Source organism: Dromiciops gliroides, chromosome 3 (genome assembly GCF_019393635.1).
Source record: "Dromiciops gliroides isolate mDroGli1 chromosome 3, mDroGli1.pri, whole genome shotgun sequence".
Lineage (NCBI taxonomy): Eukaryota > Metazoa > Chordata > Mammalia > Microbiotheria > Microbiotheriidae > Dromiciops > Dromiciops gliroides.
Window position 1 is genome coordinate 594,307,870 of NC_057863.1, and position 121,413 is coordinate 594,429,282.

Genomic DNA, 121,413 nt, shown 5'->3' on the forward strand with positions numbered 1-121,413 from the left:
GGTAGGAATCAGGTTGCAAAGGGCTTTTCTTTTCTTTTCTTTGCAGGGCAATGAGGGTTCAGTGACTTGCCCAGGGTCACACAGGTTGGATTTGAACTCAAGTCCTCCTGAATCCAGGCCTGGTGCTTTATCTACTGTGCCACCTAGCTGCCCCAGTAAAGGGCTTTAAAAGCCAGAGGATTTAATGAAAAGCACTGTGCTAGAAACAGGTAGCAAGGCAGTACAGTAAAAAGAGCACTGGAGTCAGGTAGACCCAAGTTTAAATCAAGTCTTAGACACTAAACTAGCTGTGTGACCCTGGGCAAGTCACTTAAACTGTTTCTCAGCTTCCTCAACTGTAATAAAGGGATAATAACAGCACCTACCTCCCAGGGATACTGTGAGAATCATGTGAGATATTTGTAAAGTACCTATCACAGTGTAGGTGCTCAATAAATGGCTATTTTCTATCTTCCTGCTAGTTTCCTCTCAGTTCTAACACTGTTCTTATTTATTCATGGATTGGATGGCAGGTCCTTCTAATTCAGATACAGTTAGGTTCTAAGGGCCCTCCCTGCTCTGACATCCTGAGTTCTCAGAGCTTTCCCTGCGCTGACATTCCATGTTCTCCCTCCCACCTCTGACATCCTATGTTCTCAGAGCTTTTCCTGCGCTGACATTCCATGTTCTAAGGTCCCCCAGCTCTTACATCCTGTGTTCTTTGATTCTAATCCTGGGTCACATAAGTGATTTCTTCCTCCCCTTCTGGGAGGGGGGGGGCTGACTAGGGAAACACTGAGTCGACAGTGGGAAAGGTTCTGAGGGCAGCTCAGTCCCATAACACATATAGGGGTGAGAATGTATTGGTGAATGTGCGCATATCTGCATGGGCAGCTCAAGTCCACTAGGGGGCAGAGTGAGCCCGTGGGAGCCAGAGTCCCTCCAGCATCTGAGACTCAACTTCCAGAGAAAAACTCCCTCTGAGGAGCTCCGTGCAGAACCCACTGGGCACTAAACGCTCCAGCTCCACAGCCCAGGGAGCCACAGAATCAGTGAGGCCTGAACTGGGTGGCTCCCGAGGGGCATCTGGTCCAAATGCTTCAGAGTACAGATGGAGAAACTGAGGCACGGGGCGGGAGCAAGAAGGAGGCAGTACTGTTCAAGGGAAAGACTGCTGGACTAGGAAGTCAGAGAAGATCCAGGCTCTAAGGCTGGCTCTTCTCACTCACAAGACCCCTGTATGGAGAAATCTGTGGCCATATCCTTCCCCCTCTGCACCTCAAAGGATAACAGACTTAGGGTTGGAAGGGACTTTGGAGTCATCTAGTCTTTAGGGTTTCCTTGGCAGAGATCCTGGAGTGGTTTGCCATTTCCTTCTCCAGCTTGTTCTACAGATGAAGAAACTGAGGCCAACAGGATTACATGACTTGCCCAGGGTCACACAGGGTCTGAAGTGAGATTTGAACTCGGGTCCTTTTGACTCTAAGGCCAGTGCTCTATCCACTGCACCATCTAGTGGGGTGGGGAAGGGTGGGGGCTGGAGGAGGGGCTGGAGGAGTCCAGAGCTCAGTTGCATCCCCTCCCTAGTCTCTGCCTAGTCACTAAGCAGCCCCAGCTTGGCCATGGCCACACAGAGCCAGCCACCCATGACTGCTTTCTCCCTCTGGGGCAGAAGTCCTTAACTTGGGGTCCATGGATAGATTTCAGGGAAGGAGTCTGTGAATGTCAACATTTTGATAACTACTTCAATATAATTGGTTTGTTTGTACTTCTATGTAGTTTATGCCCTTAAGAAAATGATTCTTAGAAGAGCCTGGGCTGGGGGCTAGATGGTGCAATGGATAGCGCACCAGTCCTGGAATCAGGAGGACCTGAGTTCAGATCTGGCTGTTTGACCCTGGACATGTCACTTAACCCCAATTGCCTCCAAAGACCATAGGCTTCACCAACAGGGTCCATGACAAACCCCACGCCTCTTCTAGGGGTGGCCACAGCATCCCTCTACCCCAAGGCCTCTTCCCAGTCAAAACCCTTTGTCTCCTAACCTTCCCTCCCCCCAAAAGCTAGTGCAAAGACCTGAATTTGGAGTCAAGTCCTGGATTTCACTTCCCAGCTGTGTGACCACAGGCCAGTTCCCTCATCTCTCTGTGCCTATTTCTTCACCTTGTCCCATTGCTTCAAAGGGGGGGAAATCTTATAGAATCACCAAACTCAGAACAATCCTGTGCCTACCTACAGATGCATTTAAACAGAAATGTACAAATTAGCCTTACTCTTCTCCTCTTCCGAAGCCCGATCTTCCATTATAAAGGAGACCTAGAGCCCACCACCCTCTCTGATGGCCAGCTCTCACCTGCATGCAGGGTTAGGGTTCAGGGCACTTTCGTTGGTTGTCCCCCATGGCTAGAACACTCGCTCACTGGCTCACTGGCTCGCTGGCTTACTGGCCCGCTCTCTCTCTCTCTCTCTCTCTCTCTCTCTCTCTCTCTCTCTCTCTCTCTCTCTCTCTCTCTCTCTCTCTCTCTCTCTCTCTCTCTCTCTCTCTCTCTCTCTCTCTCTCTCTCTCTCTCTCTGCCTCCTGGCTTCTCTCAAGTCCCATCTAAAACCCCACCTTCTCCCTTCCCCAATCCCTCTAAACGCTAGCGATTATATCTGTCTGGCTGTTGTCTCCCCTCTGAAATTGTAGATAGGACTATTCTTTGCCTTTCTTCGGATCTTCATGCTTAGTGTGCTAACTGGTACATAAGTAGCTGCTTAATAAATACTTATTGACAGAAGCCTGTGATTTAGGGGTCACCCTGGGGGCTGGCCCAAAGTAAGCCAGCTGACCTCAGAGATGCAAGGGGGTTGGCCCCTGGGGGTGAGCAGTATCCTCAGGATGACCAGTCGGGTGAGATGGCCGGGTCTAGGGCAGGAATGGGAAGTTTCCTGAGTCTTACACAGTGCCTGTTATCTGAACACCTTTGATCCCCAGTCCTGGCCTCCTGAATCAGCACTCCCTGCTTATGGAGGGCAGAGGAGTGGGACATGTGGTGGAAGGTTTATGGGGGCTTTCCCTACATCAACTGCATAAAGTAGGTAATGCAAATATTATCACCCCCATTTTACAGAGGAAGAAGCAGAGGCTCAGAGGCCAGACTTGACCAAGGTCACACAGTAGGTCAGAATTCAAATCCATGGCTCCTGATTCCAAGACCAAGGACTCGGTATAGAAAGCGCTTTTCTCCCAACCACTCTGTGAAAGAGCCAGGATAGGTAATGTTCTTCCCATTTTACAGTTGGGGAAACTGAGCCTCGGAGAGGGGAAGTGACTTACCCAAGATCACACCCTGGACCAGTGAGGGAAAGCTCTAGGATTCAGACTCAAGTTTTCTGAATGCAAGGCTTTCTCCTGTACTCCACTGTGTGTGCATGTACAATGTGTACAGAAAAACCACACCCAATGTGTATCTCCCCGGATTAGGAGCTGCCTAAAGGAGATGACTTTCTCCTTTCAGATAAAAGCAACTGTTGGGGTTAGCCTTCAGGTAACTCATGTCTCTTCTTGTTTCCATTTTTAAAGCCTTGCTTCCTAACAGTTGCCCAACCAGAGGCTACCTCTTAAGGTAATGAGCTCCCCATTACTAAGGGTGTTCAAGCTGAGACTGGAAAACCATTTATCCCACACACGGCCTAAGAAGGGGTTCTTAACCCTTTTGGTATCATGTGCCCCTGAGCATTCTGGTGAAACCTATGGACCCCCGCTCAGAATCCTGTTTTTAACTGCATAAAATCCATAGAATTACAAAATAAACCAATTATATTGAAATAGTTATAAAAAAGGTTTTTTTAGTTCTCAGACTTCAGGTTAGAATCCCTGCCAGAGCTTTCTGTGGTGTCTTCCAACAAAAGGAACTAACTGGAGTTTGTTGAGAAAGGTCGGACCCACATTTTAGGAAGATCACTTTGGTAGCTAAATGAAGAATGGACTGGAGTAGGGAGAGACTTGCGGCAGGGAGAAGGCAACATCCATGTAGGAGTGACAAGGACCTGCATCAAGGTGGTGGTAGTGTCCAAGGAGAAGGGGGCATAGGCTGGGGATGTTATGGAGGTGAAATGGACAGACCTTGGGGGCAGTGAGAAAGTTTTAGTTGAGAAGGGCACCTAAGTTGAGAGCCTAGGGGACTAGGAGGACCCTCAACAGTAATGGGGAAATATTAAAGAGAGGAAGGTTCGGGGAGAAAGATGAGTTCAGCTTTGGACAAGTTGAGTTCATTATAGCTATGGTCCATTCAATCCGAGATGTCCAACAGGTAGCTGAAGATGGAAGACTGGAGGTCAGCAGAGAGGCTAGGGCTGGCTAAGTAGATCTGAGAATCATCAGCACAGAGATGATCATTGAATCCACAGGAGCTGACACTACAAGTGAAAGAGTATAAAGAGAGGAGAGAAGAGGTCCCAGGCCAGAACCCTGTGGGGCCTCCCCACTTATCTAGCACAACCTAGCTGAAGTTCCAGGAGGTGGCTGAGGAGGCAGGAGGACAACCAGGAGAGCTTCAAGGAGCAGAGGGGGAGCCACCATGTCAAAGGCTGCTGGGAGGTCACGGAGGATAAGGGCTGAGAGAACTCTTAGAGGAGGCAAGGAGGAGATCCTTGAGAGCTTGGCAGAGAGCAGTTTCAGCTGAATGATACAGCTAGAAGCCAGACTATAGAATGGAGTGGAGGGAAGGAAGTGCAGGTACCTACTGTAGATTTTCTAGCAGATGACCTGTAAAAAGAATTGCCCACTTTCAACAGCATTTTAAGGTTCACAAAGTGCTTTCCTGCCAACTCTGTGACAGAGGGAGAACAGCCCTATTTTATAGGTGAGAAGATAGGCTAATGACTTCCCCAAGGTCACACACACACACACACACACACACACACACACACACACACACACACACACACCTAGTAAAGGGGTCTTCTGAGTGGAAAGGTCAGCTCTTTGTATTACATCATGTTAAACTACCCAAGAGGGGCTGGGCCCTAGGGATGAATGCAATTCCCAGAGTATTTCTTGGCTAAGGGGCCTTTACCAACCAAATGTAGACAGCCTGAGTCCATAGGCTGAGTGCACTGATATATATATATATATATATATATACATATATATATATATATATATATACATACACACATACACACATACATACACATATACAGAGAGAGAGGAGAGGGAGGGAGGGGGAGAGAGAGAGGAAAGAGAGGAGAGGAAGAGGAGAGACAGAGGGGGGGGCAGGCAGTTAGGTAATCAGGAAAGAATACATGTATTTAGTATGATCCGAATTCAAATCCTGGGTTTTTCTTTTTGTCCCCAGTGCTTAGCAGTCTCAGACATGGTAGGGACTTAAATGCTTGCTCTTGACTGACTTGGGCAAGTCACTCAAGACTTGGATTAGATGACTCTGAGGTTTCTTCAACTCTAAAAATCTCTATTCCCATGGAATCCCAACTCATTTACAAGCTGTGACCTTGGGTAAATCGCTGAAGCTCCTTGGGCCTCAGTTTCCTCTCTGAAAAATGATGGGGTTGGATGATGGGCTTTTCAAGTCCTTTCCAAGCTCTAAAACCCATAATATTGGGGTGCTATGAAACCCCAGTTTTGCCTCTGATAAGCTATGTGACCATGGGCAGGTCACTACTGCTGCACCTGTTTCTTCATCTGTAAAGGGGGAATGATCCTCCTCCCACCCCCTTCCTTGCAGGGTTGCTGCCAGTTGATTGCTTTGCAAACCACTGAATGCTGTAGAAAGGGGCTTGCTATTCTACTCACCTCTCCCTGTTGGGCGGGTTCAGCCCCATCCTTGGAGCTGAGTGGGGCCCCACCACTGCTCAGGCAGAGGAGCCCCTGGAGAAGCTGGAGAGAGGGGAGGGAAGGGGAGGGGAGGGAGGCCAAGGCGTTCTTTTGTTACTGTGGGCTGGGCCCCAAGCCAGGCACCCGCCGGGGAGTGGCTAAACTCAAGCCACATAGAGCAAGCCCCTGAATGCAAGGCTCAGATTTGCCGCCAAGCCCTCGGACCTCAAGCCCTGGTCAGTGTGAGTTCCCGCGCTTGCTCCTCTGAGCCCGCCAGGAATGGGAGGCTGCCAAGGTGCTCCAGGAAGCTCATGCTCCCTCTCTGGAGGCCAACTGGGGTTCAGCCTGATGTCAAATTCTCGAGCCAGCCTGGTGGGCCTGATCCAGAATCCTGGTAGTGTGGAAGGACCACCAGACTTGAAAGCAGATTGGCAAACCCTTACCAACTACACAAACTGGGGCAACTCTGCTCTGAACCTGTTTCCGCATCTATAAACTCAGGGGTTGGAATAAATGAATTCTTAGGCCCCTGACAGTTCTGATATTCTGTGACTATGTTGGGATCTTTCCAATGTCTTGGATTCCAACTCTGGAGATAACTGTGGTGGTGGCTTCATAGGGTAGTCAATAATCCCCTTTTGGAAGGAGGCCTAGGGGTGGAAGTCAGGGACTGCAGGTTTGTGTCTTCAGTACTACCACTAACTTCCTCAGTAACAGGGCAATTCTCTTGGAGATGCCCCTTTCAGGCTCTCAGTTTCTCTTTCTGCCACAGAGACAACAATTATTGCCATTGAAGAGCTGTTGAGAGGATCACATGCCTGAGAAAGTGCTTGCAAACCAGAAATACCACCTCCTCCAGGAAGTCTTCCTTGATCCTCTCACTTCCTGGTTATCAGTCCCTCCAATCTCAGCTCTAATGAATTATTATAGACTAGTAGCCTTAGAACCAACCTCAGAGGTTATCTAGTTGTTGAACCCCCTCATTCTGCAAGGAGGGAGGTCCAAGTTGTCATTTGCCTGAGGTCACATAGGTAACTAAATGACAAGAGTTGGGACTTGAACCTAGGTCCCCTGATCCCAAAGCCAGCACTTTCCATGACACCAGGATCTTCTATAGTAACATGGGATTTATTCTCCTACTAAATTTTCTACTCTCCCTAGTAGTTGCACAAATGCTTGGCACACGGCAGATTCCTCATGTTGCTAACTGAATTGTGAGGCTTCCCCATAGAAGCAGAAGATTGCCATTCATCACAACTATCGCCTGTGGGAAGGAGAGAGGCAGGAACCTGGGGGAAAGGTCAGGTGATTATGTTGTTAACTGAGGAGTATGTAAAAAAATAAACAAACTTGGATTTGGAGTATGAAGAGCCAGGTTTGAATTCTGGGTCTGTGACCTTGGTTAAGTCCCTAGCCTTCTCAGGGGGTAAACAGGGCCCTGGTTTAGATAATTCCCAAGGCTTCTTCTTGCTTAAATCCCATGATCCTATCACAGTCAGATCTGTTAGGACAAGGAGGCAAGAGAGAAGGACGCTCCACCTGTTCTCAAAATCTGATCACCAACCCCGAATCCTGTGGCTCTGAAGCCATATGGGTACTTGAGTCTATGCCCTCGAATGGGTGTGGAGCTGGGAATGCTCAAGGCCAATGTGTACCGTACCATGTTTACCCTGGTGGGGCTGGCAAACAGTGCACAGAAGGAGTGCCCTTCTCAGGAGGCCCCATCATGCATTTTACCGCCACCTAAAGGCACTACTCCCAAAAGGAAGTCATAGGCAGGGCTGGAAGATGAAATTTGCCTGTTTACCAGCACCTGCAGATCCAGCTTCCTCCTACTGGCTGAGCCCCACCAGCAGGGCAAGTCTGAGCAGAGAGAGATGGGGCTGGGTTCTGTAACTGGAAATGTCTCAGAAAACCCCTCCCAACAGCTGGACTAGATCCTCACCTGCTACATTTTTTGGCCCTGTCCCTACTGGCTGCTCAGTCCCTTCCAGAGGCCTTGTCTCTACCTTCTCACACCCCCCCATCCCCATACTGTTAAAAGAAACAACAAAAGCAGGGAGTCCCTTTCTTTGTTGCTTCCTACCTTCAGGCTCTCTAATCTACTCTGGTTCTGTTCTGATAAAGTGGAAAGAACATCAGATTTTCAGTCAGATGAGCTGGGCTGGAATCCTGACTGATGTTAGGCAAGTCACTTCGGCTCTCGGAGTCTGGTTTCCTCGTGTGTAGGAGGACATCTGACCAGTTTAGGACCTCTAGGATCAATATCCTGAGGAAGTCCTTCCCACTCTTGGGAAGCCCACTGTTGAGAAATTCTTTGACATCTAGCCAAAATCCGCCTTTCAGCAACTTCAGACCCTGGGATTTGGAGGAAGTAGAGTTCATCTGATCAAACCTCTCAATCTATAGCATCTCATACCAGGTTGTAGCACTCTTTCAACTACACCCTTCATGCTTTCTGAGACTAAATAGGACAAGCCTATGCCTCCTGTCACAAGACAGTACTTGAGATTTCTGAAGATCGTGAGTGATCATTCCCCACTCTCCCAGCCTTTTATTATGCTTTGGTATTTGTGATTTTATTCGTGGGTGTAGTGCCTTTTCATCCTGTGTAATGATTCCGGTGTTTGTCCTCCCATAAATCTTCCATAGTTTATCCTCTCCATGTGTGAGATGCCTTTTTCATCTCTCTGGATGTTGCCTATGGGTTGGCCATTAGTTAGCCCTTGCTCTTACTCCATGACCAGTCTACCTCTCTTTCTCTTTATACCCTTTATACAAACTTTCTTATGTAATTCTTCATTGCTAATAAGATGTAACTCACTCAAACGCACCATGTATGTCTCCATTGCCTTCTCGGTGACTATGACTTCAATTCTTCAAATGCTTCAGCATTCCAAGGCTTGTAGTTCAGCAATGGAAGAATATTGATCTTAAGGTGGAACTTTATTTCAGGAGAAAGCGTAGCGGGTGTGCCACATGGGGGCAGCTAGGAGGCACAGTGGATAAAGCACTGGTGCTGGATTCAGGAGGACCCGAGTTCAAATCCAACCTCAGACACTTGACCTGTACCAGCTGTATGACCTTGGGCAAGTCACTTAACCCTCATTGCCCCACAAAAATCTTAAAAAAAAAAATAAGGGGAGGGGCAGCTAGGTGACACAGTGGATAGAGCACCGGCCCTGGAGTCAGGAGTACCTGAGTTCAAATCCGGCCTCAGACACTTAACACTAGCTGTGTGACCCTGGGCAAGTCACTTAACCCCCATTGCCCCGCAAAAAAAAAAAAAAAGTACATGACTTTTCTTTTTTCTTTTTCTGGACTGTGCCACCTAGCTGCTCCCAGCATATGACTTTTCAAAGGCAAATTTTGGGAAATTTGCTAGTTCACATCTTTCTCCTTGATTCTAGGCTCAGATTGCTCTATATGTGTGTGTGTGTGTGTGTGTGTGTGTGTATATAGCTGTCTATAATGACTGAACATGACTGAACAAGAACACATATACTGTTGAACCAGCTCTATGGCCTGTCTCTCCAAATGTATTTCTAATCTGGACAATAGGCATTCTTCATTAACTTGGTTTTTCCTGTGTGAATGGTTAGACCAAGCCATTTTATGTGATTACAGACCTCATTCAGGAAGCTTTGCAATGTCCTGGAGCTGGATGCAATTAGCACAAGGTCATCTACAAACAGGAGAATTTGGAGGGCCTCAACATCTATAGGAAATCATCTTTCATTTGGGTTCTTCACTAAGCATCATCCACAGCAGTGGTAAATAGCCTTGGCAGGCATCCATCTTCCTGATTTATGCCTCATTAGTAATCAAATAAAAAAGTTTCTTTCTGCTGTAACATCTTTTAAGGAATCTTGCATGACACATATAGAGACACCTTGTTGGAAGTGTCTTCTCTCTTCTAGAGAGGCAAGATTTGTACCACTGAATCAAAATCCTTTTTAGAGTTAAAATTGTTTTTTTTTAAAGGACACTAAAAAAAAAGGATCCTAAATTATCTGAACCTTTCAGTCATCAACTATGTGACTGTAGAGATAGCACTTGCCAAATAGTCTGTTCCTTTCTCATACACTCACCAACAATTTTTTGTTAAATGATATTTCTATTTCTTCATCAGCGCAGTGGAGACTGTACTATTCAAATGTAATGGCTTCACTGTCATTGATGGGAAGTTTACTACCATTTTTCATGTTTGTAGCTGTTTTTTCAGTCAATGCCCCTCTGTAAAACCTTATTTAGTTTCGATGGGTTGTTGTGGGGGTTTTGTGATTTGTTTTTTACCAAGGTATTTGTAAATTTCTCACTCCTACCACTGGTTTTATAAAGCAACACTGCTCATAATTTCCTGCTATCTTACTCTGAAAGATTTTGCCAACAAATTTATACTCTAAACTGGGATTGCTTGGGGCTACCAGCTTTCTCATTTTAGGTAAAGAGATGGCTTATTTACATGCTTGGGTGGCCTCTGGGCTCTTTTGATCTTCTGGTGATCTATTACTATTAAACTTCCTTAGGCAAGAGTGATAATCTAGGTTAGTCTATGTCAATGTTTGTTCTCTTATCCATTTCCCATTTTCTGGCATCAGCAGTTTAACTAAGTAAATCAGATTGCAGTAGCTTTAGTTGTATACTGTATTTTGACATTTGTTTAATTTGCTATTTATATTAATCGTTGCTCTAACAAGTTGACTGAACAAAACCGGCTGATTCAGAAATGACTCTAGTAATCAATGTTTGTAAAAGTATTATGAATTCCATTTTTTGTGTGTGGGGCAATTGGGGTTAAGTGACTTGCCCAGGGTCACACAACTAGTAAGCGTTAAGTGTCTGAGGCCGCATTTGAACTCAGGTCTTCCTGAACCCAGGGCCAGTGCCACCTAGCTGCCCCATGAATTCCATTTTTAAAGTTATTTGGCATTTGCCATGTCCAGCACTTCCTGGTTCTCTCTCTCTTTCTTTCCTGATAAAAGTATTTTACTTTTTTCAGTTACATGTAAAGACAGTTCTTAGCATCTGTTTATACAAGCTTTCCAATTTCAGATTTTTCTCCCTCCCTCCCCTCCCTCTCTCTCTCTTTTTTAAAGTAATAAACATTTTTATTTATAGTTTTGGATTCCAATTTCCCCCCTTTCCCTCCCTTTCCCTCCCTGAGGCGGTAAGCAATCAGATATGGGTTATACACATACAATTATATAAAACATTACCATATTAGTAATTTTGTATATGAAAACTTGAATAAAAGAAAAAAATGAAAATGAAAAATGGCATACTTCAGTCTGTGTTCCATCAATATCAGTTTTTTCTTTGGAGGTGGATAGTATACTTCATTGTTGGTCCTTTGGGATCGTCTTGGATCATTGTATCGTTCAGATCTTCATCAAACAATATTGCTGTCTCTGTGCTTGATGTTCTCTTGGTTCTGCTCACTTCACTATACGTCAGTTCGTATAAGTCTTTCCAGGCCTTTCTGCTTGTCATTTCTTATAGCACAATAATATTCCATCACCATCATATTCCTGGTTCTCTTCAAGAAGAACCTAATATAGGTACATGGATTCTATAGAGTATATATACCATCACCTCTCATTTTTTACTTCCAAAGCATCTTTCCAAAAATTAATTTGGGGGCATCCATAAATTCATTTTTGCATTAAAGTTACTACTAAAGTATATGTGTATTTAATTTGGAGGATCTTTTCAAGCTCCTCCATCTGCAATAGATGTCAGCACATAAGTGGTAATTATCTTCTTGGTGGTCTTTTTGAAAATCAAATACTCATCATAAGCACGTGTTATATGAGATGACCAGGTATTCCTTGAAATGATGCTTGTCACCTTTGGGTTGAAGATAAAATCAGCTCTATCACCTCCTTTATCTGCCATCTTTCAACTTAGGTGCAAGCTCCTTGGGTCTTCTGGTTTCACTTATAGCCCGGTCAAGCTAAATCAAATTCATTCCCTCCAGTGAAATGTCTACCCTTATGACCACTAGACAAAAATCTCATATTTAGAGTATCAACAGCTAAGTAATGCTTACAAACTGTCGAAAAGCCACATGATTCTTAGCACCCTTAACCCTTGTTATTGTTCTTGGGCATGCCACATGACTGAGGGCCACTTTGTATTTGTTTTCTGCCTACTAGCAGAGTAGAACTTGGTCAGCTGGCATAGGTTTCAAGAACCCAGAGTCACCTGTGCAGCACAATGAAGTATCAGTGTATCAGTAAAGAACTTTGTGGATAGTTTAATGCCACATCTCTTTTCTTTTCTTTTTTTGCGGGGCAATGAGGGTCAAGTGACTTGCCCAGGGTCACACAGCTAGAACGTGTCAAGTGTCTGAGGCTGGATTTAAACTCAGGTCCTCCCGAATCCAGGGCTGGTGCCTTATCTACTGTGCCACCCAGCTGCCCCCACCATGTCTCTTTTCTACAGTGCCTTAGAGTTTACAGACCAAGTTCCTCATAACAATCTTGTGAAGAAGGCAATAAAACAATGCTTATATCCATTTTAGATTAGGAAAAAGACTCAGAGAGAGGTTAAGGGAAAACAACCCTTGCTTTCAGCCACTCAGTTCTACTACCCTCCTTCCCAGCCTTCAGTGTCTAGTGCTCTCCAGGAATCTCACTGAGCTATAACCAAAGAAGTTTAACAGTGGTCCCTTTCCAAGCAATATTTGCATTTTCATAGCATTTAAGCCTAGAAAAGGAAAATAAAATCAGTGAATAGGAAATGCCATGACTACTTTGATTTAAGAAAGAAGGAAACCGGGGCAGTTAGGTGGTGCAGTGGATAAAGCACTGGCCCTGGATTCAGGAGGACCTGAGTTCAAATCCGGCCTCAGACACTTGATACTTACTAGCTATGTGACCCATGGTAAGTCACTTAACCCCAATTGCCTCACCAAAAAAAAGAAAAAGAAAAAGAAGGAAACTGAGTCTGGGAAGATAAGTGATTTGCCTCAGGTCACAGAGCAGCTAGGTGGCACAGCGGATATCATACCTGACATCTTCTCGAGTTCAAATCTGGCTTCAGACACATAACTAGCCCTGTGACCCTGGGCAAGTCATTTAACCCTGTCTACTTCAGTTTCCTCCCGTCAGAGGAGCTGGAGAGGGAAACAGCAAACCATTCCAATATCTTTGCCACAAAAACTCTAAAAGGGGTGACAAAGAGTCAGACTGAACAACATACAGCTATTAGAGTGGAAGTGCCTCTAGGTTCAGCTTGGAATCTAGGTCATCAGATTTCAAGCACAGAATTCTGGACACTGTACAGTGCCTCTTTCCAATTAAATCCAACACTTATTAAAATCCCACTGAGTGGATGGGTGTCGGATATACAAAAATGAAAAATAAGTGACAAGTATCATTCCTTGCCCTCAAAGGGCAAGAGCTCTAACAAGGGCACATACAAAAATATGAAGTAAGGTACTATAGGATGTTGTTCCAGCAAAGGGCATAGTCATACCAAAATGCTGTAGGCACAGGAGGGATCATTTTCAGCTTGGCAGAAATCAGGGAAGGCTTCATATAGGTAGTGGCACTTGTTCACTTTTGCCCTGAAAGGTAAGAAGGCTTAAGGGGGACACTGAGGCAACTTCCATACCCTAAGAGACTTCTCTGTGAGTCTTCCAACAAAACCAGATGAGAAAGGCTTGATAGGGAGGTGGCCTCCTATGGCAAATGCCTTTCAAATCAAAGTTGAACTAACCCACTTTACTGTGTTTAGGGAAAGGGAGAAAGGAAGATTTTAGAAATGTTCTTATTCAATCGATCAGGCTGGAAATCATAGACTAAAACAGAAAAGAGGGAAATGAGTCATCATCAAGGGTGGGATCAGACACTAAACTTCCTGAAGGGCTGAGGAAAGAACACCAACTCTGGTACCAGGAGACCAGAGACTCACGCATCTGCTCTGCCACTTACCCAAGGTACTGATGGCTTAGGTACATTTGTACCTGTGTCTGGGACATTTATGTGTAATAAATACGTGTTTGGTTACTAGCTAGGTGACCTTGGGTAAGTCTGATCCAGCTTTACATTTTATGATCTGAAGTCAGTCATAAAACTTTAGGGGAAGAAAAGGGGCCTTAGAAATCATTTGGTTTAAGCCCCTCATTATGCAGTGGTGTGTATGGAGGTCCAGAGAGAGAGGCCCCATGGTCTCCAGGGCAAAGTACTGCCCTCAGATTGGAGGCCCAGGTTTCACATCCAGGACCTGACACTTCCTAATTGTAATGGTGGGAAATGGGGTATGGGTTGGTGGGAGTTGGGGTTCTTAGGAATTCCTCTTTAAAGAATTACACCCTCTTGCACATTAGAATAAGGTGATAGTTTATTTAGGAGCAAGGGAAGGGAAGGGTGGGGGGAGGGAAACCATGAAAGAAATCCTTGGACTTTTCATGGAGAGATTTGGCATAAAGCACATGGCTCAGAGGTACCAAATCTCCTCAAACAGGAGACTGGAAGGTACTTTTATAGAGGACTGATGGGGGTGGACCATCTGCCAAAAAGTTCCTCTAGTGAGAGAGGACCATCCCCCACTGGTGGTAGCTGGGGGAATTGGGTGAGGAATGGAGGACCATCCCCCACTGGTAGTGACTGGAGGAATTGGGTGAGGGGTGGCTACAAATCCTTCTTCAGAACACAAAGGCCGCAGCCACACCCAAATTTATCTTCCCAGGGTAAGGGAGACCAGAATGAAGGGTAGGAATCCAAAGCTAGTTCAGTCCAATTTGGTTCAGCTTATCTCTCTAGGTGTTATCTGTCCTCTGGTTTAGTTTCTCAAGGAGAAGATTCCTTAGTGTGCCCCAGAGAACTTCTGTGGTGCCCTGCACCCCATGACATAATCATGAGTTACTAACTGCAAGAAAATCACAATCTCCCCGAGTCTCACTGAATTCATTCGCAAAATCAGAATACCCACTTCATATGGCTGTCATGAGCAAAGTGCTTTATAGCTGTAAGGTGTCAAGAATGAGAGTATTATTATTGTTGTAGACCAAGTTTGCCCAGGAAGTAAGAGCTTAAACAGAAACCTGGGCTCCCTGATACCCAATCCAATGTACTTTCCATTACATCATACTTCCTCTGAGACTTTATTTCTTCACCTGTAAAATGGGGATCTGATAGACAGCATGGTGTACTAGATAAGCAGCCAACTTCAAAGAGCTGGGTGCAAGTCCTGTCTGACACATAACGATTGTGAAGCTGGGTGAGCCACTTAAGTGTATTGCCAGGCAGAAGACAATAATTTGCACTAAGGTGCGTGATCTGCAACGGTGGTTTCCTTAAGAGTTCCCTATAGTGATAAAATCACAGCTTCAGTAGGGGAGAAAGGGGAGGGGGGAGAGATAACACTTGCACTACATATTGGCAAGGCTGTCCCACAGGCAGTATTTTGCCAAGCACAGAAGCAAGAGCAATGAGGGCCTGGATGATGTATGAGGGAAGCATTCTGACCTCACACGGGCTGAATTCTCTTTCAGGTCACTGAAAATCTGTATCTTGTTTCCTGATGGACTTCTCCAGACAATTAAGCCTTCTCTGGGGGCTACTGTCCCCCACCTGTCAGGACCCACTTTGCTTTTCCCATCCATGCCCCCAGGGAGCAGCAGATGGAACATCCTAAGACTTCAGGCTTTCTCACTCCCCACAGCTTCCAAATGCTTCCTGCAACTCTCTCACCTTCCCTAGGAGGTCACCTTCATGAAGATTATTAGTGGTAATTTTACAAGCTTCCTGGAGCTCAGTCATTAAAAGGGCCAGCTGCTGGGTTCTTCAACACTTCAAGATTTTATCAAGTTGGCCACTCCCTCCACTGAGGCAAGTCGCAAGTTTTATGGGTCTTAGTTTTATGAGTGGCCAGAAAAAAAATTCATCCCCTGGTGGCTCACCACCCCCCAGTGATGAAGCTATCTTACAGTCTACCAGTAGTCCTGGCTGGCCTTCACTGGTCCAGGGCCCAGGGACCTATCCAGGCCATCATGAGGATGAGGATGTCAGTACAGTGAAGGGGTAAAAAGCTCCAAGTGCCCCCCACCATCCTCAGACACAAGAACAGCTGAGGCTTCTTAATGACATTCTGCCTCAGTGGGAGGGCTCCCAGCAGGACACTGGCCCCACCCATTTTCAAAGGCCAAATGCAATCTCAAGACCAAATATTAAGGGTTCAGCTCCCTGACACTAATCCAGAGTAACTCTGAGTTTGTATCTTGCAGCTGCCATGTGTCTTCACACATGTACCCCTCACTCGTTGACATGCTATCCCAGCTCGCTGCCTACTTCATTCAGGGTGGCTAAGCAAGACGAACCCTCACCTTCTGGCCTGGGGATCTTTCTCTTAGGTAGAAGCTTGAGGATAGCAGTACCAGGAGGCAGCTGTTAAACTGAACTGAAAGGGGTAAGACAGCTGCGTTTCTCCTATCCACATTTCCCCCTCAACCCAACTCCAAAGGGACAGTGGCAACTACTGAACAGATTAGATTCCCTCCCATGTACCACTTCCTCAGTCCCCAAAGACTGGGTACTTCCCCAATAAGACTAAAAAAAAAAAAAGGAAAAAAGAAAACCCCATTTATTTGCTGCTTGCCTCAAGAATATTTTTTTTCCTCTTGGCCAACGAGTTATTTTAAAGCAGGGGATAGAACTTTCCTAAGATAAAGATGAGATAAGGAAAGGGTCAGAGATTTGAAATCCTAAGAGCTAGATTCATGACACTTGCCTAAGAGCTAGATTCATGACACTTGCCATGTACCCTCAAGTCCCTTCCTCTCTTTTGAATATAGGAGGCAAAAAGGGGTTAATAGAAAAACCTAAGACCCAAGCTCTAATTCAGATATGAGCTCTAAGAGGGATTCAGACCCCAGTTAATGGATAACTTAAGTTCTCTTACCCACAGTAATCAGTACCCATAATGGGAACATAAAAGGGGCAGGTCATATAACAATGATAAAATTGACAGGTTATAGAAACTAGAACTAGGAATAAATGAAAAATGAAGATGTTTTGAAACTAGCCATGAGAATCAGAAAGTGACGTGCAGAAAAGGCCAAATCTGTCCCCAGATTCACGTTATTACATGTAAACCCCCAAAACACACCTCCATGGAAAAAGGTACCCACCTCAGGGGTTGGCTTAGGACCCCAGGAAGTCCAAATTAGGATAAGCCCTCCCATGTACCTCTCTAAAGTGGAGATTATTATAATGATACTGATAATCCATTTATCTATACTATAAATATAACTGCCTTTTCTTTCACTATTCAGAGATACCTTTCCACTATTCTGGTTCTCTCCCTGTGGTCATTCAGTATTGCAATAAAACTTGGGAAACTGAGTCACTGAGTCTTGTAATTCTTTTGGGACAACTCATGATCAATTTGACCCCAAATTCCCAGCCTATATCATTTTGGCCTCAGTTTCCTTTTCTGAATAACGCTTTAGACAATCACTGAGGCTCCTTCCGGCTCTAAAGCCTATGGTTTCTCAGCCACCTTACTTCCAGCCCCCCCCCCCATTTCATTTAGGTTGAGGGAGCAGAAGTGATTATTCCAATTTTCCCTGGAGGGTCAACCCAAGTGCCCTGACTCTAGGAGCTCTGTTCTCCCACATACCACCCCTGAAGCTCAATTAAACTGTTACAAAAGGAGGGAGCCGGGCTTTCTTTCCAGAGCCAAAGTATCTGCTACATGTTTAAACAAAGCAGGCTGTCTCTACTTGGAAGGCAGGCAGGGTGTTTGGGATTGTAATTGATGGAGACATGCACAGAGCTGTACTCATAAGGTTTTCTAATTCCATTGTAATTAGTGACCTTCTTCTTGGCCAAAGCCATTTAGATAAAGTGACTGGTGTGATAGGCACAGAGACTCTAGCAGCCCAGATGGAAGGGCTACATTTGTCTGGGGATTCACAGACAGATGGTAGTAAATGGCATTCTTCATCCTCACTTTACTCTGCAGGCACAGCCCAAAGCTGCTGTCTTTAAGGTCTTTTCCAGCTTGAAATTTGTATGTTTTTGACTCCTGACAACTTTGCTCCCATTTGGTGAAATGGCTTCCTTTCCCTGTGGCTCCCAGGGGTAATCGAATAGGCCCTTTGGAGGAAGAACGGAGCTCAAAAGGGATTTTCTAGAGAGTGAGATTGAGCCTAGGAAGCCAAAGGCACTGGCTGCCCCTGAAGCTTCATCTTAAGAGATACAGTTTGCTGTAGCTTAGACAGACTCCTAAGAGCTCCAGTGACCTTGGAGACAAGGGACCTCCCCTCTTTGAAGCTATGTATTGCAACTGGCAATGTTTAGCCTGGAAAAGACTTGAGGGCTGAAGGTCAGAGAAGGGGGGAAACACAAAGGCTCCCTTTAAACATTTGAAAGGCAAAGTTGAAAAAATTAGCCTAACTCTGCTTGAGTGTGTGTGTGGGGGGGGGGGGGAGGGGGGGTGATTTGCAAAGGCCAACCTCGGCTGGATGTAACAGTGAGAACTATCCAGAGTGGGGTGGATCAGGGCTCCCCTTAGCAGAGGTCATAAGATGACAGATTTAGAGGTGGAATAGACCTCAGAGGTCCTCCAGTCAGACCCCTTCATCTGACAGATGAGCAAACCAAGACCCAGAGAGGTCACTACTAAGTGGCAGAGCCGTGTTTGAAGCAGGTCCTCTACATCAAGGCTTCTTAAACTTTTTCCACTTGTGACCCCTTTTCACCAGAGTAATTTTTACATGACCTGGGATAAAATAGCTATACATAAGCTTTCACTGTTGCCAAATTTTTTTCAACCCCCAGACTCAAGAGTTTAAAGAAGCTAGGCTCTATACCACCCCCAATACTTTGAACTCAGTCTCATCTCTACTGAATCCGAAATGCTGTGGTTTAACCATGACCACACAAAAGCTATCGACAGTTCAGACTTGAAGCCATGGCACCCCTTCCCCCGCCATGGCCAGTGTCTAGTCTAGGACTTCTCGCACACCACCACCTGAGAAAGTTGACACTGCACGGATAAACTGCAGTGAAAGATTTTTCAGGCCCAAAGACAGTAGGGTTTGGGTTTGAGAGAGGGTTATTCAAACTAGTCTTTCCAGTTCTTCTACTAAAACACATTTTAAAGAGAGCTCAAAAAGATATTAGCAATTCAAGTAAAGTCTTAGCCTCAGAATGTGGAAAGGGGGGGGGGGGGAGAGGCGCAGGACCCAAGTCACTCCTAAAAGCTGGGTGACCTTGGGCAAGTCTCATTTGTAAAACCCATGGGCAGCACTAGCTGCCCTCTAAACCCTCCGAGCTGTCTGGGTGGGATGACCACAGCATTCCAGGCCGTAGGTGGGGGAAGGGCCAGGCTTGAGATAGCATTAATGGGTGAAATGGAGAGCCTGGCTGATAGTGTGTGCAAGGAGGAGGGGGAAATGCCTTGACCTTATTTTACAACCTGCCTCCCAGACAGAGACAGAGACTTGACTTAGCAGAGAAGTGGAAACTGGGGGGATGCCCATCAACTGGGGATGCCTGAACAAGTTATGTCAATGTGAGGGAATGTGACTACGCTGTAAAAAATGTCAGGATTCAGAGACACCTGGGAAGACTTACATGAAATGATTCAGAGTGAAGTGAATACAACCAGAACAACAATGTTGTAAAAATAATCAATTTTGAAAGTCTTGGTAACTGATGAACACAATGACCAATCATTATTCCAACTGACTCATGGATGAAACATGCTATCTACCTCTAGACTGAGAGCTGACAAACGGGGAGAGAGACTGAAGCATCTTTTCTTTCTTTTTTTTGGGGGGTGGGGTTGGTGGACAGAACATAGCTAATACCATATTTGTAGTGGATTTCGTTTTTCTTGTCTTCTCAATGGGAAGGAGTGAACCAATTTGGAAATGAAAACATAATAAAATAAATTTAAAAACAAAAAACCTGCTTCATCTGAAGTCAAAAGCCCTGAATTCAAGTCTTGATTTTGTCATTCAGCAGTTGTATGGGCTGGGGTAAACATTTTATTGGAGAGTCTCATTTTCCCTCCCTAAAATAGGGATATTGCCTTTAATACTGACCTTCTCAGATTGCTGAGAGGATCAAAAGAGAAAATGTATAGAAGACACTTGGAACAATAAAAGCAAAACAGTTATACAGATATCAGCAATATAAAAGGATCAAGACCGTTACCCAGGAACCCCTACAGATTCCCAAGTGAAATTATAGTTCATTCATTTCACTGTAAGTAACATAACACAATATAACATAAATACTTGGGCCATGAACCTCACAGGGTTATAGTGAGGCAAGTACTTTGTAGCCTTCAAGCACAAAAGGAATTAGAGCAGTCATTTTTCTTATCGTTCCCCCCCAATCAGGAGATAAGGGAACCCGCCCAGAGCTAAATTACCGGGCCAAAAGGGCTTTTCTATGTTTCCTAAAATTCATGGACCAGAAGTCAATTTCACCTGGAGTAATGTTCATGGTTTGGGAATCATGAAATATCTACCAAACTGGTTAGGAAAATTCAATCCATTTTGAACGCGAAAAGCAGGATGCAGCTAGTCCGGTGATAAACTCTGCTCTTTCACACAGAGCCTGGGCCTGGCTCATCCCTGACACTTAAACCTTTCACTGGAGCTGGGGGAGGGGAGATGTGGAGCTGCTTGGAGGGCAGAAAGCAAGTGTCACAGTTCAGTACTTGGTTTCTTTATTCTAACTCCATCTTTCAAAAACCAAGGTGGATAAATTACTGAAAGCTTCTATGCGCCAGGCCCAATTTTCTTCTTCAGCATCTCAATAGGTGATACACAAAGCATTGTTTTTCCTCTTCTTCCCCCTTCGATAATCCTTTATTTAGCACCCACTGTGACACTGTGATGGGCCCTAGGGACACAAAGACCCAGCTTGTCCATACTCTCCAACCACACCATGCCTCTGCACAGAATATTTCCTATGCCCTTATGACAACACATTGCATTTCCCAAATGTTCTCAAGACAGGGAAGAAACTCAACACACTTCTAAAAGAGGTTTTAACTGGATATAAATACACTTAAGCCAAACCACTGGTTCTCCTTTGCCTAAAATAAATACTGCCCCCCACCCCCTCTCCCAACTCCTTGATCCTGGCATTCAAGGCCCCAGTATACTGCCCTGTGGGTCCTGTTCTCATCTTGCCCCCTCTAATCTTTGTGGCTCTGCTCATACCACCTCCCCCACCTGAAATGAACTCCCTACTCCCAGACTCCATCAGCTGCCATCCCTCTCCTTTCCTTAAAAGGCCCCCCTATTGCAGGAAGCCTTCCTTTACAAAGTGCCCACTGTGCTGCTCAGAGCCCATCCTCTGCACATGCATACCTTGCGGTCTCTCTTTAGCACTCTTAAGCATGGGCTCTAGGGCTTTGCACACAACAGGTGCTTAATAAATGTGCACTGGATGAATAACACAGACTCCCAATATCTGCACAACAGAAAGTGCAGTGATAATCACCAGCCTCTTAGCAGATGATGAGACAGCTTTTATTGGGCAAAGTCTCCCATGCACGAACATTCATATTTCAAGTCTTTAGAGTCAAGGACCTGGGTCCTTCCCATCTAGATAATGAAACAACTTTTAGTAGGCAGGCAGTCTCAGAAATACGAATATCCAGATTTCCTGGTCTCTGCTTACATTTTCTTGATTGTGCCAAACATTCCCAGCTAAAATACTAGAAACTGGTTCAGATGACTCTATCATTAACTATAAGACACCACAGAGCCATGGATACATAGAGGAGGCACTCAAGCGTTTGCTGAATGAATGAATGAACGAATTAAACACTCCTGATTAGGGAGCCCAGGTGTCCTAGTCACTATTGTGGCCAAACCTTTGGAGGCACAGAGCCTTTGTCTGGTAAAAGCCAGATGCAGCTTCACAAAAGAGTTCCTGAAAAGTGAAGAAAATGTTCTCTGTATCTTTTCAAAAAGAGATTCTCTATAAAAACAGCCATGATTGTATCAATACTCCTCTGCCCCAACCCCTATCCCTACCCCTCCATTACCAGCCCCCTGGGGAAGGACCAACATGAACAAACAGCCAGGGCTGGGCAGACAGTCCATGATGAAGCCCTTCCGACCAGAGGGAAAGGCTTGCTCTTCACAGCCCTCCTCCCTCTCCCATGGTAGGCACTGTTTTCTGGCCGCTGAGGTCAGTCACCCTGTGACCTGGCTGGCCACCTGCTTCTCAAATGGGAAAAGTAATCCCTTGATCCCTCTGCCCTGGGGACCCGTCATGGAGTTCTTTCATCAGGTTCAGGGAAATGGCTTTGACTTGGAGAGGTGGCAACAGCATCAGGATCCAATTTTCTTCTTTTCTTCAGCTGGTGCAGGTGTGACTTGGACTTTGTATGCGCTGGGGGCAAAGAGAGAAAGACAAACAAAAGGCCCTCAGTAAGATGTCCTCAGGGGGCTAGGACACCCCCAAGAGGAACAGGAAAACAAGCCTGATGGCTCTCCCTATGTGTTCTGCTTTCCTTTGGCTCCATTAAGCCCCTTCTCAGAGGCCTGGGGCTCGGCTCCACTGCCCTCTTCCTGGGACATTTCAATCCCCCACAAGGCAGGACTGCAAATTGTGGCAACCCCACCAGTGACCCAAAGCGGTGCTTTTCAGCAATGCAAAGCGGTCAACTCTCAGTGCTGGGAACACTGAGCCCTGCTGGAACCCTCTGGCCATGTTAGGGGGAGCTGTGCTGCCCCTTTGGGTCTCTCACCCTGCCCCCGGGTCTGGCACTTCTGCCTGCTCATCCCCATTCCTAGTCCAGGCTAGCAAGAGCCAGAAGCACAGTCCTTCTCCCTGTGTACAGAAAGCTGACCATCTAGTGCTGGAGTTTTCCAAATAAAACAGAGCAGGGGCAGCTAGGTGGTTCAGCAGATAAAGCACCGGCCCTAGATTCAGGAGGACCTAAGTTCAGATCTGACCTCAGACACTTGACACTAGCTGTGTGATCCTGGGCAAGTCACTTAACCCTCACTGTCCGTTCCCCCCCCCCCCCCAGCCAAATAAACAGAGCACCCTTGAATATGTGACAAGTATGAGTCTCCTTCCAGGGAGGAAACAGACAGCATGGATCTGAGATCCCACTGAAAGCCTCAAGTGTGGAAGGCTCAGTGACCTGGTGCTATCTCAGGCCTCTATCCTGGGACAATCTCCACCCCAGAATTAGTTTAAGGAGCCACATTTTTAACAGCCTGTGCATTACCAAAGAAAGATCACCCAGGAAGGCATGCAGACATATATTCCAGTGATCAATTTTCCTGCACAGGTATCACAAACAGATCGTTAGTAATGGTTCAAATGAAATCCATAATGCAAAAAGGCTTAGGAAGTTCAGTTACATCCATCTCAAGCCAGGCCCTATGGTAAAACACAGGGTTCTGGCTTCTCTATCCACTGGCAACAAGAGAAGAAAGAAGAAGATCGACAGATGGTGCTATAGAATGTCTTACCCAACCCACCCTCACAAAGGCTCCCAAGTGCTCGCCTATAAGAGGAATGCAGACAATCTCAGAAGCACTTTCTGTAGGTGGTACAACTTGAGTTTCTCTACATTGGCCACAATCTGCTCTCTTCCTCCACCCCCCCAATCTGGCTTGTGAAAAACCTGAGTCTGGCCTGTAATTGGTCACATTCTTCAGTGTAAATGTACAGATGTGGAGATCTCCCTTTCAGAGGGTGGTCTGTATTCAGGAGCTACCTCTATTAGCACCAATACGGTATTCTCTCTTCCCCTATCAACACCACAGACCAATTATAATGGGATTGGTACTGGCAACAGAATACCCTGCTAGACAGTAGAGGGTCTGACCCCATATGGCAATTCCTCTGTTCTGACAATGAAGTCTGATTTATTAAATTACCCCATAAGAGAACAAGCGACTTAGGTCAACATGGGCAAAATAGAACTTAAATTACTTAAAAGTGGTTGTAATGGAAGGATTTCTTGTCAAAAAACCTTCCAGTAACCCTACCTATCAAAGACAGAAATAGCAGAAAACCTGGAAGACTTGAATTCAAGTCTCAGCTTTGTTTCCTACTTCTAAGCTGTGTGAACCGTGGCAATTGACAGAATGTGTAACTGGTGGGCTCCTCAGGTATCATCTATTCCAATTCTCTTATTTTACAGAGGAAAAATTGAGACCCACAGTGGTCAAAATGGCTTTCTCAGGGCAGCTAGGTTGTACAGTGGATAGAGCACCAGCCCTGGAGTCAGGAGGACCTGAGTTCAAATCCAGCCTCAGACACTTGACACTTACTAGCTGTGTGAAGCTGGGCAAGTCACTTAACCCCAACTGTCTCACCAAAACAAAACGAAACAAGGCTTTCTCATGGTCTTAGATAGCAAAAAGAGCCATAGTAACTTTAAATGAATTTAAGAGCCATAGTAACTTTAAATGAATTTAAGTCTTCTGGACTAGAAATATGGTAACTTGGGGTAGTACCTAGTCACACAGTATCTATGCCAGAAGGTAACGTCTACAGGGCAACTAGACCAAAGGGCATCTTCTACTTAGGAATCCTCTCTAAAACAGGTTGTGACTATTCATTCAGACTCTACTTGAATAATGGAGAACTCATTGCCTCTCTCTGGGTACTCAGTTTCCCCAAACATAAACGAGGTACTTGAACTAACTGATCTCTTCTGGCTCTGACATCCCTTCACTATAACTTCATTAAACTTTTGAGTTCAATATGGAATTTACTGCAGGTTTACAGAAAGAGTAGAATTAACTTTTCATTGCATCTCTGTGGTCTGTCCAGGAGCTCCTCATGAAATTATGTACAGGAAATTATTAGAAGTTGCTCTTTCTACAAAAATATTTCTAGCTGCTCTTTACATGGTAGCAAGGAATTGGAAGTTGAGGGGGTGCCCATCAATTGGGGAATGGCTGGACAAGCTGTGGTATATGAATACAATGGAATACTATTGTGCTGTAAGAAATGATGAGCAGGAGGAGTTCAGAGAAACCTGGAGGGTCTTGCGTGGGCTAATGTTGAGTGAGATGAGCAGAACCAGAAGAACATTGTACACAGTATCATCAACATTGAGTGTTGACCTACTGTGATGGACTATATTCTTCTCACCAATGCAATGGCACAGAAGAGTTCCAGGGAACTCGTGATAGAAGAGGATCTCCAAATCCAAGAAAAAAAAAAGAACTGTGGAGTATAAATGCTGAATGAACCATACTATTTCTTTTGTTTTGGGTGCTGTTGGTTTTTTTTTTCTATTTTGAGGTTTTGCATCACTGCTGATTTTTTTCTCTTGTAACAGGATTAATGCAGAAATAAGATTAATGTTATTATGTGTATATATATGTGTGTGTGTATATCTATATATCTATATGTATATAGATATATAGATATAACCTATATCAGATTGCCTGCTGTCTAGGGGAGGGGGATGGGAGGGGAGGGAGGGAGAAAAATCTGAAATTGTAAAGCTTGTATAAACAAAAGTTGAGAACTATCTTTACATGTAACGGAAAAAATAAAATACCTTATACATAAAAAAAAAAAGAAGTTGCTCTTTCTATAATAGCTACTTCAGCTCAAACTTGAAGTGACTCTGAGTTGTCTGAAATTTTAGATGAATTAGCAGCTCTCCCAAGAAAGTCTCCTTTTAATTTAATCAGTTTTCATTAGAACCAAACTACCATTTTCAGAAATTATTCCAATGAGCAGAAGTTACTGTTCTATTAAAAGTCTAAAAATACCCAAGCTAAGAAGTCTTCCGCACCTCTCCCCCCCAAATTCCTTTATCAGGTTTACCTGCCCATTCTCGATCTCCAATGATGATTCTATCACACAATTCACATCTGTGATGACTCCGTTTATTCTCAGTTACATCACACTGTAACTTTATGGGAGTGGCTATAGGTTGCTTGCCCTGGGGAAAGCAAATCAAGAATAAAGCATTTGACTGAGAGATTTCTATTTTATTCTCAATTCTCTGAGATAACAGCTTATAGAACACCTTCCTCACAACAAACAAGTGAAAAAGGCAGCCTAGCAGACTAGAAAGGATAACAGGTTTTGATGTAGCAGACTCATGCATTACTGTAGACAGATATCTCTCTCCTCTCTCTCCCCCTTCTCCCTCTCTCTCTCTCTCTGCCAGTTTCCTAATCTGTAAAATTCACATAGTACTTGTACTTTTTACCTTGCAGCCTTCTTGTGAAAAAGCATTCTTTAACCTTTTGCAACCAAGTTATTAATAAACCTTCAAAGTTCTACATAAATGTCAGGTCACTGTTCATTTATGATCCTGGGTGTTAGAGACATGGCAGGAGTGCTGATTCTGGGAATAAACTTGATGAACATGAAAAGTGAAGAGGAGGTTATGAGAAGCCAAAACCTAAAACAAGTCTGTCCAGAGGAAAGACAAAGGGAGCTCCGAAGTAATGTTTTTTCATTCTTAAATAAGGGACTGATATGATCACATACAGTAAAATGGACAATTTTGGTTACATAAAATTAAGAAGTTTTTAAATGAATGGAATTGATGTAGCTATAATAAGAGGAATGATCAAGTAGGGGAGAGAAGCTTAGCATATATATCTTACAAAATACAGGAAACTAATACAAATAAAGAAGAAAAAGGGGCAGCTAGGTGGTGCAGTGGATAGAGCACCAGCGCTGGATTCAGGAGGACCTGAGTTCAAATGTGGCCTCAGACACTTGACACTTACTAGCTGTGTGACCCTGAGCAAGTCACTTAACCCTCACTGCCTTGCAAAACAACCAAAACAAAACAAACAATATACTTCTTGGTTATGAGGAGAGGTTCAGAAAGACCTTGGAAAGTGAAAACTAAAAAAGGCTGGAGAAAGCACTAAAAACAAGTCAACAGAGCTTGGGGCCTCAGAGGCAGGTTCAAGGCAACAAACATCTCTCCTGAGGAAAGGTGTTCACAACTCTATGCAGACAGTACTGCAATGGGAAGGTACCTGGATGAAGCTTCCCACAATCTGCAGAGCAGGTCCCAGAACTGATTCCTCCCATTTTAAGGCATCAGTTACCTCCAAACCATAAATCGGGGGCACATTGGGTCCAGGGCCTGACAAAAAAGAGAAACTATTAGTTGACACAGTCCAAGCCTAAACTAACCCTGCTCCAAATGTTCTGTGGCTTCATACCACTAAAATTCCTGAGACAAAATTCACCGTTCAGAATCCAATTCACACTTTAACATAAACCCGATACCCTGTCTCTAGGCCAAAAGCATGGTCCCAAGTGCCCAGGGTTCACTTAGGGTATCTTAACAGCAATAACAATGACTGTACAAAGTCCAAGACAATCTGACAGCCCCAGCTGCCTAACTCCTGAGAGGTAGTAAAGCAAAAGATCTCTGAAAATTGACCAAGAAATGAGCCTTGACACTCTTTGAGAAATCTGTGACTAAATATATACACACATAGGAGGAACTGCCAAATCACTACAGTAGGAAACATACTGTCAGCTTTTTTGGCAGAGGAAAAGCCACCAGACTCAGAGGAAGAAGACCCGGCTCGAGTTCTAGATCTACCACTTATTACACTTCTGACTCTCTGCCAGCCACTCCCCTTGTATATGCCCTATTTCCATCACAAGGGCTACTGAGGAGCCAATGAAATGGCATGGAAAGGTGCCCTATGGATATGAGCTATTATGATGAAGCGGCTATTTCTCCTGTAGCTCTACACTTTCGAGATAGGAGAACTAGTCCCTAGGCTAGTCCACGACCACCTCTGGGCAGGCGGCTCCCAAACGTACATCTCCAGTCCTGAATGCTCTTCCGAGGTCCAGAGCTGAGTAACTCAAGGGCCAACAGGACCCTTCTTGTTTCACTGGCACTTCAAATTCAAACTATCCCCAAATACTCCTAAACCCACATCCCCTTTCAGACAGCACCGTTTTGTCTGTGGCACTACCAATGACCCTCTCCCACTCCTGGGGTTATTCTTGACTCTCTCCTCTCTTGACGGTTAATGGTAAATCCGACTGTTTCCACCTCTTGCACAAACTGCACCTGCTGTGTCTACCCGAGTAAAGAGGTGTCCATCACTATCTGCCATGATGACTGCCCTTCAAGTGGCATAAAACATTCCTTCGTCATCATGATATTAAAGGCACCTCTACCCCATGCCAAACAACCCTAAAGGACTTTCCTGTCTGTAATGTGTGGCTTTTCCAATTTAGCCCTCATACCTTTGTCAGAGGTCATCTTTTGTACAGACCAACTCAGGTGACTTCTGGTCAAGAGCTTCCTTTCATTTCCTACTACTCATGGAGCAAAACTCGGACTCCCTCTGACATTTAAGGCTCTCCAGAATCTGGCATAACCTGACCTTTCTAAACTCATCTCATGTCATTCCCTCTATGTACTTTTAGGCACCAGCCAAAATGGACCACAAGTTTCCCTATGTGCCTTGAGCTTCTCCTATCAGTGTCTCTGTATTCCTATTTAGCCCAGCGTCTAGCACAGTGTGTCGTCATTGTGTCCAATTCTTTCTGACCCCGTTTGGGTTTTTCTTGGCAAAGATACTGGAGTGATTTGCTATTTCCTTCTCCAGCTCATTTTACAGATACGGAAACTGAGGCAAACAGGATGAAGTGACTTGCTCAGGATCATATAGCTAATAAGTGTCTAAGGACAGATTTGAACTTCTGAACATGAGTCTTCCTGATTCCAAGCACAGCAGTCTATCCACTATGCCACCTAGACACATCACCATAGTTGGTGTTTAATAAATGCTTCCTGTGGGGGCAGCTAGGTGGCGCAGTGGATAGAGCACTGGCCCTGGATTCAGGAGAACCTGAATTCAAATCCAGCCTCAGACAACACTTACTAGCTGTGTGACCCTGGGCAAGTCACTTAACCCTCATTGCCCCGGTCCCCCACCCCCCAAAAAAGCTTACTGAGTAACTATTTGCTCAGGTACTTCCCTAGGCCTGGAATGTCCTCCTACCTCCTCCCTTCCTCTGTTAATTCCATACCAATCCTTTAAATCCTGACCCAAATAGTACCTACTCTACAAAGTCTTCAATTCAAATCCGGCCTCAGACACTTAACACTTACTAGCTATGTGACCCTGGGCAAGTCACTTAACCCCCATTGCCCTGCAAAACAAAACAAAACAAAACAAAAGGCACCCACACCCAATGACTAGTAAAAGTTTACTGTTAATGGAGACTGAGGCACCTACCATCAGGAGAGGTGGAGTCAGGCATCCTGGCATGATTCGGTTGCAGACAGGTAAAGAGCATCAAGCCCTGGACAAAGACATCAAAGGCCACAGCGTGCCAACGGCTGGCAGGTGCTGGCCTTTTTACCGTGCCCACCACAAATGAGTTTCTTCAGAGAGAAGCCTGAGCTGCACCTGCCCTCCACCTGCCCTTCCAAGGAAAGGTGAGACTGGGAGGTGTGGCCAGTGTCCACAATCCACCTGGCTTAGGGTAAGCTCTGCACCTGTTTCAGGGCCACTCTACACTCTCCTCTCCTCCAAGCCCTTTGTTAGGCTTCTGTGTCCGCCCTCAGCCCCTTTCCACAAGTGCTCAGCTCCCAGCTGCTGTCGATGGCTCTGATCCAAGGCTGAGCTTCACTGGGGAAGTCCCTCTGGCTTCCCGCCAAAGTGATGTCTCCCCAGCAGAAGAGACCCAAGCCAATCGGATGGGCTCCTGACCTGGAAGGCGGCTGTGCCTTTCACTCCAGCACTGCATGTGTTTGTGTGCAAGAGAAGCAGGCATATGACATGCTACGCCATCAACTCCATATGCTTCTGGAGGGTGAGGGTAGGGCAGAATTATGTGGCTTTTCAAGATTAGAAAGTTCCAACAATGAAAAGTGTCGTCTGTTAGAAGAGACTTACTTCAGGAAGTCAAGGGGATCAAGGGAAGAGAAGCTATATTGGGAGTCTGCGGTATACCAAGTTTCCATCTTGGCCAATGATCAAGTTTCTCCTGCCTAACTGGACAAAGAAATGAAAGAAAGAAAAAGAGCAGAGTATCCAGTGTGCCTCCAGGTTAGAAAGTCATCCCTAACTATCAAGGGGCAAATGACAGTCTGTGGATGGATGAAATCACTGAATCAGGCAGGTCCAAAGAAGACCTAAAAGCCCAAGGCACATGTGCTCAAAGGGAGAGAAGAGACACTGACAATGAAACATGTATAGCCCAAAACAATGCCCCAAATAAAGTGAAAGTTTATTAAGACTGGCGATTCAACTACAGACGGGTTTAGGCCCTGTGCTCATTGCTAGGGATAAGGATGAAAAATGGCACAGTTCCTGTACTCCAAAAGCCCATGGTCTTATGGAGGGATTTGTGGAGAGATAGGGCAATTATAAATAAGTACAGTATGAGGTAGGATGTGACAGGGCAAAGAAAATCCAGGCAGACTGCTCTAAGAAAATCCGAGGAGGGAAACTAATGAGGGCAATGGCTTCTGGCTGTGCCTCTAAGGAGAAGAGAGACTGTTAACACACAGAGGTAGGAACAAAGTTGAATCCAAGCTGGAGGAAAATGCATTCCTTCAGTTCTCCTTATCTATAAAAGAAAACACACTGCCCAAAGCCAAAGAGCATGTTAGATGATTTATTCAGAAGCTCCCCTGGCACACCCACCCACAAGTTGTAAGGTGGTTTCTAACAATCTTAGTTAATCTTCTTTCGGTCCACAGCCACATAACTTACTCCTTCTGAGACCGTGCTGATGTAGTTCAGGTAACTAAGGGGGTGGCAGTGGCAGAATAACAATTTGCTGCCTGAACACCAGACAGACTCAGAAGGCCTAGTGTCAGTGTGAATGAGGAAAGGGAAACCTACAGCAGATTCCAAAGGTTAGACAGCTTAAATGTAGTGTTTTGTAATCTTACTGAGGACTGTTTACTCCTGACTTTGGGAAGGAATTCCTTGGCAAAGATGAAATGTTACAGGATAAGATTCTTAACTTGTGGGTTTGGGAAGCTGTTTTCTAAAAAATGTTTTGAAAACTGTATTGCAACAGAACTAGTGTCCTTTGTAATTTTATTTTATGCATTTAAAAACATTTTGGGGGGCAGCTAGGTGACAGTGGAGATAGAGCACCAGCCCTGGATTCAGAAGGACCTGAGCTCAAATCCAGCTTCAGACACTTGACACTTACTAGCTGTGTAACCCTGGGCAAGTCACTTAACCCTCATTGCCTGCAAAAACCAAACCAAAACAACAACAACAAAACAAAAACAAAAACAAAAAACCCAGAACCCTAGTTCTAAGGTAATCAACCTTTTAAAGCTTAAACTGTGATTACAGTAAATTGAAAATCTTTGGCACCAACAAAATTAATGCATCTAAATTAAGAAGGAAAGGTATTGACTTGGGAAAAAATCTTTTTACCAAACATTTCTTCTAAAGGTCTGATATGACACCAAGATTTATACCCATAGAATACAGACAAAGAGCTCTCAAAAGACAAACCACAAACTATTAACAACCATATGAAAGACTGTGCCAAATCATTAATAATAAAAATGCAAATTAAATCAACTCAGAGGTGTCAATTCACACCTAGCAAATCGGCAAAGATGACAGAAGATGGTCAATGTTGCAGGGGCTGTAGAAAGAAAAGTAATAATATACTCTTGGCTGAGCAGGGAATTGGTCCAACCATTCTAGAAAGCAACATGAAATCTTGCTAAAAAATTAACTCAAATGGCCTCCCTCTTTGAAACAGAGATTCATTGTTAGGCATATATCCCCAAAGACAGAGTTAGGGGGATAGACCCATAATTTCACTGATAAAGAAAACAACTGCATGAGAAAACCCTCCAACCAATGCAGGTTGACACTTTCTCTGAAAATTCGTGTCTTAAGAGAGCAGCTTGGAACACTGTTAAGGTTAAGAGACATGACCAGGGTCACGACAGGCCCCATATCTGTCTGAGGCATAACCTGAACCCAGGTCCTCCTGACTTCTGGGTCAGCTCTCTATCATCCCTAGATGTCCTCATACCCCAACCCAAAGAAGTCAATGATAAAAATAAAGGCCCCATAGGCACCAACATATTTGTAACAGCTCTTTCTACAGTCAAGAAATGGAAATAAAGTCATGCCTACAGATTGGGAAATGGCTAAACAAGGTGTGGTTCACAAATACAATGGAATGTTACTGCTCTATAATAAAGGAATATGAAGAATTCAGAAGCATCAAAAGAATTAGAGGGGCAGCTGGGTAGGTGGTGCAGTGAATAGAGCACCAGCCCTGGAGTCAGGAGGACCTGACATTTACTAGCTGTGTGACCCTGGGCAAGTCACTTAACCCCAGTTGCCTCACCAAAAAAGAAAAAAAGGGAAAAAAAAGAAAAGAAAAAGAAAAGAAAAAAAAGAATTATAGAAACTGAAGTAAGTAGAATCAGGAAAACATGCATAATAACAACTGACATAAAAAACTATAGCAACACTAAAATCCCATAACACTGAACACAGTATAATTAAGAACAACCAAGCTCTCAACCTTGAAGAAAAGATAAGAAAATGCACCCCCCTCCCTTCTTCAAAGAGCTGAAGGACTATGGGTATGGAAACTTCTTGAAACTGTCAGAGTTGGCTGATGTGCTAGCTTTACTGTTTTTCCCCCTTTTTATTCTTTGTTTTAAGCTCTCTAGGTGAGAAGAAAGGACACATTTGGAAATGATGGTGTTGTAAAAACAATTAAGTGTCATGTTTTTTTAAAAGCTTAAATTGATACCTGGTATATATTTTCCTATACCTTTCTGCAGAATGCCCATCTATTGTATCACTAGGAAGTGACCTCACCTGTGAGAGAGAGAGAGAGAGAGAGAGAGAGAGAGAGAGAGAGAGACACACACACACACACACACACACACACACACACTTGTTTATTTTGGTTTGCTTTGGGCAGAGCAATGAGGGTTAAGTGACTTGCCCAGGGTCACACAGCTAGTAAGTGTCAAGAGTCCGAAGTCAGATTTGAACTCAGGTCCTCCTAAATCCAGGGTTGGTGCTTTATCCACTGTGCCACCTAACTGCTCCAACCTGTGAGATAGTTTTTCCAGAGGTAACAAAGAGTAAAGAATTCCAGAGTGAAAACACTTCACATTTGCATACATCATCTCACTTGACCCTCAGGTATTATGCCCAATTGACAGTTAAGGAGACAGTCTCAAAAAAGGTAAGGAAACTGGAAGAAGGTGACATACACAGCTAGTAAGCCTCTGCTCCTTCCTATCTACATCATCTTTGGAGAGCCACCTAAGCCACCTCACTGCCTTGGGCCTGAGCTACCTCATCCATGAAACAAGGGGGTTGTAAGAGAAGGTCATTAAGGTCCCTTCCAGTTTCAGATCCACGATTCTAAAACTTGAACCCAGTTCTTCTGACCCCCAATGACACCATACCTGTCTTTTAACCACTCTGACGATGGCTCTCCCATCTAAGTCAGGAGAGAGTCTGGTACCATTGGAATGGAATGATACCTGACTGCTCATCTCCCCCATCCCAAAGCTCCAAGCACACACCAATCGCCTCTTCCACGATACTCTCTAGAATGCCTGTTGCATGGGCACTAAACATCCCTTCATCTCCAATCTTTTTCTCCCTCCTGACTTAAACTCCTAGTTATTACTGAACCCTGGCTCCTTTTTGGTTACAAAGCCTCACTAGTCACCCTTTCCAGTCCTGGGTACACCTTCATTCATTGCCTTTGGCTCATTGTTGGAGGAATACTCCTTGTTCCCCATCGCCATTTCCAGGTTCTTTCCCCTACTTCATCACTCCATCAGCTCCTCCTCTGAGGTTGACACAATTCAGATCTACTTCCCAGTCAAAGCCTCATCTGAACCTTCCATCCCTGCTATATGTCTTCTGCTCTTTGTTGCTAAACTCCATGAGAAGACCATGTACAAAAGGCACCACCACTTTCTTTCCTCACTCTCTTCTTACAATCTGGCTTCTGACTCATTACACCAAAACAGCTTTCCAAACTAATGATCTTTTCTCAACCTCACTGTTCTCAGTCTCTCTGTATGTAGCCTTTGCTGTTGCTGCTCACCCTCTTCTTCTTGATCCTCTCTTCTCTAGGTTTTTGGGACACAGCTTTCTCCTGGTTTTCCTCCTAACTGCTCCTTCTCTGGCTCCTCCTCCAGATCATGCCCTCTTAACCAAGGTTCTGTCCTGGACCCCCCCCCCCCATTGTGAAGCAAACATATACACCGTAATGTGCTTTAGAAGTGGGTTGTTACATTTTGTGAAACACTGCAGAAACCAAAATGCATTTACTAGGGCCTGCTAAAAGAGGGATAGCAGTAACTCTTCTCCAGTATAAAAGAAAAAACTATAGGACACAGTGGTACAGGGAACTTACGACTTAAGAAGCGGTTTTTAACCCATTTGTTTTGTTTCCGAGCATATCTCTTGGTCACTTGTTTTAGAGCCTCAATACCTGAAAGCAAAGAAGACAAAAGAAGTCAAGTAACCAGCATGAATGTCCTTAAGGCCTGCTAAGGAGAGCCTTAGAACTTGGAATCAGAGAGCAGACAGCCTTTGGATGGCACAGAGGAACATGTGAGCTCTGATGAGGTCTGAGAACATGGCTACTTTTACAGACTGGAGAAATATCAAGGGCAGTGGATGGAATCAGAGACTTTGAGGAAAGGGTTTTACACCAAACAGGAGGGAATTATTGCTATTAACTTCTCACCCTGTGCTATCAAGCTTGACCTGAGATTCCCCAGGACTGAATAAGAAATTTCATACCTTTTGTAAGGAGGAGGTTGCTGGTTTCTGGACTGCACTGGTCATCAGTGATCAGGTATTCATGGAACTCCTTGAAGCCAATGGATTGAAAGATGCCGTGCTGGTAGTTCTGGCTGGGAAAAGAAAGGCAGCAAATGAGCCACCTATTTCTCTGAACTGAGATCTGCTCCCCACCCCCCCCAATCCCTTAGAAAACATTCTGCAGAATATCTTACAAGTTTTAGCATCACAGAAACTCAAGAGCTGAAGAAGAGCTCAGAGACTGCCTAGCTGAACATCTGTATAGGAGTATCCTCTAAAGCAGCCCTGACAAGTAGCCAGACAGCCACAGGGTATCCAATGATAAGGAGCCCACTACTTCTGGTGTCTGCATATTCCACTTCTGTATGGAACTGTCAGCATATTATTCCTTAAATCCAGTTATTCCTAAATCTGCCTCTCTGCAATTTCTTATTAGGATCAAGAAGAACAAGTTTAAGCCCTCTTCAAATACTGGAAGGCAACTAGCACACCCCACCCCAACACCCTCTACTTCTGGCTGAATACCCCCAGGTTGAGTCAAGGAATCTTTAAAATGACAGTCTCCAATTCTTTAATTATCCTGTTCACCCTCTAGTCTGTTGATGCTCTTCCTAAAATGTAGCACCAAGATTGAAAATAATAATCTAGTTATAGTCTGAACAGGGCCACATGCCATCCCTCTCTTCTTGTAGGCAACAGAGTATGGTCAAATAACAACAGAGGCCAAAACTAATTTTTGGTCCACTAAGTCTTCGTGTGTCTAATTCAACAGGATGGAAGGGCAAAGTAACATGTCCGTATGCTCACCAATTCTCGGCAACTTTCTCCCGATTGTAGCGCCTATGAAACTCTTTCAGCTCTTCCAAAAGTCCAGCAGCGATCATTTCATCTACCCTCTTATCCAGGCGCTGGTCTAGAACTTCAATTGAAATCAACCAACCAGTAAGGCTGTACTTCCTTGGGATATCCCTCTATATTATCAGTACTAGGTTTATACAAGATTAATTATACAAATTTAGAACTACTAAAGATCAGAAAAAAGATTTCTATTCTCAGGTAGCCCAGTGAATACAGTGCTGGGTCAGGAGGAACTCAAATTTGAGTTTGGACACTTACAGCTGTGTGACCCTGAGCAAGTCACTTAAGCTCTGTCTGCCACAGTTTCTTCATCTGTAAAATGAGGATAATAAAAGCACGCACCACCCAGGGCTGTCATGAGGACAAAAATGAGATAATATTTACAAAGTGCTTTGCAAATCTTGGCTGTTATTGTTGACACTTCACACTGCCACACCAGCCAAAAACAGCTAGATAGAACATAAATGCAAAAACCCATGTGCTGGTGCACAGCTGATTGTGTCAACTGAAGAATTTTCAACAGCCTATTTCTAATTCACTGACAGTCAAATGCATTAGTCTAAAAATGAAACACTTTTGCGGAGAGGGGAGGATGGGGGATGGGGGGGCTGGGCAATGAGGGTTAAGTGACTTGCCCAGGGTCACACAGCTAGTTAAGTGTGTCAAGTGTCTGAGGCTGGATTTGAACTCAGGTCCTCCTGAATCCAGGGCTGGTGCTTTATCCACTGTGCCACCTAGCCGCCCCCCCCATTTTTTTTTAAAACATTCTTTATGAGATTTTTGGACTCTAAGATCCATTTTGTAATAATACCTCTGTGAGGTAATACAAATATCAGCAATCCCATTTTACAGATGAAAGAACTGAGGTACAGAAGGGTTCAGTGACTTACTTAGCCATCATTCATCTAGAAGGGCTGGAGCTGGGAAAAGAACCTGAGTCATTCCCAGTCCAGCGGTCCTCACGTTATGCTCCTACCTCTTGGAAACTAAAGCCCGGAGGGCAAATAACTCATCCCAGGATACATGAGAACAAATGACAGAGCTGGCATTCTTTGGCGACAAGGTAGAGGGACTAATGGACCACTTTGATTCTAAACCTATGACCCTATAACCGATTATTTCTTCATTTAATCCAACTTATGCTTATATTTTTTCTCTAGTTACTCTTGTCATTTATTTCATTTGCCATTCTTGCCCAGGTGAGTTATTTCAAACTTTCAGGATTTGTCATCTTGAGGAAGGAAGTAGTGCTAAATATTAACTGTTTGTATCTGATGACAGCATGATGAATAGACAAGCCTCCATAAAGTCTCACTGAGAGATACTTATCCTAGTGTGGAGGTGACCCTGGGTTCAAATGCAAAATGCAAGTTTTAGCACATTCTATCACACAGGAAAAACTTCTGAGTATAGTCCCGGCAAAAGATGATGTCTGCTTTTTCAAGATCAGCCTAAGTACAGAGAAACTTAGCAGCAGTTAGTACTCTGGCTACTTAGTGATCAATTCTTTGACCAGAGCAATCCAAGATAGACAACACAAAGAAGCAGAAGTGAGGAGACAGAATATTCTAAGCACGTGCCCATACAAAGGTGCAGAAATGGGAGGTGAAGCAACAAGTGCAAAGACTTTACACTATAAAGTGTAAAGCAAACTAGAAATGTAGCAGGGGCTAAATTGTACAGAGCTTTAAATGAGAAAGGAAGGACTTTTAATTTGATCCTGGAGTTAAATAATGTAAAGGAAAAGAACACTAAAAGAAAATCCTAGTTGCCATAATTACCAATCCTGGTCATGAAAAATGTATTTCTTTCCTTCTGAGAGAGATCGGGGGTCAACAGGTGCAAAATATCGTATATACTATAAGAAGAAGTCACTATGTCAATTATTTTTGCTCAGCTGTTTTTCCTGGTTACCAAAAGGGTTCCAAGTCGGGGGGGGGGGGGGGGCCGCGGCCCGCAGGGGCAGCTAGGTGGCACAGTGGATAAAGCACCAGCCCTGGATTCAGCAGGACCTGAGTTCAAATCCGACCTCAGACACTTGACACTTACTAGCTGTGTGATCCTGGGCAAATCACTTAACCCTCATTGCCCTGCAAGAAAAACGAGACAAAACAAACAAACAAACAAACCAAGTCTATGGGGAAGATGGAGAGGGCACATGGGAGATACAGAAAAATGATTGTGATATAAAAACAAAAGGCAGAGACAAAACTTAGTGGATGGAGGGAATGAGAAAGCATCACAGTTCTGACTTCTCTATAAATGCTAACAGTGGCTGGTACTCTGAATGAGACTCATGCCCAGTGACCGCAGGGCAGAAATGCTGCCAGATAAATTCTATCTTATCAATCTTGACACTCTCATTACCTATGAATCCAGGAGGCAAAATGAAGCTGTTACTAAGCAGAACGATGGCTCACAGGGTTTTGGTTTTTTTTTGCTTTGGACAGACAAATGAAGAGCTCTTTTATCATACATCCAGAGATAGGAAAACACATCATCCCATGGGACATGGTCATCTTATACTGGATTCCTTGTGAATAAATACTAAATTAGAAGCATACAAATGAGAAAGCACAAGGAGTTAAAACAATTCCAACCTGACTTATCTAGGCAACTACTGACACAAATGGAAAGGAAGAAAGGAAAGAATACTGATATTTCCCAAGGAGTTTTAATTAATGTAAATCAGTACCCCTGATGAAGAGACCAAAAGAGTGTAAATACCAATCTCACCAGCAAACATACGATCTCTTAGCTAGGTGGAGAGATATGGCAGCCCAATACTAGGTATAAAATCAAAAAGGCTAGAATACTGACTCATCATTTTACAAAAACTGCTGGGAAAAAGAGAATGCAGTCTAAGAGAAATGAAGTTTAGACCACTATCTCATACTACCAATGGATACGAGACTTAGCTACTAAACTAGAAAAGCAGAGAAGACCTTTCTCAACTATGGATGGGTAAAGAGTTCTTAGCCAAACAAGGAAATAGAGAAGATCACAGAAGACAAACAATTCTGATTACATAAAACTGAAAAGGTTTTGCACAAATAAAATACAGGCAGTGTGGACTCAAAAAGGAAGCACTCAATTAGGGAGAAAATCATAGTAGGATATTTCTGATAAAAGTCTAGTATCTGAGAGAGATAGGGAATTGATACAAATATACAGATAAGCCAGGGACTGTCTGGATTGAGCACACAGCATTACTGAGAAGGAAGGGGCTAATCATCTTCACCCAACTGCTACAAGCAGGACAGAGAAGCCATGCTAGGTCCCTTTCCTGAGAGAAAAGAGAGAAGGCAGCATGGGCCAGGGAAGTCAAACCATCACTATGAGCACCATTTCTCCTGAGGACCCTGACTCAGGAGCCTTGGCAAAAGCAGTGCCCCCATAAGCATCAGATCTACTTCCTGCCTAACCCCCACAACCATCTTGGCGGGCAGAGGTCTCATCTTCTTCACCCTCAACTGCTTAACCGACTATCTTGTAATGAGCCGAGAAGCACAAGAGCCCTAGGAGTGGCAGGCCTTCCCAGAGCCCCAACTCTGCTTCCAGTTCAGCCATCATCTAGGGAAGCAACTCACCAACTGCCACCCACAGAGAGGCAAGCCAGCCTCACTGAAGCAGCAAGGCCCCCTGAGGTGGAGACAGGAGCAGCAGGTGTCAGGCAAGCCAAAGCATGGGCACATCTTCTCGCAGACCCTGAAGCCAAGAGCCTTGGGAATAGTGGGGCTTCCAGCCCAGTACCCTGAGACATTATCCTGGAAAGTAAGTGCTGCAGAGATGTGGTTTGGCAGCTGCTCCCGTAGGTGCTACAGCCACAGCCATGGAAGACTCAGAAAAGAAAGTTCTTGCCACCCAAATCCATGACATCACTCAGTGGCTCAATAGCAGAAAGTGAAATGATCTAAGTGAACAGACATCATCATCTACTTCATTGCAGGGCCCTAACTTACAGACGTTACCTCCTATATTTTGGTCTCCTGCCCTTAGAACATGAGATCCTTGAGGGCAAAGACTGTTGTTTCTATTTATGTACTGAACAGCTAGCGCAGTGCTTTACACACAGTGAGTGCTTCCTAGATGCTGCAATCTGTCCTTAATTCATGCATTCATCCACTCCTGACAGAAAGGTGAGAGATGAGAGGTACAGAGTAAGATACATTTTCAAACATGAAAGAATGTGAGAAGTGGATGTGTTTTGCTTGACTACACTTAATAGCAGAAGGGAAGGACTATGTCTGCTTTGGAGAGGGGCTGGGACAGAGAGGGGAGACTAATGATAGTGACATCAAACAAGAGAAAAGATTTTAGAACTTCTGCAGGTGCACACAAGAGAAGGAAGTCTAGAGGAAGGCACAGACAAATAAGACAACTATAAAACAAACACATCGAGAGGCGTCTGTGGATTGGGAGAGGCATAAACATCACGGTACCTGAACATGCTGAAATAACATTGTGCAGTAAGAATCAACAAAGGTGATGAATACAGAAAAGTATAGAAAAACTTAACATGAACTGATGCAAAGTGAACAGAGTCAAGACAACAATATTATAAAATGACATCAATGTAAATGGAAGAACAATCACAAAATAATAAAAAAAGGAATGCTGCAGAGAAAGCTTGACCCCTAAGGAAGAGTTAGGAGCCTATCCCCAGTCCTTTGGGGATGTACTGGGGGTCCCTGATGGGATGTGGAACGTTACAAGACATCAGACTTTTTTCAACGTATGGATTGGATTTGCTGATTTCTTTTCCTGCTTCTTCCTTCTATAAAAATTCTGTTATAGGGGCAGCTAGGTGGCGCAGTGGATAGAGCACCGGCCCTGGATTCAGGAGGACCTGAGTTCAAATCCAGCCTCAGACACTTAACACTTACTAGCTGTGTGACCCTGGGCAAATCACTTAACCCCAATTGCCTTACCAAAAAGAAAAAAGAAAAGGAAAAAAAATTCTGTTATAAGGAATGGTTATCTGGGATAGAGGAGAGGGAGAAATATAGAAGTGATACAAGGGAACCTTAGACAATGTTAAAAACAACAACAAAAAATTAATAACATTAAAAAAAAAGAAATTCAAGTGCTGAATTTATTTATTGTACGCAATTTTAAAAACCAAGATGCAGAGAATACTCAAGTTTCATATGAATCATGATTTCTATATGGAAACATTCAATTAATTTTTGCAGAGGTTTGTCAAGTTAATAGTTAACAAAAATAAATTAAAATCCTGGGGAGAAAAATTACTACTGCCCATTCTACAATGATGCATTTGGATGAAATGTCTATCAAAGTACAACTGAAAGGGGTAGCTAGATGGTGCAGTGGATAGAGCACTGGCCCTGGAGTCAGGAGGACCTGAGTTCAAATTTGACCTCAGATACTGGACATTACTAGCTATGTGACCTTGGGCACATCACTTAACCCCAATTGCCTCACCCCCTCCCCCCCAAAAAAGTATTGGGGCAGCTAGGTATCACTGGATAAAAGTACAATTGAGAGAGACATTGCAGGTTAAGTGACCAGGAGTAAAAGAGTACGTTCCATTGTGTGTGGGAAATTGCTCAAGTGCTATTAATATGATCATGCTTCTTCATGAAACAAAGGATCATTTTTTTAGCAGCAATATTCCTCTGCTGATACAGTAGTATTCTTCTTTGAAGAATTAAAGGTATGGGTGACACAAAGGCCCCAAAGAGGCACATGGTAGGCATGAGCAAAAATAATACCTTGTATTTTTATAACTCTTCAAGGTTTGTAAATGTACACACATTTCACTAATCCTCCCAACAACCTAGTGATGCATATGCTACTATAATTCCTATTTTAGGGATGCAGAAACTGAGGCTGAGAGCAACCTGCCCAGGGTGCAGTGCATGCATTCTAGTTATACCACCACCCTGCTTCACTCATGAGCAGTTTGAGTGAAGAAATGCTCAGGATAAACAGGGTTGAGGATATAAGAGAAACATACCACTGGAAAACAAACTGGGCTGGTGAGGGAGCAAGAGTAAGGGGTCACTGCAGGCTGCCCTAATGTCTATGTCAGGTCACCACATTTGAAAGAAAACTCTCAGCAATATGGGCAGGCCTTCTGAGGAGACCAGACACAAACAAGGTCCAAGTGGGTGGGTTTCAATTTGCATCCCATCAAAGAAGAGGTAAGAAAGATAACATAACACCTTACAGGGAAGACCAAGAAGTATTTGTTGAAATAAAACCTCTATATGACACAATGTTGAGAGGGACAAGAAATATTAAGGATGACAAAATCAGGATGCAAAAAGACTGATCAGCCAGGATATCACAAAATGAGATCTAATAGGCATGTCTTTTCTTTTTTGGGGGGGTGGGGTAAAGGCAATTGGGGTTAAGTGACTTGCCCAGGGTCACACAGCCAGTAAGTGTCAAGTGTCTGAGGCCGGATTTGAACTCAGGTCCCCCTGAATCCAGGGCCAGTGCTCTATCCAATGCGCCACCTAGCTGCCCCAATAGGCATTTCTAAATGTAAAGTCCTGTATTTAGGTTCAAAAAATAAAATGAACAAGTACTAAAAACATGACTAGAGGGTAACTTATGTAAAAAAGACTTTTAGAAATTAATAACTAAAACTTCAACATCAATCAACATAATTAGGTAGCTGCCAAAAGAGCTAATACACCCTTCCTCTGCAGCAACAGATGAATGGCCAAGACAAGGGGAGTGGCAGACCCCACTGCCCCCTGCATCAGTCAGACCACAAATGGGGACTGTGTCCACCAATGGGCACCACCATGTAGAAGGACACTGCCTCTTTCCTGGCCCTTCCTACAAGTACTCTATGTCTCAGGGACACAGGCCTCTTTGCTGATCTTCTCACATAAAACTGGCTGTTGATTGTTGATTATTGCATTGAATGCTCTCCCTTCTTGTCTCTGCCTCCTGGTTTCCTTCCAGTCCCAGCTAAATCTCCACCTTCTGCAAGAATCCTTTCCTGGTCCCCCTTCCTTCTGAAATTACTTCCAATTTAACTTGTATATATTTTTCAAGACCAGGCAACAAGCATTTATTAATTACTTACTATGTGCCAAACATTCTACTAGGCACTGAGAATACAAACACAGGCAGAAAAACAGTCCCTGCTCTCAAGAAGCTGGCATTCTAATAGGAGACAGAAGATAAACGGAGCAAGAAGATGGGGGGAGAGAAGAGAAAGAGCGGAAAGTCACCAGAGCAGGGTACTGTCAAGGAAGTCTGGGAGAGCCCGCAGAGCAGCCTGCAGAGGAAAGAGAAAAAGAGAAATGATTGGCCTGGGCTGAAGAAGTAATCCAATGTGTGGAATCTAGGATGGAGAGGTTCTTAGGGCATTGGAGGACAGTCTGGAAAAGAAATATCTTGTTTGTATGGAGTTGCTGGGCCACTGACAGCCCCTCCCCCCAACAGAATTGGAATTCTTTGAGGGTAGGGTCTATTTTGGCTTTTCCCTGTATCGCCAGTGCTAAGTGCAGAGGCTGGCAAAGAGCAAGCACTTAATATGAACCTCCTGACTTAATATGACAAATCCGAGCACATCTAGAGGATGACGAGCATGGTGAAAAGACTAGAAACCATGTTATAAGAGGATTTGTTGATTCTCTTGTTGATCACAAATCAAGAGCAAATGACAGCTGATGGACAGACAGCCTGGAATCGACATCATGTCTATGTATAAAAGAAGCAAAGGTTCCACAGAATCACAGCAGGGAGCACCCACATTGGGGGCGGGGGGGGGGAGGGGGAGGGAATCACTGAAATAGCCAGGAAAGAAAATCAAGAAGCATCACCAGACCAACTCCTCAACACAGAGGCATTCTATAAATAACCAGAAGTGAAGCCCTCCAATGTAGGTCATGGACTTAACTCCCCTCTCCTCACCCCACTCCCACCTCCCTCCCATATCTAGTCAGTTGCTAAATCTTGTCAATTCTGCTTTAGCATTTCTAACATGCTTCTCTTTCTTTTGGAGTCAGGTGAAGGGCAGTAGAAAGAGAGCTGAGTGTGGAGTCAGAAAGATCTGAGTTCAAATCGGGCCTCAGATACTTACTAGTTGTGGCCCTAGGCAAGTCACTATACTTCTGCCTGCCCGTTTCCTCATCTGTAAAATGGGAATAATTACAGCTGCTAGCTCCCAGTGCTGTTGTGAGGACCAAATGAGATAATAATTGTAGGCTGCTTAGCAGGGGCCCTGGCACAGGGTAGCAGCTTAACAGATGATGATTTCCTTTCTTTCTTCTCTACTCATAGGGCCACTACCCAAAGTAAGGTCTTGCTCCTTCTCCCCTGGACTATTTGACAGCTTCCTCCCTGGATTTCCCAGCCTCCCCCTTCTCAATCACTTGGGCACATTGTTTTTTATCTTTTTGTTTTATTTTTTTTTGTTTTGGGGCAGGGCAATGAGGGTTAAGTGACTTGCCCAGGGTCACACAGCTAGTAAGTATCAAGTGTCTGAGGCTGGATTTGAACTCAGGTCCTTCTGAATCCAAGGCCAGTCAGTGCTTTATCCACTGCACCACCTAGCTGCCCCCCCCCCCCCGTTTTTTATCTTTTTAAAGCAGAAGCAGGACCACACCACTCCTCTGCTCACAAACTTTTAGTGGCTACACATTTCTACTGGGATAAAATAAACTCCTCAGTTTGGTATTTTATACCATGGCTCTAGTTTGCCTTTCCAGCCTTAACGCAGTCACCGTTCCAGTCAAATAGGAGCTTGTCATTTCATGAACACTCTCATCTCCTTTCTCTGTGCCTTTGCCCAGGCTATGCCCCAAGCCTAGAATGCACTTCCTCTCAATTCTGCCTCTTGGAATCCTTTGCTTCCTTAATGCTCAGTCCCCCTGCAATCAACCACTTTGGGAAATCTTTCCTGATCCACTAGTGGTTAACACTTCTTCCTCTTCAAATTATCAGACGCAGGGGGCAGCTAGGTGGTGCAGTGGATAGAGCACCGGCCCTGGAGTCAGGAGTACCTGAGTTCAGGTCCGGCCTCAGACACTTAACACTTACTAGCTGTGTGACTCTGGGCAAGTCACTTAACCCCAACTGCCTCACTAAAAAAAAAAAAAAAAAATTTATCAGACGCAGTCATCTGTTTACATGTTGTATCTCCTCCAGAATGGAAGGTCCTTGAAGAACTTTTCTTTCTCTTTGTATCCCTAGCACTTAGCACAAAACTTTGCACATATTAGATATTACAAAAGCTGATTAAGAAGAAACTAGACTATCTCTTGTGGAGAATAACATAGAAGGAAATTGGTGATTCAGGAGTGGAATGGCCAAGACGACCTTCCAAAATCCCTTTCACCTCTGAGATTCTCTGAATCAGACCAGGCAGTCATACATAGAACTACATGATGAGCCTAGCACCATAACCTGATGTTGCCCTTGTTGGCTTAAGTTTATAAACAGGGATTATAAAGTGTTGGGTTTTTTGTTTATGTTTTTTGGTGAGGCAATTGGGGTTAAGTGACTTGCCCAGGGTCACACAGCTAGTAAGGTTCAAGTGTTGAAGGCTGGATTTGAACTCAGATCCTCCTGAATCCAGGGCTGGTGCTCTATCTACTGAGCCACCAAGCTGCCCCATAAAGTGTTGTTTTTTTTAAATGTTCACCATTAAAGAGACACTTCTTTCCTTCAAAAACACACACACACACACACACACACACACACACACACACACACACACAATTGGCATCCATTTGAGAACAGCTTTTTCTAATCCATTCTAAAAATGTCTTCCTTTTACATGGTGATGATATTTTTGGGTGAGATAAATTTGGGAGGTTTTTGGTTTTTTTCTGATGGCATCCTGTGCAGTCTCTCAATCTGTAGTTTGTCCTTTATCTGTATCACATTCTAGCAATTTCCTCATAGGATAATGTATTTAACATCTTCTAGGCCACATGGTACAGGCCAAAGAACACTGTATTTGGCGTACAATGACGCAGGGTGTCTAGCTTTGAGATTTTATTTTGGACCACAGTCACTGAAGTAGATATAAGGCAGCATGGTAAATGTAATGCTGAGGTGTCAAATTTGCCTTCCAGTAGGGCCCAGACCAGATGAAAATGTAATCAGGAAACATGTAACAAAATAAAAATACAACAAAGATAATATTAATTTGCGTTTTGAAAAGTCAATGTGCAGAGTTTCATACCACAGGTAGAGCAGATGAAGAAGAGGTCTGGAAGCCAGGAAGACCTGGGTTCAAGCGCTGCCTCTGATATATACTGGCTGTGTGACAAATCCCTCATCCTCTTGCGGCTCCAGGTGACTCTTTAAGACTATTGGATGTAATCTATGGCCATATGAAGAAATGCTCTAAATCACTACTGATCAGAGAAATGCAAATGAAAACAACTCTGAGGTGCCACCTCACACCTACTAGATTGGCTAATATGACAAAAAAAGGAAAATAATAAATGTTGGAGAAGCTGTGGAAAAATTGGAACACTAATGCATTGTTGATGCAATTGTGAACTAATCCAACCATTCTGGAGAGCAATTTGGAACTATGCCCAAAGGGCTATGGGACTGTGCATACCCTTTGACCCAGTAATACCACTACTAGGTCTGTATCCCAAAGAGATCATAAAAAAGGGGAAAGGACCCACATGTACAAAAACATTTATAGTAGCTCTCTTTGTGGTGGCAAAGAATTGGAAATAGAGGGAAGGCCCATCAATTGGGGAATGGCTAAACAAGTTCTGTTATATGAATGTAATGGAATACTATTGTGCTGTAAGTAATGATGAGCAGGCAGATTTCAGAAAAACCTGGAGACAGTGGACTGATACTGAGTGAAGTGAGAAGAACCAGGGGAACACTGTACATAGTAACAGCAACATTGTGTGATGATCAACTGTGATAGACTTGGCTCTTCCCAGCAGTGCAATGATCCAAGACAATTCCAAAGAACTCATGATGGAAAATGCTCTCCCCATTCAGAAAAAAGAACTGTGGAATCTGAATACAGATTGAACCATAATGTTTTGTTTTTGTTTTTGTTTGGGGGGGGGGGGTTCCCTTTTGTTCTGATTCTCCTTTCACAACATGACTAATGAAGAAATATGTTTAGTGTGATTGTACATATATAACCTTTATCAGATTGCTTGATCTCTTGGGGAGGGAAGGAGAAAAATTTGGAACTAAGTCTTATGAAAACAAATGTTGAAAACTATATTTACATGTAACTGGAAAATAATAAAACTTTTATGATTTAAAAAATAATTTTTAAAAAGACTATCAGCTATAGAGAAGGTGCTGAATTGTCTTGGTAGAGGGCATTTCCTCACTACTGAGACAACAGGTCTAGTCCCTTTCCTTATCCAGTGAAGTGCAGCCCATAGCCTTGAAGGTCCTTTCCAGTTCTAAATTATGGTCCTATAATCTTTTCCTATAGTAAGGCATAACTATGGTATTTGAACTTCACTGTGCCCTAGCAATTGAAAAGTCTGCTTGTAGGTATTCACAACACAAGAGTCAGCCACATCCTCCATCTTGGCCCCGACCCTTCCAGATTAACTGGTGATACAACTAGTCTGAGGTCATTCTTCACCAAAACGTCTCTGTGTTTTCCTTAGTCACTTCCTCCCCATCTCTTTTCATACAAAGTTAGTTCAAGCTGATGACTACTACTCACTTTCCACTCACCTGGAAAATGAATTCTCCAGAATGAGGACAGTATTATCCTTTTATTGGTCAATAGAGACTGGACATATATAGAAATCATGTGGTATGGAGAGTCTACATTTCTCAGAGCATCACATTTTTTAAAAATTGGGGGGGGGGGGGGTCGGCCAATGGGGGTTAAGTGACTTTCCCTGGGTCACACAGCTAGTAAGCGTCAAGTGTCTGAGGCCGGATTTGAACTCAGGTACTCCTGAATCCAGGGCCGGTGCTTTATCCACTGGGCCACCTAGCCACCCCAGCATCACATTTTTTAAAAAATCCTTGGGGGGCAGCTAGGTGGCGCAGTGGATAGAGCACCAGCCCTGGAGTCAGGAGTGCCTGAGTTCAAATCCGGCCTCAGACACTTGAGGCTTACTAGCTGTGTGACCTTGGGCAAGTCACTTAACCCCAATTGCCTCACTTAAAAAAAAAAAAATCCTTGGGAATTATTCTCTTACCTGCTTGATCTGCATGTAACCAGAAGATACAAGGGTTAGGGAACTTCAAGGGGCCCCCTAGGGGGCCCCCACCTTCTTCTGCATGTTGACGACTGAGAAGTTCACTATGTGAGATTCCTGTTTCTTCAAACACTTGCAAACTCCTAAAACATTAAAAAAGAAAAAAGGACACTCTGTGAAAGACCAATAGGAAACAGATGTTTAGTCTGTGTTAACGGGCTCAGCCACCAAGAGGGAAGCTGTTAGCAAACTGGCAAACTCATTTTCACAACATAACTATGACTAAATGGCTTGTTGATATGAAAACTTAAAGTTACTCCAAATCTGCTTATCTGAAAAACTCTGTAAAAAAGCAGAAAAAGGGTCAGAGATATGATTAACTTTTTAAATTTAGTATTCCTTTCATGTTCTCTCTCTCTCTCCAGACTGCTGCCTCCAAAATCTTCTCAATGCACAGGCCTAATTATGTTACCTACTACTCAAAAACCTTCAATGGATCCTTGTTGTCTGGAGTATAAATTCATAAGTAGATATTTATAAAACCCTTTAAAAGGTCAACCCCAATTCCTCTTTCTGCCACCCATCTCTTGCATAGTCTATCCCCCTTTCCATCACTCACACTGCTACCATCCTAGTTCTTGTCCTCACCACCCTTTGCCTGGACTAGTGTAATAACCTTCTATTTTATCTCTCTAGCTGATGTATCTTCTCTCCAATAAACTACAGAAGTTCCCTATAGCCTCCAGGATTCATTTGCTATTCAAAGGCCTTCCTAACCCAGCCACACCCCATCCCCAACCATCTCTCCAGTCTTCTAATACCTCATTTCCCAATATCCTCTTTCATAGCAGCTTCTTGACTGTTGCATGAACAAGATACTCTCTCAGCTCCAAGCATTTCTGCCCCCCTGGTTATCCCCCATGCCTACGACATTCTCTCTCCTCCTCTCCAAACAATGATGTCCTTGGCTTCCTTTAAGTCCCAACTAAAATACCACTTTCTAAAGGAAGCCTTCCCCAACCTCTCTCTTAATTCCAGCGCCTTCTATCTTTTTTTTGGGGGGGGGGGGGCAGGGAAATGGGGGTTAAGTGACTTGCCCATGGTCACACAGCTAGTAAGTGTCAAGTGTTTGAGGCCAAATTTGAACTGAGGTCCTCCTGAATCCAGGGCCGGTGCACTATCCACTGCACCACCTAGCTGCCCCTTAATCAATATTTTTTCATTCACTCCTTCAATTAAGCTAAATTGGCATTTTGCTCTCGTTCATACATATTGTCATGGGAGGATTATGGGCCCCGGTCACCCCAACAATTCTCTGGGGGGTTCAAGGAACCTTTTCCTTGAAACCTCAGGGGTTTTCCCTTGAAATCAAGTAGGCCTCTCCTTGAACACAATCAAGGACACACACACTCACCTAAGGGAGATAAGCGGCACAGATTGAACTGAGCATGCTCCAGGACCATCACCCCACATTCCAGTCCTCCTAAGCATCTGGATGAGGTAATCCAGGAGAAGACCACCTGGAACCGCTCATCAGCAGACTGCTTAGACGCATCAGGACACAAGGGATTCTTCCTACCACAGCGCAACGTGGGAAGACCACCAGCCCCTCACCCAATAAGAGACTCTTACCCACCCTCATCTAAACCCTATAAAATGGCACCCCACAAGTTAGTTGGGGGGGGAAGCGTTTTGTTCTGGCAAAACCTTCCTCCCGGCTGGTTTCTCTTGTACCCCAATAAACCTGTTCTCTTATTCCTGATTAGGTCTTGTGCGAGAATGTAATTCTTTACAGAGGAATCCTAAGGACCCACGTGCTCTCTCCTATCAGTTTCCCCTTATCAATATCATTCCATATCCTATTTCTTCACTTCTCTCCCAGTTCTTCACTCCTCATTCCCCAGATTTTGCCAGCCTATGTCAGTAGCCTTCTTACCCTAGGAGATCAAGCTGAACCTTGCAGACCTCTCCTCCTATTGAGAAGTTCCTTGTGGGACCTTCATTTTAAGCAAGTGCCTAGGTAAGCCATCCTTCGCTCCTCTCTTGGCTCTGCCCTAAAACTCTGGACTTCCTCACTGTGCTGTCACATGGCTCCTTCTCTGCCAAACCCCATTTAAGTCCTTTTTACTGTTGTCTTCCTGTATTAGAATGTAAGCTCCTTGAGGGCAGGGATCTTTTGTCGTCTTCTTTTATTCCCAGAGCTTAGCACAGTGCCCAGTACATGGTAAAGACTTAATAAATGCTTCCTGACTTGACTGACTATTCTTTTGTACACACTGTCCCTGTTCCCTAGAATGGATTCTATGCTCACTGACTGTTTAAAGGTTTACAAAGCTCTTAATATACAACACCTTATTTGAGTTAAGAATGTGAGGTGCTTCTTCAACACTTTCAATCTGATAGATGTGTGCACTCTCCTACCTTCTTATCATCTCAGACCTGTATCCAGGTCCTTCTATAAATGCTGCCAAAGGGGCCCATTCACCATGCTGAGGGCTTTCCTCTAGCTCCCCTGATACTGTGGAGATGCCCATGTTGCACAGAGGCTAGCCACTGGCTACCTTTAGTTCTTGTTAAAGGAGGCAATATGGTGTAGTGGAGAAGGCACTGGATTTAAGAGTTGGGAAAACCTGGGCACAAATCTCACCTCAAGCACTTACTAGAGATGTGTGACCCTGAGTAGTCACTTATCCCTGGGAACCTCAACTTACTCCTCTTTAAACAAGGTTAGACTCTATGGCCTTCAAGGTCCCTTCCAGTTCCAAATCTATGAATTTGTGATCATACGATCAGCCAGCTTCATTTTCCAAACCAAGGTATTATGATCTTCAGAGCAGCTGGGGGCAGAGCGGATAAAGCACTGGGCCTGGAGTCAGGAATACTTGAGTTCAAATCTGGTCTCAGACACTTTACTAGCTATGTGACTGTGAGCAAGTCTCTTAACCCTGTCTGCCTCAGTTTCCCCATTTGTAAAATAAGCTGGAGAAGGAAATAATAAACCATTCCAGTATCTCTGCCAAGAATATCCCACCTGAAGTCACAAGAATCAGGCATGATGAAAATGACTGAACAGCAACAACAGCAATTATGACCTTCATTTTTAAAGATGTAGAAACTAGGTTCAGAGAGCTAGGCAAGTTGGTCATTCGTATACAGTTAAGAATCAAAAGCAAGATCAGAATCCAGGTCTTTCTGACTGCAAGCCCACTGCTCTCTACCCACCATGCCATGCTGCTGCCCTTTGTCACACACAAACACAAATTCCTTAGCTAGGTTGGCAGGCTCTCCATGATGTTTCCACCCAGTCCTTTTATCTCTCTGAGGATTACAGCATTTTGTGCTGAAAAGGGATCTCAGTCCCAAGCCATTCCTGACAAGTAGTCATCCAGCCTCTGCATGAAGAACACTAGTGAATACGAACTGTTCCGTTAAACCTGCTGAGGGAGCCTACTCCCCTTTCAGAAAGCTTTGTTAGGAAATGTTTCCTTAAATCTAGTCAAAATATCTCTACTTATTCACCCCTGCCCCCTTCACCCACTCTGCATTTTAGGCAAACTGGCCTACTAGGTGTACCATGATGTTATCTTGCACTCTCCCATCTCTATACACTTGTACAAGTTGTTCCATGCCTAGAACACACTATCTCCTCATCACCATCCATTGAAATTCTTCTTTCTTTAAAGTGTAAAGGTCATCCCTTCCAACATGCAACTTTCCCTGGTCTTCCTAACTAAAAGCCATTTCTTCTGTACCTATCACAGTTCTCATACTCATTTTATCATTTTTCCTGTCATTTTATGCCTCCATTAGATTTTTTTCTTTTTTTGAAAGGCAATGAGGGTTAAGTGACTTGCCCAGGGTCATACAGCTAGTGTCAAGTGTCTGAGGCGGGATTTGAACTCAGACCCTGCTCTTAACATCTAATGGCGGGGGCAGCTAGTTGGCACAGTGGATAAAGCACTGGCCCTGGATTCAGGAGGATCTGAGTTCAAATCCCGCCTCAGACACTTGACACTTTACTAGCTGTGTGACCCTGCAAGTCACTTAACCTTCACTGCCCTGCGGAAGAGAAGAGAAGAGAAGAGAAGAGAAGAGAAGAGAAGAGAAGAGAAGAGAAGAGAAGAGAAGAGAAGAGAAGAGAAGAGAAGAGAAGAGAAGAGAAGAGAAGAGAAGAGAAGAGAAGAGAAGAGAAGAGAAGAGAAGAGAAGAGAAGAGGAGAGGAGAGATTCCTTAAGAGCAGGAACTGAGGCTTTTTTCATATTTTCATCTCCAATGTACAGCACTATGTTTTTAAAGTGATGTGGTAGTCACTTAATACATCTTTGTTAAAATTACATTTTGGAAATTATTCCAAGTCAAGTTGGGTTTCTCTAAATTCACAAAGGTATATTCCTATATCCATCACACTTCAACTTAAAGGATATGCTTAGATAAAAGAGTATACACGTATTATTATACTATCAGCAATTTCTCCTTCGGAAAATATTAAAGGAAGTAAAATCAGAAAACTCAACCTCTGCAGCCATACTGAGTCGCTCGGGTGACCACATTTTTTTCAGCTTGAAATAAAAATGTCCCCTTCACTATCTATCCATTTCCTGAACCTAGATTATTAAAAGATTCCTCATCTTTTCAAATCAGTGATAACTGATTGAACTGACAAAGTAATGTAGCAGTACCTCACTTGCAGAGAGGTCATGATTATTCAGATCTTCTTATGGAGCCTTCTACAGTAAAAGTAAATGAAAACAAAACCAACCAAACAAAACCTATGAGCACATTTAGTCACTACCTAAAGCAGTACCTATAAATAAGGCCATGCTATATTAAGCCAGGCAATTTACTCCACATAGGAGAAGAGAGGCCCTTAGGTCCAGGCTCTGGCTTAGAGCTTTATTAAATTAAGCACACAATTCTAACAGACCTAGCTATCAGATCAACACCTGCAGACCAGGAGGGGTGGGAGGAGCAGTTATCTATGCATATACTGATCTTTAGTGGCTCAATTCAGTAAGAAAGGAAATAAAATCTCAAGTTTACCACGCATATGCACAGAAGAGAGTAACTTTTCATATAGAAACTTGTATACATAACTTTTTTACCACTGCTACTTTGGGAATATTGCAAGAGGAGAACAGTTTCTTACCAAACATGCTCCAGACTCCCTGGACAAGCTCCACATAGCCAGCAGCCCAGGTTGAGAACCTCTGCTCTGGACAAAGAAAACCACTGACTGTGGCCAAATGCATCTTGCACTTTCCACTTCTAACAGTTCCATCAGAAATGTCCTCCCTGCAACCTCCTCTCTGCAAGGATTAGCTTCTTAGTCACTTTCTAAAGCCCAACTCCAAGATTTCCTCTATTTAAAAGCCTTCCCCGAAGTCCTAGCAAAAAACCTTTTTCTATACAGACCTTACACAGCCCACGTGATTCTATCATCCACATCCTCTAAGAGGGAGGTCATGGTAGTTATCTAAAATGTTTTGTATCTTCCCCAGCACCTAACAGTATTTATGCTTATAGTATGTGCTTAATTAAATGTTTACCAAATTGAATTTCAGCAGTGAAAAGTGGTATAAATAGTTTGCCTAGTAGGGTTATGGATAATCTCAACAATTACCTGATGCAGACTCAAAACACTAAATGATACTATTTTTGCTCAAGAAGAGAATGTCTATCAGACATTTTAGAAAGATTTCTATCCCACTTAAAATGTTGCCCACTTTTAGCTGGTAAATTCACTTTCATAAAGTAAAAACACAATGCGAAAAATGCCACTAAGTGAGGTGACTCTCTAGTAATAATAATATAAAACCATTCAATCTTTCCTTTTCTACCATCATGACAATTTGGTATCATCTGTACCATAAAAATTAGCCTGGCCAGGCACCAAAATCTCACATGACTTTTTGGGGGCTGGGGGGTGGGCAGGGCAATGAGGGTTAATTGACTTGCCCAGACTCATACAGCTAGTGAGTGTCAAGTGTCTGAGGCCAGATTTGAACTCAGGTCCTCCTGAATCTAGGGCTGGTGCTTTATCCACTGCACCACTTAGCTGCCCCCATATGACTCTTGCTCTTCAGTGTCTATTTGGATTTGACTTCAGTTCACAGCATCCAAGGAAGCTGTAGAACTTGCTACTATGCCTAAGACCTTGCCTGGTCACCCCAGAACTGGGAAGAAGACTCCCTCTAGATTCTAAATCCAGCTTACTCATCACTACACATTGCTGCCTCACCTGATCTTATCCCTCAGGGATTCTATAAGTATGGATACAGAAGCTGAACAGGCAGAAGGTTTTAAAAAAAAATTCACCTCCCACACACCCCTCTGATGTAAAGATGTTGAGTGTGGAACCTGGTATTGCACAAATGATTGAGCAAAACAAATAAAATCCCAATGTAAATGGATTTGATGCCGGGAAGAAAAATACATGAAAACTGTTATACAAGCAAAGATCAAACAGAAAATGAACCAAGATCACAGAGGCCCCAGGGAATTGTGCTATAGTGCACCAACAAAGTAGGGCACAACTATTTATGGGGGAGTGGTATTGAGACAATAGCCCAGGGCTCACCAACAGGTCTATCAGGATCAACCAGTCGATCCTGAAGTAACTCTCTGAACAGCTGCCAGTATTGCTACCCTCCCACTGGTCCACGGGGATTTCCAGATTGCAGGCAGCTTCTTCCACCCCATCCCCCAAATGATTTGCACTGTCAGCACCCCCTACTTCTATCCTGTCCCTCTCCCCCATATCACCTGTGTGGTCAAAATCCACCAAGCCTATTGAAATCTCTTCCCCACCCCACCCCACCCCCCACCCCCAACTTCTACACCAGAATTTCTCCTATGGAAAAGGTTAGGAACTGCTTACAAGCCACAAACATTTTCCCAAGAATTTGCAATCAGCTGGCCTTGGCCAGGTCATCTCACCTGGCTACTTTGCGTTTATCATGTGGGTGTAGCTTGGCTGCCATTTCTGGGTCCACCTGGCTTAGCCGGTAATGCAATTCATAGCCATCCATTTTTTCCAATTCCATTTTCCTGTCGATCACTTTCTCTCCCTTACCTATTTCCTCTGAAGAATGGAGAGCTTCCCCCTGAGGTTACCAAAAAATAGTTTCAAAATGAAGATACCCCGCTTTCTGGTCAGAAAAGTACTGGGCCCTAGGACTAAGCCCATCATGCCAAGTTAATCTCGATAGCACTGCCTACAAACAGGAAAGCTGCTACTGCATTAGTGCATTTAGAAAAGCTTCCTATCTGAGGGCCAAATAATGACTAAGCCTTTCTCATTCAGAGACCCAGTAATATCTCTACTTTTTTGCTAAAGAAAATGTTTAATGACTCCCCAAGTGCCTAAAACATAGAGTTCAAACTTCTCACCCTGGCATTCAAGGCTCTCCACAGTCTAAAGTCAACCTACATATCCAATTTTGACTTATACTACTCCCCCTCACTGTATATCACGCTCCAGGCAAATTGGCCTATGTGCTGTCTACTGACAATACTCTGTTCCCTCCCAACTCCATGTTTTTGCTCATGGCTAGATCTATATCCCAGAGGTCTCTCTCCTTCTCCTAGCGAAATTCTATCCATCTGTTAAAGCTAAATTCAAATGCTACTTCTTTCAGAAGGCCTTTCGAAAAGCCTAGTCTGTCATGACCTTGTCTCACTTAGAGTACAGTGCTTTTTGGACCTCTCTGAAGCACTTATCACACATCATTTTGTACAAGTTATTTATGTAAGTGTCCTATCTCCCAATAAATTGTAAGGACTATGAAGGAAGTCTTATCTAAAGATATCAACCACTACCCAAAGAACTATGCTTTATACAGTAGGCAATATTTTTTGAAATGCATTATAAAAAATACAGTAAGCTTGTACTAAGATGCTAATTAACCCCAGGAAAGGCAGTTTGCCCCCCACATGCCCTGCCCTTAGGCCAGCCAGGAGAAACAAACTGCACACATGCAGCTGGCATTTCCTTCAGAATATTAAGTGGGAAAATGATAAATGCTGCTTTTAACAAAAAGAGACTGGTAAGGATTTGCTTCCTCTTTCTTAATAAAATGGGAGAAAGAAGAAATCTTTAAATCAGCATACCTTGGTATTGATCAGGACTTTCCAGAGCAAGGATTCAATATAATAATTAGTACCTCCCACAACAATTGGGATCTTCTGTCGAGCAAAAATGTCTTCAATGTAAACATTAAGAAACACAGCATCTAATGGTATAATCAGAGAGCTTTTAAGTAGGAAGAGTCCTTGGAGACCATCTAATTCAACTCCCCACATTTACAGAAAAGGACACCTAGGTCAAGAACCAGGCAGTGACAAACTTAAGGTGACAGCATTAGCAGTAGAGCTTGAGTTAGAACCCAGGTCTCTTAATCTTGTGTCCAAGGCTTTTCCACTAAACTATGGTATCTTGCATCAGAATACTCTTTCTTCTTGTCTTATCTGCGAATGATGACACCAGCAAGAAGATATATTCCTCTGGCTGGGAGGCTGAAGGGGAAAAGGTATGGTATAGTTACAGAGACCTTCTTCTACCAGACCACAGGGGAAATTAATGAATCTAGAACAATGTATACATTTAAGAAAAGGAATCCACCTTTAGTACACATACATTTCAGTTTCCTGCTACATAGCCAGGCCTTTGCTGCCTAAACAGGTGCAGCCAGACAGTTGTTTTCTAGAAAAATAAGACAAGAATAGATCTATTTTCTATAGAATAACATTTATCGGCTATTTGGAGTCATAGATTATTGGACAAAGGAAGGGGTTTTAGAGATTATTTAGTCTGACCTCATTTTAAAGAGGAGGAAAGTGAGAGACCAAAGAGCAAAGATGACTTGCTCCAAGCCACAGATGAAGCCAGTGTTTGGGCTCAGGCCTAAACCCAGCTCTTCGAACTCCTATTTCTATAACCTTTCTACCCATACCAAGATTGAGGCATGAGGCATGATGTACTACATATTCCTAATCAATCAGTTACTTTTAGAACTCTTTTCTAAAACCATGTGGTGACAAGTGTGTTCTAATTCACAGCAAAATAACTAAATCTACCTGGGACATTTGAATTCCTGTCTTCACAATGACTGCAGAGCAGGCCATTTGTTCTATGGGGTGCCTTACACCCAAAAAGCACTAGATAAAGAAGTCTTTCAACACCCTGATAAAGGATTATTTATAAACTTCTTCCCAGGAATCCCTGGATAGTGAAGCCTAGAGGGCAAGGGTAGTGACTCTTTCTTTTAGAGGACCAAAGAGGGAAATAAGCAATCTAAAACCACATAAATGTTAAAAAGAAACAAAGACCCCACCCAAATAAAAAGTTTGTTTGTTCTAAGGGAAATGTTTCACCCACAGCTTTTAAATTTAACTGAGAAGGAAGATAAAACTGCAGTCAACAAAACAAAATTCTTAAAACACTCTACTTTTAAAACCCTGAGATTAAAAAAGGGGGAAATGGAAAAGAATGCTCAGTAGGCTGTTACTGAGTCCTGTCAGAGACCCCATTTGGGGTTTTCTTGGCAGAGATAATAGAGTGGTTTGCCATTTCCTTCTCCAGCTCATTTTACAAATGAGGAACTGAAACAAACAGGGTTAAGTGACTTGCCCAAGGTCACACAGCTAGTACCTTTCTAAGGCTGGATTTGAACTCAGGTTCTCCTGATTCGAGGGGGTGCTCTTTCCACTGTACCATCTAGCTGCCCAATGCTCAGTAGGTTGTTCAGTAACTAAATTATTCCTCCTACTGTGTTTATTTATGCTATGAACATATAAATAACATATCACCATCCTTTTGAATTATTACCACTCCAGTTTAAAATAGATCTTTCTGTGCTAAAAATAATCTGTTTAATATATCTATTAAACTAATATCTTAGATTTATAAAGCACTTTACAGGATTATAGCTTTTTAGGTGGAAAAGACCGAGATAATTTAGTCGAACCCCTTCATTTTGCAGGTGAGCAAAGTGGGGACCAGAGACAGTAAATGATATCTCCAAGGTAACAAGGCTAGTGATTCAGTGTGGAGCACAATGTAGGATGTTGAAAAGAAAATTTAACAAAAGTATTTAATTTATTGTTATGTGTGTTTTTCCCCAATAATTCAAAAGTATTTTGTTTTGTATGGGGGCTGAGGGTGGGGAAGCGGTTACTTGGGCCCTGGTAAGAATGGTATGGATTAAAAACTTAGTAAAAACAACCTTCCTGAATAAATGGACTTTTTACTATTCACTACTCTTCAACTGCTCTTAAAGCTTTGGGGATCTGGTGGAATAATTCATCAAAGGTAAAACTATTCTGCACACTGTTGGTGTCTGCAGTGGAGAAATATCAATTCTTGTGATTTAGTCACAGAAATTTGAATTGGAAGGGTTTTTAGAATCTTCTAGTCCAAGACCTTAGGTCCTCTTGGTAAAGGGGGAAGCATTACTGCAAGGAAATAGGAGATCTTTTTTCTGCCTCTGGTTATCATCACCCCCCTTTCCCTTCCTCCCATCCTCCAAAACCAGCTGCCTGCTTTCTTGAAGGATATTAGGGCAGTTGCTTTGTTCCTGAAGTCCACCACAGTGTAATTCATCACAAGGGGATCCACAAAGCTGATCATATGGTGTTGGCAGAGTCTCTGTTCTTGGGGTGAGACCTTGTTGGTGATGATATTTAGACCCTCATACACCTACAGAACAGAAAATTAAAATCAGAAAATTGAACTGCTTCCTTCAGACACCAGTGATGTGGGGGAGATGGGCAGGGGAAGGGGTTGAGGCAGACTGGTCCTTTCCTGGGCACTAAAGACTTCCATTTATATAAGACTCTAGGAGCAGGGATTCTTAACTGTTTTTATGTCAGAGACTCTTTTGGCAATCTGGTGAAACTGAATATGGTAGAACCATTCTCAAAATGTTTTTAAATGCATAAAACAGAAGAAACCAATTACTTTGAAATAGTTAAAAAAATATTTTGAAAACAAATTTACAGGCTTTCAGGTTAAGAAACCCTGCTCTAGCCAGACTGGAAGTAGATAGAATAAGTGCTTTTCTATGAAATCAGGACTGTTAGCTCTAATGATACAAGAAGAATTAAGTATATAGTTTGGGTCTAAAAAAGGTTCTCAAAGACTGAGTGTTTAAAAGTACTTCATAATGGATTCCTTGTTTTGTTTATTCAGCTTATCATAAGGCAAATTTAAGGTGAAATTCTTCATTGCTAATAGCTCTCTTTCAAAATGTGTTGACATTTCAATTGTTTGTAAATGGTACTTAAAATTTAGACAAAACAATTTTCAGATAGGTGTGCTTCTCTGACCTACAGCTCAATTTGCCTACCTGTATGTAATCAAGTCAACTAATCTGATGTTGGGGTCCCAAATAATAGTTCCTAATTCTAAAATCCCTTCAAGTTTCTTGCTCTCACCAAAATTTACCAATAATCTCTTCGTTAACAAACCTGGTGACCTATATTCCCAAAATTCTTCCTTCTTGACCTCTCTGAAGGATTAGGACAAAGGCAGGATGGGGAGAGGGTTAGGGAGGGAATGAGCATTTAATGTAGCACCTATGATGTGCCAGGGTCTGTGATAAGTGCTTTACAAATATCTCATTTGATCCTCACAGTTGGCAAAGTAGGTATTATTATTATCACCCCCATTTTGCATATGAAGAAGTTGAAACAAATAAAGGTTAACTTTAGGTGGCAGGTGACTTGCCCAGTGTCACAGTTAAATGTCTGAATCTGACTTTGAACTCAGGTCTTCCTGACTCCAGGTTCCATATTCTGGGAAACCTAGCTGCATTAGACATTGTCATGACACTGTTCTCTCCTGGTTCTTCTACCTATCTGACCACTACTTAACCTCTTCTTCTGGATCTTCATTCACAGTCCACAATGAGTGCCAACTCCACCCCCCACGAACACCTTTCTTTTTGTCTCTCACCTGTTTTTTTGTGATTCCATCTTCTCCAATAGGATAATCATCTTAAATGAGATGATTCCTAGATCTATATTCTCAGTTTCTCCCCTATCACCAGCTTCCTGCTAGGCATCTCTGAATGGATGTCCTTAAAGTTTCTCAAATGCAACATGTCCAACTACAGCACTTATCTCTCCCCCTCATCCTCCCTCATCTAAATGTTCCTGTTCTTTTGAGGGTACCACCATTTTCCCAACCTTAGAGTTATACTCCACTCTTCACTTTCCATCATCCCTCTTCCCATACCCAACTTGTTCTCCAGTTTTGTGCATTTACCTCCCCAATACCTATAACATCAATTTCTTTCTCTCCATTCACAAAGTAACTACCCTATTTTGGGTCCTCACATTCTCACCTGAACTACTGCATCAGCCTCCTTACTCAGTCTCCTTTCTCTCCAATTCTCCACAGGGCCAACAAAAAAATTCTCCTAAAGCATAAGGAGAACCTTTAGTGGGGGCAGCTAGGTGGCACAGTGGATAAAGCACCAGCCCTGGATTCAGGAGGACCTGAGTTTAAATTCGGCCTCAGACACTTGCCACTTACTAGCTGTGTGACCCTGGGCAAGTCACTTAACCCTCACTGCCCCCCCCCCCCAACTAAACAAATCAAACAAAAAAACATCAAAAACCTTTAGTGGCTCCCTCTTGCCTCTAGAAGCTCAACTTGGCATTTAAAGGACATACATTACCAGGCTTATTTCATACTAGTCCTATCCATACTTGTCCACTTATTATTACAGTATTTCCTAAACTCATCAATGAACTCCACTTCCTACCTGTGTGAACTGTTGCCTTTTTCACTGGCTGTCCCCTATGCCTGAAATGCACTGTCTCCTCATCTCTGGCCTCTTGGAATTCCTAGTTTTCTTCCAGTTACTAACTTGTGTCATCTGCTATGGGAAGCCTTTCCTGAGAGTCTTAGTGCTCTGTCCTTTTCCCTCAAATTATCCATCATATACTTCTATCTGTATCGTATCGTTTCCACCCTCCCAGCACTCACCCCTTCTGAGCACCCTCAAGCAAGAGCCTTGAGGACAAGGAATGGTTTTCATTTTGTCTTTCTATCACTAGCACCTAGCACAGCACCTTGAACAAAATAACAATGTTTTCTGGGGGCTGGGAACTGGGGTGCAAAGTGCTTTCTTCACAACCACTCAGCCAGATAAGTAATACATGTATCACTATCCCTATTTTTATAGCTGAGGAAACTGAAGCTAAGAGAGGCTAACTCACCTACCCATTGCTATACACTTTGGTGGTACAGCCAGGCCTTGAAACCATAATGTTTTATTTCCCTGAATTCTACTTTGAAAGTCACTAAGCAAAAGTCTCACTCCCCAAACAGGAATATCTTGTCTGCTGGCTCTTTATCTGTCATTGTGACTAGTAAAAATTCAGGTCCACCCTTTTCCAAACACAGGGTCCCAGGTAAAGACATGTCTGAAAATATTTATTTGAAAAAGACCAATCCTTCAAGATACATAGTTACCTGAGTAAACACAAATAATAAGCATTCCTGCAAACATTAAAAGCTTTTCTTACTCTACATTTTCCCTTACTTATAAGTTACCTAGTCGAGTAACCAAAGAAGACTGAAAATATCGTTGAAATCACTCTGGTGACAGCAGGACATCAATCAAGAACTTAAGTCCTAAGTGATAGGAGGTAAGGAAACAAAAAACATGAATAACTCCTACTACTTGCAAGGAACTTACTAAGGGGGAACATCCTAATGAGGAAGACAAGAAGTACACCTAAGTAAATAGATTAAATATAAAGAGAAAAAATACATAGTACTTTGGAGAAAGGGTACTAGCAGTTGGGAAATCAGGAAAGGCTTTATGTAGAAGGTGTTTGGGCTTCATTGTGAAGGAAGAGAGGGATCCTCTGAGGTGGAGGTGAGAAGGGAGAGCATATTAAAGGCAAGAAGAAGGAGCAATTTAAAGGCACAGAGACAGGAGATTAAATGTTAAGAAAAAAGAGAGAAGCCCAACCAAGAAAAATAAGAGAGTGAGAATGGCAGAGGAAGTGATGTTCATTGTGGCTAGAAAAAGACTGAAGCCAGATTATGAAGGTTTAAAAAACTAAGCATGAGCTTATATTTTATTATAGAGGCAATAAGGGGCCACTGGAATTGAATGAGTAGGGGAGTGAAATGGAAGGTCAGATCTGCAATTAAGGAAAACCACTCCAACAGCAGTATGTGAGGTGCTCTGGAGAGGTGGGGGACTTGAAGCAGGGAGCATTCAGGAGGCTGTTAAGAGTAGTCCAGGGGACAACTAGGTGGCACAGTAGATAAAGCACCGGCCCTGGATTCAGGAGGACCTGAGTTCAAATCCAGCCTCAGACACTTGACACTTACTAGCTGTGTGACCCTAGGCAAGTCACTTAACCCTCACTGTCCTGCCCTGCCCCCCCAAAAAAGAGTAGTCCGGGTGGGAGCAAGTACAGCCTGAACTAAGGCAATGGGATATGTGAGTAGAAAGAAGGGAGTTAGTTGTGAAAGATGTTATAGGGTAGAAATGGCATGATTTGACAAGTGACTAGTTATGGGAGGGGAGAGAGACTGAAGAGTCATGGATAATACTAATATCAAGATCACAAATCTGGGATACTAGATTAGGGGACCCTCTGTAGAAATATGGAAGTTTAGAAAAGGGGAGGGCTTGAGAGGGAAAGATGATGAGTTCCATTTTAGACGTCTCTAAGATATCCAGTTTGAAATGTCTAACAGGCAATTGGTGACACACGATCAAAGTGCATCGAAAAGTGACTGATGGATATAGAGTGGATGTGTTAATTCACGCCCATGTTGTTCAACCTTCATTTCAAAGAACACCAATGACAGTATAGGGTGATGTCTTGACTTGTGTGTGAACTGGACTGAAGTGAGGCAGGGTTGCACAAAGTCATCAGCCTCACTCTCTCTTCCAGAGTCATCAAAGTCCAGTGGCAGGACAAAAGTCAGAATGACTGGCAATGGCCCTGGATGAAATGTATGACCTTGGTGTCTGACAAAGCTCTAAGTGCTGCATAGCACCTTCTTCATGGCTTTTGCAACAAATTGTTCTCATCTGCCCATTATGCCAGGCAAAGTCTTTACATGCTTGAGGTAGACCCCCCCATACACCCCAACTCATCAACAGTTTTGAGGCCTGTCAGTTCACTTCAGCTTGGTTTAGCTTGTCTGCCAAGATGGTTTTATCAGGGTATAACCACTATACATGCTACAATTTCTTGGAGTCACAGGTGAGAGAAGGGTGAAAGGTAGACACCAAAGACAGATGAGCAACAATATACAACAGTAAATGACCATGGTAATCTAGTGTTTGATCAATGCAGAGATCATGAAAGCTTTTGAGACAAGAACTCACTATTTGGCAAAAACTGCTAGAAAAACTGGAAAGCAATTTGGCAGAAACTAGGTATGGACGAAACACCAGTTTCTCCATCTCACACTGTATACCAAGATAAGGTCAAAATAGATACGTGATTTAGACATAAAGGTATCATCCTTTATGTCACCTACATAGAGACAAGAACTAAACGCCCGAGGGCTAATGCAATTACTAAGAGTGTCTCAGGAAGAGGACAGGGTCCACAACAGAACCTACAGCCTTCAGTTCAGCAACTACCAGGCCCCAAGTCCTATAGTTTCCCAGGGGGATTTGAGATGGCCCTATCAAATGAAAGAAGGATTTTAACTACTGGAAAATCGGAGCAGAGGAGGGCTTGGAGGACAACCATTTCAGGTATTGGGCACACTGCAAGCAAGGCTGGGAGTTCATAGACGGCGGGGCAATGAGAGGTAGAAGAGTCCACCTTGGCTGAAATAAAAAGGGAATAGAATAACATAATGCTGGACAGGTTAGCTAGAGTCAGACTAGATGCAAAGTCAGGAGTTCATACTTTTATTTGGTAGGCAATAGGGAAGCTGAAGGTTTTGGAGTAGAGTAATGACATGATCACAGCAGGGAACTAGTTAAGATTACCTGGGCAGCCTATGGGAAATAGGCTTGATAGACATATGAAGAAGCCTTATTATTAGAACATTTCCAAAATCTTGGCAAGAAGAGACAGAGTGGATAAAGATGTGAGGCAGTCTTATTAAAATATTTCAAAAATGTTGGCAAGAAAGGATGAGGGTGTGTTCTTGGCTATTACAGTTTTCACCCGGAATTTAATAGTGATATTTTTGAAAACAGCAGCAAAATAGTGTAATAAATGACTGCTGAATTTAATGTAGTAAAGAGACCAACCATCTCCAGCAGAAATAAAGTTAGAAAAGAAGTCGGTTAACAAGAAATAGAATAAGTAAATAATATAGACAGAGCTTCAATAAATGGATGGGTCAGCTTCCAACTACAAGTTATTTTGTGCCTAACAGTGTTACTCACAGCATCTCAGCATAGTGAAGTCATGGTGGTTTTTTTCAATGTCTTCTTTAGTAGACCTCTACAACTGTTCAAAAAAGTGCTCTGGTTATTACCTATATGGCTCTTTGAAAACTGTCAAAGCAAAAATGGTTGGTTGAAAGACAAGTGCACTCAAGAGAGCTGAAAACCAGGTCCAAGTCTGCTACTTACTAGCCATATTACCTTGCACATTTTGCTTTTCTAAGAGTCTCAGTTTCCTCATCTGTAACATGAAGGACTTGAAATAAGGTCCCACTCAGCTCTGTGATTTTATTCAGAAGTCAAAAGGAATACAAATTAAATACAAGGAATACAAAAGTAAATACAGTTAGTATCTCATCCTCCCTCTGTCTCCCCTTCTTTCAACAATAAACACTCTAGGAGCAGCTAGGTGGAGCAGTGAATAAGGTACTGGCCCTGGATTCAACTAGCTTTGTGACCCTGGGCAAGTCACTTAACCCTCATTGCCCCGCAAAACAAACAATAACCACTCACATCTCTTTTTGTTTAACAAAAATCTATTTCTCTCCCTCACCCCCCCCAACTAAATAACAAAAAACCAAAGAGAACATCCTTGCAGCAAATAGGCATAACCTAGTTGGTTGCATGAATTGATGGTGTGCAAAAATCTTATGTCTCATTCTGCAGCCTGAGCCCATCACTTCTGTAAGCTGAGTGGAATGTTTCATCAGCCCTCTGAAACAGGGGGCAGCAAATTAAAACACCTGGACCAAATCTACCAAATCCCATCAAGGCCTGTTTGTGAACTAAGAATGTGCCTACTCTTGCTTTAGAATTGTGGTTGGTCGTTGTGTTGATCAGAGTTCTTCAATCTTTCAGAGAAAGCTGAGTGGCACAGTGAATAGAGTGCTGGACTTGGAATAGGAAGTGCTGGGCTCAAATCAGCTCAGACACTTAGCAGTCGTATAACCCTGGGCAAATCACTTAACCTCTCTTTGCCTCAGTATCATCAACTGTAAAATGGGGATAATAAGTACCTATTTTAAGAAGCTGTCTGAGGATCAAATGAGGCAATAACTGTAAAGTCTTAGCACAGAGCCCAGCACATAGCAGGCTCTATATAAATACTTATTTCCTTCCCTTTCCCTTCTTCCTCATTATTTCTCTTGATGGTTCAAAGTGGGCATAAACAGCACTTGTTTCTATTTTGGCCAGAAACCCTGAGGGTCTTCTGAGAGCCATGGCAGCCCTCCATCCCATATATTTATTCCTTTATTTGTTTTGCTTTTTGACTAGGTAAAAGAGGCCTTTCTTGGTCTCCTATCTCACCTAGCCTTAATCACTGAATGGTCATTGCTTCAGGCAAACTGAGACCAGGGAAAGACTTCAGCTTAAAAAGGCCAAGGTCTCCCACACTATCAGGGCCATTTTCAGTTGTACTGATCTGTATCTTGCTACTGGACCCAGATGGCTCTGAAGAGAGAGAGTGAGGCTGGTGACTTTGTACAGCCATGCCTCACTTAAATCCAATTCACTGCAAGTCATCATGTCACGTCCCAATGTCATGGTCTTCCAGAATGAAGGACAGAAAACAACATACCATAATTTTGGTCATTACCCAATTGATGGGCACATCTTTAGTTTCTAGTTCTTTACTACTACAAAAAGAGCCGCTGTAAATATTTTTGTACCTATAGGTCCTTTCCCTTCTTCTGTGATCTCTTTGGGGCATAGGCCTAGTAGGAGGTATAGCTGAGTCAAAGGGTATGCACATTTTAGCAATTTGGGGGACACAGTTCCAAACTGCTTTCCAGAAAGGCTGGACCCATTCAAAGCTCCACTAACAGTGCATTTAGTATTTTCCTGCAGCACACCTCCAACACTCTTTATCTGTCAACTCTGCCGAAAGTCCAGTGCATTTTTAAACTACACCATGCTGTCAAGCCGAAAGGCCTCTTTAAGCCCATTTATGAAGAAAATCCCAGAGCTAGTTGCTGGGTACTACACCACTCTTGAGAGTCGGCACAGTAGTACAATGTGCTAGACTAAAACTTGCTGAGCTACTCAGTATTAAACTCTGGCCTAGTCATTTCATCTCTCTAGATCTCAGCTTCCCCATCTACAACATAAATAAAACACTTGCACTACTAAAATTCACGGGAAAGTAGTTTCTAAGCATTATGCATTACAAAAAGGTGAATTCTTCTTCACATCCCTTTTGATGTCTCTATTATCTCATCTTGGCATGGGGTTACTATGGATGCTCAAAAGCTATACCAACAGACAGGTTCTACCGAGCAAGAAAGAAAAAGAGACTTCCGATATAGTTTTGGTGAAGTCTGTTTTTGCGGTGGCTCAAGATTCCAAATGATGCTATAATCTTAATTATAGACATTTAAACAGGGTCAATTTAACCATCGGAAGTAACTGACTGACTGTCTAGCAACCTTAAGTCATCAGTAAACAGGGAAACAGACTTCACTATTATTTCCTATGAGGATTCTCAACTCCAACATAGCATATTCCAAAGGAAATCTGAACTACAAATGGCTACCTACCTAGACCAAGTGCTCCTAGGAAAGAGAGTAGCCAGAAAACATATTTCTCCTCCTGTCCATCATCAAATGGTCCTTCAGAGCCTGGTTAAATTTACATATGAATATTTCCCTCACTTGTCTATAGGTTTAATGTTTAACTGATTATGAAAATGTAGGTTAAGCAAACTTGACTCAGGATGAGAAAGTGGCCAAACAACTTTTCTCACCTTAACCCTCAATAGTTGTAACTGTTTACTAAAAGGAATGGGCTGAATTTTCTCTGGTCTCCAAAATGTCCAAGCACAAGCTTTGAATGACAAAGAGTTCCCATCTTATTTCTGGAAATGCCAAACTAAAAGCTTTACAATAAGTGTACACAAAATCTCACACCCTACCTCAAGATGGAGCTAAATGTTGGATGCTTTGATTCCTTGTCTCACTCAAAACACTAGAAATCAAATCCCAAGTGAATAAAAGCTCAGCTTTTCAAGTACATGACAATAACCACTGGCAATGAAGGAACTTTTCAAAGGCAGCTCACAGATTTAGAGTTGGGAGGTAGCCTACAAACCATCTAATCCAACAAAGGGAAAGGGAAAGTGTTACTCAAGTTGTAAGTACAATATGGGAGCAGTTAGTTCTGGAGCAGTTTGAACAAGATCTAGAAGTATCAAGGAACTGTCAGCTCAGTAAATCTGGTGGCAGCCCACCTTCCAAGCCCTAAAGAAAGCACTCTGGTGCTACCACATCTAGAGGGCTGCCTTCAGCTGGGAGGGCCACAGCTCAGCAAGGACAAGGATAAGTTGGAGATCATCCAGGAGGGCAGTCCAGATGCTGAAGGGCCTTGAGTCTCAATCACATAAGAATCAGTTGAAGGAATAAGGCTGGAGAGGTGACTGGGGGGGACATGATAGCTGTTTTGAAGTATATGAGGAGATGTCCCAAAGGACAGAAACAGGAACAATGAATCTAAGGGGCCAAGAGGAAGATTCAGATTTAATGTGAAGAAAAAGTTCCTAAAAACAAACTATTCTCCATGAGTCCAACTGTCTGTACCCCACATGGTATTTTAGGTGGCGCAGTGGATAAAGCACCAGCCCTGGATTCAGGAAGACCTGAATTCAAATGTGACCTCAGACACTTGACACCTACTAGCTGTGTGACCCTGGGCAAGTCACTTAACCCTCATTTCCCTGCCACCGCCCCCCCAAAAAAGGGTTATGACTCTGTATATCCATTAGGATAATGACATTTCATGGTAATCTAGCTATATAGCACCCTACATTACATATTCAGTAAAAGACAAAAACAACAAAAACAAAAAGACAACTGTCTCAAAGAGGAATGAGCTCCTTTACAAGACAGTGTCTGTATAACCACTACCACGGTAAACTATGCCTGAGGTTCCTTTCAGGTATAGATAGGTTGAACAGGATGGCAGCTGAGGTCCCTTTCAACTTGAAATGCTGCAATTTTGTGACTTGTTCAAGGTCGCAAAAGTATGAAGTAGCAGAGTTGGAATTGCAACTCAGGTTTCCACACCACAGCTAGACAGTAGAAACATAGCAACTGTTGCTATTTGTACTTTTTTTGCTCTCAATTTCCAAGTATACGTTTAGAGTCAACTGGCATTTATTAAGCACCTATTATATACCAGGTATTGTGCCAAATGATGGGGACATAGAAGGCAAAAAACTCTCTGCTCTCAAGGAATTCGGTCTAATGGGAAAGATGGCATGAAAACAATATGTTCCAAGAAGGTATAGTCATAATAAATGAGATCATCTTAAAGAGAAAGCTCTAAGATTAAGAAAGCCTTTTCTGTAGATATTAAGATTTGAACAAATTCAGGAAAGCCAGGCATTGAAAATGATGAGGGAGAGTATTCCAAGCATGAGAAGACAGCCAGTGAAAATGCTCAGTCTGTGCAGCTAGGTGGCACAGTGGATAAAGCACTGGCCCTGGAGTCAGGAAGACCTGAGTTCAAATCCAGCCTCAGACACTTGAGACTTACTAGCTGTATGACCCTGGGCAAGTCACTTAACCCCAATTGCCTCAACCCCCCCCCCAAAAAAAAGAAGAAAGCAAAAGAAAAAGAAAATTCTCAGTCAGGAGATGGCAGTAGTGTAAGATTGCTATTAGGAGGTTGGTGTCAGTATGTGGAGGACAGTAAGATAGAAAACTGGAAAGGCAGGAGGGGGCCAGATTATGAAGAGCTTTGAATGCCATCAAACAGGATTTTATATTTGAACCTGGAAGTAGGAGAGAACCACTGGAGTTTACTGAATAGAGGGTGATATGATCATACCTAATAACAATGCAGCATCTGAGTTGGAGGATGAAAGTGTGGAGAGACTTATGGCGGGGAGACCAACCTGCAGGGTATTCCAATGGTCTAAGTATAAGGCTAGGAGGGCCTGTAACAGGGTGCTAGTAGTGTCATAGGAAAGAAAAGAGTGTTGTGAAGGTAAAATTGGCAAACGCTTGTTTACAAGGAGTTAAGGGATGGTATTGAATGTGCAAGCTTAGGTGACTGGGAAGATGGTGGCACCCTATATATTAAGAAGTTAGGAAAAGGGGAAACGAGAAATTGGGGGAAGAGTACAGTTTTGGACACATTGAGTTTAAGATAACTACACAATATATAATTCAAATGTCTAAAAGTTAATTGAAGGGGCAGCTAGGTGGTAGAGTGGGTAAAGCACCGGCCCTGGATTCAGGAGTACCTGAGTTCAAATCTGGCCTCAGATACTTGACACTTACTAGCTATGTGACCCTGGGCAAGTCACTTAACCCCAACTGCCCCGCCCAAAAAAATAAAAAAATAAAAAAAGTTAATTGAAGATGCAAGACTGGAGACCAAAAGAATTAGGGCTAGGCGACCAGATCTGAGAATCTTCTGCATAAAGATAATAACTGAATTAATGGGAACTGATGAGAATACTAAGTAAAATAATACAAAAGGAAAAGAGAAGAGGGCACAGGACAGAACCCTGTGGGACACCCATAGTTAACGAGTATGACCCAGAAAAAGATCCAGCCAAACAGACAGAAGAAGCAGTCAGATAAGTAAGGAAAGAGCCGTGTCACAAAAAAACCCAGAAAGAAGAGAGTATACAGAAGAAGAATATCAAAGACTGCAGAGAGGTCAAGAAGGATAAGAGCTGAGAAAAGGCCACTGGATTTACCAATTAAATCACTGGTAACTTTGGAGACAGCAGTTTCAGTTAAAGGATGAGGTCCAAAGCCAAACCACAAAGAGTTTAAAAAAAAGAGTGAAAGGAAAAATATTTTCCAGGAAAGGTATTTCCTGCAGAGGCAGGTATTGCAGTTGGCCTTCTCAAAGAGTTTAGCCACAAGAGAGATGAGGGAAACAGCTAGCAGGGGTGGTCAGATGAAGTGAGGTGTTTTGTTGCTGCTGCTGTTGTTGTTGTTGTTGTTTTGAAGGGGGGAGACATATATTTGCAGGCAGTAGGAAAGTAGCTAGTTGACAGATAAATGAGCAGGTTCAAGAGGAGCCAATTTTCTGAAGATGAGATAGAAGGGGATCATCTGTCCCAGAAGGGTTAGCCTTAGCAAGGAGAAAAGGTACTTCTTTATAGGGAACAGATGAAAGAGGAGATAGTAGTAGCAGAAGGCATCTGAGTGATGTGAGAAGAGGAAGAGGGGAGAAGAGAGTGCTCTCTGAGAATGGCCTCCATTTTTTCAATAATATATGAGGCAAGGCTATCTCTCAGCTGAGAGGATGGGAGAACTGTGGAAAGTTTGAGGAGGGATGAAAAGATGTGGAAAAGCTACTGTGGTGAATGGGATAGTGAATCCACTAAAAAGGTGTAAAAAAAAAATGGCCTTACAGCAGCAAGGGTCAAGTTGAGGTTATGTAACATAAACTTGTCAGTAGTTTCATGATTTTCTTCTGCTTTGTTCAGTAGCCCAGGAATGGGGGGGGGGGGGGCGCACCACAGACTCAAAACAATGGGGCAAGATCCCCGATGGGATAAAGGGGCAAGGGGACAGGACTGAAATGGACATTATAGAGCTGAAGTGGTTCACCAGGAATCAAGGTGAAGGAAAGATTATAGTCAGTGCAAGTAATGGCCTGGGGGGAAAAATTGAGGGGATAAGGGATCAGAAGTCTGTGAGAATGAAGAAAAGAGTTTGGAATTGTAAAACAGAGGGAGAGGTAGAAAGACAACAAACAGATGTCAAATTAGAATCACAAGATTTTAAAGCTGGAAGGGACTGACCTTTGAGTTCAACTCTTCCTATTTTAGAGCTATGCAAAATAAGCCTCAGAAAATTAAATGCCTTGCCATGGCCAGACAGGTAGTTCAAGGAGCATCAATGAGATCTGAACCCAGTCCCTGACTCCTACAGCCAGGGCTCTTTTTCCTGTCACTCAGCCTCTTTCCAAAAGGACGAGATTCAGTGAGGGAAGCAGGATGGGCTGAATTTTTTTAAGAAAAGGAAGAGGTTAAGATCCACATCTAATACCCACAGAATAAAATCACAAATCTGTGAAGTTTCATAATCAAATTATCTGGTTTTCCTCACCTATTCCAAGGAAATATAAACATACATATACAAATACCAAGCATTTATGATGGGGATTTTCTGCATTAACCATAGCTGTAGAGAGCCGTTGCCTTGAATCAAGGAACACAAAAAATTATGTCTCTGAATATGTAGAAACCAACAAATTGAGTAAATATCAGGACTAGGCCCAGATCTGTATACTGGCACAATAAATACCAGAAACAACTTTGCTATTTTAATATTTGGTAGAACACTCAGTTCTACCAGGACAAAGTGTTTCCTAAAGTAAGTTATGTTCACCCTACCTTAACAGTCTCAATTCAATTACTTTCCCTCTCTGCAAGTCTCATGTTCTAGACAAACTGGAGTGGGTAATGAACTACTGTGATCTGGTCTCATCATGTCCTCGCCTACCTCCTGCATTCTCACAGGCTACCCTCCAAGCACTCCTTGGAAAGTATTCCTTTTTATAATTTCAGAATCACACAACTTCAGGGTTGGAAAGGACCTCAGTGGCCATCCCTTTCAGAATACTTCCTTCCTTTTAAGGATTAGATCCGGTGCTTTTTTTTTTCTTTCTAAGAAGGCTTACAGATAATCTAGTCCATCACATAGGTGAACAAAACTTTTCTACAATATTTCCAATAAGTAGTCATTTAACCTTTTACCTAAAGACCCCAAAGAAGGGGGGGATATCCACTGTCTCCCAAATTGGACCAATCTAATTTTGAACAGCTCTAATTGTTAGGAAGTATATCCCTGCATCCAAGCTAAATATAACTCTACAACTTCTCTCCACTATTCCCCAGTACTCTTCCCTGAAGCCAGAGAAAGTCTAATTACTCTTCCATATTACAACCCTGCAAATATCTGAAGAAAAAGTATGTACCTTCCCAAGTCTTCCCTTCTCCAGTCTAAATATTGCTTTCATTAAAGTGATTACATATGGAAGGAAACATGTTCCTCAGACCTATAATTGAGGTGATACTTCCGGAGGGGGGCAGGGCAGTGGGGGTTAAGTGACTTGCCCAGGGTCACACAGCTAGTAAGTGTCAAGTGTCTGAGGCTGGATTTGAACTCAGGTCCTCCTGAATCCAGAGTCTGTGTTTGATCTACTGTGTCACCTAGCTGCCCTCTGGGGTAATCCTTTTCTAGACATACTCCAGCCTCTCTGTCTTCTAAAATGTGGTACCATAAACAAACAGTAGTTCAGACAGGACCCAGCTAGTACAGATTACAGAGGAACTACTGCATCCCTCAGTCAGAACACTCTGCCTCTTTTAACACGCCATAGGGGAACATTACCTTTTTGGTCACCAAGTCAAACAATGTCTACCCCAAACTCACAACCCTTGGCCTTCCCCAAAGAATGTACTTCCCTACTTAAATCTAGTCAGCCCCATGTTGTATTCATGAAGCTAATCTTTTGGAACTTCATAGAACTTTACATTTTTCCAATTAATTTCTTTTTATCTGATGCAGCTCCTTGTTTGTTCCTATCTATCAAGATCTTTTTAGATCCATTTCTGTAATCTAACCTATGAAATGTTCTCCTAAGCATTATGTCACTAGGAAGACATGTATGTCAACTATCCAACTCAGTAACAAACATTTTGAACAGCATGGGGTTATGAAGAACAGAACCCTAAGTACATCAGCAGAGAAACCTTCAACAATTCATTAATGACAACTTTCCAGATCTATCAACCAATCCAGAATCAACCCAAGAACCATATCATCATCTCATCCAGTGATGTCAAAACCAAACAGAAAGAGAACCTTGTTTGCTACATATGGACTGAGACACCCACAAATTAACATTATCTCTGTTGTATTTTATCTTTATTAAATATTTCCCAATTATATTTTGATTTGATTAGAAACTTTTAGAGGCCTCAAGTCTGACACCTGATCCAGCCCATATCTCATCATCTACTCTACAAGGACAGCATGACACTCATCAAAATCTTTCTGGTAATCTAAATACTACGTCTATAAAACTCCACTGATGTGCTAAGTTTAAAAAAAAAGTAATGAGGTTATTCTGGAGCCAAGATGGCAGAGTGAGGTAGAAACTTTATGCCTGAGCACTTCCAAATTCCTCTCCAAATAACCTTGGAATAATACCTCAAAATCGGTTTTGGAGCAGTGAAGCAGTTTTCCAGTCCAGGATGGCTTGAAGGGTTCAGCAGGCAAAGTCTCTTACTAGGGTGAAAGGAGAGTATGGTTCTAAGCAATCCAGAGTATAGAAAGGCCCACCCCCATTACAAGCCAGCAATGAGGTCATGAAGCCTGCTGTAAGCCAGCAATAAGACTCCAAGCCTGGGCACAAGAAGCTTGAGACAGTGCCTTCTGCACTTCAGGAGCAGAGCCAAACTTTTACATAAAGTAAAAAATTACAAAATAGGCAGGAAAATGAGCAAAACAACAACAAAAAAAGAATCTGATCGTAGAGAGTTGCTATGGTTATAGGAAGGGTCAAGACACAAAATTAGAAGAGAACAATGGGAAAATAGCTACATGTGGAGCCTTAAAGAAAAATATGAATTGGTTTCAGGAAAGAAAATGAAGGAAAGAGAAGGAAGGTATGAAAGAAGTCCTAGATGAGCTCAAAAAAATTTTTAAATCAAGTAACAGATGCAGAAGAAAAACAGGGCAAAGAAATGAGTAATAGAATCATGAAAAGAGTCAAGGGAGGGGGGCAGCTAGGTGGCACAGTGGATAAAGCACCGGCCCTGGAGTCAGGAGTACCTGGGTTCGGATCCTGCCTCAGACACTTAACACTTACTAGCTGTGTGACCCTGGGCAAGTCACTTGACCCCCAATTGCCTCACTTAAAAAAAAAGAAAAGAAAAAAGAGTCAACAGCTTACTAAAGGAAGCGCTAAAAAAAAATGGAAAAAAGATACAAAAATTCACCAGAGAAAACAATTTTTTAAAAAGCTGCATTGGGGTGCGGCTCGGTGGCGCAGTGGATAAAGCACCGGCCCTGGATTCAGGAGTACCTGAGTTCAAATCTCAGACGCTTGACACTTATGAGCTGTGTGACCCTGGGCAAGTCACTTAACCCCCATTGCCCCACAAAAAAAATTTAAAAATTTAAAAATTTAAAAAATTAAAAATAAAAAGCTGCATTGGTCAAATGGAAAAGGAGACACAAAAGTTCACTGAAGAAAATAATTCCTTAAAAATTATAACTGGGCAAATGGAAGCTAATGACTCCATAAGACATCAATAAACGACAAAACAAAATCAAATAAATGAAAAAAGAAAAGAAAAATAAGTGAAGTTTCTCACTGGAAAGACAACTGACCTGGAAAATAGATCCAGGAGAAATAATTTAAGAATTATTGAGAGGGCAGCTAGGTGGCACAGTGGATAAAGCACTGGCCTTGGATTCAGGAGGACCTGAGTTCAAATCCGGCCTCAGATGCTTGACACTTACTAGCTCTGTGACTTGGGCAAGTCACTTAACCCTCATTGCCCTGCAAAAAAAAAAAAAATTTTTTTTTAATCTAGACCTTACAAACCAGGAAGGTTTATGGGCAATTAGGTGGTACAGTGGATAAAGCAGCAGGCCTGGATTCAGGAGGACCTGAGTTCAAATCTGACCTCAGACACTTGACACTAGCTATGTAACCCTGGGCAAGTCACTTAACCCTCATCCCCCCCAAAAGAGATATTTGTAAAAACCTTAAAGTGCTAATAATTTTTTTTAAAAAAGATTTATTGAACTACCTGAAAACAATGATTATTTTTTAAAAAGTAAAATAAAAGGTAATGGATAGTATATTTCAATAAATTATCAAGAAAAACTGCCTTGATATTCTAGAACCAGAGGATAAATAGAAATAGAAAGAATCCACCAATCACCTCCTAAAAGAAATCCCAAAATGAAAACTCCCAGGAATATTACAATCAACTAACAGAGCTCCCAGGGCCAAGAAGAAAATACTGCAAGCAGCCAGAAAGAAACAATTCAAATATCATGGAGTGACAGTCAGGATTTAGCAGCTTCTACATTAAAGGACTGGAGGGCTCAAAATAAGATATTCCAGAAGGCAAAGGAGGTAGGATAACAACAAGAATCACCTACCTAGCAAAACAGTATAATTCTTCAGGGGAAAAAGGGACATTTAATGAAACAGAGGATTTTCAAGAATTCCTAATTAAAAGACCACAGCTGAACAAAAAATTTGATCCTCAAATACAAGATTGAAGAGAAACACAAAAAAGGTAAACTGAAAAGAGAAACCCTAAGAGATTCAATAAGGTTAAATTGTTTAAATTCCTACATGGGAAGATGATACTTTTAACTCTTAAGAACTTTACCACTGTTAGGGAAATTAAAAGAGTTGACTATGATGAGGTGATACCCAAAAAAACAAAATGAAGGGGTGAGAAAGAGGATTGTACTGGAAGGAAGAGAGAATGGATAGAATGGGGGTAAATTATAAGAGAGAGAGAGGAATAAAGAGAAAAAATAGGATATAGAGAAATATAATTAGTTATCTTAACTGTAAATATGAATGGGCTGAACTCTCCCATAAAATTGAAGCAGACAGTAGAATAGATTAAAAAACAGAATCCTATAATAAGCTGTTTACAAGACATTTGAAGCACAGAGACACACAGAGAATAAAGGTAAGGGGCTAGAGCATAACCTACTATGCTTCAGCTGAAGCAAATAAAAACAGGGGCAACATCATGATCTCAAATAATGCAAAAGCAAAAACAAATCTAACTGAAAGAGCTAAGGAAGGAAAATATACCTTGATAAAAGGTACCACAGACAATGCAGTAATCTCAATACTAAACATATATGCACTAGATAGTATAGCATCTAAATTTTTAAAGAAGCAAAATCATTGATAGGAGGAAATAGGAAAACTATACTAGTGGGGAACTTCAACTTTCCCCTCTCAGAACTAGACAAATATAACAAAAATAAATAAATAAACAAATAAGAAAGAAGTTGAAGAGATGAATAGAATTTTAGAAAAGTTTGATATGATAGACCTCTGGGGAAAACTGAATGGGAATAGAAAGAAATATGAGGGGGCAGCTAGGTGGAGCAGTGGATAGAGCACCAGCCCTAGAGTCAGGAGTACCTGAGTTCAAATCCGGCCTCAGACACTTAACACTTACTAGCTGTGTGACCCTGGGCAAGTCACTTAACCCCAATTGCCTCCCTGGAAAAAAAAAAACCAAACCCACTGAACTAATAAAATTAGAAGCTGGTTTTATGGGGGGAAAAAACAAAATAAATAAACCATTTGTTAATTTGATTTGTAAAAGGAAAGAATTACCAGTATCAAAAATCAAAGTGGTGATTTCACCACCAATGAAGAGGAAATTAAAACAATTATTAGGAAATATTTTGCCCAATTGAATACCAACAAATCTGATAATCTCAGCAAAATAGATGAATTATTTACAAAAATTAAAATTGTCCAGATTAACAGAAGAGGAAATAGAATACTTAAATAACCCCATCCTGGAAAAGAAATAAAACAAGCCATCAATGAACTCGTTAAGAAAAAATCCCTTGAGTCAGATAGATTCACAAGTGAATTCTACCAAACATTTCAAGAAAATTAATCCTAATACTATATGAACTATTGTGAAAAGTAGGCAAAAAAAAAGTAGTCCTTCCAAATTCCTTTTATGACACAAATATGCTGCTAATATCTAAACCAAGAAGAATGAAAACACAGAAAGAACATTATAGACTAATTCTCTAATGAATATTGATGCAATTTTTATTGCATCAATTATTTATTAATTCATTAATTATTTATTAATTATTTAACTAGTAAGTTGATTATAGCAATATTATCACCAAGATGATATACTATCATCAGGTGGGATTTATACCAGGAACACAGGGCTGGAAAAACTATCAGCATAATTAACCATCCAGTAACAAAAACAACAGAAATCATAGGATTATCTCAACAGATGAAGAAAAGGCTTTTGACAAAATATATTCCTATTAAAAACATAAGAGAGCATAGGAATAAATGTAGCTTTCCTTAAAATTATAAGTAGTACCTATCTAAAACCCATCAGCAAACATTATCTGTAATGGAGATAAGCCAGAAGCCTTCCCAATTATATCAGGGGAGAAGCAAGGATGCCTATTTCCACCACTATTATTCAATATTGTACTAGAAATGCTAGATATAGCAAAAAAAGAAAAAAGAAGAAAGGAAAAAAAAGGAATGGAAGGAATTAGAATAAGTAATGAGGAAACAAAACTATCACTCTTTGCAGAGGATGTAAAGAGAATAGAATACTAAATAATCAACTAAAAACCAGTTGAAGTAACTCACTTCAGATGCTGAAGATTATAAAATAATCCTATATATACACACACACACAAAAACAGCATTTCTATATATTACCAACAGACAGAAAGGGAAATTCCATTTAAATTAACTGTATACAATAGAAATAACTTGGGAGTCACCTGGAACTATATGAACACCATTACAAAACACTTTACATAAAATCAGATCTCAGCAACTAGAATATTAATTTCTCATGAGCCAATATAATAAATGACCATTCTACCTAAATTAATCTACTGTATTCAGTGCTATACCAACCAACCAAAACTTATTTTACAAAGCTAAAAAATAATACCAAAATTCATTTGGAAGAACAAGTCAATGATATCAAGGAAATCAATGAAAAAATAGAAAGGAAGGTGGCCTAGATCTGTATTATAAAGTGGTAATCATCAAAACCATCTAGTACCAGCTAAGACTCAGAGCATTGGACCAGTGGAATAGATTAGATACATAGTACACAGCCGTAAATTCCCATAGTAATCTAGTGTTTGATAAAGCTAATAAAGAACCACGCTTTGGGGACAAAAATTCACTATCTGGCAAAAACTACTAGAAATGGAGCAGCTAGGTGGCACAGTGGATAGAGCACTGGCCCTGGACTCAGGAGGACCTGAGTTCAAATCCAGCCTTAGACACTTGACACTTAGTAGCTGTGTGACCCTGGGCAAGTCACTTAACCCCCACTGCCCGCCCCCCCCCCCAAAAAGTAATGAGGTTAATCTAGTATGGCTAGTGATTACTACTTGTCATCATAAAGGCACTCATTGATTCTCTTTTAAAGTGTTCATACACTATCCCTTTAAATATGTGTTTCCGATTCTGCCAGCTCACTGATAAATAATTTGCAGAGTCCACCTACTTCCCTTTTTTGAGGGTGGGGATGGGAGACAAATTAGGATAACAGTCATTGATCTCCAATTCAGAACTCTCCCATTCTCTAAGATCTTTCAAGCATTAGCAACAACAGTCCAGCAGTCACATCAGTTTCTGATGCTGAATCACTGGATGGTGCTGAGGACTTTCTTTTCTGAGTCTTCAGGAGCTGTGCCAGTAGCACCTGCAGGAAAAAATTCTAAGCTGTATCTCCACAGGGGTTGCAGAAATCCTTTCCTCATTCCCTCAAGTGCTAGTGTCTTCCCCTTTCAGAACACCCTCAATCCACTCTACTATATCTTGCATATACCCAGATATACCCCTTTAGAAAGCCAAGCCCATTGAGAGCAGAGTCAGTTTTTTCCTTTCTTTGTACTGCCCACACAGTGTAGTCCCTGGCCAGTATTAGATGGTCTATTAACAACTGTTAACTGACTGAAGGATGAACTGAAGGGGGAAAAGAGCAGGTTGATGCTATTAGAAGGCAATTACAACAGTCCTGTCTCCACAGCACCTTTGCCAAGCCTGTCTGTCCCCTCATGCTTGGGATGCACATGGTCCTATACTCCTCTTCTTGGAATCCCTGGGTGTCCATTAAGACCCAGACATCTCCATGAAGTCTTTCCTGATTCCCTTCAGCTGCTATGGAACCACCTTTTGAAGCTACCTTGTACTTATTTTGTATTTTGTCTATATCCTATCTATCTGCACATGTGAATAACGTTATCTCCTTCATCAGAAGAGCAACTATTTTACCTCTTTATGTATCCCCAGCATATAGCCTCGTTCCTCACATACAATAAATAGTTATGGATTAATGGTCTAGAGCAGTGATCTCCAAAGCAGAATGCACAATATGATCCACTGGGGTATAAGAAGAAAATACTGTAATGAAGAAAACAGCACAGCTATTCAGGGAGCTGGCAGTCCTTGCCTGCCTCCTCCCGTTTTATATCTTATTTATTAATGATACAAAAAGCCTTTTTTTTCAACCCTGGCTTTCTTCTTGTTCCATCTCTAGACTCTGGGCATTCTTGCTGGCTGCTCTGCCATGCCTGGGATTCTCTCTCTCCTCATCTCCATCTCCTGGATTCTCGGGCTGCCCTGGCTTCATTCAAGTGCCAGCCAGATTTGGCCTTCTCTGAGAAGCCTGTCCCAATCGTGCCCTTAATGCTAGTGCCCTCCTTCTGAGATTCCCTCCAATTTATCCTGTATCTTGTTTGTACACAGTTGTTTGCATGTTGTCTCTCTCATTAGAATGTGCCTGGCACATATACAGGAACTTAATAAATCCTTGTTAATCCTACCTACTACTCCCTGTGTAGGCTGCATTGAATATCTAGCTACAAGTGCTCCACAGAGGAGTTATTCTCTAACCTGGTCTATGCCTGGTTCTCCCCACCTCTGCACCACCAAAGCATCTACATACACTGCTCAAGTACACTGGCCCTAGTTCTGTAAACACCCAGGGTCCTCACAATGCTAGTGAGGCTCAGCAGATCCTGCCTCCTCCAAAGTGGGGAGCTTCACACTTGGGGAAGAACACATGGAATGAATGGGTACTTCACAACCCAAGACATAACCCAAAGAATCCCAGGAGGGAAATGTTTCCCAAGGGTAAGAAATCTACAACCTCGCCACAACCCTACCTCCAAAGTCATCAGATAGTTTGAAAGCAAGTGAAAAAGGCCACTCACCACCAGGAAACCAGGAACTAGCATGGGACCTGCCATCTGACTTGGCACTTCTACCTGTTTCCTCAGTCTCCCCGACCCTTGAGATGTGGGACAATCAACCCCAGCAGAAGACAGAAATTTACTAGCTACACACAGGAAAAAAGAAGGGGAAAAAAAAGAAAAACAAACAAAAACCCTCTATATACTTGGTTAATGGGCCTCAAAAATTAGTGTCATGATTTAGTAATAAACACAGTCAAGGATATACTGCTTCCATTTTCTTCTATACATCTTTGTGAGATATCATTTTCAGCTATGATTGCCATTAAAATTATATATATTAGGGGGGCAGCTAGATGGCGCAGTGGTTTAAGCACTGGCCCTGGATTCAGGAGTTCCTGAGTTCAAACCCGGCCTCAGACACTTGACACTTACTAGCTGTGTGACCATGGGCAAGTCACTTAACCCCCATTGCCTAAAAACAAAAACAACAACAACAACAAAAAAAAAAATTATATATATTAGGGGCAGCTAGCCCCAATTGCCTCACTAAAAAAAAATTTTAAAAATTAAAAAAATAAAAATTATATACATTAGGGGCAGCTAGGTGGCACAGTGGATAGAGCACCAGTCCTGGATTCAAGAGGACCTGAGTTCAAATCTGGCCTCAGACACTTAACACTAGCTGTGTGACTCTGGGCAAGTCACTTAACCCCAATTGCCTCAACCAAAAAAAAAAAAGTACATTACATATTAGAACCAGACCTTCAAACCAGTTTCACAAAGTGATTAAACCAAGATTTTTGATAAGCATAATAATAATAATAACAATAGGTAAAATTTATATAACACCTTCAATGTGCTAAACACTTAACAAATATTGCCTCATTTGACCCTTACAATAACCCTGGGAGGTAGGAGCTATTATTATCTCCATTTTACAAATGATAAAACTGAAACAGAGGTTAAGTGACTTACCCAGAGTCATATAACTACTAAGTGTCTGAAACTGGTTTTGAACTCAGGTCTTCCTGACTCTAGGCCCAGTGTTTTTTTTCACCGTACCACCCAGCTGCTCCCATTATGAAACCTATTCAATCACATTGCCCTTGCTAAAAAATAGTATCATTTTAGTGAACAAAACGGTTTTACATCATTAATAAATAACCTACCTCACTTGCATGAACTGATGTGTGACATGAGCAGAACCAGAAGAACATTGTACACAGTATCATCATTATGTCTTGATCAACTGTGATAGACTAGATTCTTCTCACCAATACAACAGTACAAGAAAGTTCCAAAGGACTCATGATGGAAAAGGCTTTCCAAATCCAGGGGGGAAAAAAAGAGCTGTGGAATATGGATGTTGATTGAACCATACTATTTCTTTTGTTTTTGGTGCTGTTGTTTTTCTTTTTTTGAGGTTTTTCCTTTTTGCTGATTCTTCTCTTATAACATGACTAACACAGAAATATACATATATATATATATATATATATATATATATACACATACATACATATACATATATATATATTTTAGTGAGGCAATTGGGGTTAAGTGACTTACCCAGGGTCACACGGCTAGTAAGTGTTAAGTGTCTGAGGCCGGATTTGAACTCAGGTACTCCTGACTCCAGGGCCAGTGCTCTATCCACTGTGCCACCTAGCCGCCCCTCAGAAATATTTTTAATGTACATATATAACCTATATCAGATTACCTGCTATCTTGGGGAAGGGGGGAGGGAGAGGAGGAAGGGAGAAAAATTTGAAATTGGAAATCTTATATAAACAAATGTTGAAAAGTATCTCTACATGTAACTGGAAAATAATAAAATACTTTTATTTAAAAAAATAACCTACTTCATCTTTTTAAAATCTTTATGTTTTACAATATATAGCACCCTACAAATTAATATATGTTTACTGGGTATGCATGCTCAAAATTTTTTTTTACCAACAGCAGTACATAATTGAAAAATGTTGGAGAACATTGCTCAAGGATATGGTAATGAAGGTCCTATACCGAGGTGGGATCAGAGGAAGAGATTTGAAAGAGATCACAAAGGCAGAAATGATAGAATGCAGTAACCAAAAGGCTATGACAGGTAAATAAGGGAAAAGCCAAAGATTGCCAGAATTTCAAACATGGGACTAAATTGGCAGATATTAACGACTAAATTAGTAAAAACAAATAGAGCTACATATTTAGGGGAAAAGATATAAGCTCTACCTTGGATATACTGAAAATCTGCTTTCCAAGCACAGCAACTCTATCAAAATCTTTGAGCAGCAGTGGCTCAGAAATACCAGAACCTAATAAAATGAAGACTACTGGAATGACTAAAGCAAAAGAGGGCTAGGTAATAATAATTAGAAAATAATAAAGGCAAAGTAAAGTAGAAATGTACAAGTGAATTCTTTCCTAAGTAGTCTTTTGCCCAGAATGCCAATTTTTTAAAACATGAATTTCTACTCGGATAAAGACATTTGAAAATTTGATTTAGTGAAAAGAAAATAACCTGCTAGGAAGACATAGTGGGTGGCTATCCGGTTAAGATGGGTAAAAGGTCCTAGAGGATGGAAGCTCTCTCACAAACACCTTAGCAAAGATTTAAAGGGACACTAGATAGAACAATAATCAAGATGACCAAAGACAAATGCCAGTAGGCTTCTCCAGCCAGTCCAAGACTGCATAGACATCCAGAAGCCTACAGGCACTGACAGAGGGGTACTCAGCAGAGGGCATGGAAACTGAAACAAGCTCTAGTAAACAAGGCCTAAAGCCTTAGGAGTTCTGAGCTGGAAACACATCAGAGGTACCTGAAGTTAGCCAAATCTCTAGTAAACAGAGTCAGAAGCCTATGGGCACTATAAGAGTGGAAGCTCTGGGGAATCAGAAAGTAATCTCACATCAGTAAAGATAACCTGAAGCCGCAGTGGGATCTCAGCCCTGGCTTATCAGAAAGGCAGCAGGGGACAGAGACAGCTGTCAAAAGGTCAATGCCCAGGTTGTTCTTTCTTATTTAACTTCTTGTTAGAATGATCTGAATAGAATTTTAGAAAAATCAGGCATTCAATAGATATTACTGAAAGGTACAGAAAGGAGTTTACATATTTTTCTTTTTTTTTATAAAAGTATTTTATTATTTCCTAGTTACATGTAGAGATGGTTTTTAACATTTGTTTTTATAAGATTTCTAGTTTCAAATTTTTCTCCCTCCCCAAGACAGCAAGCAATCTGATATAGGTTATATATGTACAATCACATTAAATATATTTCTGCATTAGTCATGCTGTGAAAGAATTAGAGCAAAAGGGGAAAAGCTCAAAAAAGAAAAACAAAAAAAAATTTTTTTAAATAGAAATGGTATGGTTCAATTTGCATCTAGATGCCACAGTTCTTTTTTTCTGAATTTGGAGAGCATCTTCCAGCATGAGTCCTTTGGAACTATCTTGGACCACTGTACTGCTGAGAAGAGTCAAGTCTATCACATTTAAGAAGCTAAAATCCTAGCTAGTCTGTCTAAAATATCTAATGAGTGGTCACCAATAAATTATAAGCTTTAGCAAGAGTTAGACTTTTAAGCATTTATTAAGGAGAATAAGAATTTGATGAAGAGGGGCAGCCAGATGGCGCAATGGATAGAGCACCGGCCCTGGATTCAGGAGTATCTGAGTTTGAATCCAGCCTCAGACACTTAACACTTACTAGCTGTGTGACCCTGGGCAAGTCACTTAACCCCAATTGCCTCACACACACACACACACACACACACACACACACACACACACACAAAAGAAGAATTTAATGAAGAGAGAGAGAAAGAAGCCTAGATTTAGCTGTCTATATCAGGAAGCCCGCATTTCTGCTCTACTCTCTATGAGAGTCCTGAGGAAAGAGAGAGAACTACCCTTTCTTCATCCCACAAGCCTCCTGTGAAACTGGGAACATCCCATCCACATGCGCACACAGCTCCAAGCTAATTGGCTGGTAGCTTTGACAGAGAGTACCCACAAGCAAAGGAACTGACCACATGGCTTGCCCTCAGGTGCCTGCTCCTCATGGCGGAACTTTCATACAGTAACTCTCCAGCAGGTGGTGCTGCTCCAATCGATATACATAGCTGATCAACACACAATGTTGTTTATACAGGAGTTTACATATTTCTAAGCTATGCACTGCATCTTTAAAAAAAAACAAACCCTAGGCAAGTTACTTAACCCCAATTGCCTCACAAAACAAAATAAAAAAAAAATCAACTTGGGGTTAGCTAGGTGGCACAGTGGATAAAGCACAGGCCCTGGATTCAGAAGGACCTGAGTTCAAAACTGGCCTCAAACACTTGACACTTACTAGCTTTGTGACCCTGGGAAAGTCACTTAACCCTCATTGCCCCGCCACCCCCATCAACTGGACATTGAAGCACTGAAACCTTATAAATGCAAAAAAGCAAATATACTATAAATATCTTTTACTGACCACAATAAAATACAAATTATATTCAAAAAGTCTGAATCATTTAAGATTAGACTAAACAATCCTAAATAAGTGGTCAAAGAACAAATAATACAAATAGAAAATTTCATCAAAAGAAAATTACAATAAAACTAATGGGATATGACTAAAGCAGTCCTTAATGAAAAAAATCTCTAAATACTTTCATAAACAAAAGAATTGGATACACAACAACAACAAACCTCTAGTAACACAACAAATAAAACCCCCCTTAAATACTAAGGAAGAACATCTGAAAATCAAGTTCAGTGACACCCCCCCCAAAAGAAACAAAAACCTAAAAGATTATTTTATAAAGCTAGGAAAAAATAAGGAAATTCACATGGAGGAAAAGGTCAATAATCTCAAGAGAAATAATGGGGAAAAGTGAGAAAGAAGGGGACTTAGCAGTATTATATCTCAACTACACTATAAAGCAGTAATCAAAACAATATACTAATGATCAAAAAAGAAAAAGTTTCATCTATAGATCAGGCACACAACATTTAGAAACAAATGAATACAGTAGAATTGTGATCAATAAACCCAGCTACCAAGGCTTGACAATAACTGATGTGAAGTAGAAAGCAGACTGGCACAAACTTTACATAGATAAGATTCTCACAAGATAAGTTCCAAAATGGATGCCAATTTAGAAAAATAAAGAATGACATAATAAACAAATTAGAGGAACGAGGGGAAAAAAAGTGTTTTGAATCTACGGATAAGGAAAGAATTTATAAACAAGGAAAGGATAGAGAAGATTACAGAAGAGAAAATGAACACTTTGATTATATAAATTGAAAAGCTTTATATAAAAGCAGCTAAAATTAGAAGGGAAACAGGTAAGGAGGGGGGAGGAGACTTCACACTAAGTTTTTCTGATATTCAAGTTTTTCATACTCAAGATACATGAAGATCAGATTCATATTTTTATGGGCATGAGCTATTCACCAATAATTAAATGGTCACCATATAGGAAAAGGCAGTTTTCTTCATACGCCCATTTTACAGATGAAAACACTAAGGCTTTCCAGGAACAACAACTGCTATGATAGTAAATATCAGATTTGGGGGATGAGGGGTGAGAGCTAAGGGACAGGAAATCTGCACCTGTGATTCCATCATCTGTACACAAAACTCCCACTTTGGAAACAATCTCTATCAATGCAGATCTGCTCAAGTATATTGCAACTTATAGCCTTAAAGAGTTGTCCAGGCAGTAAAAAATTCAGTAACTTGCTCAGAGTCACACAGCAAGTATGTATTATTAGGGGGACTTGAACAGAAGTCTTCCTAAATCCAAGGTCTTTTCCCTTATCCACTATTCAGTCACTTCCAGAAAATGCATATTAGAAAGAAGTGCTGGGGCAGCTAGGTGGCACAGTGGATGAAGCACTGACCGGTTCAGGAAAACCGGAATTCAAATCCAGCCTCAGACACTTGACACTTACTGGCTGTGAGACCCTGGGCAAGTCACTTAACCCTCACTGCCCCACCCCACCCCCAAAAAAGTGCTAGAAATGCCATGAATGTAGCAAAACCTAGAGTTAGTTACTACTATGGCCTTATCCAATGGAATAATTCATAGTGCTGAGAAACCCTATGAATGCAGGGAATGTGAGAAGTCTTCAATCAGATTAATATTCTTTACTCAACATGAACTCACCCTAAAAGGAAATCCTGAACTGTCTGAGAGGTTTGGTAGATATAGCTAACCCCCTGACCCCAAGCAGAGGGAGGATCTTGAGTGCCCTGTTCATGTAGCACCAGTGTAGGTTAGGGCTGAGATCATTTTGCTACAAGTCTGTAAACCTGGGTTCTAGTACCAGCTCCATCCCTAGCTAGCGATTTTATCTTGGGTATTCACCTGCTGAGGATGAACTAGTGAATATCTAAGGTCCCTTCATGTTCTAAAATTTTATGATTTTATGAAGTAGCTTTGAAATGGCTTTTGTTTGTTTGTTTTGCGGGGCAATGGGAGTTAAGTGACTTGCCCAGGGTCACACAGCTAGTAAGTGTCAAGTGTCTGAGGCCAGATTTGAACTCAGGTACTCCTGAATCCAGGGCCGGTGCTTTATCCACTGCGCCACCTAGCCGCCCCTGAAATGGCTTTTAAACTCCTTGCTGCCTCCCCAATCAAGGGGAAAGGTACTACTTATTACCAACAGCATACTTCCCCAATTTTGCCATGAAATACCTGAAATAGTGAAAAAAGTTTAGAACTGGAAGCCCAGCAAGAGCAGAAGAAAAATCACAGCCCTCCTTCGAGGTTCTCCTAGGAACAGACTTGAGAGGCCCTCCCCCCAAAATTAAAAACCTGGAGAAAGAATGATGTCAGTATGCTGCTGAGAGGAAAACAAAAGGGTTCTTTGAATACGGTGAAATTAAATGAACAATTAAGTTGCATTCTGTGGCCATCATCTGTGTCTCAAGTTTGCAACATCTTTGATAATATTTGTGGCACTTGCCTTTCCCCCCTCATACCCCCCCACACCATGTGCCAAGTGTGATAACAATAGTGTATAATTATGCTGATGTCTGGATATTTATGTTTAAAAATAAATCAGCACAACTTGCTGGTAGTAGATAAACAGAATGGATCTCAAGCTTTTCCACATGGGTGGGACCCCTGGGTTACTCCGCCTGAGAGAAAAGGATCACAAAAACAAAGAATATGAGAACTAGCCTTAGAATCCACTGGGGGGGGGGTGGGAAACGAGGGGCCACACAGGGTTTCTATGCTTTTTTTCCCTTGGCCAAAGACAATTCCTTTGCCAGGCTTTTGAGCCTCTGGGCCCCTTCTATGAATGTTTTTAAATAATTGAAAGAAATGCTATATTTCAGCTAATAGATCAGTGAAAGTAAAAATGTCATTTTTTCCCTCATCCAACCTCAAAGACCTCCTGAAATCTATCCACCAACCCCCTGGGCATCCAACAGAGCCCAGGTTCTAGTTCACTAGCATTTTACAGATGAGGAAACCAAGACCCAGAAAAAGGATAGGACTTTCCCAGAGTCACATAATGAAGAGATGAAAGGGCTTGACCTTGAACAAGGTCTGTTCAATGCTAAATGCCATACCCTTTCTACAATACAATATACTGATAAAAAGGGAGTAAGAAAGCAGATAATGTAGAGAGAGAAATAGCAAGAGATTAGAAGGAATGTTTCCTGGACAGACAGAAAGGAGGAAGGAATTTGGCATATTCCAGAACAGAAGCTGGCTAGAACTAGAAAGAAAATACATACTTCCAAGACAAATACACACTTCCAAGGCAAAATCAATTAACCAACACATTTATTAATAAAGATTTTTACATTTGCTATGGGACTCTGCAAGGCCCTGTGGAGAATTCAAAAAGTGTACGTATCTGGAATAAGGGGGACATTCATAGATGGCAGCAGGTGACCTGACTTCCTTGAAGTGAATCAACATCAATAAGCATTTATTAGATACCTACTATGTACCATGCACTGTGTTAACCACTGGAGATTCAAAGAAAAGCAAAAGACAGGCCTTGCTCTCAAAGAGTTCATAGTCTAATGGGAAAGAAAAATGCAAATAACTACATACAAAAAGATATGTACAAGGTAAACTGGAAATCATCAAAAAAGGGAAGGTGTTAAGGAGGATAAGGAAAGGCTTCCTGCAGGTGAGATTTTAGATGGGACTTAAAAGAAGCCAGGAGGCAGAAATGAGGAGGGAGAGCATTCCAGACACAGGAGAGAACCAGGGAAAATACTCAGTCAGGAGATGGTATATTGTGCCAAGGAACAGCATGGACTCCAACATCACTGGAATAGAGTATGGAGGGAAGTGTAAGGTGTAGGGAGACTAGAAAGTTAGAAAAAGGCCAAATTATGAAAGGCTTTAAAAGTCAAAGAGAGGTTTTTATATCTGGTCCTGGAAGTAACAGGGAACCACTGGAGTTTACTGAATGGGGGAATCATCTGATCAAACACGTTTTAGGAAGATCAATTTGATAATGAGTAGAGAATGCACTAGAGTTTGGAGAGATGTGTGGCAGGAAGACCAACCTATGGGTTACTGCAATAGACCAGGTGATGAAGACCTATAGTGGGGAGCTGTCACTGTCAGAGGAAAGAAGGGGGCACATACCTGAGATGTTAGGAAGGTAAAATTCACAGGTCTTAGAAACAGGTTGGGGGCAGCTAGGTGGCGCAGTGGATAGAGCACCGGCCCTGGATTCAGGAGGACCTGAGTTCAAATCTGGCCTCAGACACTTGACACTTACTAGCTGTGTGACCCTGGGCAAGTCACTTAACCCCAATTGCCTTGATAACACTTGCACTGCAAGCATCAATGACTGGGAGGATGGTGGTGCCCTTGACCATAACAGAGAAGTGAGGAAAAGATAACGAGCTTAGTTTGGGACATGCTGAGTTTAAGATGTCTACTAGACATCCATTTCAAATGTCTAAAAAGCAGCTGGAGATTCAAGACTGGAGGGTAGGACTGGACAAGTAGACCTGAGGGTCATCTGCATAAAGATGGTGATCGAATACAGAGGAGCTAATGAAATCCCTAAGTGAAACAGTATAGAGGGAGAAGAGAACCCTGTGGGACATTCATGGTTATCAAGCATGACCTGGATGAAGATGCAGCAAAGAAGACTAAGGAGGGTTCAGATAAGTACAAGGAGAAGCAGGAAAGAACAGTATCACTAAAATCTAAGGGAAAAGAGCATCATCAACGGTGTCAAGGGCTGTAGAGATAGGATAAAGTAGGAAGAGTCAGATTTGGAGTCAGACCACTTGGTTTTCAATACCCACTCTAGTACATACTTGCCTAAGTGACCCTGTACAACTAATTACCCTTGTAATGGCTTCAGTTTCCTCATCTGTAAAATGGGGGGAGGGGGGGAGGAGGAAGAGAGAAGGTTGGATTAAAGAAGCCCTGCTGGGGCCCTAAATCTTACAATCACATTAAGAATGATCAATGGGGGGCAGCTAGGTGGCGCAGTGGATAGAGCACTGGCCCTGGAGTCAGGAGTACCTGAGTTCAAATCTGGCTTCAGAAACTTAACACTTACTAGCTGTGTGACCCTGGGCAAGTCACTTAACCCCAATTGCCTCACTTAAAAAGAAAAAAAGAATGATCAACGTATGGATTCAGTTTCTAATCTGTAACTCCCTTATACCCTCTTAGTCCAAATATAGACTGTACCCCTGAAAACAGATACTTTTGAAAGGGGGAAACCCCAACCCTGGATGCATACACCACAGGCAGGTTTTATAAACCAGATTTGGAGGAAAAAGTATGGTTTATATTCCAACTAATACATCTGTGGCCTCAAATAACCCTGGCACCATCAGTAACTTTTGTTGAACTGTATAAGAGTGGTCTGAGAGTATGTGCAGCTGTTCTGAGAACCACCAAGGAGTCTAAGAGATAAGGGGGAAGACTCTGTTCCCAAGGTCATAACTGAAAGAAATCGCCCCAAACCCTGAGGTGGTAGCTGAGCTGAAAACAGTCTATGAGATTATTTCCTTTTTCATCTCATCAAAAGATTCCAAACTTCAGACTACCTTAAATTCTCTAAAGTATTACAGGAATTACTAGCACTCTGGTTCCATTTCCCCTAATGCCCTGAGCTAAGAATAATTTTTTACATTACAAAATATAATAATACTTTATTTTAAAATGTAAAAACCATTCTCAACTCAGCAACTAGTACAAAACCAGATGGCAGTGGAGTCTGCTGACAAGAGAATACTCTTTACAACATCCCAGACAAATCATCATCCAGTAATTCAACTGAAGATTTGCAATGATGGGGAGCTCACTATCCCAGAAGGTGGATAACTCTGATTACTGGAAGGCTCTTCACAACAGAGAGCAGCAATTCGTCTCTCTGCAATTTAAAGTCACAGAATTTGGAGCTGGAAGGGACCTGAAAGAGACAACTCTAACACTCTCTCTCCAACTCTCTTATTTTACATACTAATTCTTCTATACTCTTCCCCATGAAGACGCTTTCAGATGCCTGGGGAGAATGAACAGTCTTCTTCAAGAAAAAAGCCCTAGTTCTTTCAGTCAAGCCTCCTACAACATGATTTCAGGCCCTGCTAGCAGGCCTCTGGACCTGGTCCAATTTGTCAAGGTCTTTCCTAAACCATGACACCCAGATCTCTACACAGTACCTCTAGATGTGGTCCAACCAGGAGAGAGAAAAACAGGATCGTTACCTCCCTGGTTTGAAACATTATATTTTCATGAATGAAGCCTAAGATCAGGCCTTAGTTTCCAAACCCTCTGAAAAATGGGAGGATGAGACCGGACAGTCTGATTGATCTTCTGATTCCACCACCTGCCTACACTAAACAGATCAAACCAAATCAGGTTGGGTTTCACTTTAGCCCACATTTTCAGACACCTAAAACACAACCAATCCTGGATCCAGATATTCCGCTTCTGAAACACTGTTGCCACTTCTATCCTCTGGGGTGCCAGCCTCAGCCCAGAACATTCATCTTAGCAATGTAAATCTAAAAACTCTTTCTAGATGTCTTATGTTCTGCCCTTCTGGCCAACGGTCACTTCCCCTTCCAAGCAGTCTCCAGACCTCTTCCTTCAAGGCACCTAAGGAAAGTCACAAAACACATGCACTTCATCCCACCAAGTCTTGAAGCCATAGGGTTCACAAAGTCTTCACACAGCAGAAATGGCCAGGAGGCTTAGGAACTCAGCCAGGATTAGGTGAGTCAAACATGCTGACTATGCTCTCACTCTGTCCCGTCCCGATCACACTGGAGATATAACAAGGGGCCTCATTTGTGCCCTTTGTTTGCCATCCTATGTATAGGATTCTGTGACTTCACAGTGTAAGACAGGCCAGACTGGTACAAAACACTGCTTCCAGAGAATGAATTCAAGCAGGGAGAAAGAAGAGCTAGCTTCACATCTGTCTGTCTGCTAGTGGGACTACAGTGAGGAGTGCCCCCCCCCCCCCCGCCCAATACCTGATGCTCTAATGCTTTATTCTACCACAAAGGGGCCTATCTTCCTCCCCAGAAATCACAGTGCTGCATGTGTTTGTTCTCCTGACCTTACAGTTGGGAGTCTGTAATATCAAACCATCTCCGCATGTCTTTTGCCAAGAGCCTTCCAGTTTTTCAGTATAGCATGTCATCTAGTCACTGCAGCCTTGCCCATGTACAGAGACCAAGCTCAGGACTCTTCCTGAAATACCTCAGCCATTACAAATGATCCTGAAAACTTCATTTAGCTCCCAGCTCTGCCATTTGCTCAACTGTACAACCTCTCATTTTCCTGTTTTTCCATCTGGAAAAAAAAAGGGATAATATTAACTGCTTACTTCAAAAATATCAGGATGAATGAGCACATCCATGATTCACTGATTTAATGTGAAGCATTTGGGGTCAGAGGAAAAAAATTTAAGCAAAGCAACAATAGTACAATGGAAACACCAATGTTTCCCGTGCAAGGCTTTGAGAGCAGATTAGAGGGCCCTTACATTTGCCCTGTCAGCTGTGCAGGAATCCACAGCTCAGCCTTGCAGGGGACCATCTGTCTTCACCCAAAAATGAGCAATGCCGCCTAGACAGAGGATGTCAACTCCCCATAGAGACTGCTTATGCTGAGAAGCAGGAGACTGAAAGCCAAAATCAGAATAATTGGGTATAGGAGCCACAGTGGGGAGGGTTAGTCTGGTACCCTCTGGGCTCTGGGGCTCTAGTGCTTAGCTACAGAAGTCTTCCATTAATAAAGGGGTCACTGTGTACCAGGCCTCATGCCTACATTATCACAACAGGTGGTCTCTGGAACCCCCCCTCCCCCTCACATACTCCTCACCCCATCCCACCAAGACTTCTACTCCAACAGCTGCCCAAACACTGCCAGCATTTGTCTGATGTTTGCAAAACCAGGACCAGGCATTTCCCATGAATGGACAGAGGGTTGGAACTTAGCCTCTGTCAATTGGTACAGAACAATAAGCTGACAGGGCAAATTGTAAGGGCCTTATACTCTATCAACACTCACAGAATCCCAGGCTCTCAGAACTGGGAGGGACCTTCGAGATCTCATCTAGACCAATCTCATTTGACAAAGGAGGAAACTAGAGCCCAAAGAACAGGGACTCAACTAAGGTCAAACCACTAGCAGGGAGTGAAGACAAAACCAAAACCAAAAACATCAGTCTCCCGACTCAATCCTAGTCTTATGCTTTTTACATTATCCCCAAACTGCCCATTCAAATCTTTATAGGAGGGGGCGGCTAGGTGGTGCAGTGGATAAAGCACCAGCCCTGGATTCAGGAGTACCTGAGTTCAAATCCAGCCCCAGACACTTACCAGCTGTGTGACCCTGGGCAAGTCACTTAACCCCCATTTGCCCCGCAAAAAAACAAAAACAAATCTTTATAGGAAAAAAAAGGGACAACAAATCTTTGTAGATGTATTGCACAGCATTAATATGAACCTGATTTTTTTTCATTGGTGTTTTATTATTTTCCAGTTACATGTAGAGATAGTTTTCAACATTTGTTTTTTGGTTTTGGTTTTTTATTTTTTTGCAGGCAATGGGGGTTAAGTGACTTGCCCAGGGTCACACAGCTAGTAAGTGTCAAGTGTCTGAGGCCGGACTTGAACTCAGGTACTCCTGAATCCAGGGCTGGTGCTTTAACCACTGCGCCATCTAGCTTCCCCTAACATTTGTTTTTATAAGATTTCTAGTTTCAAATTTTTCTCCCTCCCTCCCCTCCTTCTCCCCTCCCCAAGACAGCAAGCAATCTGATATAGGTTATATATGTACAATCAGTGAACCCAATTAATTTTAGTGTCCTCTTAGTAAAGGGAAAGAAACATTGAGAAAAGAGGAAACAAGGAAGTCCCAGGTTTTTAATCCTTAAAACTCCTATTCCAGGGGCAGCTAGGTGGCACAGTGGATAAAGCACTGGCCCTGGATTCAGGAGGACCTGAGTTCAAATCCAGCCTCAGACACCTGACACTTACTAGCTGTGTGACCCTGGGCAAGTCACTTAACCTTTGCTGTGCCGCCAAAAAAACCAACCAACCAACCTCCTATTCCTTGAGGTCAGGGATTGTGTCATTTTAATCTCTGTATCCCTAGCACTCAGCAATAAATGGAAAATAGTAAAGACTTTCAGAAACATACAACTGGTGGATCACATAGTTCTATTTCACATTTTTCTAGAATCAGAGAAGAGTGCTAGCACAGGATTCATAATAACCTGAGTTTGAATGATGCTTCAGGCTCTTACTAGCTATGTGAATCTGGACAAATCACTTAACTGTATTTAGCATCAGTTTCCTCATTTGTAAAATGAAGTTAATAATATTGCACTAACTTCACATGGGTGTTATGATGATCAAATGAGAGAACATGAAGTGTTTTACAGGGTGGGCTAAAAGTCACAGAGGAGTTTCAATATTTAATAACTCCTTAATTTTTGTTTTTAATTTATAATAATATAAATTTATAATTTATATTATAGTATTATATTAATAATATAATTATAATACCATATCATATACAGTATGTATAGGAAATTAATTTACATTACATGTGAAAATCAAATCTCATAAATGGTGAAAAATAAAAATAAAAATTTCCAAAAGATTATTAAAACATCATGACTTTTGTTCTCCCCTCCAAACTTAAAGTACTGTATGAAACGTTACTATTATTGTAGCAGACAACAAATCAAATGCCAATGAATGTAAGTATTAAATAAATACACTTTGGGAGACTTACCCTGAGACCTTTGGCTTACCTCCATTCAGAGCTGAACAATAATATTTCACCAAACCAAACCACAATCAAGACCCAACAACAAAGAAAAAGGAAAAGAAAAAAGCTTCTAACAAATCAAAATAGATGTCACAAAGTACAAGCACTAAGACTATACACACAGAAAAGTACTTTATTCATAGGAGACCCTTTCAAAATCTTATAAGCCACCTTACTTTTTTTTTTAATGGGGCAATGAGGGTTAAGTGACTTGCCCAGGGTCACACAGCTAGTGTCAAGTGTCTGAGGCTACATTTGAACTCAGGTCCTCCTGAATCCAGGGCTGGTGCTTTATTCACTGCACCACCTAGCTGCCCCCTAAGCCACCCCACTCCTGCTTTACACATTCCTAACAGACTTCATTAGCTGGTTCCTACATCTGAAACAGAATTATAAGCAGCAACTGAAGGGGAGTGAGGGGGAGAAAGCTTCAAAGTTTCATGGATATATTTGAGAGAACATTGGGGTCTTTAACAATACAGCAAAATGAGGAAAAGGGCCTGACTGGGAGTGTAAGGAGCAGCTGAAGAGTTAAGTTTGTAATACAAAAGGAAATGTGAGAGTAGTTAGCATAAAGGTGATAACAGAAGCCAGTAAAAAAGGATGAAGAGGGATAATTCAGGTTATGCAAGTGGACAAGATTTACAAGGGGGAAAAAACCTAAAGAGTGGCAGAGCCTTGGAAGAAAGGAAAGGAACCAGTGAAGGAAAGCAAGGAATGGTCAGAGAAGAGAAATAATTAAGAAGGAACAGCATTTTCAAAGTCAAAGAAGAAGAGAATATCAATAATGGATTATGTTTCCCAAATAACTAAATTTCACATCTCTATTTGGTCTTTAATTCAAGAATCTAAAACATACTTTAATCATAACTATGGTAATTCAAAAAACATACAATTTATAAACTGGGGAGGGAAAAAAATCAAAGCATGTCTATAGAATACAGCCTACAAGTACTCTAAAATGATTTTGTTAAAGATGATTAGCATAAATTCCTTGTCATTATTTGTAAACATTACCTAGCCACAGCTAACCTCCCTAGAATGGAATGCTAATTATTCCACTACAAAAGCACGTTCTTTTATTCTGGGTTCAACATTTAAGGTAAAGCACCGTACAATGGAAAAGAGGTGGATTTGGAGTCAAGACATAGATTAAAATCCTGGCTCTGCCATTTATTACCTTGTGAGACCTTAGACAAGTCACTTAATATCTTTGGGTCTCAGTTTCAGAGAAAAAATTGCATCTTAACTTCTCATTGAAATCTAATAAATCTTAAAATTTCCTTTGGTAATGAATGTAGACAAAAACCAAAAGTATTATTAGTAGTATAAGCAAGTTGTAAGAATCAAATGAGATGTTTTTAAAGTGCTTATTAGCATAATACTAGGCACACAGTAGGAGTTTAATAGGTGCTTATTTCATTCCCTTCCTCTTCCCTTCATTTAGTGGATTAACCAGAAAGGTTAAGAGAACTAAAGGAAAAGAGAATGAGGAGAAAAAAGATTTTAGCTTTCAGTTCTATAGCTCTCCCTACTAACAACAATAGCTCACATTTATACATTGTACTTTAAGGTTTGCAAAGCACTTTACATAAACTATCTCACTTAAGCCTCTCAACAAGCCCTTAACTTAGGGAATAAAAGCATTATTGTCTCCATTTTACAGATGTGGAAATAGATTCAGAAAGATTAAATAGAGAGTCTGTGGTCACAGGACTTTTTAAAAAATTATATTTGATCCCCCCCCTCCACTCGTTACATGTAAAAATAATTCTTAACTTTTTTTGGAGTTCTAAATTCGATCCTTCCCTTTCTCCCCTCACTCTTCCCTGAGAGGGTAAGCAATCTGATGTAGGTTATGCATGTGTAATCATGTCAAACATTTCCATATTAGTCATTTTGTGCAAGAAGACTCCAGTGAAAGAAAGAAAAATAGTATGCTTCAGTGTGTATTCAGTTCTTTTTCTGGAGGGGAATAGCATTTTTCATCATGAGTCCTTTGGAATCGTCTTGGGTCAATGTATTACTAAGAAAACAGTCATTCACAGTTATTCATAGAACAATATTGCTGTTACAATGTACAACATTATGGTTCTGCTCACTTCACTTTGTATCAGTTCATGCTAACTCTTTCCTGTTTTTTTCTGAAATCAACCTTGTCATTTCTTATAGAACAATAATATTCCATTATAATGATATAGCACAACTTGTTCAGCCATTCCCCAATTGATGGGTATCCCCTCCATTTCCAATTCCTAGCTACCACAAAAAGAACTGCTATAAATGTTTTTATACTATAAATAGGTGCTTTTTTCTTTAAAAAAATCTCTATGGGATTCAGACCTGTCAGAGAGAAGAAGGGAGGGAAACATTCAATGACAGATTGAGAGGTGTAACTTCTTTCATTCAATAAGCATTTATTATGGGCTTACTATGTGTCAGGCAGTTGGTCCATGAGTTGAAAGTCCTGAAGATAATGCTACAAAGAGAAGAGCAGGGAGGACAGTGAGTGTGACCGAGAAGCAGACATCAAACATGTAACATAATATTTTAGAGCTTATAAAGCTTACATACTATAGAGGTTTGTGAATGAGACCATTTTGGGGGCATGGAAAATGCAGGAATTTGTTTTGCCCATTATGAGTATTTGTTACAAAGGTTGTGTTTGGTTTTTTAATGAAAGGAGGTAGGACGAAAAGAAAATAATTTTTTGTAATTAAAAAAATAAATTTAAAAAATTTCCCCTCAAAATCCAAATCACCACAGTTGATCTTGACAATAGCACCATGAGGTAGGCTGCACAGGTATCATTGCCCATATTTTACAGATGAGGAAAGAGGTGAAGTGATTAGCCATAGTCACATAGCTTATAAATGGAAAGAGAATTTGAATCTGGACCTTTTCTGACTCTAAATCCAGCATTCTGTCCACTCTACCACACTGCCTCCCAAATTCTGGAACTGTTCCATAGCTTAATCCAATTGTTGCTGGGTTGCTTTTCAGTCCTATCTGATTCTTTGTGGCCTCATTTGGGTTTTGGGGGGCAAAGATACTAGAGTGGTCTGCCATTTCCTTCTCCAGCTCATTTTACAGATGAAGTGACTTGCCCAGGGTCAAACAGCTAGCAAATGTCTGAGGCCAGATTTGAACTCATGAAGATGAGTTTTCCTGAATCAGGCCCAGCACTCCATCTGCTAAGACACTGCTTAATCCAATTAACTACAGACATTTTTCATTCAAATTTACTAGACAGAGTGTAAATGGTTTTCAACTGGGAAGAAGAGTAATCTAAATCTAAATGCCATTTTGGTTTAAAATTACACAGAACAGAATGTTTGCAGAAAGAATTAAGAATTAAAAGCATGTACCCTGGGGCAGCTAGGTGGTGCAGTGGATAGAGCACCGGCCCTGGAGTCAGGAGTACCTGAGTTCAAATCCAGCCTCAGACACTTAACACTCACTAGCTGTGTGACCCTGGGCAAGTCACTTAAGCCCAATTGCCTCACTTAAAAAAAAAAAAAAAAGCATGTACCTCAGTGGTCTAAAATAAGACAGAGGAGCACAAGATAAAGTTCAGAAAGGAGAGGTAGAAAGCAGCAGAGCCCCCATGCTCTAGATGGCCACAGTGAAACAGACCAAGCCATTTTCACTGAGTTGAGAAATTATGCAGACTCGTGGTATTATTAAAAAGTAAATGCGGGGCAGCTAGGTAGCACAGTGGATAGAGCACAACCCTGGAGTCAGGAGGACCTGAGTTCAAATATGGCCTTAGACACTTGACACTTACTAGCTGTGTGACCCTGGGCAAGTCACTTAGCCCCAATTGCCTCTCTCCAAAAAAAAAAAAAAAAAAAAAAAAAACAAAAGTAAATGCCAGGGCAGCTAGGTGACACAGTGGATAAAGCACTGGCCCTGGATTCAGGAAGACCTGAGTTCAAATCTGACCTCTAACACTTACTAGCTGTGTGACCCTGGGGCAAGTCACTTAACCCCATTGCCCACCAAAAAACCCCCACAAAAAACAAAACAAAACAAAACAACAACAAAAAAAAGTAAATGCCACCTAGCAAGTCCAAGAAGTTTAATAATCTTTAAAGACCTTTTTATATATTAATCTCCATAATTCTGATATAGGAAACAAACCTAACTTTACTTTCCAGGTGCTGTTCATAATTTCCTTATGAATATAAATACAACTCATTTCTTAAAAACCCCTGCTTAGGGGCAGCTAGGTGGCACAGTGGATAGAGCATGGGCCCTGGAGTCAGGAGTACCTGGGTTCAAATCCGGTCTTAGACACTTAACACTTACTAGCTATGTGACCCTGGGCAAGTCACTTAACCCCAATTGCCTCACTAAAAAACAAAAAACAAACAAAAAACCCTGCTTGGGGTGGCTAGGTGGCACAGTGGATAAAGCACCGGCCCTGAATTCAGGAGTACCTGAGTTCAAGTCCGGCCTCAGACACTTGACACTTACTAGCTGTGTGACCCTGGGCAAGTCACTTAACCCCCATTGCCCCGAAAAAAAACAAAAAAACAAACAAAAAAAACCCCCTGCTTAACTCAAACCATCCCCTCAAGCTATCTCCCTATATCTCGCCTCTCTTTTACAATTAAATTCCTACAAGTTGTCTGTTCTCATTGCCTCCACTCCTCTCATGTCTCAAACCTTTGCAATTTGACTTGCTTCATCATCCAACTGAAATTACTCTCTCCACAGTTATCAATGATTTCTTAATTGTCACATCTGCCTTTTCTCACTCCTCTTCTTTCTTGACCTCTCTGTTGATCATGCTCTCCTCCAGGATACTTCCTCTTCTCTGAGTTCTTCTGTCATGCTCTCTGTGTTTTCCTATCTGCCTGATTGCTCATTCTCAGTCTCCCTTTGGTGGATCTTCATCTATAGTAATATTATTAATTATTTTTAATAATAGCTAGCATTTACATTGCACTATGAGTTGTGCAAAGTGCTTTGCATATATTATCTCAGATCTAAAGCTCTGTCCTGGGGCCTCTTCTCTTCTGTCTTGAAGGTTTCATCAGCTCCCATGGGCTTAATTATCTTCTCTAAGCAGATTACCTCCAGACCTAGATATCTAGCCAGTCTCTCCAAGCTGCAGGTCCACATAACCAATGACCTATTAGACAAAATAGATGTCCTAGAGAGATTTCAAATTCAATATGGCGAAACCAGAGCTCATAGTCTTACTCCCAAATTCACCCATCTAATTCCAGTTGCCCAAGTTCCCTCCACATCTCATCATTTCACTATCTTATCACTATAGTAAAAGGACAAGGACAGGCAGTTTTCAAAGCAATGCAAGCTATCAACAATAATAACAATAGTTAACATGTAGCATTTACTATGTGCCAGGAGCTGTGCTAAGTGCTTTACAATCATTATCTCTTTTGATCCTCCTGAAAAGTTGGTGCTATTATTACAGACTGAGATTCCATTTTACACATGAGGAAACTGAGACAGAGAAGTAACTTGCCCAGGGTCATACAGCTACTAAGTGGCTAAAACCAAATTTGTACTCAGGTCTTCCTGTCTCCAAGTCCAGAGTTCTATGCGTCATACCACCTAGCTACCATAGAAAAATGCTCCAAATTATTAATACACAGAAAAGTTAAATTAAAGCAATGCTGGGAATCTACCTTAGATCCATCAGACTGACAAAATGACAAAAAAGAAAAACGGTAAGTGATGCAAAGGGTTTTCAGGAAACAAGCACATATATGCACTCTTGGTGAGGCTATGAATTGGCAATTCTGGAAAACAATTTGGAACCATGGACAAAAATGCACCAAACCATGCATACCTACCCTTCAACTCAACAGAAAACTATAGCTTCTCCTTTTGAAGTGGGAAAGATCTGGAAACTAAGAGGGTGTCCATCATTTCAGTAAGAACTGAACAAATTATGTTTAATTTGTACATATGAATGTAAAAGAATTATTACACCTCTATAAATAATGATGGAATGGATGGTTTCAGAGAAACCTAGAAAGACTTATATTAAGTGATACAGAGTATGGTAAGCAGAAAGAGAAAAATTTATTCAAAAAGGCAAAATCTTTGAAAGACTTAAGAACTCTGATAAATATAGTGACTAACCCCTATTCCATACTATCCTTCTCCTGACAGAAAGATGAGAGAATAAAGAAGCAAAATAAGACAGACATTTTTGGATATGGTTAATGTGAAGATGTGTTTTGCTTGACTATGCATTTGCATTACAAGGGTTTTGGTTCTTTCTTTTAATGAAGGAAAAAAATGGGAGAGAAAGGATAGGGATAGGCTCCTCCCTCTCCAGAAATGAGGCCACAAGGAACAATGCCAGGCACACAGTAGGCTCTTAATACTTGCTGCTTTGATTTGGCAGGCAAGAAGGACAGCTTTGAAAGTTACATACTGAATTTATAATAGGCTTAAAAAGACAATCAAGTGCTACCTAACAGATTTATAGTTTCATGCACAATCTTCTTCTGTCACTCCATGTATATGGAAATGCTCATTTTATTTGGTGTTTAAAGCAACTAAGATTGCATTCCAACCATAAGTTTAAGTTCAGAATAAAAATACTAGAACTATATAAAAATGGCCCATTACAACTGCATCCTGGCCAACTTCAGCTGAGCCTTTGCCACTAGACAATACTTTTATTCATCTCTTGTAGATTTCCTAAGATACACAGGTCTCCATAGCTTTAGAAAAAAGAAAAAATAAACTCTTTTCGGACTACAGCCCCTTTTTCTAAAGTTTAATTTTCCTTAACCTTTTCAAGGGAATATTTCTATTACAAGTATTTTAGAAACAAGTTCCACATCTCTGTACCTCCTAGTTACTATCAGAAATAAAAATGTTCTTTTCAAAGGCCTTTATGGCCAAATCCAATTATTCATTTATCTTTTCTCAGTACTCATTCTTCTTGGCTTCTCTGTTCCATTTGATAATGTTAATCAGTCCTATTTTTCAATATTTTCTTTTAGTTTTCCCTAATACAACCTGCTTTTCCAGATGCCTCTTTAATCTCCAGTGTAGTGTCTCTCATTTCCAGGATTCATTCTCTTCTTGCTTCCCAGCTATGAGTGTTCTCCAAAGTGTAGACCTTGAACTTCTTCCTTTCCCTCTTTATAGTCACTCCCTTGAAAAGCTCATTCAATCTTTTCTATGATGAGGACTTTCAAATCTTGATTACTAGACACCTATTATCCAAAATCTAGTCTCTACCTACAAATAACAATGATGAACTTCTACTGCCTACACTTTGATAAAACTAGGTCACCCTCTTTATTCCCCTAGATGTATCAGTTTGATTCCTATCCAACAGACATTTATAGCAAGCATTTATGATGTGCAGCACAGCATACTGGTTGCTAGGAGAGAGGAAAAGTTGAGATAAAGACATGAGTCTCATACTTCATGGAGTTTACAGTCTAGATGAGAGATAAGACAAAAACATGGATAAACAACACGAAATATCATATAAAACAAGTATGTCTGGAACTGTTTAAAACAAAGTACTTTTTGAAGTACAAAGGGAAGATAATTATGTAAGTGTAATCATGGAAGGTTCCATGTAATAAATGTTATTTGAGTTAGGCTTTAAAGAATAGATAGGAATTAAGTAAACCAGATCTATTAGAACTTCAGGCGAAAGTGTGGAAAAAGAACATTGAACAAAGATCACTTCCTTTAAGAATAGCCAAAAGGGGGGCAGAGCTAGGAGGTGCAGTGGATAAAGCACCTGCCCAGTATTCAGGAGTGAATTCAAATGCAGCCTCAGACACTTGACACAGACTAGCTGTGTGACCCCGGGCAAGTCACTTAACCCCAATTGTCTTACCAAAAAAAAAAGAGGGGGGAGAGGGGAAGAAAAGGAAAAAAATCCAAAAGGAAAACTTCCAGATATAGTCTTAGTCAAAACCCAGAGCTCCTACACCAAAGAAAAATACAGTAAACATCCAGAAAGAAAGAGTTCACATACCAAGGAATCACAGATTGTCAGGACCATATTAAGACCTGGCACTTTTTATTAAAAAGGAGTTCTTTAAGTACAGTATTTCAAAAGGCAAAAGATACAGGATTAGGACCAAAAATAAGTTACACTGAAAAGCTGAATATAATTCTACTGGAGGGCGGGGGATGGGAGGTGGGAATGTCTCTTAATGGAACATAGAACTTTGAATTAATTCTAATGAAAAGCCCACAGCTGAGTGGCAACTATGAAATGCAAATATAAGAGTCAAAAGAAACCTAGAAAGGTAAATCTATTTGAGCAAGGAAAGGTCTCTATTAGCTGTGCAAGTATTCAAAGAGGGGGGAAATAAACATGTAATCTTCAGAATCCTAATGTCTTCAAAGGGTATTAAGAGAATTATGTAAGAAAAACAGGACTTGGGGTGGATTGGTTCTGTTCTGAGGGTTATAGGAGAAGAAAGAGAAGGCAGGATAAAATGAATTGTAGATTAGAACAGAAAGAAAAAAGTACAGAAGGAAGTAGAGAAGTTCTGAAAGTAATGCGTGGAATATACTACCTTTTTTAAACAAAAGCAAGCACATGAAATGTAAATTCAATTTCGTAAGCAATCCTATTTTTATGTTCTTCTATCTCTATATAAGGAAAAGCTCTTTGGAGGATAATTAAGTTTAGGATTTTTTTTCTTAATGTAAAAATGTTCAGGCAAAGGGAACAGTAGGAGCAAAAGGATAAGTACAAGGGAAACAAAAAGCTGTTTGGTTGGAACAAAGAGTACTTTTCCAGATGATAGTATTTTCCCCCAATATATGTAAAGATAGTTTAACATTCATTTTTATAAGATTTTGGTTTCTGAATTTTCCTCCCTCCCTCTCTCCCCTCCCCAAAAGAGCAAGCAATCTGGGATAGATTACACACCCACAATCATGTTAAATGTATTTCCACATTAGTCATGTTGTGAAAAAAGAATCCGAACAAAAGGGAAAACCACGAGAAAGAAAAAACAAAAAGAAAGTGAAAATAGTATATTTTGATCTGCATTCAGATTTCCTAGTTCTTTCTCTGTATACGAATAGCATTTTCCATCATGAGTCTTTTGGAATTGTCTTGCATTATTGCATTGCTGAGAAGAGAGCTAAATCTGTCACAGTTGATCATCACAGAATGTTGCTGTTACTGTGTACAATGCTTTCCCTTTCACTTCATTCAGCATCAGCTCATATAAGTCTTTCCAGGTTTTTCTGAAATCTGCCTGCTCATCATTTCTTGGAGCACAATAGTATTCTATTACATTCATATACCACAACTTGTTCAGTCATTCCCCCAATTGATGGGCATCCCCTTCATTTCCAATTCTTTGCCACCACAAAAAAAAGCTATTATAACTATTTTTGTATATGTGGGTCCTTTTCCCTTTTTTATGTATCTTTGGGATATAGACTTAGCAGTGGTATTGCTTGATCAAAGGGTATGCACAGTCTTACTGCCCTTTGGGTATAGTTCCAAAATACTCTCCAAAATGGTTAGATCGGTTCACAACTCCACCAACAATGCATCAGTGAAAAGAACAAAATAAGAAAAAATTGGAAAGGAGAAGTGGCACCAGATATTCAAGGGCCTTGAACGCCAGGGTCAGAAATTTGAATCTTACTTGCCAGGCAATAAGGAGCAATTGCAGATCACTTTAGAGAGGGATGACATGTCTAGATCAAAACACAAGGAAAATTAATCCAGTAAGGCTGTTATGCTAGGAGCTGGGGATGCCAGATGAAAAGGGAAAAGTCCTTGCCCTGAAGGAACTTGCATTCTAAAGAGGGAGACAACATGTATATAAACAATACAGGATAATTTAGGGGAGGAATACATTACTATCTAGGTATATTAGAAAAGTTTCCTGTAGAAAGAATTCCTGATCACTGAGCTGAAGGAAGTAGTGAATCCATTCCAGGCAGAGGCCAGCCAGTGCAAAGGCCAAAAAAAAAAAAAAAAAAAAAAAAACCCAGGAGGAGCAATGTCACATATGAAGAAAAGTAAAGAAGCAGCTAGGTGGCACACTGGGTAAAGCACCAGCCCTGGATTCAGGAGGACCTGAGTTCAAATCTGGCCTCAAACACTTGACACTTCCCAGCTGTGTGACCCTGGGCAAGTCACTTAACCCTCATTGCCCCCACAAAAAAGAAAGAAAGAAAGAAAGAAAGAAAGAAAGAAAGAAAGAAAGAAAGAAAGAAAGAAAGAAAGAAAGAAAGAAAGAAAGAAAGAAAGAAAGAAAGAAAGAAAGAAAGAAAGAAAGAAGGAAAGAAAGAAAGAAAGAAAGAAAAATAAGAAGGCCAATTTGGCTGAACCACAGAATGCATAAAGCGAAGTAACATGTAATAAAGGTAGGTTGAGGCCAGGTAGTAAAGAGCTTTAAAGACTAAACAGAGGAGCCTCTAGAGCAAAGTTCTTAACCTTCTTTGTGTCACAGCCCTCTCTGGAAGCCTATGAACCCCTTCTCTGAATGTTTTTAAGTGCATAAAATCAAATACCTATGATTACAAAAGAAATCAATTATACTAAAATACAGATATTACTCCCAAATGAAAACTCTCAAGAACATCACAGCCAAAACCCAGAGCTTCCAGGTCAAAGAAAAAAACACCTCAAGGAAGAATTCAAGTACCAAGGAGTCACAGTCAGGATCACACATGAACTAGCAATCACCACTTAAAAGGAATTGAGAGATTAGAATACAATATTGCAGAAGGCAAAAGATAGGGGCCTACAGCCAAGATGAACTTACCTAGCAAAACTGAGTATAATCCTACAGGGGGAAAAAGATCTTTAATGAAATAGAGAACTTCCGAGCATTCCTACTGAAGAGACCAGAGCTGCATAGACATTTTCTTGTTTAAACAAAGGAATTAAGAGATACATAAAAATATGCAAACATAATGAACTAATAAACAACAATAAACTATTTACATTCAAATGCGAAGGATGATACATGTATCCACTTTTAACCCAATCATCAACTGGGGACATAGAGAAAGTCTAATTATATGAGATCTGGGAGTGTTTTTATTTTATCTTAATGATCTTAAAACAAAAATGGAAAGAAAAGGGAAGAATATTTTAGGAATGAAGGGAAAGGAAGGTTAGGAAAAATTATCCCACATAAGCAGGATGGGCAAGTAAACATCTATACAAATAAGGAAGAAGGGGTATGGGGAAATGGCTGACACTTGAACCTCAGTCTCATTTGAAATGGTCAAAGAAGGAAGAATACACACACACAAAAAAAACTCACTAAAGGGGAAATAGGGGGAAAGAGATGGGAAAAGAGGTAATTAGAGAGAAGGCAGATTATGGAATAGATTAGTCCTAAGTAAAAGAAACTCTTAACTAAGGTCATTCAAAAATATTTACAGGCGGGCAGCTAGGTAGCACAGTGGATAGAGCACTGGCCCTGGATTCAGGAGGACCTGAGTTCAAATCAGACCTCAGACACTTGACCCTGTGTGTGACCCTGGGCAAGTCACTTAATCCCCATTGCCTTACCAAAAATATATATATATATTTACAGCCATTTTTTTGAGGTGGCAAAGGACTGGAATCTGAGGGGTATCCACAAACAGGGGAATGGATGAACAACTTATGGAATATGTGATGGAATGCTATTGCGCTATAAGAAACGATTAGGGGTTGGGGAGGGAAGGGGAAGGTGTCCAGACACCCCTGCTAAGACTTGTATGAACTGATGCAGACTGAAGTGAGCAGAACCAGAAAAACAATTTATATAAAGACAACAATATGATAAAAACAAACAACTTCAAAAGAATCAGGGACTCTGATTCACTGAAGTGACCAACAATTCCAGAGGACTAATGATAAAACATGCTACTCACCCCCTGATAAAAGTGAACAACTCAGGAGTGCAGAATGAGACTTTCTGATGTAGAGAATGTAAAATTTTATTTCGTTTGACTATACATGTTTGCAACAGGAGTTTGGACTTTTTGAGTTTTTTTGTTTTTTTTTCATTCTCAACTAGAAAGAGAGGAATAGGATGAGAGAAAGAGAAGGTAGACTTTTCCTGACTGAAAAAATAAAATATATCTTTTAAAAAAAGATATAAACAGGTCAAAGGATATAAGCAGGCAGGTTTGAAATGAAGAAATCAAAACAATTTATAGTCATATGGTAAAATTCTCTAAATCATCATAGTCTAGAGAAATGCAAATTAAAACAACCTTAAGATATCATTTTACCCTTATCAGATGTACTAAAATGATTGAAAGGGAAAGCAACCAATGTTGGAGGGGATATGGAGAAATTGGGACACTAATTCATCGTTGGTGGAACTGTGAACTGAGTCAACCATTCTGGAGAGCAATCTGAAATGATACCCAAAGAGCTATTAAACTGCCTATACCCTTTGCCTCAGCAACACCACTACTAGGTCTATTTCCAAATTTGATTGGGGAAAAAGTAAAAGAACCCATGTGTTCAAAAATGTTTATAACTGCTTTCTTTGTGGTGCCAAAGAACTTGAAATTGCAGGGATGTCTATCAATTAGGGAATGGCTGAACAAGTTGTGTTCTATAATTGTAATGGAATATTGCTGTGCAGTAAGAAAGAATGAGCTTGTTGATTTTAGAAAAATATGGATAAACTTGCACAAAATAACAAAGAGCAAAATGAGTGTTGTGTACAGTAAGAGCAATATTGTTTTAAGAACAACTTTTGAGCAACAAAGTCATTTTGACTATTATAAAAACCCAAATTAACTACAAAGGACATATGAAGGAAGCAACTATCTGAAAAAGAACTGATAATAGGAGTATAGAATAATTGGCATATACATATACATACATAGTTGTAACTAATGGTAGTCGTGGGGAAGGAAGGAAAAAAATTCAAATGATAACTTTATTATATATTTACAAGAAATAGCAAGTTGTACATAACAGAACTGTAGTTTCATGTGCAGTCATCTTTTTTATTATACTATGTCATGGAAAATGCTTGTTTTAGTTCATAAATTAAAAATGTTATATATATGTGTGTGTCTCAAAATCTGGTTTTTTTAAGTTTACAGATTCCAGCTTAAGAACCTAGAGTTCACTGAGTAGGGGAGGAAATGGTCAAATTGGCACTTTAGGAAGATGTAGAGGACAGACTGGTGAAAAGAGAGACCTGAGTCAGGAAGACCAATTAGGAGACTATCACAACAGTCCAGGCAAAAAGTAAATTGTGCTGGTACCTATATGAGTGGGTGGAGACTGAATTCTCTGAAATCTGTTAGCCCCAAATCTAAGGAATCTGTCTAGATATGAAAGGTGATGGTGCAGTAAGAAGAAAAACAATAAGATCTCAAATATGGGAAATGGGATGAATAGTCATTTGTCACACCCAAAAAGAGGGCAGTCAAAGGAAGACACAGATTTAGGAGGAAAGAAGATAAACCTCTGTTTTAGTCAGGTTGAGTCTGAGGTGTCAGAGAGGAGATGTCTTTTTTTTGGGGGGGGGGGTGAGGCAATGGGAGTTAAGTGACTTGCCCAGGGTCACACAGCTAGTAAGTGTTAAGTGTCTGAGGCCAGATTTGAACTCAGGTCCTCCTGACTCCAGGGCCAGTGCTCTATCCACTGTGCCACCTAGCTGCCCCATGGAGGAGATGTCTTGAGAGTTATGTCTGGAGCTCAGATCAGGACGGGAGTTTTGGAAGTCATTCCCACAGAGGGGGCAGTTAAACTCTGCCTCTAGAGGCAGAAGATCTGTGTTTCAAAGTAAGCTCTGCCACTTCCTCCCTATGCCCTTGGTCAGCTTACTTCCCTGGATGTTTTTCCTTATCTATACATGGAGGGAGCCAAACTAGGTAACCTAAGAGGTCTCTTCCAGCTAAGATCCTATGGCTGTTATGTGCTGTGTGCTGGAAGTTTAAGAGAAGAGGAACAGGCTTAGGAGAGGGGAAGAAGATAGTCAAGGAGAACAAAAGGGCTGATGATCAGCAGCAAAGGCCTAGTTGAGGTTATGCATAATCAATCTGTAGTTGGTAAAATCAGCTCAATTTCTTGACTTTGTCCAGCAACACTCTGCAGCCCAGAAGTAAGGAGTAGAAAAATCATATAGGAGTATTTAACCAGGAATGAGGTTTACCTGGAATACTGAAAAAATCTAGGGGTGAAGTACAAGGGACTCTAGTGTAGCGATCAGTGAAATATTAAAATGGCAGACCATAAGGTCAAGGCTGAGAAGAAAAGGTAAAATGGGGCAAACAAGTCTAATATAATAAGGTAGGTCAAAGATCCTGACATAGTAAAGAGGGCAAAGAGTAGTAGGTTTAGCATAAGAGACTGAAAGATAAAAGCTGTGGTTGGAGAATGAAATTTCAACCCTTAGAAATCTTTGTAAAGAGTTTTATATTTGTATATTTGTAAAGAGTTTTATATTTCTTGCCTTCTCAATGAGTGGGGGAGGAGGGATGGAGAGAGAATTTGGAACTGAAATTTAAAATACAACTTTAAAAAAAGAATGGTGGACATAGAAATTACAAGAAGTCTGTCATAATAGTAACAGACTACAGCTGAAGTAGAGTTGAGAAAGTCACTGGAATCAGCCTTAAGTGTCAGGTTGTTTAGAGGTGTCTTCAATATGAACTGTGAAATCCCTGACAACGATACCAAGGGATAGGATAGGTATTAAAGTCACTGAGAAAAGTCGGGAAAGTCATCTGGAAACTGCATCAACAATGTGGATGGGGAGAAGGTAACGAAGACAAATTGTATGAACCTGAAAAGAGAAGTCATGGAAGGATGTATGGCGCCACAACAATCAGGAAGCAGCAATGGATGAAGGAAGAAGGGAGAAAGATCTGAAATATACCAACTCTACCTCCTATCTTTATGAATCCAAGCAATAGGAAAAACAGTCTCTAGTAGAATGTGTTAGTAGTTATCTCCTCGGGAAAGAGTTAAGTTTTCATCACTTCTAAGTAATTTAATAAGCATTTATTAAGCACCTACTATGTTTCTGGCACTGAAGAACTGGGGATACAAAGAAAGTCAAAAGACAGTCCCTGTTCCCAAAAAGTCTAATGAGGGAGACAACTTGCAAACAATTAGGTACAAACAAGTTATCTACAGGATAAACTGGAGATCATCGACAGAGAGAAGGCACTAGAATTAATGAGGATCACATCTTTCATGGCTCCCTAACCTCTACCAAAGCTTTTCAGAACCCAGCCCTTGAAATCTGTAGGGGTTAAAATGTTCTAAATCTTTTTATATGTAAAATGGTTTTTGTCCTATTCCTTCCAAAATAAAGCCTTTTTTCTATTCACTCAAACATTCCATGTTCATTTTTTTCTTCAAGCCTTTGCTCCCCTTGGAATAATTTTTACACCCTTGCCTTTCTCATTGCTGTCAATTCTAATGATTACAACCCAAGTTTTACCTCACACATGAAGCTTTCCTTTATTTACTTTTCCCTGAACTTGGCCAGCACTCTGTTTATCACTTAAAATTTAGAGCACAATTCTGTACTGTCATATTGTTTAGTGAGTATCACTTGTCTTGGTTCCCCAATTAATGATCTTTTTGAGGTTCAGGACCATAGCTTATATTTCTTCTCTAACCCCCAGGTTAGGACTGGACATATTCCTGCACTCAAATGTCAACAGATTACTTCAAAGTCAGTAATATTTTACTCTAATTCTTCCATCATTCTCACTTTTAAAAGGATAGACTACTCAAATAAGATAATACTCCCCTAAGAAAAGCAACCTAAGTAATCCTTCCACATTACACCTGATCTAAAGGAGAGGAGGACAGGCCCAATATACACTCCTTCCCTCTGAGAAAGAAATTTAAATATCTGTCTGTTCCCCATCACCAAGAAAAAAAATCTAAAAAATATAGGTCAATGTGTCCATTCCCATCCAAGGCCCAACACTCACACCTAATATACACTGAATACAAAGTAGTCATTTAATATTTACTGAATGCCTCTAGAATTCCCTTTCTACAGTCCTTCAACACTCCAGGACTCAGCATTCCTAAGCATGGTATCCTAAACAGAAGATCCTGGAAAAAAAAAGGGGGGGAGTAATCAAGAGAGAAGAAGAGGTTAAGAAAAGAATCACTGATTTAAAGCTGGAAAGGACCTTGGAGAACATATGGTCCAACTCCTTCAATATAACTTAACTAATACCTACTATCTGTAAAGCACAATACTATGTGCTAGGGATACAAAGAGAGAAACAAATGAGGCCCTGACCTCAAAGAGAGAATAAGACTATATGAGTGGTCCAAGGTCACACAGTATTCTAACTCGGTCCTCTTAACACTGCAAATATTATCACCCTAAACAGGGAGACTAGAGGGGGTAGGGGGGATGGTGGGGAGGAAAAAAAAAAAAAGGAAGGGGGATATTCAGGAAGGAAAGTCAAAGAAGGGAGGGAGGGAAGAAAAACACACAGGGGAGAAGGAAAAAAAGAAAGGAAAGAAAAAGGGGGAGGTGAGCAAAGAGATGAAGGGGAGGAAGAGGAAAAGGAAAGAGGGTAAGAAGGAAGAGAATGGGGAAGAGGGAAAAGGAGGAAGGAGAAAAAGGGGAAAGGAAAGGGAGAAAGGGAAGGGAAGGAGGAGAGGGGAAAGGGAAAAGGGAGAGGGAGAAGGGGGAAGGAGAAGGGAAAGGGGAAATGGAAGAAGGAAAGAAATAGAAGAGGAGAGGGGGGAGGGAAAGGGGGAGAGAGGAGAGAGGGGGGAAGGAGGGAAAGAGGAAAAACGAGGGGGGATAAGGAGAGGGAAGAGGGATGGAGAAAGGGGGAGGGGAAAGGGAGGGAAGTAGAAAAGAGGTCTGAACGTGACAGGGGAAAGTGGGTCCTGACGGAGGAGATGCCGGCCTGGGGGGGCTGTGGGAAGGGTTGGGGGGCATCCTGGTGGTGGGGGGGTGTTCACGTGCACTCCGTGCGGCGTGGACACCTCGGTGAGGGCCGTGAGGAACAGGCCTCTTCCTCCTCCCTCCGTCTCTTTCCCCTCCCCGCCGTCCTTCTCCCGCCATCCTGGGGCTCCCTCACTCGCCCCTCATCACTGGCCCCGGCTCCAGCCTCAGCCCGGGCCGCGTTACCTGCATGGAGTCGGCGCTGACGATCTCGCCGCCGAGCCGCTGGCCCAGCTGCAGCGCTAGCTTGGACTTGCCCGTGCCCGTGGCCCCGAGAATCACCACGAGGGGCAGAGACCCCCGCAGGCCCCGGGCCCTGGGCCCGGCCCGTGCCGCGTTAGCAGCCGCCATGACCGCCGCCACCATCCACACCGGAACCACCGCCGCGGCCGCGTAGGGGAAAGTGCCCGCCGCAAACATCGCGAGAGCACGCCTAGAGAGAGCGCGCGCGCGGGACTGCATCTCGCCCCGCCTGCTGTAAGCCATCCCCATGGTAACCTCGGCGCGGGAGGAGGGAGAGGGCGGAGCCTGGGGAGTCCGGGCCCGGGGCGGGGCCAGAGCGACCCAGATTGTGGAAGGCAGGTGGAGAAAGAAAAAGAAAGGGAGGAGTAGGACAGCAGAAGGGTACGAGGAAAGAGAGGGCCCATAGAATCCCAGAAGGTCAGAGCTGGAAGGGACGCTGCAGATGCTTGAGTGGGGAAGAGAAGGAAACAAGTATTTATTTGAGTGCCTACTGTGTGCCAGGCACTGCGCTAAGCACTTTACAAATCATTAGCTCATTTGATTCCCATAACGACCCTGGGAGGTAGGTGCTCTTTAAAGTATCCCCATTTCAGAGATGAGGAAAATGAGGCAAACAAAGGTGAAGTGACTTGCCCAAGATCACACAGCTAGGAAATGTCTGAGGCTGGATTTAAATTAGTTCTTCTTGACTCCAGGCTCATCGCTCCTACCCACGGCTCTTTTTATTCTTCTCTGGTTTGTCAGATGAGGAGTGAAAGGCAGGGATTTCCTAATGACGCCCAGCTAATAAGGAACACATCCACCAAGGTCTACCCAGGTCTTCTGACATCCATCCCGGAACTTTCTCTCATGTAGATCTGCTGCCTCTGAAAAATTAAGAGATATTGCCATAGGTCAATAAGGTGTGAGTCCACTGACCTTAGACAAGTCTATCTTTGGCCAGCACTTTCCTCATCTGTCATGTGGGGATGCTGACCCAGGCCCCACTAACTATACAGCATTGTAGTAAATCGTTGTATTAAATGAGATTATTTGTAAACAGCTTAGCGCAGTGCCTGGGCACATAGTAGGTGGTTAATAAATGTTTGTTTCCCTCCTACACCCCCCCCCCAAGGATCACTAAGCACTGCACTAGAGACAAGAGGACATTATCATTATCACTTAATTTCTGCTGAGGAAACAGAACTTCTTCAGGACCAGAACTGTCCAACAGAATGTAGGTCTTCACAGCAGATATTGTAGCATTCACAGGATACAGATTTACATCCGGTAAAACCCCTCAAAGGCCTAACCTCCTTGCTTTCTAGATGAGGAAACTGAGGCTGAGAGCCTTTGTCACACAGGAAGTAAGGGGCAGAGCTGGCGTCTTCAATCTGCCTTCTGAAGTAGACCCCTACCCACCCCCACCTTCCCAACCCCACAACTGCCCACTCTACTGTGCTGACTCACACAAGACACCAGAGAAAAGGACACTCACCAATAACAGTATCAGATCATTTCACAATGATGGCTCCTTCCTAAGGAGGAAGGAGGTGGCCCATCCAGTGCCACAAAAATAAGGTGTTCTGCCAGTATTGCCCCAGGAGATCATTTCTGGTTGTTTAGGGTTTGGCTGGATTAGGCTAAAAAGGAATTAATGGGCCCCAGAGACTGGTTAGCCCTGCTCACCTTTGGTGTAACCAAAAGGAAATGTAGGATCCTGGAGCTAGAAGGGACCACCTGATCCAATATCCTTATTTTACACATAAGGAAACTGAGATCCAGGAGGAGAAAGGATTTGCCCTAGGTCAAACAACCAATTAGTGGCAGAGACCAGTGAATTTCTCATTGACCTATGAAAAAATACTTCATTACATAGAATCCTGACCTAAGGTAACAGTGGGCTTTGTCTTGGCATAGCAGGTATTTATCTCTTTCATAGGTGTCCATGGCCAACCTGCTAGTTATATGACTCTTCAAATTTAAGTAGGCTGATCCTTGGACAATTGATACCATTGGTTGTCTCAACTGGCCTATGAAGCCTTTCCTGTTTAGTCCAAATTGCCAGAGCTCGTACCCCACTGGGCATAGCCTGCCCAAATCCAGAGTCACTTTTTTGTTTTGTTTTGTTTTTTGTTTGTTTTTCTTTTTTTAGTGGGGCAATGAGGGTTAAGTGACTTGCCCAGGGTCACACAGCTAGTAAGTATCAAGTGTCTGAGGCCAGATTTGAACTCAGGTCCTCCTGAATCCAGGGCCGGTGCTTTATCCACTGCGCCACCTAGCTGCCCCCCAGAGTCACTTTTAATACTATATTTTGGCATCAGTAAATGTTGGTGAACCCAATTCAGGCTAAAAATTCTACCTTCTTTAGGAAGCATTTCCCAGTCCTCATTGAAAAAGGCCAAGGTTGGGCAGCTAGGTGGCACAGTGGATAAAGCACTGGCCTTGGATTCAGGAGGACCTGAGTTCAAACCCGGCCTCAGACACTTGACACTTACTAGTGACCCTGGGCAAGTCACTTAACCCTCATTGCCCCCCCCCCAAAAGAAAGAAAGAAAGAAAGAAAGAAAAGGAAAGAAAAGAAAAAGGCCAAGGTCTCCCTCTGCATTCGGGGCCATCTCCAGTATACATGCTGATGTATGTCTTGCCACTGGACCCAGATGGCTCTGGAGGAGAGAATGAGGCTGGTGACTTTGCACAGCCCTTCCTCACTTAAATCCAATTCACTGCAAATCATGACATCACCTCCCAATGTCATGGTCCTCTTGGAGAACCAAGGACAAACAACAACTTTCCAATCCCCATCAATACTAGTGCCTTCTCTCTGTTGGTTAAATTTAATTTGTCCTGTCTCTATCTTTTGTGTATGTAGTTGTTTGCCAAAAATTTCCACATCTCCATTAGACTATGAGTTTTTTGAAAGTAGGGACTATCTTTTTATCTTTATTTGTATCCCTACTTAACATAGTGCCTGGAACATAGTGGATGTTTATTAAAGTCTGCTTGACCTTCTGGGGCAGCTAAGTGGTACACTGGATAGAGCACTGGGCCTGGAGTCAAGAAAGAGCTGAGTTCAAATCCAACCTCAGATACTTCCTAGCTGTGTGACCCTGGACAGGTCACTTAACCCCTATTTGCCTCAGTTCCTTATCTGTAAAATGGGGATACACTGAAGAAGGAAATGGAAAATCACCCCAATATATTTGTTTTTTTCTTTTCTTTTTTTCTTTTGTAAGGCAGTTGGGGTTAAGTGACTTGCCTGGGGTCACACAGCTACCCAGAATATTTGCCAAGAAAACCTTGTGGACATGTCCATGGGATCACATAGAGTTGGACACAACTGAACAACCAAACAACAGCTGACTGACTGACAGACAGACTACCCTGGACTAAACAAGAGTCCTCAGGGGCAGAGACGTGGACTTTCTCTTTTCTCCTTTATTCTTGACATTCTCTATGTATGTATTTCCTACAATAGAGGGAAATTCCAAGCTACCCACACCTTATCCTATGGTGCTGCCCATATCCTCCCACAGGTCATTCATAGAAGAGCTTGGAAACCTTTCTCAAGTCCAGGGATTCTTAGCTCTTTTTGTATTGAACCTTTAGCAACCTATCTGGCAAAGCTTCTGGAATGTTTCTCAGAATAATGCTCTTAGCTACATAAAATGAATTACACGGAATCAGGAAGGAAACTAACTTAGTGAAATACAGTTATCAAAATACTTGTTTTTAAAAAACTACATCCCATAGTTTAAGAAAAACCTAGGAAATCATCTATGAACTGATGCAAAGTGAAGTAACCAGAACCAGGAGAACAGTGTACACACGAACAGCAATATTATACAATGATCAATTGTGGGAAACTTAGCTACTTTGATCAAGACAATGATCCAAGACAATTCCAAAGGACCCATGATGAAAAATGCTATCTACCTCCAGAAAGAGAAAGGATGAACTCTGGGTACAGATTGAAGTGTATTTTTTTCACTTTCTTTTTTTTTTTTGGTTTGGGGGTTTTTTTGCATATATGTTGTTGGGTTTTGGTTTTTTTGCAACATGGCTAATATGGAAATATGTTTTGCATGACTTAACATGTATAATCAATATCGTATCACTTGCTTTTTCAAAGGGTAAAGGAGGGGCAGGAGGGAGAGAATTTGGAAGTCAATTTTAAAAAAAATGTTAACTATATCAAATTGCTTACAGTCTCAAGGACAGGAAAGGGGAGGAATGAGAATTTCAAATTCATTTTTTTTAAATGAATGTTAAAAATCACTTTTACATGCAATTGAGAGAAACAAAACATTTTTAAATGAATGTTAAAATTTTTGATGTAATGAGTAAATATTTAATGAAATAAAATTTTATTTAAAATAAATAAATTTTAAGAGAACTCAGATGATTTTTAAAAACCCACATACACACTCATTCCAGGTTCTGGGTTACACTACATTTTGTGGGAACCTTTGCAGCACTTGGACTATCAGTGTGTTACCCCTTGCTTTCAGGTGAGTTGCTCACCTTCTTATCTGATCTGCTAATGGTTCAGTCCTGCTATAGGTAAATGTTACCTCCTTTAGCCCTTTTGGTGAGTTAGCACAAGGTGTAATTGAGATGGAAGGAGGTACAAGATAAGTTCGTACTTACCATACTTATACAGATACTGCCACTGACTCAATTTCATTACATGAATGGCCCACTTTTTGGGAGGAGTGGGGGTGGGGCAATGAGAGTTAAGTGTCTTGCCCAGGGTCACACAGCTAGTAAGTGTCAAGTATCTGAGGTCAGATTTGAACTCAGGTCCTCCTGAATCCAAGGCCAGGGCTTTATCCACTATGCCACCTAGCTGCCCCCAAAAGAGATTATGTTTTAAAAAGTTGGCCAGGAGGGGGCAGCTAGGTGGCGTAGTGGATAAAGCACCGGCCCTGGATTCAGGAGTATCTGAGTTCAAATCCGGCCTCAGACACTTGACACTTACTAGCTGTGTGACCCTGGGCAAGTCACTTAACCCCCACTGCCCTGCAAAATAAAGAAATAAAAAAAAAAAAGTTGGCCAGGGGAGCAAGGGCTTTGGAAGGTTCTTTCACGCTGGACAGGCTTCATGTGTAATCCCAAAGGACAGTGTCTTTTGCCTAATGACCAGCGGACCCATCACCAGTAAGTTGGTTATTTGATGATGAATGATTTTGCCATAGCAAAGAAAAATATAAAATGGTCCATGTTCCTATGCAGCTTACTCCTGCGATATCAATTGTATTGTCACAGAAAGAGTGCAGAAAGGCCTAAGAATCCAGCTGCCCTTAGACCAACCATGAGCAGTAATTTAACTCTTGGTATTCTGAGTGTGAGAGCCTTTTCCAATGACCAATGAATCTATGTATTCATGGAAGAAATAAATTGTATCACTATTGATCATTTTGCCAAAAATGAAAGCAAAAGATATAAATAAGTTGCAGCCAAATTAAATGACAGTTCAAAGGTTCTCCTTAGAGAAGCAATTAAAGTAGTTGGCAGAGTTAGTTTTATTAGGCATCCAAAAGCAATAAAAACATAAATCCCACAATCACCATAAATTGTAAGGAAATCCTATGGAGAACTCAATAAGACTGTCCAAATTAAACAAACATTCAGTAATACTCAGTGACTTAAGCACAAAAGTAGACATAGGGGAAGATAGTGAAAAATATGTTGAGGAAAAACAGTCAAGATTAGGAGGCCAAAGTATTATAGACTATATAGTTGCTTCACACATGTGTATTTTGAATACTTTTAAAGAAGACAAAGAGAAAGAGACATAGAAAGACAGAGACAGAAAGACAGAGAGAAGATGATCAGAAGGCATTGGACATGGCAAACACCAATATCACCAAAAATGTAACTAATTCTCTCTTTACAGATGGGAAATGACTAGTTAACTATTTGGGAAATTTCTTAAATTATTTGTATAAACTAACCATGAACTTGTTAGAACAAAGATAAAAATCAAGACTGAATCAGTCAATCTGGCTTCTACCTGACCTATTTAAGCAAGATGTTGACCCTGAAAATGGGAAATAGATAAAGGAACAAACATCATTAGATACTCTTCCTATTTCTTATAGGGGTATAAGTGATATAAAGCAAATACCACACCTGAGATGCTCAAAGAGCCTAGAAACTCCCCCAGCCAGGCAAATATTTCATCTCCTTGTCAAACAGAAATGCACTAAAGCAATGGGGAACACCTGTTTGAAATATAAACTTATTCATAAACCTTTATGGAAGAAAATGGAGCAAGGTTATGAACTCATAAAACAGTGAGAAACAGCAGACAGAAAAATGATCTCTATACAACTCGGCAGGAGACGTAAGACCATCCACATCTTTCAAAGAGCATTTGAAGATAAAATTAAATGTAGGAAAACAGACAAAAAATGACTACTATCTGTCAGGATTTCTATAACAAATTGCTTTCTTTGTCAATGACAATGGAGGTACTACGTAAGGATTGTAATATCTGGATCTCCAATGAAAAGCATGGGGAATTGGAAATGGTACTAAAGATACAAAGATCAAAAAAGCAGCCAGACTAGACCAAGGGTAGATCAAGGAGATACAGGTTGGAGGCAGCCTAATTTTAGGGGCAATTCTTAAATGTATCTGAAGATAGTGAACAATTGAGGGTAAAATCAAAGATAGTATTAATATGGGGGGAAAGACATTGGGAGAGAACATTAATTACTGTTCCATATGCCTGCTTTCTCACTTCTGTAGCATCTTTATGAGAATGCTCAAACGCACACACCAAAGACATCTTTGCTGCAAGCTTGAGAGAGGAACAACAAGCAGGCTTTTGCAAATGATATTCTACAACAGATCACATCTTTATGATCACACAATTGACCAACAGATGCCAAGAATTCAAGATCCTTGCTCTTTGTGGATTGGCAATGTAAATGCATGTGAATCAACAGAGCAAAATGCACCCTTAAAGGTTCTCCTTCAATGAGATGCTTCCCATGGATGTGTTAAGATCATACAAGATTCCTTGATTAAAGCAATAGAGATAATTTTGCTTAATGATCCTCTGTTGATGTTAAATGAGGCCTAAAACAGAATTTTCCCCCTTCCCTCCCCCTCTTGATGGTCGATGTGTAAAGGGCAACTAGGTGGTGCAGTGGATAGAGCACTGGCCTTGGATTCAGGAGGACCTGAGTTCAAGTCCGGCCTTAGACCCTTAACAATTACTAGCTGTGTGACCCTAGGCAAGTCACTTAACTCCAATTGCCTCACCAAAAAAAAAAAAAAAAAAAAAAAGCAATAGGATGGTGGATGTGTAGTGCAGAGTTAAGGTAAAAGAATTATCTGTTATAGGTACTGAGTTTCTCCAGATTCTCCTGCTTGCATATGACATCATGTCAATTGCATAAAGTTCTCGAGTGTGGCAGAACCTCCTAAATGAGATTCACAGTGAGAGGAGATCAACCTCACAATCCATATAGGAAAAACCAAGTGGATGAAGAATGCTTATTGTCCAGAATGTAATATGTAGGTGTAATTATACAATAGGTTTATTGAACTCACACTCTCATTATATAACTCTTGGACAAATCCTGCAAATGGACTGTGATCTGGGCCCAAAATTAAATCGGAGGAAGAGAGTAGGCTGGATTGAATTTGGGGAAATATACAGGTCTTTTCATAACTCTGATATTTTTCTTAAACAAAGCCTCATCTCCTTAATGCCAGCATTTTTCTGGTAATGATATGAGGCTGTGCATTATGGAATAATAGAATTTCTCAGGGTGGGAGATACATGTGTGTATATATGCAATCTATATGTGTGAATATATATATAACTTTACATGTCTCTATATGTGTATGTGTGTGTATATATACATTTATATATCTTTATATCGTTATATATCTTGCTATTTACTTGTGGATTAGCTCTACAGGCTAACCATCCAACTAAATGTCCTAATTTGACAATAAGTATTCTTCATTTAGTTTTCCCACCATGAAAAGTTAAGTGGAACTCTTTTGAGGCATATTATATCATATTAAGGAAGTTCTAGTATTCTGGAGCTAGATGCAGTCAGAGCAATAGCAAATAGGAGGCTCTATAGAACTTGATCAATAGTGAATCACTCCTCCATTTGGACTCTGCACCTAATTATTAAGGAATCACAAAATCTCATATTTGAAAGGGGACCCAGAATCAGTCAACCTGCATTTATTAAGCATCTACTGTGTGCCTAAGCACTGAGGATACAAAGGCAAAAAACAGATCTTGCTCTTGAGGAGCTCACATAATGGGAGAGGTGGCACACCAACACCTATGTATACAGGATAAATTGGGAGCAGTCTCCCAGAGGGAGGACTGGCAAAAGTTTCCGGACTCTAGCTGAGACTTGAAGGAAGCCAGGGAAGTTAGGAGGCAGAGATGAGGAGGGAGAGTGTTCCAGGTCTGGGGGACAGCCAGTGAAAATGCTCCAAGTTGAGAGATGGAGTGTCACTGGCTTGTAGAGCATATGGACAGCAGGAAGGTGGATGAAGACTGGAAAAGGGGCAGGGTAGATTACATGGGGCTTTAAAAACCAGAGCATTTTATACTTGATTCTGGAGGCAAAAGAAAGACACTGGAGATTATTGAATGGGGGAATGATTTGATATCAGAGTGGAGGATGGATTGACTGGAGTAGGAAGGATTAGAGGCAGAGATACCAACCACTGGGCTATTGCAATAATCAAAGCATAACAAAATAAGGGCCTGTCCCAGAGTCATTGCAGAAGTGGAGGAGAAAGGAAGGCATGAAATCTTCCTTATCCCTGACTAGGAGTCCTGGGGGTGGGTGGGGGGTGCGGGGAGTGATATTTGTTAAAGACAGTATCTCTAATGTCCAGTGTCTGCTAGAAGACTTCTTGTAAGAGATCCTACTCCCCCCCCCCCCCCAAAGCAGCCCATTTCACTTTGGGACAGCGCCAAATGTTCAGATGCTTTCCGGACATAAAGCCGAAATATGCATTTCTTCAGCTTCCACTCCTTCTCCTATCTCTGTTGTTTGGCCTGAACAAAACAAACCTAATCTCTTTTCCCCATGACAGCTCTTCAAATAACTGAGCTCTTCCTACATTTATTCTCCATTTTAAACCGCGCCCATTTCTTCAACCAATCTTCCTCCAGCATGGTCTCCAGTGTCCTTCCTTTCCTGCCCCCCCCCCAAACCTCCACTGGCTGCCCTCCATTTTGGCGATGCCATTCTGAAAATGTGGGACCTCCGAGCTGAACACAACACTCTGGCGATGGTCTGATGAGAGGGGAGCAGGGAAGGCTTCCCATCACCTTCCTGGTTCTGGACGCTGTGTCCCCATCTGTGTGGCCTTAGATCATGCCACCTTCTGGGGCCACCAAGGATACAGGAGGACTCAGAGGAAAGTCAGGGAGGGGGGAGGAAGAGTGCCGGGATGGATGGATTTCCAGGAGCACGGGCGGAATCACAGACACTCAGAGATGAATGAGATCCTTTCCAAGCCACTTTGATGAGCACTGGAGTAATGGCCCTAATTAACACTTAGGGACTCAGCCTAAGGCATCCTGCGGCCTGTCTCCACTTGCATTGAAAAGCATTATTTGGAGAACAGACGTTTTGCTGGCCCCTTGTCCCGTCAGTATCTCTTCTCTTACTCCAATTCTTCCCACAAGCTTCTATCCAGCCACAATTTCTCATGTTAGTGGCACATGCCTGGGGCTGAATTTAAAATGGAGACCTGAACTTTTCTGAGGGTATTGTCACTATGACAACCGCTCAGGAAGACAGAAGGGCCCGAGGAAATAATGCAGATGGGGAGAATGGGGGACAAGGGGGGCTATTTTCATAATGACAATTTGACCAGGACAACAGAAGACCCTCCCTCATGGAAGGGAGGGGGAGGAGAAAAACTAGAGATGGAAAGGAATTGCCCAGGCAACAGAGCAGGTGACTGTTGCCATAGGAACCAGAGAGGAGGGGGGAAGAGAAAGGATGGGAAAACTGTTACCACAGAGCCTGGGAGAGGGAGAGGATGGTTACCAAGGCAACTAGAG

General features: G+C 41.8%; 1 protein-coding gene across 4 annotated transcripts; it reads right to left on the reverse strand.

Moving 5' to 3' along the window:
• Positions 1 to 21,277: 21,277 nt before the first annotated feature.
• TRIT1 (tRNA isopentenyltransferase 1) lies at positions 21,278 to 111,498 on the reverse strand. 4 transcript variants are annotated; one of them, XM_043995334.1, is made up of 13 exons: positions 111,309 to 111,448; positions 96,654 to 96,700; positions 79,944 to 80,068; positions 58,134 to 58,274; positions 55,688 to 55,786; positions 54,515 to 54,681; positions 47,579 to 47,721; positions 35,379 to 35,490; positions 34,551 to 34,663; positions 34,159 to 34,236; positions 26,766 to 26,875; positions 25,588 to 25,705; positions 21,278 to 22,170 (listed from the first exon to the last, which is right to left on the reverse strand). In XM_043995334.1, the coding sequence occupies exons 3-13, from the start codon at positions 79,977 to 79,979 to the stop codon at positions 22,049 to 22,051; spliced, it is 1,239 nt and encodes a 412-aa protein (XP_043851269.1). In that variant the 5' UTR covers positions 79,980 to 80,068; positions 96,654 to 96,700; positions 111,309 to 111,448; the 3' UTR covers positions 21,278 to 22,048. The 4 variants fall into 4 exon arrangements, 3 of the variants coding, with proteins under 3 accessions (XP_043851269.1, XP_043851270.1, XP_043851268.1); XM_043995335.1 differs by lacking the exon at positions 79,944 to 80,068; XM_043995333.1 differs by lacking the exons at positions 79,944 to 80,068; positions 96,654 to 96,700 and having other exon boundaries at positions 111,309 to 111,498.
• Between the last annotated feature and the right edge of the window lie 9,915 nt (positions 111,499 to 121,413).

Bases quoted from the DNA above. Each gene is read 5' to 3' on its own strand.
- TRIT1 (XM_043995333.1), bottom strand. From the start codon at position 111,488: ATGGTGGCGGCGGTCATGGCGGCTGCTAACGCGGCACGGGCCGGGCCC. The intron at 35,491-47,578 runs GTAAGAGAATAA...TTTCAATTGAAG, and splicing joins GTTACATGCAGATCAAGCAG to TTCTAGACCAGCGCCTGGAT. The intron at 34,237-34,550 runs GTATGAAATTTC...CTTTGCTTTCAG, and splicing joins CAACCTCCTCCTTACAAAAG to GTATTGAGGCTCTAAAACAA.